This window comes from Amphiura filiformis, chromosome 10 (genome assembly GCF_039555335.1).
Source record: "Amphiura filiformis chromosome 10, Afil_fr2py, whole genome shotgun sequence".
Classification (NCBI taxonomy): domain Eukaryota; kingdom Metazoa; phylum Echinodermata; class Ophiuroidea; order Amphilepidida; family Amphiuridae; genus Amphiura; species Amphiura filiformis.
In genome coordinates this window covers 13,780,731-13,901,339 of record NC_092637.1, presented here as the reverse complement: position 1 = coordinate 13,901,339, position 120,609 = coordinate 13,780,731, and the positions used below count along the sequence as shown (strand labels likewise).

Here is a 120,609-nt window from a genome sequence, read left to right as displayed (position 1 = left end):
CTAAGGCAGAATTTTGTGTATTCATGATATAACTAATTCATACACTACCAACTACCACCTTCCTATTGCTGCTCCTCAAGAGGTACACTGCTGCCCAACTACTTTGTGGCTACTCTAGAGTACCAATGCAGCATGTATAACGCGCAAAAATGGGTGATTTTCTAATGCGCTTTGAGACAAACTATTAAATTAAGATGGCCTTACTTGAGTTCACCTGGTATCAATTCTATGCTGTACAAAGTAGGCATGCTAGCAACTACTGATCCATACATCAGCATAGTAGTCGTTTTGCAGATCTAAGACCGAAGCTTAATAACACAACCATGAAGGTACTCATAGCTCCATCTAAATACCAGAACTTGTCAAGAATGATTGTTACTATACAAAGTAACATACTTGTCCAGGGCGTAGCCAGGGGGAGCGCAAATTGCCCACCCACAGACAGTTTTTAGGGATAAAATGGTAAGCAAAAGTAAACCTCATTTACCCATGCTGAGAAAATGGGCTTCCATTGCCCCGTGGTTTCCACGTCAGGTCGTTGTTATGCAGTTGTTGATGCTTGGTCCGTGAACAATAGGCATTGCCGTAGAGGGACTTGGAGCGCGATCAGGTTTTGATGGTCTTTGTTGATTGTCAATCTAACAAGTCGACTTCGGGAAAATTTCCCCACCCACCACTCCCTATAACAGTATGTCCTTAAAATGGCTAAAAATGGGACACAATTTGGTTTTGCCCCTCACACTGAATACCTGGCTACGCTACAGTCTATACCCGCCATTCCCTGGCTATTGTAGAGTTGATTAGTACCATGTTATCTCTTATTGAGTAATTCAGTCCTAGCTTTCACAAGTATCTTGAATGCATCTTCACTACCGGGTGCAACATTCTTGTCAGGATGGAGTAATACAGCTAAGCGACGATACGCCTTGTTAACTTCCTCCCTGGTGGAATTAAAACAGATTGTGGTTTAGAAATAAAGATATGTAAGGTGAAAGTATCATCGAAGCTACATTTCAAGTGACAACTGCTGTCTAAACACCCTCTTTTCAATGTAACTGGACAACTAAATTCTATCATATGTCGCAATAAAATTACCATCTAAACTGTCCGCATTAGGATTAAGATGATTTTGACTTTTGTTTCACCCTGTGACTGACGTAAGGCGCTAAGAAAGTTGAATATGTTACACAGACATTAGTGCTCAAATTTTGCAAAGTGAAAATATTTTGGCACAGAGTTGTGGAGTTAAGTTGTCAAAGTGCCCATTGCCACAGAGCTTAATGTGATCACTTTTTAAAGCATTTTATGACAATATCACAAAATGATTGCATGTAAAATCACCTTCTTAAGCTTAGCTCACACTACATTTGATAATTATCTTCTCTAATTGTGCTTAACTTTCAAATGGAAATTTCACCTCATCGAGTTTGTTTTGCTTGATTTTATCATTTCTTGATTTGCTTAATCAATCAATTAATCAATCAGGAAATATCAAAAGAATAATCTGTCATTGAATCTGGGGGTATATGTGACTTAGTGTGATTGCGTCATCACATCACGTCGAATGCATGCATGGGCAGTGGCTTTCGGCTGTAGAAGTTTGTAATATTCAGTGTAGTTAGGTTAATCAAGCAGAGAGAATCAAAAGAATAATCTATCATTGAATACTTACTTTGAAGCCCCAGGTTTGATACCCAGCCTATCATAGTTGTCTTGGCAATTCTTCAGTCTCTGTATCACACTGACTTGCTCCTTAGTGTAACCTAGTGTAGTACTTATCCTCTGTGCTTTGCCGCCATTTTCAAAAGCAGAGACTAGACCTTGGAATAATTGCTGCAATGAAACAAAGTAACATGAATTTCTTTATATTCTTATAGCTGGAACCAGTGATGACTTGACTTGACTTCAGTGTATCCTTGGTCAAAGTTAGCTAGCCACCTGTCCACCTGTTATTTTGGACAGGCAGTTTGCTCCAGGAAGAGACAAAATTAATGGCTAGCTGGAACCAGTGATGACTTGAGTCAACTTGACTTCAATGTATCCTTGGTCAGAGTTAGCTAGCCACCTGTCCACCTGTCATTTTGGACAGGCAGTTTGCTCCTGGGACAGGCAAATTTAATGGCTGTCACATATGCTAAATTCTAAAAATAATGCTTGAATAAGTTCTGTGAACTCAAAACAAGACCAGACTAACAAATGAAGGCTGTAACAATAACTGACTGAACACCCAGAAGGGACAGAGGTCTGGTTATGTTTTCAGGTTCAAATTTTAGACAGGCAGTTTTGGTGAAAATAACGGGCACTTGTCAAATCCTAGCTAAGACACATTTCAGTAGCTTCAATTCATCCATTATTTTTTTTACCAATTCTCTATATTTGACCCGTTCTGACAAAACCAGGAAGAAGTCGCATTTTTGACATTTCATGATTTGAATAAAATTGTAAGCACTAGACAATTTAAAATGATACCGAAATTATATATGGATAATTTCGCAAATGATACCTTGATATTTTTGCCAAATTGCTATGCTGAATAATGGGCCAATTAGTTTCCTGCCTTACACAGGATTCAATAGGGATTATCATAGATCAACTGTTATTTGGGTGGGTTAGTGCAGTGGTCTACTCACTCACTTCTCACCGCTGTGGGTGGGGTTCAATTCCCCGCGGTGCCACATGTGAATTTGGTGCCGATCCATGCTCGTCCTGGCAGGTTTTTCTCTGCGTGCTCCGGTTTACCTCCTGCATCTAAATTTGGACCACTTCTCATATCCCTGTCCCATCATATTCGGCTGAAATCCCTTTAATTTAGTAGCCTCTGAGCACTATTGGGCTTTGCCTGGCTTAGGCTGAATGTTATAAATTTAAAACAATCTCACCTGGAACATTTCATTAATACCATGCCCTGACTGTGCTGAAGTTTCAAAATAATGGAGTCCTTTACTATCAGCCCAAAGACGACCTTCAGCTTCATCTATGACACGATGACTACTCTTATCTACCTGCATAGTGATATCAAAACAATTAATCAAAGAAGTCAAAACATGTGTGTGTGCTTAATACTCCTTACGGTAGGTACAGTTGCGGGCATTTTGGGTAAAATGAATTTCGGGGGTGGGGTACAAGAAGTGGAAATTTTCATAATTTTGGATTTTTATTGGGAGGGGGGCATCATCTCGTGTGAGTGTATAACCATTGATAAACTGATGAAGTTACCTAAACTTACTGACGCTGAAAAAGTCCCTATCCAAATTTAGTTGCAAGTTATGAACTTTTGATAATCCATTTTCTTACATTTTATAGTGTGTTTTTTGCCTAAATCTCGAAATCATTATTTTGGACTTCAGTAAAATGCCACATACATGTATGTTCTTTCATTTTTTATGGGTTATTCCACCCGAAATCCATCAGCCCCTATGAGAGACATGACCTTAACCACAGAGGGCGTGTAAATTTCAAATGGAGTTACCCATTCAGGTAACCCCAGTTGATATTAAGGCCATGTCTTCAATTAAGGGGTGTATGGATTTCAACTGGAATGGTCCATTTGCTCAGCTCCATCAATGGGGTAACCTGAATGGGTGACTCCGTTTGAAATCTCCACTCCTTGCATGGAAGATTAAGGTCATGTCTTCCATAGTGGGTGCATGGATTTCAGCTGGAATATCCCAATGTATTTACCTTATTTGCACATACACAGAAGAAGACCTGCTCCATCTGACTAGCATCACCTATCTCTTGCCTCATCTCACCTAACCATGCATCAAGTGCTTCAAAACTTGACCTATTGCACACATCATATACCAGAATTGCACCCTGTGTGTCACGATAAAATTCATTGCGAACCTGCATAATTGAAATAGAGAAATGTTTGTAAACCTTAATTTGCATTCAGTTTTTTTACCAACTTTTTCACAGCAAGAATACCTAATGACAATTATGTTAATGCCTTATTCTTCACTCTTAGGCAATTTATAAACAATTTAAAGTCATATTATAACATTTGCTGAGGAGAACGCCCTCAAAATATTTTTAAATTCTGGTTTTTACACGATTGTAATGTACTTTAGTCAATAAAGATACTCTGCAAAAATCAAGACTTTAGGTGCTGTAGTTTTACAACCGCGGGAGTAACATGCATGGGCGCTAGTAGTAAATTCCAATTTTCTATGCTTTTCCTCACTTGTTCAGCTCAAAATTAAAATCTAATCTAATCTATTTTTACAGAAATGTTATAATATGGCTTTAAATTTTTTTACACCTTCGCTGGGATCACTGAATGGGTCTTTAAGTACTGTACCCTACTTTTAAAAGTTTAAATTATGAGTTATTATGCCGGCCATTCATCAAGGACGTTTCTACCTTTACCAAATATTATTTAGCACAGTCTGCTCAGGGGGGGGGGCACTTGTATTTCAAGGTGGACACCATGCTCATGTACGTACAAAAACAAGTAAAAAGGGTTGTTTTTCAGCACTGGGCAAGGACAGCGCTGTACCTTTTAGGGTGTCAAAAACGCCAAAAATCAGGAAAAAGGTATACTTTTCCAAGCAAAATACTTGCTTAGGGTACCAAAGTTTAATGGCAAAATAAAAAAGGGTGAAATAGGTTATGTTTGGCTTCTATCAGAACACATCATAGGGTAAAATATTAAGAAACATCAAACTACTAATATTAAACAAGAACCTGAACATGAAATTTTACTTTCTTAGTGTTAAAAAAAATGGCAAAATACTTGTTTAGGGTATGTTTTACACGCGCTGAGTAATACTCGTTTAGGGTGCGTTTTAAGAGTCCATACATGAGCAATTGAGCATGGTGTCCATCACGTAATGTAAGTGCCCTCCCCCCTGTACAAGCTTGTACATTAATTTTGAAAGACACTGTAGCACATGCTGGGACTCTGCTTCAATAATTGTTTTGCTAATTTCTAACTTACCTCATAAAAAATATCATGTCCTGCCATGTCAAATATATTAACCTTTATTGTTCTCTCACCAATGGTTACTCTGGGGAAAAATATTACAACAGACATTTAATAAACACTGACTAACCCCCTGGACACTACTGGTCATCTAACAACATTTCTGATTGGTTGATAACTTAAAATGTTCATTTCAATTGTCAATTATGACTAGGCTTTAAACTATTTATGGTCAAACTTGCATTTGCAGATGATCTTATTAATACCCTCTTTGATTGGTTCAAAATTGAACACAATATTCATTTTGGATAATTGTCAGGTAGTTCTTATGGGGTGAAAACTAAACAAGCTTCTCACTGGTTTGGATTATGCCCTGTTAAAATCATTTATTCAATGAGAAAATGAAATGAAGAAGGAAAGATAGGATGAATGTTATAATTTAATTTCAACTACACCTACTTTGTTAAAAGTGGGCTGTTGGAAACTGCTTATTCTCAAAAATAGTCTGTTTAGTAAAATTTCAAAGTTTTCGATCCTAGCAGGATCTTTATCAAAGTGACAAGACAACACACATGGACATGGACTATACACATAGAATAGAAGACATATTTAAGTGTTTTTACAGTAGAAGTGGTGATCATGTAACAGGATTAATTACCATAGCAACAGGTGAAAAGAATTTTGAATGTATTCGCCAGTGAAGTTTTACGTGTAATCCGATTATCACTGTGCCAACTGGATCACGCTTTTGAGTTCTGCACAACGATCGAAATGATCGCAACACAAAGTCTATGGCATGTACTACCAATTCCAAAAGCTGTGTGATCCAGTTACCAAGGAGTTATGTAACCACTTCGCTGGCAAATTGCCCTGCACTGTAAGTAGGCTGTACTCATCACCTGTCATATCTGTGTATGTATACAATCATAGATCTTTTCAAAGGCACTAATCATACAGGTGCGAGTGAAATGTACATGGACTCTGCATAATGTGAAATTTCCATAGAATTATAATCCAGGTCTTTGCCTATTCTTTGATAATCAATGGTGCAATGCAGAGTGTACGTCTAGTGTGTAGTGCAATATATTCAAAAATTGTTTTCCCCTATATAGCTATGGGAATTAATCCTGTTACATCACAACTTCTACGGCAAAAAGAAGACTTACTTTGTGACACCATAGTCTATTCCAATAGTTGCCATGTATTTCCCAACAAATCTCTTCTCACAATATCGCTTGATTATACAACTCTGTTGGAAAATTTAATAACAAAATATACTGTCTCATTATCAATAATAATTTGCCATAAAATTTGTATATCAGAAAGTATATCAAAAATTTTTTGAGAAAAATGCCAAATTAGTCTCAAAATTTATCAGGGGGTGTAGTACCACCTAATTAATGGAACAAATATGGTACATACCTTGTAGCGATCATAAAATATTATACAATTCTAAATTTGCAACCAGTGGGGGTGCCATGGGGGCATGGGGAGAAATGCCCCCCCCAGTCAGAACTCTTTCCCCCCCTGTTTCCCCCAGTAAAAACCCAAAATTACGAAAATTTCCACTTTTTACGGCATTTTGGGCAAAATTTGTTGATTTTGCCCCCCCTGAAATTCACTTTGCCTCCCAATCCCCCGAAAAAAAAAATTCCTGGCGCTGCCACTGTTTACAACAAATTATGATATGTTCTTACCTTGCCTGTTTCAGCTTTGCCCATGCTTATAATCTTCACCCTGAGATTATTGCTTTTCTTTGTTTTATCCATTCTAAACAAATGGATTGATCTGTTGAGGGTAAATGATACCACCATGAAAAAGAAACAAACGAAGAAAGAAAATTAAACAACAAAGAACAAATACTACTTACAAATAAAAACCCCATCATGAACTCTGTGTTTAATGTTTGAGTTAGTATTCAGTGAACTCAACCTTTACTCAAGAAGTCTAGCTTATAATTTGCACACAATAGTTAGAGTCCCAAGCTATCGTTTTTCGAAGAAAGAAGAACAAGCACTTTAAAATTAAATACTCAGTCACCAGTTAAGTGAGTATTCATTCAGGGAATTGATTCATCAAAATATTCTCATTGAAAGTTAACAGCTCGCGACCTTTACTCGAGAAGTCTAGTTTCAAATTTGTACACGATAGTTAACATATTCAACACTGGAGTCCCAAGCTTTCTCGTTTTTCGGTAGATCAGAAAGTGTGACATTTTTTGCAACGCATGCTAAATATTTTGTTGATATTTAAATTTGGATGCAAGTTACTTTGATGAGTCAAACTGTATCTTTTATAGCAATGGTTGCCTAATTGAACAGTCTTAAATGTACTGTACTGAGCAACATTTTTGATGCGATCACCTGTGGCCATTGTGATTGGCTGCATTTGTCAGTTGAAAATATTTCAAATCCTGCGTGATGTCATTTGACTCAGGGACTGTCTTTTGGAATTTGTAGGACAGCATCAAATAGCTCTTCTGGAGGCGCCTTCAAGGAGAGCTATTTAGAGCATTTACAACAGAATGTTAAGAGCTAGAATAGTCAGAGAGCTAAAAATCACTCTCCTATTATCAGATTTAAGGAGAGCAGTAGAGAGAAATAGCTCTCACTTACAATGTACCTCAGAAGGCAGTCCCTGTTGACTCATTTGCCAATGATCAAACAATCATTTCCAACCAACTGGACATGTTAATTTGCCAATCTATTTAGTTTTTCGATCATTAATGTTCGGAAATGCCACGTTTGCCCGAATTTCTTCGCGGGGTCGAGCAATAGGTTTGCTGGATGAAAATGTACCGGTGAAAGAAATTGCTCGTCGTATGGGAGTTGCGCCTAATGCAATTCGAAAATTGAGAACAAAATTTCAGTTGACAGGAGAGGTGAAAAATCAGCCAAGAGCACTTCGTCGACGTGTCATGTCTGTTCGTCAGGACATATCTATAGTGAATCTGGCTGAAACTCATCGAAAACTGTGATGGTAAGTTACTGCGTTTCAATAAAATGTCGTGCTCATTTCCCAAACAAATGTGACTTACACATTTTACGATTTTGTATCTGAAATTGTCTTTCACCACGTTTTCTTTCTTTTTATACAAGTAACCAGATTAAGAAACGGGTGCACAGACATCATTAAGGACAAGCTCGAAATCAGATGTTTTGTGTGTAAACCATTCTTAATCGACTTCATGAGGTACAGCTACACGCCAGAAGACCCATCAAGAAGTTGATTCTTCAAGACCACAACCGTCGAGCCAGACTGAACTTCGCGTGACGTCATCAACGTTGGAGCCGGCAACGTTGGTCAAATGTGTTATTCTCTGATGAATCCAGATTTTATCTTTAAAAAATTGATGGCCATAAGAGGGTGTGGAGACGTACTGGAGAAGAGATGTTAGAAGATTGCATACAAGGTGTTGACCAATATCATGTAGGGAGTGTGATGTTTTGGGGTGGGATTAGCAGCGATGGAGGAACCGATCTGGTAGAAGTTCCAGGTCGACTTAATGGCGCTCATTATGCAAAATGAAATCCTCTCACAACATATGTTGTTCCCTACCATGGTGCTATTGGTGCAGATTTCATATTCATGGATGATATTGATAATGCTACACCTCATCGTGCCATGATAACGAACGCATACCTGGAGAATCAGGGCATTGAAAGAATGGATTGGCCAGCAAAATCCGCTGACATGAACCCCATTGAGCATCTTTGGGACCATGTTAAAAATGAGGTTGACCACCTTATCAATGAAAACACAACACTGCAAGAGCTATTAAACCTGAGCAATCCAACATGTATGGAACAACATGGACCGGCAAAGGGTCCGGAATGTCATAAACAGCATGCGGCGACGTTGCAATCCACTTGTCAACAGTGTAGGATAGGGTGCATCTCTTGCCCCTCATGTTACCCAAATTTCTTGTCCCTAGTCTCAAAATGTGCCATTGGTCAAAATATTACCCCATACCAAATTTAAAATTATTCAAGTCGTTTAGGGGGCCTCCGTGGCGTTGAAATTGTTGGTCAATGGCCATACCATATGCATAAGGCAGCTATTTTGTTTTGCATGGTTAACATTAGAAATGATTGCTGCCTTATGTATTTTGTTCATGTAGTTAGGACTATTAATGAATCAAGATGTTAAAATAGTCTAACTCAAAAAAATAAACATAAGGGAGCTATCTACAGAGGTCAAGTTTATGTAAACATAAATGGCTGCCCTTTGCTGTCTTTACTGTGTCATTGTGAATTTGCTTAGATATACATATCTTTCCTGTTTTCGTGCCAACTTTGACCTGTTAGGCTGATACTACTACAGAAGAGTGATCGCACACTTGCACATTTATAGACCTTGCTCGATTTGATGAGACAGCATCATGTTATACGTTAAAAAGAATGGAAGGCTGAGGTTCTTCAAATCTTCAGATCAGAGTTCTCAGCAGAGATGATTTCGCGAAGTTGTGAATTGCATTATTGTAGGTAGTGGTGAGCAAACTCAGAAGTTAAGTTTAAGATTCCAGAGCATTGTAGATGCTAGGCCAGATGAATGGCAAAACTTTTGTTCCCCATAAAGATCTGCTTACTTGAATTGAGGTTCCAATCCAAGAACTACAAGTACCTCATGGAAATATTCAAAGGCCTACAAAGGTTACTTAAGTATGTGAATCATATAATTTCAATGCCAGTTAAATCATAGTTACATAAAAGAAAGTTGCAATGTAAAACCAAACAAAATGGTACACTTTGCAGTTGCACTCAGCAGTGACAATTGACAAAGTACCAACACAGGAGAAGCACTGGCTTAAACGGCAACAACGAAGACAATGTATAAAGCCGAATGAGGTAAATGATCATGCCAGTACCAGTCAGAGATATCCAATCTCAAGATTTGAAGAACCTCAGTCCTGTGTGTGTTGTCTCATCAAATTCAGCAAGGTATATGCAAGTGTGTGATCACTATAGTCTGTAGTAGTAACTATCAGCCTAATGGTTCAAAGTTGGCATGGAAACAGGAAAGTTATGAATATTAAGTAATTTCACAATTACACAGTAAAGACAGCAAAGGGCAGCCATTTATGTTTACATAAACTTGGTCCTTGTAGATAGCTCCCTTATGTTTAACTTTGGGACATGGGCTTTTTTAACATCTTGATTCATAATAGTCCTAACTACATGGACAAACTACATAAGGCAGCAGTAATTTCTAATGTTAACCATCTAAAACAAAATAGCTGCCTTATGCATATGGTATGGCAATTGACCAACAATTTCAACGTAACGGAGGCCCCCCTAAACGACTTCCAAATAATTTTAAATTTGGTATGGAGTAATATTTTGACCAATGGAACGTTTTGAGACTAGGGACAAGAAATTTGTGTAACATGAGGGGCAAGAGATGCACCCTAGTGTAGGAGGACACATCCCCTACTAAACATCTTTAAGTTTTATTTCCATTTAATACAAACACATGGACAGGCCTAACATACTGTATTGTTTGACAATTGACTCCTATGGACTCTGGTGCAACTTTTAAAAACTCCCTCTTTTTTTACATAAACCATTGTGACCGAACGCAATGATGTGTGACACATACAAATTGGCCCAGATTTGTAAAACAAATAAGGTTACTCATAACTTTTTACAATTTTACATTTCGTTAAATAATTTTCGATTTATTTCAAAAAGCATTAGGGGGAATTTATAAGTTGTGGACCCTATATGTATGTGTAGCATAGCTAGCTAGCGACATAGCATCGCGAATCACTATCACTGTACTTGCCAATCGCCATCATTCATGCGACGTTCACGTTAACATCATATTCTGACCTACGCGATGATCAGCCCACATGGCCAATGCCAAAGGTTTGCAAATTTATTCTTTTCATATCGAAGTTTTGACCCAGTTTTTTAAAACGGGTCATCATACACAGTTCTTGGGCGCGCACTTGTAAGTTACGCCAGTGAACTTGTGTGCGTTGCGACAATGCACGCAGACGCAGTTGAGCGAGGAGCGGATGTCATCATTGTGTATTTACGCAGGCGTGTAAAGACGCACTAGACGCTGGCGTCGACGTGATTATTTTGCGAACATTTCCGATGCTGATTCACACAACACGAAACGGTTTATAGTACAGCTGATTAAAATGTCATGTCTACTTGTGTGCACACTGCTGACACTGCTGTGAGTCACTGAGTGTGATTACTGGTGATATCATTCAGTAAGCTTACTTCATTTTTACTCACCATGCTCATTTAGAAGAAAAAACAGTTCAAAAATATTGCAGTTTGTAAGCTTAATTTGATACTATTCAAACACCAAGCTTTTAAGTTCAATGTAAAACCAAGAAATCTGCCATAAAATAACGTTGTATTCCAGCTCGTCGAAGACTTGTTTATCCGGATCTTGGAAACTCAAATCCACAAATCATAAGGTTGACATACTGAAAATCCAGCTGTACGTATTTTTGTATTGGGGAAGAGAATTTTAAAATTTAATTCCAACCTTGAACTAATTGAAGAAAAAATAATCTCGTTCCTAAATTTTATTTTACTGTTTTGAAATACGCACTTTACAAGGGTGGCACAGCAACAGTCCATCTGTGCTTCAAAACTGGAAATGAGCCTTGTCGCGAAAATCCCGAATTCCTCGACGTCGACCGTCAAGCTCAAGCAGCTGCAGTATTTTGATAATTTTTAAGTTTACAAATTTTACTTTCATGAATCTCGTTCATTCACTTCTAGTACTGACTCAGTGAGTTCCTATCCCCAAGTTTTCAGGTGTCCTTGGAATGCCACAGGATGACACAGTCAATAGTAATTCAAGGTAAGCTTAAAATAATAAAAATTTGACAAACATGACAAATGAAATGGAAATGATAACATGAAAATGCATTCAAGATGAGAGTTATGTAAGCTATCCACCAGTGGAGCTTCTGCGACCCCTACGCAGAACTTCCGATAGTGGATTATCTGTGCACGATGGACGCAAGGAATCCACAGTCGGATTTTCTGCGACGTGCACTGAAAATCCCTCCGTATATAGTTCCGATGGAGTAAGTCGGCGCACGGTCGCAGGAAATCCACTGACGGATTTTTGGCGACGCGGCGCTGAAACTCCCTCCGTATATAGTTCCGTGGATTAATTCTGCGCGACGGTCGCAGGGAATCCACAGTCGGATTCGGCGACGTGCGCAGAAACTCCCCTCCGTATATAGCTCGTGGAGTAATTCTGCACACGGTCGCAGGGAATCCACGGACGGATTTTCAATTCATTTTCTGCGCACGCACTGAAAATCCCCTCCGTATATATAGTTCCGGTGGAGTAATTCTGCGCACGGTCGCAGGGAATCCACAGTCGGATTTTCGGCGCGACGTGCGCAGAAACTCCCTCCGTATATAGCTCCGGTGGAGTAATTCTGCGCGCGGTCGCAGGGAATCCACAGTCGGATTTTGGCGACGCGTGCGCAGAAACTCCCTCCGTATATAGCTCCGTGGAGTAATTCTGCGACGGTCGCAGGGAATCCACGGACGGATTTTCGGCGACGCGTTTTAATCATCTCATGAATTGTTATGATTTAATATTATTAAATGGTAGAAATAAGAAATATTATGTAGGCCTATAATGTTTAGAGTCAGTTCTGCGCATCAAGTATCATGTTTAAAAAACATGTTTAAAAAATAACTTTGAAAGTAAGAAATATATATAAACTCCTCAATGAAAGTTTGGAAAGTTTTTTCAAGCATCTGTATCTCCAATTATTTGTGACATATTCATATCGTGTTGCATATCACTGGATAGCTACAATACTCCCTTTATAATGACACACCCTTTGAAACAATAACATTTTTCACGGCTGAGTACATGCCTTGTGATTGTAGTGGGGTCTCAAAATGAATTTGCCAAATTGACCATTATTCTGTGCAGCAAGATGCAATCCCATAACTTCACAATCTGGGACCTAATGCAATCCTCCAAGATGACACCGCCGCCCCACATAGCCACGATAGTCAGCGACTACCTACAGAATATGGGAGTAGAGTCAAAATGGCCTGCCATCAGGCCAGATCCGGGGGCCAGACCTCAACCCGATTGAACACTTGTGGGACCAGCTTGATCGTGCTGTGCGTGCCAAAGAAGCCCATAGGCAACCACATTGAATGACCTGCGACGAATCCTTGTGGAAGAATGGAATTCCATCCCACAGTTAGGTATGTTCATAAAATTTTGAAGTTCAATATTTTTAGCTGAAAGTTCTTTCATTTGAAAGAGAATCAAATTACCTAAACAATAAGGGGTCAATCATGTTTCTAGTGCATATACTTTTGAAGTTACAGACAAAAATAGTGTCACCAAATTGTCCAAAATTTTGTGTGTGAAATTGTGACAGCAGGCACATGTACAATGTACACTACTGTATGTGACCCCAGATGACCTCCTATTCTTTACTGTAAGAAAGCTGTTTTGGATGGTCTTGATTTACACACAAATTGCTTTTGAGCTAAATCGAGTGTCGACTTGGTGGAACATGGATTGCACTATGTGATAGTTTATGAATCCATTATTATCCCAGTACCAACATAAGTCAACATCACTTAGGTTTTGGTTGTCAAAATTAATTTTAGTAATTTTTCCATTGAGCAGGCACAGTAAAGCCATTTTTGGACCGTACAGGCACATTCCACTTCCCTATGGACGAATAGCGCCACCTATAGTGTGAGATGTGAGCCTGGCTACCACAGTAACGTGTAACCAGGTCGGTGAGCAGCATGAGGAGAAGGTGCCTGACTATTGTGGCTGCCTGTGGTTTTTCCACCCGCTATTGAGGTTAGTGGCTAGCTTTGTTTGAGCACAAATAATGGTCAATTTGGCAAATTCATTTTGAGACCCCATTACATTCACAAGGCGTGTACTCAGCCGTGAAAAATGTTGTTGTTTCAAATGGGGTGTCATTGTAAAGGGGAGTATTGTAGCTATCCAGTGATATGCAACACGATATGAATATGTCACAAATAATTGGAGATACAGATGCTTGAAAAAACTTTCCAAACTTTCGTTGAGGAGTTTATTTAGAGTCAGAACGGTGGAGTATTTCTGCGCATGGTCGCAGGGAATCCACAGTCGGACTTTCGGCGCACGTGCGCTGAATAGTTCCGGTGGAGTAATTCTGCGCACGGTCGCAGGGAATCCACGGACGGATTTTCATACATACATACATACATACATTAAATTCTTATAAGGCGCAATATCCATTATGATCAAGGCGCCATACAAAATACAACAAATAATACCACATGAAATATAATACAAAGCAAAAATACAAATTCAGATTAAAACAAATGAGTTTTCAAGAGTTTTTTGAAAACTGCAATTGAGCCGGCATTTCTTACATGCTGCGGAAGTGAGTTCCAAAGTGATGGGCCTGCAACAGAGAAGGCTTGTTCACCTATGACAGGGTTCGAGGTTTGAGGATGGTTTTACTGCCAAAATGGGGGGAAAATGAAGTTCATGTTATCATAACATTATACATGTTTTCTGGACTAGAATTTTGTGCTGAGTCCATTTCTGAAGTTTTTAATACACAGGGTATCACCATTTTAAAGATATGTAACAAATTCTAAGCGCATGTTGTTTTTACGAAGAATGTTAACCAATTCTGGGAGTCTACTTGGAACACAACTGTATTTTTAAAAAGTTACAGAGCATTATTACTTCAGTTAAAGTTGTTTTGAATCTATAAATATGTTAAACAAACTATAAAGACTGCTTAAACATTGTTCTCACGTATGAAAATGAAATGATGTTGGTACTGAGGCCCCTGTATTCCTATATATTTAGTAAACATATAGCGGTCAGGTTTGGTGTCAAAAGACAATAAATCTATTGATGTCTAAACTCATAAAAAAAATGATGTTCTTTAAGTGTTAATGTATAACTGATTACCTTTACACAATCTTAAAATGTTTATACTGAAGCATACATAGCACTTTATTCACCCCTGACATCAGAAATGGCTTGTTGATAGCGCAACTGAATATTGTGTGATCTAGCGGCACGGGCTGCATCAACTTTATTTTCTGATAAGTGGTTGATGTGATGAGCTGGTACAGAACTAAAGTTCTCTTCACCATACCACTTGACTATTACTTGATTCTGTTTCAGTTTTCTCTGGATAGAACTTCTCAGATGTTCAGGTACATCAGTTGGGGAAATGACTTTAGCTGGATACCAGAAGCAACCATGCTTTGCCCATACTAGAAGCTACTAGATGACACTGTACATGTGCATGAGCATACATGTACATGTACTTGCTGTACATGTATAGCATCCCTTTATAATAAAGTTTATTGTATCTATACAATAAACAAATTTACCTCCTGTGAAAGAGTCTAACCCTGGTCCATAGCTTGTGCTTGGACAAATCAATATGATTGATTTATTGATTGGTTGCCTAGTAATGGCTTTATATAAGCAGGTGTATAAGGACCAATGAGGTTTAAGGTCCATTGTTTGAAGTAGCCAATGGGAAGTGGTTAATAACCCTCTGACACTGCTAGTGGGTCAAGAATTAGGCACATTTTTATCTGTCATGGAAGGAGAAGCATGGATCTCCAATGTGAAGAAAATTTTTAACACAGAATTATTTCCATGGAAGGAAAACTTATTCTTTTCAAGGAAATAGTATTTGCTTTTATAACATGATATAATCAGAGGTAGTTAGAAATAGCTATAAATTATTCTGAACGAAGGAAGCATGATCGCAAATATGTTGGCAACTAGTGTCTAGAAACACTGATGACAGGAATGGCAGCCATCATGGGAATACAAAATATTTAGCACCTTGATGGATTTTTGAAATTTAGAGGTGTAGAATTTTGAACCGATCGGGAAGGCAAGACATCGCTCATCCAGTAAAGTCTGCTGCAATCAAGGCTGTTAATTATCGAATGCTGAATCTTTCAGCAGAAATGGAATTATATGGAGGTGTAAATGAAACCCCATTCAAGCATCAATGCAGCAGTTAGCAGCGAGTCACAGCAATGATGGATCGATTTGTCGATCATGGTCTGACGATGGCGAAATCTGTGTGTTGGGATCAAGTATTGCAATTTGGGAAGACCAGCTGGGCAAACAACGGTGAAACAACCGTGATTATGTACTAATATGGATACTTGCTTGGACATGGACGCCGAACGGGGTGAGCAAATTTTAAGTAAAGTTAAAATTAATTATAAACATGGACTCTATCAAGTTCTGATACTCCACTACTTGCGGTTGCTGGAATAAGTAGGCCCTACTCTTGATCAATTTCAAATTCATGAGTGATTAATTAGTTTGCGATCATGTGATCATAACATCCTTTTACTTTGTGTACGAGAGATAAAAATTATCATGAATGGAAAAAATAAAAATAAATAAATAAATAAATACAAATTCAAAGTATAGACCTCTGGCAAGGCAACCGTTACTTAAAGTTTCACGGAATACCCTCAAATAAATAAATAAATAAAAAAAATGGACGATTAGTATCCTGAATAATTTGGATGGTTTAGGTAGGGAAATTTGGTTGGGTAATCGAATTGGCTAGGGAGGGGCCTTGAAAACATGGGCGTGGCAAAATTAAAAAGGGTGCAGGTGCCACTGCTGATGTGATATTTATTTTGTCAGAATTCAGGAATATTTAATTAGTTGCAATCATGTGATCCACTGGATCAAAAATTTGAATGAGATCTCAAATAAAATATACTGGCCAAATTATTGGGGCATGAATAAGTCATAGTGTGTGTCAGGTAGGGAGAATTTGTCAGGCAATCAACCCAGGATGTGATCATGACAGTTTGGCTTGAAAAAAAAAAAAAATGAATCGGGTAACAATAAAATATTGGGCAAATTATTTGTGGCATGAATAATTCATATTGTCAGGTAGAGAGAATATATCAAACAATGAAGTACTTGACTAAGCACCCAGACAATATTTTATATTGGTTTGGTAATCAAACATTTTGGCTAGGGTGAAGTTTGTGCCTTCAATTAAAGGGGTGCCTTGGAGCCAGGGTTTTGGAGAACTGGGCAAGGAAAAATTTAAAGGGGTGCCACTGCCACATTACCAAATTAGTGAATGTATAGGTAATTAGATGCATTCATAAGATCGACAGGGCATGAGATATCATATAAAATACCCTTTTTCAAGGGGAGAATTTTTCCTTTTTGAATGAATTCAAAATAAATTTGCAGAGCGAACACCCAACAGAGCAAACAGATGTCAAGGTCATCGGGAGATCATTAGGGGTCAATCAAACACCATGGAGGGTCGTTGGTTCATGAAATTGGGGGTGACCACGAAACTGAAAAAAAAAAAATTTTAGTAGGTTCATGAAATTTGGTTAGGGTTAGTTTGGGGTTATTCGTGGTCAGATCGCCATAGGTTGTCCCACCGTTATCCCACTGTTGGATTTTTGCAGAACTGGTTAACAATTGCATGTGACATTTCATTTTATGACTGTTGAAGTTTGTGGTGCTTCTTAAGGATTTTGTTCAGACAGGGAAGCATGAGCCTTTCTTTTCTGAGCGTTTATGGTTAAGAAGTTCAAGGTCATAATGTAGGTCAGAAGGTATGGATTGTTGAAAAATATGGGATTGGAATTTGAGGTAATTGGAGGGCAAAATAAGAAGGCTCAAGGAGTTTTTCATGGAACTTGGGGAAATGGAGGAGCAGTCAAAAGTCAGTTTCTTGGGTCAGGTCAGGCTTATCAGGGTCACCTGAAGACATTGTATAAAGGTCAGATGGTCACGCAACTCGATAAAGGGGTTCCAGCAGATTCAGGCAATAGATAATAGTATCGGGTGTTTACGGAGCTTGGTAAAAAGAGGCACGTAGCATAGGAGGTTAAAAATGTTCAAGATGTTGGCTTTACTCAAGGGCATCTGGAGTCTAAAGTACGCATACATGTAAGACAGGGGAAATGGGGAAAGCGGCAGGATTTGAGTAACATCAAGTGAAGTAGTAATTTGGGAGATCAATGGGAGGTCATTCAATGTTGGTATTCATGAGGCTTGGAGAATGATCCCATTGAAAGTTAACAATTCACCAGGCAACTCACAAGATCAATTAAATCGGTTTCGGGAAGTTGGAAGCATATTGCATTTCATCAGGTTATTTAGGTACCATAATAAATCAAATAGAAATAACAAATTCCTGTTCTATGTCTGGGTAACTTCCCGGGTAACTTAAACAGTAAGGAAATTCCTGTCCCTCTCATTCCTAGGATAAGGTTTTGTGTAGTAACGGCGAAATGAAATAGGAATTTTGCATAGCGGTAAGGTTGACTGGAAGTTGCTTCCCAGTTTCTGTTTTCTTTTTCTGATTTATTTCAGGTCGAATCAACATATTGGTGGTCGCAGTTAATAATGGAGGCTACATGACGGAGAAGATATAAAGAATTATATACATGTAATACATTTCTGGACATTATTTGGACCATTTAGACCACATCTAATGATATCCGAAGCAAGCGTATGGCAGGACAAGACAAAGTGGGACGGAACACTTTCAGTGTACAATGCTAACATTATGTATTAAAGGGCAGGTCTATTGCAAAAACAAGTTCATCTCTATTCGAGGAGAATAATTATTAAATTACAAGTTAACACTTGTTGCAACTTTTATGCATAATTCTCCTGGAAAAAGAGAAATTGTGTGGGTGAAGTTCGTACGGGTTCGTCCCCCGCTTGAAGCGGAATTAATTTTCAAGGTAGCCGGCTGACTATGTAAGTAAATGAAGCGGACACTATATCATACTCTCATTTAATACCTGTGTGACACAATCACAATCACTTTGACAAGTTTGACATTAGCCACATGGTTGCTGCAACAATGAGTTGTACTATATATTATTTACCATAACAATGCTGTATAACAATATGCAGACTATTTTGTTCTCATTTCTTAAACAATCCTCACACAGTATTGTTACTATGTGTTCGCTTTGTAATATTTCATCCAACTGAAACTATAATAACTATAGCATATTGCAATATTGCACAGGGAAATCAGGTACACGAATTGGTGGACTTAACACGGTTTATATGCTAGTCTCAGATTGATCGCGCTGAAATTAATATTATTTTTTTATCTTTAGCCCAAATATTTATTATGATATTGATATACATATGAATTGTAATATCACAATTGACTAATATATAAGAAAAAGAAGCGGCTGATTTATCCATATCTTTAAAAAATTTGTGTGAACAACAACAGTATATGCGTTATGTGCATTGAGAATGTTTATAGTCCCTTTTGGCAAAGCAGGCACAGTCAATTCACGATGTCAACTTTTTTCTAGGTCAAATCTGTCTTGTTCAAGGAACTCATCGCTTAAGTTGGTTTTGCAGAATATCAATTTTAAACGTCTTATTTTCATTGTCCTCAAAACATTAGCTTTTGCCAATGATATGATGTTGTCTGAGCAATATATGACCATTGAATGCCATTAATTATATCGTTACAATGTCCGACAATCTCATTCTTTGGGAACAAATGATAGATACGTAGATACTGGTATGCAAAATGGGTTGGCTTCGCAGCCAAAGAAAAGTTGCCATATTGTGTGTAATTATTGAGTTAGGCACCGCAGGTAGCCTAACTCGCTAGTATGTTCTTGCCATTTCTATCTTTTATTATACATTGAATGCTCTACGCCCTTACAATGATCACTGTTATGGAGTCAATTTACTTTACTTCACTTCCTGGGCAGTAGTACTGTGCACATTTGGAAATAATTGCCCAGCTAATTAATAGTCGGCCTGCTCACTTCATAACTACATTTATAATTAGTAAATAAAAATATATCCAATTGAGTGCCTTCTGCGCATTGGCGAAAACAGCATTTTGCTTGTTACGTCATCAGGAGTCAATTGCACGGGCTCAGGCGGGGCGTCAGTGATTAAGCTTAGGATAAGCTGTTGCGCAAGCCTTCAACTTGCCAGCATGGTAAAGGTATCGATGTGCAAGGGTGCACAGGGAAATTAGACTTCATAATAGGAGGAATTCAATCACCAGGGTGCCATGGGGTTGTAAGCCAGGGGTCATCCTACGTTCTCAATTTTTCTCCCAAAAATATAATAGAGGAGTTTTCGAGTTTTCAGAGTCCGCTGCTACCACGATTGTTTTTTCTTAGGCCCAAAGCCTTAACAAGGAAGTCTAAAATCTACAAGTATAGTATATGTTGTAGGGAGGATAAACTCAGGAATTTGGTGCACAAACAAAAATAGGCACAGGTTTGGCTATTATTCGGAAATATATACTGGGTGCAGCTCGTACCTCTTCCTTACACAAAAGGTGTCTTGTAAGGTTGAGATAATTTATCTAAAATATCCTTGTGTTTGTCAATGACATCAAGGGCGCACATTTTCAAGTGATTCTGTAAAGGTTTTTAACGCCGTTAATAAGCCTAGGGAATTAAGCTGTCAAAAAGGATAGCTAGGGTTCATGAGGAGGCTTATAGAATCACAAGAAGAAAAAAAAAAAAAAAAAAAAAAGGGGGGGTTGGGCAAATTTCTGTGCCATAAATTTGTTTGGCGGTAAAAAGGGACAGGGCCACAAATTTAATCTTGAATCCAATTATATGAAAATAATTGGATCACCATAGGTAATTGTATAAGTGTTTACAAATAGTAATAATTGTAACTAATAAATTTGAGAAATAGTGCATGAGAAGTTGAACGAAATATGTCAAATATCAGATTACTTTCCTGAATGTTTCCGGCTTCAGGAAAGTAGGATTAATGTATATGCACTTTTCTAAGGAATTTATATTAAAGGATTGACTCAATAAATGTATGTAAACTTCTCTGGAGAAATTTTTCTTGAAAAGTTAAGCCAAGTTTGATGTATTATAACGGTACCCTTTGGGTCCGTATTTTATTGGATAAGCTGAAGTTAAATCCAATTCTGGTTTACAAATAAATGGAGATACTCCTGACAGATATGCCAGCAAAACTTTTGAGTAAAATGTGCCTCATTTCATCTGGGGGTAATAAAGTTTATTGTATCTATACAATAAACAAATTTACCTCCTGTGAAAGAGTCTAACCCTGGTCCATAGCTTGTGCTTGGACAAATCAATATGATTGATTTATTGATTGGTTGCCTAGTAATGGCTTTATATAAGCAGGTGTATAGGACCAATGAGGTTTAAGGTCCATTGTTTGAAGTAGCCAATGGGAAGTGGTTAATAACCCTCTGACACTGCTAGTGGGTCAAGAATTAGGCACATTTTTATCTGTCATGGAAGGAGAAGCATGGATCTCCAATGTGAAGAAAATTTTCCCACCCACCACACCCAAAAATTTAGGTCATATCCAGGGTCTTAGCTAGAAATTGAGAGTTGCCCGTCATTTGAATAAAATTGCCTGTCCTAATATGACCTTTGAAAACATTTACCAGACATCTATAGCCCACTGGGGGTTCAAAGAGTTCAAATATGTGTTGATATGGCCTTGTTCTACAAGTTGGGTCTACTAAAAAGGTCAATTAGCTTATCAAAACATACAATTTATAATATAACATCTGTCAAAGGCATTAATTTTGCCCGTCCCAGGAGCAAACTCCCCGTCTAAAATGACAGCCAGACGGGTGGCTAGCTAAGACCCTGGTCATATCCCAGTATTCAATACCTTTATGGACAGTCACTTGGGAGCATTAGTTGGCTGGGAAGGCATCCATATCGTACGGGATTTAGAGGTACATAGACCTAAAGGGTATTGCAGTCTATGCTTTTAATGGTAGCTTCTGGGCATGGGCAAATTACCAGGAAGAGGGCGGTTAAGCTGACCAAGGGAGAGGATTCAATAAGTGCACATTTTAACTTCTCTTGGAGAGGTTAGGCCACATTTGGGTATACAGATCTAGGTGTTCAGGAAATCCCTTTAAAAAGGGTTCTGTAGCTTGCTGGTTAATACATTGCTGTTAACTTCTTTAAAGAGTTGGACCACACTTGGCGAGTGTGGAAAGGGCTTGAGAATACCCTGGAGGGCCCGTCTCTATCTTACATGAAATTAATTTGGGTTAACTTCTCTGCAAGGAGAGGAGTTGGGCCACACTTGTGTGTGGGCCAGGGAAATTCCCGGAGGGCCCCGTATCTTTGAGGTTATTTTGGATTAACTTATGCGAAAAGAGAAGTGGGGCCACACTTGCATGTGTGCAAAGGGGCCGAGGAAATTCCTGGAGGGCCCCATAGCTTACGAGGAATTTGGGTTAACTTCTTTGCGAGACAAGAAGTGGGGCCACACTATGCGTGCGTAAAAGGGCTCGGGTAATACCCTGGAGGGCCCCATATTCATTAATTCATTTTCATCCATTCATTTCTTTCATGCATTTAAAATGTATTGTACAAGGAATTAACTTGGGTTAACTTCTCTCTGAGAAGTTGGCCCCGTATTAAATTCATTCATTTTCATTCATTCATTCATTCTTCATTGCATTTCATTTATGCATCTTACAAGGAATTAATTTTGGTTAACTTATCTATGATAAGATAAGATTGGGCCACACTTGTGTGTGTGCAAAAGGGCCCGGGAAAATTCCCTGGAGGGTCCGTATCTTATACAAGGAATTAAGTTGGGTTAACTTCTCTGCGAGAAGGTGGGCCACACTTTGTTCCGGAGAGGCTCCGTACCTTACGGGTAAGTAGTGTAGGCATGAGCTCGGGAAATTACCGGGAGGGCCCCGTATCTTACGGGCGAGTAATTTAGGAATTGGCTCGGGAAATTCCCGGGAGGGCCCCGTATCTTACGGGCGAGTAATTTAGGAATTGGCTCGGGAAATTCCCGGGAGGGCTCCGTATCTTACGGGTGAGCAAACACTGTGTGTAGATGGGGACAGACTCTGTATTTAGGGGGAAAGTAAAGATTATCCAGGTCAGAAATTGTGGCGGTAAAAAAGGGACAGGGCCACAAATTTAATCTTGAATCCAATTATATGAAAATAATTGGATCACCATAGGTAATTGTATAAGTGTTTACAAATAGTAATAATTCGTAACTAATAAATTTGAGAAATAGTGCATGAGAAGTTGAGCGAAATATGTCAAATATCAGATTACTTTCCTGAATGTTTCCGGCTTCAGGAAAGTAGGATTAATGTATATGCACTTTTCTAAGGAATTTATATTAAAGGATTGACTCAATAAATGTATGTAAACTTCTCTGGAGAAATTTTCTCTTGAAAAGTTAAGCCAAGTTTGATGTATTATAACGGTACCCTTTGGGTCCGTATTTTATTGGATAAGCTGAAGTTAAATCCAATTCTGGTTTACAAATAAATGGAGATACTCCTGACAGATATGCCAGCAAAACTTTTGAGTAAAATGTGCCTCATTTCATCTGGGGGTAATTACATATTTGAGGGCACAACATGAAAGGCATTGACTGCTCTTCCTGGAATAACTTTTATGGGTGTGACCTTTGGGTTTAAGGGGTTGATACATCAGAAAAATGGTGTGAACCTCAATGGGGCAAAATCTGAGTCGTAAAAAAAATTATTTGAAAAAAGTATACTCATGGCATCATTCCACAAATCTAATCGATTGTGGGGATTGGTAGAGTGCACAATCGATCAACTTTTCAGAGCTGTACCTCTATAAGTTTTTCCGAAATAATTTTTTTTACAATTTGGCATATTTTTTTCACGCTTAGGGGCAGGGGTAACACTTTTGCAATTTTCTTCAATTTTTCTTTTTTGAAGGAAGTTAAAATTATTATCAGTGTGTGGCAAATTGAAATATCATTAAAATGAGGGGTTAATGAGGTCTCTAGCCCCTTTAGATCAAATTTTATGGCGAAACTAAGATACAAATCTCTCGAAAATGACCTTTTTTGGGCTTCGTTTTTTCACTTTCAAGTTCAACTTTATCCGGGTATGGTATACAAAGTAAGCAATGAAATCAATTAAAAACAGTCTTATTTGAACAAATTAACCATCAGGTAATACAAAATAACAGAGAAAGACAACATTTATCTATATAGTAGAAAATATTAGGGATTAAAAATTAATGGTGAATTTTTTTTTCACCTAAAACTGGTCATTTTCAGTAAAAAGTGGCCATAAATCCATGTTTAACCCAAAAAGCGACTTAAGATACAGTATTCTAAGTTAGAAAAATTGAAAATTCAGACATTTTTACCTTAGAAATACTATATATGCTCATTTTTAGAAGTATTCTTCACACCTAAATATTTTTTTCACACATTTGGCAGTGAAACCGTCCTCAAACCTCGAACCCTGTCCTATACATTTCTTACTAAATGGTATTGCAAGAAGAGTCTTGTCTGTTGCAGACCGTGTAACCGGAGCCGTTGAAGGACGATTTATGTGAGCAAGTAAGTTGGCAAGATATTCAGGGCCACAGTCATTGAGACATTTGTAAACATGAAGACATATCTTAAATTGAATACGTTTTGTGACCGGTAACCAGTGCAGTTTTTTCAGAAGGGGTGATGGACTATCGAGTCTGGATGCATAGAAGATCAGTTTTGCCGCTTTCGGTTTTGAAGGGACTGGAGGCGAACTAGGTCTTGTGAGTTTGCGCCATACAAGAGGGCATTGCCGTAATCAAGACGGGAGAGAAACAATGCTCGGACGACAAGGTGACGTGTGTCCTGGTCAAGATAACGACATATGCGGCGGATATTGCGTAATTGATAGTTTCCAGATGAAAGTTTCCAGATTTTCGGCGCACGTTTTAATCATCTCATGAATTGTTATGATTTAATATTATAAAATGGTAGAGAGTATGAAATATTATTTAGGGCCTATATGTTTAGAGTCAGCATCAAGTTTCATGTTTAAAAACCATGTTTAAAAAAATAACTTAGAAAGTAAGAAATATTATATATATATTTACAGTCAGAACGGTGGAGTTTTTCTGCGCACGGTCGCAGGGAATCCACAGTCGGATTTTTCGGCACGACGCGCAGAAACTCCCCTCCGTATATAACTCCGGTGGAGTAATTCTGCGCACGGTCGCAGGGAATTCACAGTCGGACTTTCGGTGCACGTGCGCTGAAACTCCCCTCCGTACGGTATATAGTTCCGGTGGAGTAATTCTGCGCACGGTCGCAGATAATCCACGGACGGATTTTCGGGCGACGCTTTTAATCATCTCATGAATTGTTATGATTTAATATTATAAAATGGTAGAGAGTATGAAATATTATTTAGGGCCTATATGTTTAGAGTCAGCATCAAGTTTCATGTTTAAAAACCATGTTTAAAAAAATAACTTAGAAAGTAAGAAATATTATATATATATTTACAGTCAGAACGGTGGAGTTTTTCTGCATGCACGGTCGCAGGGAATCCTGATCGAACTTTCGGCGCGCGTGCGCAGAAACTCCCCTCCGTATACAGCTCCGGTGGATTAATTTCTGCGTGCGATGTAGGGAATCCTGAGTCGGATTTTCAAGACGCGTGCAGAAACTCCCCAGTGTTGCCAGTCTTCAGGAAATTTCCTGATTTCAGGAAATTTTACTTGGATGATCTTGTACAAATGTATGGGCAAAGTGCATTTTTCAGGAAATTTTTTGCTATTTCAGGATTTTTTTACAACACTGACTGGCATCTCTGTCCATAGACAATGCGTTGTAATTTCGTTCTGGTGCACCAGAACGAAATTCAAATTTCACGATATCTTTGCAAAAGCGAATTAATCTGCAAGAAATATTTTGTACATAAACATTATGTAGCCAGAGGTTTCCACAGTGCCGTACTATATTACGCTGACTTTCGTATTCGGCGAGGAGGACGATTTCGACCTCCTGGTTTGTTTACAAACAGAGAGGTAGACAAAAAACCGTTCCGCTTGTCCAAACACTCAAGTATCAGAAGGATGGTCCACAATAGCGTGATTCACGTAACCTGAATAGGGATTAAAAAGCTGTCACGTAGAACCATGTGCTTCTATTGTCCAATTTGCCATCAAGATTTCATATGGAAACAGTTCAGACCCAGTACACGATCATGTCAGAAATTAATATTTTGTTCTGGGTCTGATTAGGCCCTTCACACTTGATTATTAGTTTCCTGTTTAAGGCCCTTCGCACTTAATTATTAGTTTCCTGTTTACCGCCCGCGTCCAAAATTGAAAATCTCAAAATAATTAAAAGTCACCTCATCCCTTTTTCAAAATCTTAGGCCCTTCGCACTTGATTATTAGTTTCCTGTTTAAGATTTTGAAAAAGGGATGAGGTGACTTTTAATTATTAATTATTAATTATCTTTTATTTTCTTTATTTAGTTTGAACTATTACAAGCAACTATTGACTTGTTTTGACCAGAGCGGGCAATTAATTATTTCACAACAATATTTGATTTTATAAATAAGTGAAGGTGGAGTTGCACTCTTTGTTCATTCATCATTGTTGATATTATTAAAGTCAGAAAATGGCAAGTAGAAGTAGTTGAAAGTCATTTTAAAGGAGAAAATTTGAAATAAAAATAAAATAATTAATTATTTTGAGATTTTCAATTTTGGACGCGAGCGGTAAACAGGAAACTAATAATTCTAATTATTCGGACTAAGGTTTCCAGTGATATAAAAATCTCAACTTTTTTTGAGAAAAGTGGGGGGATGAGGCTGTGGATCACGAAATGCCCCTTTAATTTGAAGCTTTTTAAAATCTACCAGGCTCAAGCCTTAGCATATTATCAATGTTGATTCGATGCTGATGATTGAGGTTAACAAAAGTACATACATGACCTCAATCATTGGCATCGATTCAGCGTCAATAACAATATGTTGAGGCTTGAATGAGGTGGGTAGTTTTAAGCTTCAAATTGATGCAGCTTTTGTACATGTATTAGAGCTAAATAACTGTTTAGATATTCATAATTTACGGTACCGGTATCCGAAAAAAACTGATGCACTGTTCACTTCTTAAATTCCATTTACGTCACATTTTGAAACAATTGTGGCATTGTTCCTACTAAATTGATCTCTTTCCTTTCTGTTACAGTGGGGCAGTGTGGCAACCAGGTAAAGTTGATTTCATTTCTCTCATTATTATTAATTACCAGTATACATGTTGTAGCATCATATTTTGATATGTTGTGCGAAGTGAATTTATATAGTCATTGATGTTTTTTTACAAAAAGTGAAAATATAAAATGTAAGTCCTGACTGACTGTACTTTAAAGTTGTGATCTATTTATTGTTTTTCTTTCCCAATATAAATTTTTCCTGAATATGGCATCATCCATTGGTTTTATGTGTGAAATTTTGTCATCTTCAGCATGCAATTAACAAGTTTATCTAGCTATACTATTTTGCAGTAAACCTTTGATGAGCGCGACTACCGTGATGTTGTGAATTCAGAGCTAGCAATGCGTACGGCGCACAGTTCATTCATAAATTTCCACTCGGCAACAGCAGATCGCCTTAGCAGCCAATTAGAGACAAGTGCGTCCAACGCAGTAAATACGCGATGTATGTAAAAAATTGATTATAGAGGGTGTGACATTTAGAATTACAGAAATAGACACAGACATCTTCCTACTATCTATCATTTTCTTACGGGTGGTCTTAAACCCTGGAATTATGGAAACTTTCGGGCCTCATACCTGCTAAATTGTTGATCTAAAGAATATAAAAGAATGCATTTTTAGAATGGCAATGACTTGATGAATTCATCTGTGAGGTCAAATTTGGGCCAAAATGCTCATTTTTTAAAAAAGTCCAAAGTTGGTAAAATCACCACTGACACTCGCGAGTGCCAAAAAAAAGGGGGGTATGGGTTCATTGTGGCCACAAAAGATTATTCTGATGGAATTTCATCAAAATCTGAGGGGGTCTGACCCAGTGTACACCTCACCTCACCTCACCTCACCTAGGCTGTTTCATCCTCTGTATGAACAGTGTTCGAAATAAGTACTTAAATCCTCTTGTCCTCTTGTCCAAAAATCACTGGGGACAACCATATTGAGATATGTACTTATCCTCTGGACAACCACTATATTTTTATGCCTCCACCGCGAGGCATACTGTTTTTGCAATGTCCGTCCATCCATCCTTCCGTCCGGATGCGATATCTCGGGCATGGATGGGCGGATTGACTTCAGATTTTCAGGATAGGTGGGTCATGGTCAAAAACTCTGGCTACTTTTTTTGGGTGAGGTTCAAGGTCATGCAGGGGTCATCTGAGGTCAAATTAGCAAAAATAGTCATATGGCCATGAAACTTGGTAGGTAGGGGAGATTGGGGTTAGTTGGAACACTGGGTAAGTTGAAACATTGTATTTTTTTCTGACACAAAAAATTAATTTGGTAAAATACTGGCACCTAGTAATAGGTATTAGTAAGGGTCATCCACCAAATTAGCAACAGCACTGATGCCCCACCAGTGTTGGCTTGGGAAAGGAATATCTGTTTTTGACTTGCTGACTAATTTTATACCCCTCAGAAAAGATCGTTATCTCCATGTTGTTTGAAGATTCAGGGATTATTTTTGAGTATCATAAGCACTAGTATAGTAGTAAGTCCCAGAATAATGTTAAATAAAAGTTTTATTGTATTTCTTATTTTGTGTAATGAACTTTGAAATGTAAAAATAGGCATCGGGGTTAGTTGAAACTTTTGAGGTGGGGTTAGTTGAAACGTGAAAATCGCATAGAAAAATATGGTTAAAAATTTGACTTTTTAAAATTTGTAACATGTTTACCATTTCTTCAATATTGCTTTAATATGGTTAAAAAGCAATAATACAAGCAAAAAGTGCACACAGAAAGTACATTTTATAATATTTTAGGCTTCTCATATTTTTTGTCCATGGTGACACTCGTCACCTTGTGTCCAAAGTATTGACCAGCGCTCCCACATATTTATTTATTCATTTTTCACACTGATTGTATGTTAAAGCCTTAATGTACGATCTTTTTAAATTTTAGATTTTTCTTTTTTCTTCTAAAATGATAATCATTATGAAAGTTCCCAATACATTTGGACGCTTGAAAAACATTGGGAATTTGCAAAGAAACAACATCATAAACTTCACCTCTATCACTGCTCGAAACATCTCGCACTATTTGGATTAGGATAGCGAGTGCGGCCTCAGAGTTAGTCTCCCACGCTGCCAGTTTGGTTACGCTCCCTCCACATGTGGAGGGCGTAATCAAGCTAGTTTTGTACGAGACTACGGTTTGCGATCGTGGCTGACATAAAGTCATAATCTTAAAAAATTATGACTTTATGTCGGACCAACAGAAAATCGTCCCGTTTTACTACAAATAGGACGAATTTGACAGTTTGCTCATAGATTTAAGTTAGAATATGTGTAAGTATTACAAATATGCCAAAAAATCGGTTTTGAAAAAATAAAGGTAAATTCTGAAAAAAGATCGTACATTATGACTTTAAAGGGTGCCTTCAAGGGAAGTATAACCCTAACAACACGATAATAATTATTTTGAAATTTTTACAAGCCATGTTTCAACTAACCCCACCCTATGTTTCAACTTACCCCAGGGGTGGGGTTAGTTGAAACACTTTTTTTCAAATTTTCAAATTGGATTATATGAATAATCATAAGCAGGTCCAATAAAATTTAAGGCTGTATTTGTAGCATGTATGTATATGTTTATACTGATATGGTTAGTGTTTCTTGAATGTAATCGGTTTGCGTTAAAAAGACGATTTTGTGAAAAATGTTTCAACTAACCCCAATCTCCCCTACAGTCAAGATTTAGAGCCAAATTTTTAGAAGATCATTTTAGGGTCATCTGGGGTCACCCAGGGGTCATCTGAGGTCAAATTAGTAAAAACTATCGTATGGGCATGAAACTTGGAGGGTACAGTCAATATTCAGAGCCAAATTTTTGGAAGGTCATTTCGGGTCATCTGAGGTCATCCAGGGGTCATCTGAGGTCAAATTAGTAAAAACTGTCGTATGGGCATGAAACTTGGTGGGTACAGTCAACATTTAGAACCAATTTTTTGGAAGGTCATTTTGGGGTCACCAGGGGTCATCTGAGGTCAAATTAGTAAACACTATCGTATGGGCATGAAACTTGGTGGGTACAGTTAACATTTATAGCCAAATTTTTGGAAGGTCATTTTGGGGTCACCAGGGGTCATCTGAGGTCAAATTAGTATAAACTACTATATGGGCATGAAACTTGGTGGGTACAGTCAACATTTAGAGCCAAATTTTTTGGGTCATTTTGGGGTCATCAGGGGTCACCCAGGAGTCATTGAAAGGTTGTTTTGGGGTCATCCAGGTGTCATCTAAGGTCAAATTCAGTCTCCTCTTTTAGGCTTGAAGCTTTGTATCAACTTGTGAATTCCACATCACTCCCTTTAGTGGAGGCATCACGGTCGACGCTGTGCGTCAAAAACCGCGACATCCGAGAACCGCGGTCCATCTAGTTACCTCTTAAATATGACACATTTTGGGGACAACCATACTGTTTTGAGGACAAGCAGAATTTATGCTTTAGTTGTCCTCGGGACAACCTCCATATTTTCCTTATTTTGGACACTGAGTATGAAGCCCTCTTCAAGAATCTTCCATTTCTGTCTGTCTTGCGCATCCCTTGCCCATGTGGTGCCTCTATATGGTGTTAAGTCATCTCGCCATCTTCGTCTTTGCCTTCCTCTTCTACGCTTTCCTGTTCTTGGTTGCCACTCGGTGACTCTTTTTGTCCATCTGTTGTCGTTTTTTCTTGCCACATGTCCTGCCCATCTCCATTTTGCTTCCCCGATCCTTTCCATGATGTCTTTGACTCCAGTTTTATTTCATGTCACTGTTTCTGATTTCGTCACGTATAGTTATGTTCAGCATACGTCTTTCCATGGCTCGTTGTGTCATGGTGAGTTTTTGCTCCAGATCTTTAGTTGTCGACCAGGTTTCAGCGCCGTAGGTCATGGTGGGTAACACACATTGATCATACGTACGCCTCCTCAATGTCATTGGTAGCTTTTTATCACAAAGGATGTCTATACACCAGTGTACACCATTTGTATGCAAATCTTGTATGTAAATTCAGACATTGTATGCATTTTTTGTGTTTATTTCAGATTGGATGTCGTTTCTGGGATTTAGCTTTAAGAGAACATGCTGCTCACAACAAATCAGGAGTGTATGATGAGGCTCTGGGAAGCTTCTTCCGTAATGTTGATAATAGGTCAGTGAGTCTTTTTTTGTCTGGTATCGTATGTTTACTTTTTTGTTGTTTCTCTCCCTTTGCTTTTCTTTCTTTTGCTTTAAAAATGTATTATTCATGTATCTTATTATTTCTTTTCCATTTTGCTCCCTTCCCTTTTTCTCTGTTCTGTTTCCCTTTTCTATTTCTTTTTCTATATTCTCTCCTCCCCTCACCTCGCCTCGCCTCCCTCCTCTCGCCCTTTTTCCTCTCCTCTCCTTTCCTTTCATTACTTCTCTTTCCCTCTTTTCTTCTTCTCTCCGCTCCGCTCTCTTTTCCCCTTTGCACCCTCTCTCGATCTCCAACATATTCCTATTCCTAGCTCTCATCAGCACCTCCCTCTCTCCTTGTCTACTCTACTCTACTCTACTCTACTCTACTCTACTCTACTCTACTCTACTCTACTCTACTCTACTCTACTCTACTCTACAATCCTATCCTCTCCCTCTCTCCTACATCTTCCCACACCTCCCACCACTTCCCTTTTCTCCTCTCCTCTACCTTCCCCTTCCCCTCTTGCTCTCCTACATTTTCCCGTGCTTCCCAGTTCTTCCTTTCTCTTTTCTCCCCTATTTCTTCCCCTTCCCCTCCGCCCTCTCTCCTACATCCTCCTTTGCCTCCCAGCACTTTCCTCACCTCTTCTTTTCCATCCCATATACATCAAAACAAATCATTCTCAGTTATTCATTGTGCCAACAATGTAATATTTCTTTTTTCTTGTTAAATGCTTAATCAGGTTACATTTTATTTTTTCTGTTGTACTTATTTGTAGATATGAAGATTTACCTAATGTGGATGCAGGTGACACAAAAACCAAGATTCGCTCTCTCAAAGCAAGGGTATGTGCAATAGCATTTTTTATGTTATCAATAGTTTTAGACTGTTTAGGCCAAAAAAAAAAAGGTTTGTCTCAAAGCACACAAGTGGTTTGAAAACAAATGAGAAATGCAATTTTTTTTTTTTTTTTTTTTTTATTCCCGACTTTTTTTTATGGTATTTTGAGAAAAAAAGTCTGATTTTCGCCCAATTTTTCTGGAAAAAACTATAAAATTTTTTTTTTTTTGAAAAATTTCCGCATTTCTTTTTGTCAAATCGTGTGATTTTACAAATGCGCGCGCAAGCTTTGAGACAAACCTTTTTTTTTTTTTGCCTTATGTACATTTTGTAGGTAGTGTACATTTATTTAACCCTATCCACACAGGGTCTACTGCAGATGACAAGTTCCAGAATTGGTCATTATCATGAACATATTTGGAATCAGCATGAAAAATGCTTTAAAATGATTACAAACAATCCCAATATTGGTTCAGTCCAGGGTTCGAATTCGTTAAAAAAATTTGCGTAGCAGTTTTTGGCTAATTCATCATAATCAAGATACAAGTTTCCATATACTAAAGCACTATAAAATGTGCTATACAAATGCAAAATTGGGTAGCAGTTACTTCAAAATATGGAGCAAACTGCTATGCGATACAGCCGAATTCGAACCCTGGTTCAGTGGTTCTTGAGATAGCTCTTGATATTTTGAGGACATTGGACTTTTTGAATCCTATACCCAGCATGCAGAGCATTAAAAAGACTATAAGAATTGAAGATAGAAAATAATGGTGGAAGAAGGACCAAACTCCACCATTTTACAAAAATGAGTTAGACCCAGCATTTTATTGCTAGTAGACAGTTCTTTGTGTGTGAATGAAGAGCTCAAATCCACTCTCTAAAATAGCCTTCCAAGTACACTTAATCATGGTTTTCATGGAAAAAGGCCCAAACTCCATGGAGTTGGTCCTTTTCACAAATGTTGGGTATATTATGGTATTAATGCTATTTGTCTGAAATTATTCACCAATGATTTTCCCTCTTTATTTATTTCAGGCTGTCATGATAGACATGGAAGAAGGAGTGGTCAATGAAATGGTCAAGGGGTCAGTGGGAGAGCTATTTGACCATAGGCAGCTGATAACAGATGTTTCTGGTTGTGGCAATAACTGGTTAGTAAAAATAGGTACATGATGGTTGTCACAATTAGCATTTGCTGACCGGCAGGTCTCAAATTTCAGGGAGGCCATTGCCTGCCCTTTTTTAGTTTTGGCCTTGGTGCCCCAGATCTTTGTCAATTAACCGATCAAGGCATTCTTCATCACTTGTTGGCCTTGGTGTCCTTTGTCCAGTGGCCTTGAAAATGGGTGCACTAACAAATTACAATTCAAGCCCTGCTGACCGGTACTCAATCAAAATAAGCTTGCTTTCTACTGACAGAAAATTGAGCAAAATAATAACAGTCCATGGGGTATTATTATACTTTTCTGCTTCTCATATCAAAACCACTGCAGCAATGGGCTATTCCATTTAAAATCCACACTACCTCTGTGGAAGATTTTGGAAAAGTCTTCCACAGGGGGAGTTTGAATTTCAAATGGAATTAACACATTAGCAGAGCTCCATTTGAAACTCTTTCTCCCGCAGGGGAAGATTCAGGTTGAATCTTTCTCAGAGGGTGTATGATATTCAAACAGAGCTGCCTAATGTGTTCATTCCATCTAAAATTCATACCGGGTACTCCCCCTGTGGCAGATATTTCCAAAGTCTTCCACAGAGGTGGTGTGGATTTTAAATGGAAGAGCCCAATGCAACTCAAAAGTAGGAAACATATTGTTTTAATGGTGGGCCTCAATCTAAGATAGAAAACAGAACATGAAACATTCGACCACGCCTCTTTGAATAATTTGCAAAACGTATTTGGTTTTTGTTACTGTGCTCTTCAATGAAGTTGCCACTTATGCTCGCAGAAATTTGCATAAACATGTGCTAGTTGCGTATTGCAACTAGCGTATGTGGTGCACCCAACTGCATGCACACCATTTTATATGAACACAGTGTTAAAGTCTTGTTCTTCCACAAATTATAATTATTATTATTATTATTATTATAAAGCCCATCTACACAATTTTGGACTTGCCTATCGTCTTAGTCAAGACGATACCCATATACATCATAGTAAATAATAAAAACATTCTTTAATCTTTAATTTCCTTATCATTTACATTTCAGGGCAGTTGGGCATAAGTTATATGGTGTCCAGTACAGAGATCATATCATAGAATGCGTTAGGAGAGCAGCAGAGCAATGTGATTGCCTACAGTGTTTCTTCATCATACATTCCATGGGTGGAGGCACTGGGTCTGGGGTTGGCACATCTATTCTTAGCGTACTGGAAGATGAATTTCCTGAAATTTACAGGTACATGATTTCATTTGAATTTTGGTGCTGATTTTGACTTCTTTATTGGCAAGGACAATTCTGGCATTAACAAAATAAATCTCTATAGATTATGCTGATGGATTGGTACCAGGATTATAGTTTGATCAGCTCGTAATCGGCGAGCCTTATAACATCGCGGATTAATATCAATATATTTTATTTCGAGAATTGTCTTGTGGTATCTTGCCAGAAGTATCACGAATTATTAATTCAAGACCTATAATCATGATAATATGTCTACTTTATTTAACACGCACAATATAGATCAGAAAGGTCAACTTAACGTGGGTCTACTTTTCGGCGTAGTGGTAAAAGCCTAAAAATTCCCGCCGATTACGAGCTGATCAAACTATAGAATGAACCATCTTGGGGGCTCTAACACACACCATTCAGAGACTAGCGCCATACCATATTGAGCTAACCCTCTCTGGCATCTATCTGTCTCTAAAGACAATAGTTTGCACATGAATATGACAAAAACAAATTATTTCCTTGGCATACTTGAAACTTTATTATTGCTAAAAGGCCGGCTCTGGATTGACATGTCTTTGCCACATCTTCAAAAGTGACTTTGATTTTTGGTTTTGAGCATCCACTTCTGACTACAAACAAGAACAGCATTGCAACTCAGACCTCTAGGGGCACCAGATCAGCATAACTCCGAGTCAGTTGCAATGTAGCAAACTTGCAAAACTGACTCAAATGACTCAACAACATTTTAGGACTTGTTACTTGAGTCAAGTCTCGAAGCACAAATGACTCGGACTCTACCTTTAAGATTCGAGTCTCAAATCCCAAATGACTCAACTCAACTTGACACTGTGATGACTCAGCTTGACTGAAGATGACTTGTGACCCAACTCGAGTCTCAATTCCCAAATGACTCAGACTATACCTTTAGGATTTGAGTCTCAAATCACAAATGACTCAACTCGACACTACGATGACTCAGCTCGACTGGAGACTTGAGCCCTAGATGACTTGACTTGTGAATCAAGTTTGATGACTCGACTACAAGTCTGCTATATCATCTAGATAGTAAGTAAAGGGATTATTCAACATTGTCACCATTTTTACATACATACAAAGGGTACATATTTTTCCAAACCCCTCTGAAAATGGCAACAGTGTGAAATAATCCCTTTACTTATTAGACTAGTAACTTACTCAGGAGTTATACTGATTTGGTGCACCTAGCAGGGAGTGTGGCACTATGTAAGTTCTCTAGGCTCTATTTTCTGGGTAGTCACAAGCAATAGATTTAATATTAAATCATTTTTTGACCCCAAATGTACCTTTAATAGTGATGTACTCACAAATGCAATAATTTTGTTTTTCAGATTTGTTACTGCTGTGTACCCATCTAGTGATGACGATGTAATAACATCGCCATATAACAGTGTATTAGCTATGCATCAACTTACAGAACATGCGGACTGTGTTATGCCTATTGAAAACCAGGTAGGAAGAAACTTGCATGTCCAAAATTTGACCCTGAAAAAACCCAAAACAGACCTCTGCCCCTTCTGGGGACTCAAACAGCCATTGCTATTTATTTGTCTGATCTTATTTTGGTTCACAGAACTTATACAAGTATTATTTTAGAATTTGACAGGTGGACAGGTGGCTAGCTAACACCCTGTTATATATTGTGACCAACACTGAGCCTCTAGACTTATCCGCTGCATAAAGAATTGCAGCTGAGATGTTTGGTCACATCCTTCAGCTACCAGGAGAAGGGTGTGTTAGGAGATATGCCCTATAAATACCAACTCCAACTCTTGGCAATTTTAAGGACACCTGGACATCACACACATCAAGCACTTTGCATTTGGCAAAGATAACTACATGTCCATGGAGAAATCTTATGGTCGCTTGCTGTTCAGCCAAAGAAGGCGGACGATATTATTTTCCCCAATTCAGTGACATAGAATGATTGTATCTCAAATCTACAGAATTAATTGCTCTATTGCCTGCTCACTTCGGTAATTTCAGGCCTTACATGACATATGTCACAAGATCAACCAAGCTTTTCCATCCGACAAACCTGGCAAGAGAGTTGCCATGGCAACTGTTGGTAAGGTAACAACAGAAGGAAGTCTGGCTGCAGGGGCTGTCAAAAGTAGAGGTGGCAACGCATCAGCAGAAGAGAAACCATTTGATAGAATGAATAACATAGTAGCCAACTTACTTCTCAATTTAACAAGGTAGGTTTCAACCAGGCTCCATAGCCAGGTGTCCAGCAATCTCAAAAGTGCACCTGAATTTTTCTTTAAAAAAAGAGTAAATTTCAATGTTTTCAAAGATTTTCAGACAAAAGTGGACCTTATTCGGATTGGCATTTGGAGGGGGTGTCGCACCCACGCAGATGCACCCAGTACCTGATCTGGCTACAGCTTGCCTTTGGTTTCCACATTTATCCTTGTCAGGTGTTCATATATGTTGCATTTTCTCTTGGCGAGTCGGGGATGTGATGTTAAGTGCAGATGAAAGCATCTGCTTAACATTATTGTGTCTAACCAGGATATGCAGAGTGTCAAGTGGGAGATGAACCGCTGTCTTGGCACCATCCCATCAACTCTACCTTATAGATAACTGCTATATTATAGCTAATGAAAGTTAATGTTAAGTTTTCCATCACTTGTCTAGTGATGAGGTGACTTTCAATGTCCATTATGTAGCTGTATTTGTTGATGTAAAACCATGTCAAAACACTTATTAATGCTAAGATCATCTTTACAGGCATTTAGTAACAGATTGACACGTGATTTGAGTTTGTTTTTATTAAAATGAAAAGAAATGTGCAATTTTCATAATCACCAGGAACATGATGAGGGAATCCTGTAATTTTCATTATTGACTACATCCTCTACCCCTACAACTATAAAGACAAACTACTGATATCATCAGTTATGTCTGACATTTTGAGAATTGAAAGTTTTGATATTTCCATCTCATTTTTCAGATGATTGACTATTTCATGAAAATAATGAAACTTTTGACCGAAATGAAAAGCGATGCAGTCGGGTGACAGGAAACTTGGAATCAGCTTTCATTAGCCTAATGCCTTGATTAGCCTGGGTATAAAAGAAAGAGAAAATTGACACATTATGTAGTAATTTAACACCTGCATGTAGAGAGTAAAAATTGTGATTTATAACACCCTGGCAATAAGGTAGCACTACCATCTATGTGATCGTTTTTGTTTTTCTTTTATAGTTCTTCCAGATTTGAAGGCAACCTCAATGTGGATTTGAATGAAATTAGCACCAACTTGGTCCCATTTCCAAAGTTGCATTATTTGGTTGCCAGTCAAACACCTTTGTATGCTGTGTCTGATATGCATATGCCACCTAGAAGGTTAGTAGTGCATATTACACTAGCTTCTTTTGCTCTGTTGACGCGCACGGCTTGATAATGAGCAACATACACCAGGGTTTGATGAGCGCCGCTCTGTGCCGATCGCTTCTTTGACGCGTAATCAGATTACCAGTATGTTGTTATGATTGTCAGCCAATTGATTTAGCCAATCAGAACCCCACTTCTGTGTTTACGCTGTACGTATATGCTCTATGTAGGTATTACGTTATCTGATCCACTCTGACCAAAGAGTGAAATTTTGCATTTGCAGTATACGCAAAAGTAGACAAAAACAAAACAGGTAATATACAAAGTAGGGTATTTCAAAAGAATCAAAACTTGGCAATTTGAAATTTCTGAATACTTTTGTAACCCACTTGAACAGGGATTAGCCATAGCAAAAACAAAACAAAACACCGGAGCTGTATAACAAACAGCTGCGGTGTTTTGTTTTGTTTTGTTTTTGTATAAGAAACAGTTCTATAGACATAAGGTATGAGCTTATTATCCTCTTCAACAATAGGATTAAAATTGGTTTAGAATATGTTTGGCACTAGCAAAATGAGATATATGTAGCACCCGACTTAAGGTACCTTTTGCTGTAACGGGTCACAAATTGTCTCAAAAGTTAGGTCTTGGTAATAGGGAACTTTCTTTCTTGAAGCACCAAGTCAACAATGCTGCAGGTGGGGGTATCAGTAGGGAGACCTTGTCCTCAACTTTTGAAAATTTTGGGAATAATTGGTATACCCTGCTCACCAGTATAACCCTAATCCTAACCCTAACCCCAACTCTAACCCTTACCCTTACCCTAAAAAATAGGGTGCGGATTGTAAACCAGAATTGTATTGAAAACACAGGATGTGTAGGGTAAACCAGAGTTGTACCAATTTTTGGTTAAGATGTTTGGGTTTGAGGATTTTGCAGTGACAAGGTGACTGTTAAGGTTAATGAAAGAATGGCAAGCTAATTAATGACTAACTTTATTTGGTAATTTAGGTCTTTAACCCTTTCCACACAGATGTCAATTGCAGACGACAAATTCCAAATTTTCTTGAAAAATTCAAAAATTTCAGAATTGGACAAATGCATGACCATATTTGTAATCAGCATGAAACATGTATTAAAATGAGTACAAAGAAGCCCAGTATTGGTTCACTGGTTCTTGAGATAGCTCTTGATATTTTGGGAGAATAATAACTAGTATCACAAAACTTTTGTATACTACTGGTCATCTAACAGCATTTCTGATTGGTTGATAACTTGAACTGCTCATTTCAATTTCCAATTATGACTAGGCTTTAAACTATTTATGGTCAAACTGGCATTTACAGACAATCTTATTAATACCCTCCTTGATTGGTTCAGAATTGGAAACAATATTCATTTTGGCCAATCGGCAGGTAGTTCTCATAGGGTTAAGATATTGCTTTTGTTTTCAGTGTACGGATACTTTTTGTGCAGAGTACACATGATGTGTCCACATTACAATACAGTTTGTTCATCCACCATATTTGATTGCATCTTTCTACATGATGTGTACTTTACAAACACCAATCCACCTCGCTATTGTATTTCTAACTGATAAGCTCACTGATGAAACTAATCACATTAAATAGAACACTTACACACCCAATATATTAGTACAATTTACCAACCGCCGAAAGGCTGTGACCGCTAAAGATTGTGACCACGAAGCACGGGTGACCGCTAATATTTGTAATATTGACTTCTTTTTTTCTTTCCTAATAGGTTAGATCAGATGTTTACTGATGCATTTAGTCGTGATCATCAACTCATTAGAGCTGATCCTAAGAACAGCTTATACCTGGCTTGTGGACTGATATGCAGGGGCAATTTACATGTATCAGATATCAGGAGAAACATTGATAGGTAGGTGTAAATAAAGTGGGGGTGTGTGTGGAGGGGATGGATTGCATTTGTTTACATCAGGAATACACCAATGAGCAATGAGTCATAAGTTCTTTGTTTCAATGGATATTTTCAATGACATTGCATAACACTGATATCATAAAGTGGGTATGTATGAAGCCAAAATGTATGTCTTTGTGTTTGAAATGTTGACCTTTGGCCCCTGATGCTTGGTTTAATTCAGTTGATTAGATTAGGCATATTCCATATTAAACCATTATGATTGCCATTGACATCAACGCATTGAGGCAGCTATTTTGCACGCGAATCTATGCGGCATCTTAAAACAGGTGCATGTGTACGGCAGCGCTTTGAGCAAATGCTAGCGATTTGAACCTGTGCCCAACAAAATATGCACTGACGTCACTGCCACATCAGGGTGAAAAATGGTATTGTGAAATGCTTTCCAAGGTCCCTTTTTCTCTGTAGTCTGCATCAGGTTCCCCATGTGCTACCAACCCCTTACCATTAAAGGAGGAGCTATGTTGACCAGTTAATGAATTTGCAATAACAGATCATAGATAAGCAACCAATCACAATCAAGTGTGTGGTAGTGGGCCAAACACTGAAGCCATAATATGTGATTTGTTCCACAGCAACACCCTCAATTTTTCTTAAACTTCTAATTTTTGCATGATTGACATTGATTGTATTGCCCAATGGTGCACTATTACATATACCACATGAAGACTAAAAAAAGCTCAGCCTGAATAAACCCAGGATCCCACTTTTATTTACTGTGTTTCATGCAGCTGGATGGCATCATGTTTGGTTCCAATGACGACATCAAAGCCAAATGGAAGTGTTGGAGTTGATGGTTCTGTGGACAGAGAAGCCAGACGAAACCTCTGGAAAACAACTTTGAAAATTGGAACGTGGAATGTTAGAACGATGAACCATGGTAAACTGGACATTGTAACCAGAGAACTTGATAGAAATGATGTCAACCTTATAGGAATTTCTGAGATGAGATGGACAGGAAAAGGGCATTTCACCACACCTGGCAATCATGTTGTCTACTACTCTGGGAAAGACACAAGGAGAGAGCATGGTGTTGCTTTCATTGCCAACCCAGATGTTGCCCGGTGTGTTCTAGGATACAACCCAATTAATGAGAGAATCATTACCATCCGAATACAAGGAACACCAATGAACATATCTGTGATTCAAGCATACGCACCTACCTCGGCATCAAACGAAGAAGAAATCAAAACCTTTTATGATGACCTCCAAATGGCTATAGACAGTATCAATAAGAGAGATATCATGATCATCACTGGAGACTTCAATGCAAAAGTTGGAGGACAAAGTACCAACAAAAATGTGATGGGAAACTGTGGCCTGGGAGAACAGAATGAAAGAGGAGAAATGCTTATTGACTTCTGCCAAGAAAACCACCTTATCATCCTCAATACTTTCTTTATGCAACACCCAAGGAGGCTCTACACCTGGACATCCCCAGACCATAGTACAAGGAATCAAATTGATTACATTTTGGTCCAGAAGAGATGGCGATCTAGTTTCATGTCTGCAAAGACATATCCTGGGGCAGATTGTGGATCAGACCACCAACTTCTTATGTCAACCATGAAGTTTAAGCTGAGACGTAAAAAACAACAAAGAAAGCCTACCAGATACGATGTGAGTAAGATCAGTGACAGCTATAGAGTCGAGGTGAAGAATCGGTTCCAGAAGCTATTGGAAGATGATCCAGAGGAGTCCACGCCAGAAGAACTGTGGCAAGAAATCAAAACTGTAATTACAGATGCAGCACAGAAGACACTCCCCAAAAGAAAGAACATGAAAAAGCCCTGGCTTTCAGAAGAGGTTTTCAAATTGGCGGATAAAAGAAGGAAAGTAAAGGAAAGGGGACTTGATAAGGATGATAACCGCCAGGATTATCGTGACCTGAGTAGGAGAATACAAAAACAGGTCAGGAAAGATAAAACTGACTTCATCAAGCAGAAATGTGCCGAGGTTGAAAGGGACAGTGTAACAAACAACACCAAGGACATGTATAGAAACATCAAGCTACTGACCAACAAACCAACTCACAGGCTCAATGTGCTGAAAGATGAAGCTGGTAACATCCTTACAGAAGAAGAGGAGATCAAAACGAGGTGGAAACAATATTGTGAAAACCTGTATGCATCTAGAGAAGGAAATACACCTGAAGTAGAATCTGATCAGGAAGATGCAAATGCTGACCCAGACATCTTGATGTGTGAAGTTGAGCAAGCCATAAAAAGACTCAGGAATGGTAAATCACCCGGAATTGATAACATCCAGGCAGAATTGTTGAAAGAAAGTGATGCTGAAGGAGTCGCCATCATCCACAAACTCTGTAACAAGATATGGAGAAGTAAAGAATGGCGGAAGACTGGAAAAGAGCAGTGTTTCTCCGCTACCAAGGGAATGTGCAAATAACCGTACCATATCTCTTATCTCTCATGCCAGCAAGGTGCTGCTCCATATCATTGCCGAAAGAATTAGGGGTCATCTAGAAAGTGAGTTACCACCAGAGCAGGCAGGTTTCAGGAGAGGAAGGGAACTAGAAACCAAATTGGAAACCTGAGAAACCTAATGGAGAAAAACATGGAATTCCAGCAACCTTTATTTCTGTGCTTCATTGATTATTCCAAGGCATTTGATTGTGTCCAACATGGAAAATTATGGATCATCATGAAAGATATGGGATTCTCTGCACATGTGGTGGATTTGATTAGATCTCTATACAAAGGACAGGAAGCCACAGTAAGAACAGAAGGTGGAGATAGTGAATGTTTTACAATTGGCCAAGGAGTACGCCAGGGATGCATTTTGTCACCATACCTGTTCAACATATATGCCGAGCATATCATGCGGAATGCACTTGATGGCTATGAAGGTATGGTTTCAATTGGAGGACGACAAATAAGCAACCTCAGGTATGCTGACGATACCACCCTCATTGCAAGAACAGCTTCTGATCTACAAGATCTCATTAACCGAGTTAAGAAGGGCAGTGAGGAGTATGGATTGTTTCTCAATGTCAAGAAGACAAAGGTCATGATTTGTGGTGGAAACGTAGACCAACAAGTGAAGGCAGGTGGAGAGGACATAGAGGTTGTTAATACTTTCAACTTCCTTGGATCCCTCATTGTAGAGGAAGGAGGCAGCTCCCAGGAAATCAAAAGACGCTTGGCTATGGCAAGAACATCTGCCATTGCACTCACAGACATCTGGAAAGATAGAGGAATCTCTAGAACAACAAAGATGAACATCATGGATGCCCTGGTCTTCCCGATTGCCACATATGGGTCTGAAACATGGGCTATTGGAAGAGCAGATAGATCTAGAATCCAAGCTTTGGAACAGTGGTGCTGGAGGAAAATGTTGAGAATTTCTTGGAAAGAACACAAAACAAATGAATTTGTCAGAAGCCAGATAGGAGACCACACCTCATTATGCCAGAAGATTGACCGGAACAAACTTCAATATTTTGGCCATGTTTCTAGAAGAGACGGAGATTGCTTGGAGAAGATCATTGTTCAAGGTCATGTTGAAGGACATCGCAGGAGAGGTAGACAGAAGACACGTTGGTCAGATGGAATCAAAGAGTGTACAGGACTATCTCTTACTGCAGCCTATCGTCTTGCACAAGACCGAAATAGCTGGAATGACATCATCAAAAGGGTCACAACGGGTCAGCCATGACTCATAGGACGACGACGACGACGACGATGCAGCTGCATCCCAACTGTGACAGCTTCGCTCAATAACTATCAGCGAGCTGATACACACATTGATAATGATTACAGGTGCTGGAATGAAACAGCAATTTCCTTTGTTTTACCTCATTTGTTTGACTCAAAATTAAAAGGGGACATAATATGATCGGTGAAAACTAACATTAATATGGAAAACAAATAGGAATCTATATATTCTTTATGGAAATCACACATTAAAGTCCATGAAGCAACTTTAACAACAGACTGTTTATCTCCCAAACTTGTTGTGACAGATTACGTCCTTCTCTACGTTTCATCCATTGGAACACAGATGGCTGGAAGACTGGTTTGTGTTCTGTGCCTCCAGTAGGGCAGCCATATTCACTGCTGGCTCTAGCTAACAACACTTGCATTAGAAACACCTTCACAGATCTCAAAGACAGATTCTACAGACTCTACAAGAGAAAGGTAAGGGATCAGTCAATATTTACCCAGGGGGGTATTTGAACAATTCATTCACTTGGCTCAAGAAATGTCATGTTCCACACTTATTTAAATCCAGTGTCTGTTTGCCCTTTTTTCCTGCAAAACAAATTGTTTCCCCATAATTTTTCCCATGTATATATTGACCGATCCCTAATGAAAAATGAAGAGAATGGCCCAATTGTCATCCTCATCCCCATCCCCACATTTTATTAAGATTTTGGTATATGTGGCAAACTTGTATTTTCTAATTACCCATCTGAAATATATATTAGGGTAGACATTGCATTTGGATTCCCTAAACCAAAGAAAGTCTATGTCAACCTGCAATTAATTCACAATGGGCTATTCCATTTAAAATCCACACCACCCCTGTGGAAGATTTTGGAAATATCTTCCAAAGGGGGGGGTATGTTTTTCAGATGTAATTGGTCAGGGTTAATCATTTTGAAACCCATACTCCCTCTATATTATGGCTTTACCTAGATCTTCCACAACTAGAGTATTTCAAATGGAAGTTACCCAATTGCCTATTCTATTCAATACTTTACTCCTCTGTGGAAGACTTTAGCTAAATCTTCCACAGGGGTAGTGTGGATTTTAAATGGAATAGCTCATTTGGTTGTACATGTAATATCAACAGACGGTTTGATCCATTGATCCATCAATTGCTAACATTTCCAGTTCATTGATCATGTCTGCATCGAAAATCATATTCACTGTTAGTTGCAGGTTTATGATTAAGAAATGTCACCATTAGTATTTAAAACAGGTACTTATCATAAAGCTAAGTAAAGCAACGATGGTTGGAAACTGCTTGGAAAAAAGACCCAGATCCATATGAGTTAAATATTTTTAAGCAATTTTTTTGGTAAATTATGATGATATTTTGTAAGTTTTGCATGAAGGAGATAGGGCTGAGTGACTGCTTATGTTGAATTTCCAGTCTGCCTAATTGTGAAGCTCCCATGGCGCAGGTCTTGTTAACCTGAGGTCCTGGGTTCAATTCCTGGGCAGGATCACTTTTTCTGTTTCCTTTAATAATTGCTTGACAGTGAAAGTTTTAAAATATTCTCATATAGGGTCCACAACTTATAAGTTCCCCCCTAAATACTTTTTAAAATAAATCGAAAAATATTTGACGAAATGCAAACATGTAAAAAGATATAAGTAGCCCTATTTGTTTTACACATATGGACCAAATTATAGCGTCACATGTCATTGCGTTCAGTCACAATGGTTCATTATGTAAAAAAAGAGATTGTTTTAACAGTGTTAAAAAGTTGCATCTGAGTCCATAGAAGTCAGAGCTCAAACAATACAGTAGACCAGGCCTATTCATGTGTTTGATAAAGAAAACCTGACTGCTATTGACTCAGGTGCAACTTTTAAAATGGCCTCTTTTCTTACACAATTAAACATTGTGACTGAACGCAATGATGTGTGACGCTATAAATTGGTCCACAGGGGTAAAACAAATAGGGCTATACAAATCTATTTACATTTTTATATTTCGTAAAATATTTTTCGACTTATTTTAAGAAGTATTAGGGGCGAACTTATAAGTTGTGGACTGTATAGTTTGCAAATATTCCTGTTGAAAAAGGCACCATATTTCAAATTTTATTGGTAATTGTTTTCTTTTCTTCTACAGGCTCACATGCATCATTACACAGAGGTAGAAGGAATGGAAGCTTCACAGTTTGCGCAAAGTCTAGAATCACTAACAGAACTTATCAGTGAATATCAAGAACTAGAAACAATGCAGCCTCAAGAAGTCCCTAGGCTGGAAGCAGCATCATGATAAACACTCTTCTGCAGGAGCACACTGAGTATGTGGTTAATATCCCACTGACCTGCTACTAAAATGATGTTACTGGCACAAATGTGCACAAAGTCTGTGAAAATTTCAATTTCAGTGATTCAAAATTAGGACAATTTGGTCTAAAACTGGGACAAAAGATGTTGTAGAGGGGGAAGCTTTCCCCCCTCTCCCCAGTTGGTAGTACTCTTCTGGGTTATTGATGCAAATCTATAAATCTGGATGTGAGTGGCTAGCAGAGCCAACTAAGACAACTTATCAGTGAATATCAAGAACTAAAAACAATGCAGCCTCAAGTAGTCTGGAAGCTGCATCATGATAAACACTCTTCTGGGTTATGATGCAAACCCATAAAGCTGGATATGTGTGACTACCAGAGCCAAGAGAACTTATCAGTGAATATCAAGAACTAGAAACAATGCAGCCTCAAGAAGTCTGGAAGCTGCATCATGATAAACACTCCTCTGGGTTATTGATGCAAACCTATAAATCTGTTTGAAGGATATTCACACAAATCTATAGACCACTTGACATCATTGTTTATCAACAAAGGCGAGGGACTGGTCTATCGATATGCTTGAACGAACCACTAGACTGTTCAATGGGTTTCTTGTACTATATGAAATGTGGTGGGCAATTTAAAATGCATGTGCCCTGAGCAAAATACGATACTACGCACACTGCAAGGCAAAGAACAATAGAAATTGCCAAAATATGCGCGCATACTGCCGGGCAATGACGTCACATGTCAAGTGGTCTATAAATCAGTAAAAAGGTTGTTCACACAAATCTATACATTCTAGTGGTCGATCAATGAATATCTGCCTACTCTACTTACCTGCCATCCATGATGCAAGATTGAAATAATCCGGTGGCGGATCAATATACAAACCATACACCTATGCCAGTGTATATAGTCTCACATTTGGGGGGATCAGGGCAAGAGTATCTTAGCTCCAAAATTGCCATTTTGAGAAAAACACAAAAGCACATTATCGTAACTCCATTGTGGTGCAGAGTCCAAAAGACCCCCTGCAGAGCCAATGCAAACTCTCTGGAACTCCATATAGCCTTTTAGAAGTTTGGCCTACGCAGAAGGAGGGCAGTCTTCTATCTGGGTAAAACCCGGCAAATTCAAGACTCCCACTTCGTGCAGCGCCATCTTATTGTGTCCGCCATTTCTCGAAAAGGCTAATTGATTAAAGATGTTTCTCTGACACATTTCAGCAGCCTGATATTTCAATTGTGTATTGGGTGAATATATACCATATGGTGGAGTTAAGATTTTGTGGCTGCCAAATGGACAGTGTTGCTAGCTTTTCATACCAAACTCGTAATTTTTACCAAAATTGGAGTTTAGATATATTGTTACGATGAGCCCTCCATTTGGCATGCATTTTTTCAATTGCAACTGACATTATTCACATTGGTCAAGTTTCAAAACTGTCTTTCCAAATGGCCAAGTTCTTTTCAGAGCCTGCTTGTGCAAAAACTTTTCATTATCACTCTCTCATAACATAATCATTGCGGAGAAGATGTACAAGAAATAATTCTTCACCCAATAGCACATGCAAAAGAGAAAATTAAAGAGATTGAGAAAGGAGTGATGAGGGAAATTTATGCCGACACTGTGCGAGCCATGGAGAAATGATATATCGATGCATTATAAAGACAGTGCAACAGATTTATCAAACTAAACAAAGACACGATAAGCGGGGAAATATGCGTCGTTGGGTCTGTGTATACAGTCATTACTGGGCGACAAAGCTTGCGGCATACATTTCATGCTTGGAAGTCACTGTCGCCATGCCCTCATCAAATTAAGTACATATCACTCCAATCTCTGATAAACACTCCTCTGGGTTATTGATGCAAACCTACCAATCTTTATCTGTGGTTAAGCAGAGCCATATTATCTGTGAATATCAAGAACTATTAACAATACAGCCTCAGGAAGTCTCTAGGCTGGAAGCTGCATCATGATAAACACTCTTCTGGGTTATTGATGCAAACCTACAAATCTGGATATGTGTGGCTACCTACGGAAGCGTCCAAGTGCCACGACAATATACAAACCACACACCTACATTGTATGGTGGTGTATAGTCTGACATGTGGGGGGCTCAGGGCAAGAGTATCTAACGCCAAAATTGCCATTTTAAGAAAAGCACAAAACCACATTTGTTGTGCGGAGTCCAGAAGACCCCCTGCAGAGCCAATGCAAACTAATATTCATTTAGCTTGTAAACCCACCAGTTCCACTCGAGTGGGAGGGGCATTGTGTTATCAACGTGTCTATGGCAGGCCTTTTCAACTAGTTTATTTGAATTGCCAGCTGGAAAATTTTAGGGTCATGAAGTGCCAACATGTTTATTAAGGGATGACTTTGTGAGGGTGCGTGTGCGCGAGAGCGAGCGCATGGGTTCCATCCAGAGGCGAAGTCCCGGGGGTAGCAGTAGCACCCTTGGCTCCGCATGGATTTTAGGGTTTTTTAAAGGTTCAGATTGGGTATTTTCACTCCTTTTTTGTTCAAGATTGGGTGTAAAAAAAAAGTTGAGGGCCTGGTCTGGCCCACTCAAGTGGAACTGATGGGTATATCAAGTAAATAGATATCAGAGAACAAATGAATTAAGGTACCATTAATTTCACTCCTGTTTATCCTAAGACAAAGACAATCATGTCACACTTAGTACCAGCATCTTTTAGCTCGGATTTAAGACCTCATTCGCTGTTGTAGTGCACGTTAGAATATGACCGTTGCTAGGTCAACTGGATCACGCTTTCTTTGTTACGAACCACTGATCGAAATGATCACAACACAAAGCCTATGGTATATCAAAATTTGGAACAGGTGTATGAGCCCAGGTTTGGAGCAGTAACCAATGGTTACTAACGTGCACTACGACAGCGAATTGGTCAAGAAATAAAGACACAGTGATCCGAAGTCCCAAGGAAGGAAGATGCAAATTCGAAAGTTGCCGATTACTCCACTGGATGCTCTATATTGATTTGTACATAATTCTCAAACAAAAGAACTAGTAGCACAGTACTTTCCACTGATCATGAAAATGCAACTTTTGATTTTGTTCCTTCCTTGTGTGGATCATTCTCAACCGATTTCAACAACCGAGGTCTTAAATCGGGTATAAAGGGTACAGGTATTGGCTGCTGGTTTTAACCATAGATTATCAATAACATGTTTTAACTGACATATTTGTCTTTGTTTAGGATATAGAGTACTGAAGTGTGACGTCATAAAATTTTCTTTTTTACATTTCAGCATTTTCAAAAACATCCACAGTCCAAATTTGATGGGAATCGGATCATGAGGGCCCGAGATATGGCCGTATGAATACCTAATTAGCCCTATTGAAATCAGTGTAAATTGGCCTGTTTCATAACTGTTTGGAACCAGGCCAATTTACACAGCTTTCAATGGGGCTAATTAGGTATTCATGCGCCATATCCCGGGCCCTCATCATCCGATTCCCATCAAATTTGGACTGTGGATGTTTTTCATCATGCTCCACCGATACATGGTATTCAAATTGCTGATATGCTAAAAAAAGTTTTCTGTGACGTCATCACTTCTGTACTCTATACAGGGTTGAACATAACTGGTACCATAATTCTTATGCTGTCTGTAGGACGAGTGTAGGTTGAATATATTAATATTACTCTCTCCCAAGATTTGTAATCATGGCATTGGTTTGACAGCAAAGAGCTTCTCCAAATGTATATAGACAATAAAACTTTCATTAACACACTTATACACTGACTTTGTACTTTTTTCTCAACTTTAATAAAGAAACAACAAATAATGTACATGATATCATTTAGTTTGTAACTAACACAATCAAATGAATGGGCTATTCCATTTAAAATACTCACTCCCCCTGTGGAAGATGTTAGAAATATCTTCCACAGGGGAGTATGAATTTCAAATGGAATGAACACATTAGGCAACTTCATTTGAATTTTATACACCCTCTAAGAAAGATTCAATCTGAATCTTCCACAGAGGGAAGGTGAGTTTCAAATGGGGTTGCCTAATGTGCTTATTCCATTTGAAATTCATACTCCCGCTGTGGTAGATATTTCCTAATCTTCCACAGGGGTAGTGTGGATTTTAAATGGAACAGCCAAATAAAAAAACCCTGATCAGATGTATCCAAAACAACAGCCAATTTAGATTCTAAAAATTTTATATGGTAATAAAAGCACCATTTTTTTTACATCATCTCTCTTGCAGTGGACCAGGTCCTGTCCCTAATGGTGTAACATATTTTCAATTTTGGAATACCCTTCACAACATTGTTTCTTTTTACATTTAATGCTAGTGTTGGGGTGCAAAGGATATTCCGATTCTTAAATGATTACAATTACAAATTCTACACATTTGAACATCTTGTATTACAGTGCCAGTTTCACCAGTCTTTTATGCATTTTTTCTTTGGTCACAATAATTATAAGCTTGTCAAAAGAAATACTTTCTTTCTCACCTGTGTATTTAGATATTTTTATGATACATTGAGACATATTACAAAGAACAAGTGACCAATTCAGAAAAAGCCATTATTATCCTTTGATTCACATACTGTTTTTCTTGATCTCACAGCTAGTGCATAATTTGATTCGCGTTGTGTAAGCCACATGATTATGGCCACAATGTTTGAATGTTCTCAAGAATCACATTTTTGAAGAAAAAAACATTTTAGAGGAAAAAGACCTTTCAGCTGCAATGTAAATCTGTGAATCAAGCAATGTCTGAATTATGAGCTTTGCTGTAATGATGCAAGTAGTACTATATGAAAACAGGCTTGATCAATTCTCTTGTTAAAATCTATCAAAACTCAAATAAACAAAATAAAACAATGAAAATATCTAAAAAGCGTATGGTCAAAGTAGCCTGATTGAACAGATTCATCAGGATCGGTATAGTAAACTGGTTAACAAAGTTCCTTGTATCTGATCCAGAAAGTTCACTTACTTGTGTACGTTTCAACAACACCTGTTGTCTTTATCAACACTTGATTGGTAGTGACTGCTACTGACAACCACCATGAACAGAGATGAAGGACAGTACCAACTATCTCACATATATGATGACTTTCTGAAACAGGGACCTAAAAAATCCCTTGGAGGAAAATCAACTGGCAACTCTAAGATCAACGCTGGAACTACTTCTAGCGCCGGTTGTCAGTAGCAGTCACTACCAATCAAGTGTTGATAAAGACAACAGGTGTTGTTGAAACGTACACAAGTAAGTGAACTTTCTGGATCAGATACAAGGAACTTTGTTAACCGGTCAAAGTAGCCATTTCATTTGCTTTCAAGCAAGTACATTGATCACAAAAGTGTCTGGGTAAGTAACCAAAAAGAATAAGACTAATATTTTTGAGTTGGTATTATAAATTTAGAAGCTCAAAACCTTTCGGGAAACAACAGCTGCTTGATTATTTATCAATTTTGGCAAAATAATAATTATCGTGTATAAAATAATAAAGATGTACCATATGCTAACATTTACAGCAGTCTGTCAACAAGATCTGCCAATGGTATTATTTACAGTAAAATTTTCATTTGAAAGAGCTGTATGCGATCCAACCGTGAATGCACAACCTTGGATACTTAATGAAAATACTATAAATCATGAGTGAGTTGACAAGGTTGGATTCACTTCTGTGGTACGCCTATCCCAATGTGTATGCAGACAATCGTCATGCTGTTGGCAGCCATATTCGTTTAAATGAAATTTCTACTATAGTTTAAAATTTGCAGCAAAATAAGTGACAATTTATATCAACAGTTTTATGGAAAAATTTCAAGACCAAGAACATCACCTGCAATCCAAATCTGAATTAAAATCTATAATCAGAAGCAGCAGACAGACACCACTGAAGGACCTTGCCGAATACTATAATAAACCCTAACCATACCGTAATCACAGGTGTGGTAGGTATCCTATAGTTATTTGGAATTCATTATTTGTGCCAAATTTTACACACAAAAAACACGACATACTGCCTTGATTTTGATCAAAATAAGGAAATTTTACATCGGCCTATATTATTACAAAATCATTTTTTTAGATAATTTGATTTTTGGAGAAAAAAATCCCTCTTCCATTTTAAAACCCATCCATACACCCGAGTCTGAAAATGCATCCCATCTCGGCCACAAACCACTACCTTTCCCAACCAACTATAATGTTACTTCTATTCTAATAAGCTTGACAGTCTTCAACAATCCCTTACTGGATGATTTAAGTATTTTGTACTTACCTGAATAGGTCTTATTTTCCAACAGAAAATGTCCTTACAGATGACATTTACATAATTCTGGGTCACCTTGTGAAACAATAATTTTGCTCACATACTAGCTAAAGAGAAATAATCCACTGTTCAATTCAGGATGGATTGTTTTACTATGACATTCTTATGAGCTGTACAGTACCTATTTGACCGCTGATGTAGCTGACTACCTCAAGATTGTCTGTCGCAATCATTTTTACAATAACCATCATTCTCCTATGAAAGTTGAAACTCTGGCTGAGTGCCAAGTACAAATTAATGTGATGCTGATCTTGGTTCAAGGCGGAAGGGTTTAACAAATAGTTATATCCTTGTGACATGTCATGTGAAATGAGTAAAAACTGTTATCCTTTTTTTTCAACTTTTTTTTTTCAATTTTACAAACTATCAAATGGTGAAAACCAATCAAAACTTTGGACTTACCCAAGATATACTTTTATATTAGCAAAAAAGTCAATAAATAATTCTTCATTTGATCTCCCAAATATCAGTTAAACTAACCAAACTTATTTTCCCCCATCATCTCACATTTGCAAAGTCACACAGATTAAATATCCTTAAGCCCTTCAACCTTGCACCTACGATAAGTTTGGTATGATGAAACATAAATATGGGATGACTTCAAACCCCAATTATTGGTAGACTGCCGGCTGGCGCCCTACTTGCATTCCATTGTTCCGAGCAAAAGACACAGGGCCCAACTGCCAGTTCTGCCAGGGTGCCGGCGGTCAACCATCAGTTGAGTTTTGAAGGCATCCCTCAAAAAAAGGTTTGACAGTTTTGATGAAACACAATGCTTCCTGAAAATAAGATTTTTAAAATCTTATTCTAACAATAGTACATGTATAGTATTTAACACAAAGAAATTAGATGGGGAGAATTTGGATCCCATGTAGCCCCATACCAAAATGCTACATGGGAAATCTGCCATTGGATTGTCATTCATGGAGACCAAAATTGTGTACCTCCAGCATTTGTCTACAATAATTGAGCTATTCCAGTTTAAATCCATACACCCCCTATGGAAGTCATGACCTTAATCTTCCACATGGGGAGTGTGAATTTCAAATGGGGTTACCTGAATGGGTGACTCCATTTGAAATCTACACCCCTGGGTGGGAGATTAAAGTCATGTCTTCCACAGTGTATGGCTTTCAACTGGAATAGCCCATTGAATGATAAGTGGCATGATAGAGCATGTGATATAGAATCACACACATTACTCAAAAAGGTACGCTATTTTTTCCTCTAGATGTGCAACAAGCAAACGGACAGGTTGAGTCCCAGCAGTTCTTCCAATCTAATTCAAATATATTTGATTTGTTGATGTTACATATTTCTACACAGCTGAATACTTTTATATGCTGCAATGGCACAATCATCGTCTGTCCTTCCTAGAATCCCGCGACTGTAAGAAACAACAAAAAAAGGGGGGAAAATTAATGTGTAAGTATAATGGCTGTTGACATAATAGGCTTACAAATTAATGCACTGTTTCAGTGCATCATTTTAAAAGTACTCTATTGATAACCAATATAAGTGCAAGGGAATTACCAAGTTTGGACATGGAAGTGATCAATATAATTAAAATTTCATATCACAGAATTGAGACAATGCATACAGACTGAGATGTTATTTTCCGGGAAGGGGGGGCTCAATTTGAACTGATAACCATTTTGGGGGGGAAACAGGGACTTCTGAACTGAAATTTCAACATATTTTTGGGGTCTATTGAAGTAAAACTGGGTCAAATTTATAGGATGTGAAGCTAAGAAATGCCAAATTTTTGGAAAAAAACTGGAGCATGATCTCCAAATTTCGGTTTTCGGAACTTCCAAAGAGCTTGAATAAGGGACCGCACATGCCTTTACCACCTTCACATTTAAGTGTATCCCCCTAATTTCCAAATGTGGGTTTTCAGAACTGCCTGAGAGCCTAAAAAAGGGACCCTTGACCGCCGCATATACCCTTACCACCTTCACATGTGAGTGCTACCCCTCCATAATATATGACTTTTTTTTTCTTCCTCATAATATATAAAATTTTGGGATCTGCAGTATAGACCACTTGACATCACTGTTTATCGACAAAGGCGAGGGACTCGTCTATCGATATGCTCGAACGAGCCGCTACACTGTTCAATGGCTTACTTGTATTGTATGAAATGTGGTAGGCGATTTAAAATGCACATGCCCTTAGCAGACTACGATGCGTACGCACACTGCAGGGCAAGGAACAATGTAAATTGTCATAATGCGCGCGCATACTGCCGGGCAATGACGGCACATGCCAAGTGGTCTATATTTAGGGTAGGTCGGGTTACTCCTATCAAACATTTTTTAGGCCTTAGCGACCATTATCTTACATCTCTTGCTCTGGAACCTGTTGTACCTCTGCTCCTGTCTGGCCTTCTGTCTCTTGAATCTTTGGTGGACTGTGTATAACAAGAGAAAAGAAGAATCTGGCATCAACCACAGCTCAAAACATAGCCAAAATGTTTACTTGGTCTGAAAGTGACTCTAGGTCACCTTGCAATCTAAAATTTGATTCGCCTCAAGTTCAATAGAGATATAAGTGTGCATTTTGCTGGTCACAGCGTCGCATTGCACACAGAGCATACACAGTTTGTTAGTGAACCGTGCTATGTAAGCCCGATTAGCAGTGGCTCCAGAGTTTGGAATACTTGTCGAGTCACGATTTATGACAATGTGAATCAGCATTGTAACCATCCAGAGTGTCATCTCTCATTATTATGTACTCTCAGGTCAAGTATGATACCCACCCAAAGAGATTATACACAATGAGTACCAACTCAAAATTGCCGTGTGTGTAATGCTATGGTAAATCCACTATAGAGATTAGACCCAAAGAGAACTTACTCCAAATTTCCCAGTGTATAATGCTATGGTAAATTCACCATAGAGACTATACCCAAAGAGAACTAACTCCAAATTGTTCAGTGTATAATGCTATGGTAAATCCACCATAGAGATTATACCCAAAGAGTACCAACTCAAAAGTTGCCCTGTATGTAACGCTATGGTAAATTCCCCATAGAGATATACCCAAAGAGTATCCACTCAAAATTGCCCATTGTCTTGTCCATAACGTTATGGTAAATCCACCGTAGAGAATATACCCAAAGAGTACAAACTCAAAATTGCCCTGTGTGTAATGCTACGGTAAATCCACCATAGCTATTATACCTAAAGAGTACAAACTCAAAATTGCCCTGTATGTAAATCTGCCATAGAGATCATACCCAAAGAGTACCAACTCAAAGTTGTCCTGTGTGTAAAGCTATGGTAAATCCACCATAGAGATTATACCCAAAGAGTACAACAGACTCAGAATTGCCTGTGTGTAATGATATGGTAAATCCGTCATTTTGGTTTGTCGCTCACGGAGGACAAAATAATTATTATGTACCTCGGGCATTTTTTGGCAAAAGCCTGAAATTGAACAACAATTTTTGTCGCTAAAGCTTGAGCGTTACAAATGTTTAGTTGTACCTCACTGGTACCCACTACCCACCTTCCTATCATCCTTCCTGCTTGTATGCCTATCATCTGATCTGCTGCCATGCCCACTTGACGACTCTTTTCTGGACGACGTCGTCTTTGCTTTACTACCGCTGCTTCCTCTCTTATCTTCCTTATCATGCTTTTTCTCCTTTTCTCCTTCAAATTTATCATGTTTCCACTGTGGACTGCTGCGTCCTCGATAAGTCCCTGTTGAAGACCAAAAACAATAATTAGGCACCGCAGACAAATTTAGTTTCATCTTAGGATCCACCACTCGTGCTGCTTCTGAAGCACCTCGATACTAGTCTTTAATGACTTTAAAGCCATCACTTGCAAAAAAAATATGTGGAAGTGAGAGTCTTACTGTGTAGTGCGTATTGAGTGACCTAGGGGAAAATTGGACCCTAATTGTAAGACTATCCATTGTGCTCAAGGTGAAATTTACACCTACTCATCGTCATTGGGCAGGAAAAATCTCCTGTGTTTGTGGCCCCTGAACATATCTAAAAAAAACTGCCAACCAGTTACTTCCGGGATTTTGCTTTAAATATGTTCAGGGGCCAATGACACATAGGAGGTTTTTCCTGCCCAACGACCTCATGTTACTCTCTATTTTCCTGGGAAACAACAATTCTGAATGTGTGGCTTTAATGACAGAATGTCATTGGGCAATACATTATACAAAGATTAAATATTATCACAATTAACAACATTCAATTTATTATATTTCATAAATTACATGGATCAACCAAGCAATGGTCAGTTGAAAGAATTTCGCTCCATGCCTTATGAATATTAATCCCGGGGGTGCCAAGTAACTACTTTGTTCATTTTCTCTCCTTTTTTTCCTTTCCGATAGCCAAAAACCATGTTTAGTGTTAGGATTAATAGCCAAAGGCTAACAAACAAATCAGTGAAATTCCAATTCTAAGTTCTTTTCCTCTGACAGAATTGTGCATGTGTCATCAGTTGGCAACAGAAAGTGTACACATCTTCCTCTTACATATATATGTATTCTGAATTGCCTATTAAAATGCAATGTCAACATGACATGATGCAAGTCACAAATTCCACATCTTTTGCGTGTCAATGGACTATTCCTGTTGAAATCCATACAAACAATATGGAAAACATGACCTAATGTCTCCCACACAGAGGGTGTAGAGTTCAAATGAGTCACTCATTCAGATAACCTCATTTGAAATTCACACTCCCTGTGTGGAAGAGATAAAGATCACACAGATGGTGTAGATTTCAAGTGGAGTCACCCATTCAGGTAAACCCATTTGAAACTCGCACTCCCTGATTAAAATTGTGTATTATTATGGATTTTACAAGTCAAGTACATATCTCACCTCGTCCTCTTCCTATACTACCACGGAATCCCCCTCGTACTCCTGATCCTCGAAAAGCACCCCGGAATGCGCCACCACGCCCTCTTAGAAAGATACTGCCTCTCCCTCTGAAACCAACGCCACGCCCTCTTCCTCTTAACCCACCACGGCCTCGGGTTGTCAGGCCAAAGCTGCTTTCTCCTTCCCTATCATCATGCTGAAAAAGATGGGGAAAATAGAGTGTAGGATATTAATTAACTTGACCTTGAATTGAAGTGAATAATATTATAGCAATTTTAATACACTACACCAAACCCATGGACTTATGCACGTCATTACAGATTGTTGTTGACCACTGAAGACCCAAGTATTCCATAAACCATGTAACTCAGCCTTTATTATTGTAACTAGAGGACTTGCAGCTATACTATAGCAGCACAGCACCCTAACACAACAAAACTTTGCAGCCAGGAATAACTCCCCAATTTGTCAATCCCTTTGACACTTGATTACGACATTGTGATTTTGAAATAATTACTGTTGAAGTGGTTATTTTTGTGTGTGAAAATTTTCGCCCTATTGACGATTAATACCCATTTCACTTGTTTTTAAATTCATGATTTTAAGTTTTCTTAGCTAGACCTATACATAAAAAGAACATATTTGCACGTTTTTGTTTTCGCGGTAGCTGCACTGAGCGCAAAAATTTATGTATTGCCAAAATTTCCACTTTTACAGTAGGTGCAAAACACTATTGGCAAATTGCAATCTGACTTAACAATAACATTTATATACTTTACCTCAAGTTTGGTAGTGACGTAGGTGCGTATTTTGCTGGTCGCAGTATCGGGTCGCGCACACTGACCTAATCCTGTTTGTCGCCAAACTTGCGGTGCAACCACGTAAAAGCACCGACGTCACTACCGAACTCAAGGCGGTATTACAGTATAGATACATACCTCAAAATACCCAGGTCCTTTAGGAACAGACTTCGGATCCTCGATCCACTGAGCCCTCTGTAATTCCTCTACTTCCTTCTTGAAATCAGGTAGCTCAGTCCGTTCTTCCACCTCTCGTCTGTCCCTCCTCTCTCTCTTGCCTGGACTTAACCCAAGACGTTCTCGTACTGGTCTACGGTGGTCGGCAGACGTCATTCGCAGCTTGGAGTCTTTCTCAGTTTTCTTCGTGACGGCTCTTCGGGAAGACACAGTCGTGTCTATCCTCCCAGCTTTGAGTTGCTTCCTTCTAGATTCCAAGTCATGCCGTAAATCACGGGGATTCTTGGGTTCAACTTTGCGCTCCATCACAGCTAATCTTTCCTCTAGATCCGATTGAAGGTCCGACAGCCGAATCGGCGGCGAACGTTCACGCAGCAGGTCCATCTCTCTTCTCAGCTCCAACTCACGCTGGAGGTCCTTTGTGCGACTGATTTCAAAGTTCTCTAAAGTTGTGAGTAGATCAAGGGATGAGGCTCCTTGGAATCTACTGCTCAAAGTCTGTGGAGTATCTAAGGTAAGATCCCTGAATTTCTCCTTTCGGACTTCAAAATCTTTCCTTGCAAGCAGCTCCAGATAATCTCTGTGCAGATCCCTATCGGAAACAGCCGGACCGGGAAGTTGCTTTCCCGGCATGACGGCAACGACTCTCTTTTCTTCAAACGGCATTGGCTGGTTGTCGGGGTCATCTGTAATAGGTCGCATTTGGATCTCGGGTCGATTGAATATTCCGCCGCGTCCTTCATCTTTGCGGCGAGGTACAATTACCAGACTTGGATCAAAGACTGGTGAGTGCTGCTTTCGTTGCGATTCTCTATCCTGATGCGATTTATCCGTCGAGCTGTCCTTCCTATGATGGCTCTTCTGCGATGACTCGTACCCATCACGACTAGAACTTGCATGGTTGCTATGACTGCTCCTATCTCGGCCACTCCTTTCTTTCTTTTCGGAGTATTTGTCGTCATCGCGTCGCCCACGATCCACGTTGTTGCTTTCCCGCCTGTCTCTGTCGTGTCGATCTTGCCGCGCATCATCTTTATACTTCCTGCCATCTCGTTCTGGGCTTCTGTAGTTATCCGGTGATGATTTTGTGTATTTGGCATCTTTGGATCTTCTTCGATCAGATGAGGTTCCATTTCTTTGATGATCGCGACTTTCACGTCTCGGAGGACTGTATGACTTGCCACTAGCTTGGTAGTTATCATTGTAGGAATCTTTGCGAGCTGGTTCTTCGTAGTCGCGCGACTCTTGGCGACTCTCTTTGTATCTCTCGGGACTTCTGTCATTTCCTCTGTACTCACCACCTGACTGACGGCTCTTATCGTACGATGCACTTGCTCTAGGGCTATTTCGCGAATAGTCGCCTTTCCCTTGCGCTTGTGGCTTCGTCAGCTCCGGTGATCTTGCTTCTATTGCTCGTAAACGGGCATCGAGATCTCGTGGTTCATCGCGTCTATCGTCATACTGCTGCCCTCGACGTCTATCCGGCGAATATGACCGATCTCTGTTCACAACTACGTAGGTAGGAACTTGTGACTCTTTTGGTTTCTGATAGTAATCTGGTGACTGGTCGCGATAATTTCGGGGACTACTTCGACCGGATACAGCCTGCTCTTGGTACGCCGGTGAGCGAGACCGTCTGGTGTACGATGTCCCGCTTGTCTGGCCACGAGTGGTTGGAGTAAATGATCGGGACCGGCGCCCTCCATACTTGGCCTGCCTTGGCTGTGGTGTCAGTGATCTGCGACGTTGTGCCTTGGGTGGAGGGGAATCCCTGGAGTAGCGCCTTGCAGGTGGTGACCTATTCGAGACTCCTCTTGATCGGGAACGAGAGCGAGATCTTGTACTTGGTGACCTGTACCGGGTAATCGTTAGAAGAAGCAGCATACATTAATGACTCAAATTAACAGGTTGTACCGCATGAACATGAAAATGGACAGCATCAGGGATCAATACAGTGTGCAACTTTGTGCACAATCACACCTTTCAATATCTTTGTCTCCATGCGTTACATGCAGACGATTATAAATAACATTGATATATCAGGTGTTGTGCTCCCGGAGTGCAACTTGTTGACCGGATCTCAAATTTGCTTGGTGAACGATCATAGTGACTATGTAATTTCATTATAATGATACCATTCAAAATAAAACTGCATTCTTCCACCATATCTTCCACACCTGTCATACACTTCACTTCTGGATGATTTCAAACTATATGTACCACTCAAATTGGATAGAATAGCATGGAGACAGAAAATATGAGTAGAACTGGTTGGTAATCATCAGATGTGGCAGAGGCAGCAAGGCAAGTCAAACTGCTACCGGTGCAGCACTGTAATGAACATATAGCTATCCAGTATTAATTTTCCAATTACACTTCTCAACAGGTTCTAAACCTAGGTTGCCCATTCCTGTTTCCACATTTCTTTTCTTTCCATCATATAGGACTATTCAGTGCCTTCCTGATCTTATTCTAGGCCTTCCGGATCTTGTTGGTATCAAAAGGCTTCACTACCCCCAAAGCATAGCTGAGGATTGGCTGCTTTCTTTCTGCAGGTATCTATTATGGATGTGTATTTCCATGGCTTTTTAGCTTTCATTTTGTAAGTTACATCTTCCATCCTACTGCAGGGAAGCATCCAAGCCATCTTTGTAATTGCATGATAGGTTTGACTACTGAGGCACAAGTTTGTCCAGGGCGAGACTCGCTGTAGTTCAGTTGGATGAGCTTTAGACCAGAAATCTTCTATCCCCATCCTATTAATTGTTACATGTAGCTTTCAATTCTGATTTCAATATTCCCTTTTTAGCCTTGAACTTTTTTCTTCACACCTTCTGTCTACTACAGCGAAGCATCTAGGCCATATTTGTACCCTAATGATGTTGTTTGACCGCTGAGGCATTTGTAGAGGATGCGACTAGCTGTAGGTCACATAGTGCAGTTGGTTGAAAATTTGGAGAGCACTGTTTCTATCGACCACCATCCAATAAGCTTTCAATTTTTCTTTATATAGCTTTTGATTTTTCCCTTTTCAGCATTCAATTTTTCTTTTTTTAGCTTTCATTTTTTCTTTTTATATCTTACATCCTACTGAAGCGATGCATCTAGACCATATTTGTAACTTCATGTTACATTTGACTGCCGAGGCATTTGTAGAGGACATGACTTGATGTAGATCCTTGTAGTACAGTTGGATGAGCTTTAGAAGTAAATTTTGAGTGCAATGGTCTGATCCCCATCTCTGTTAGCTTTACATTTTTTCCTTGAAGGTTTCATTTTTTCTAATTTTAGCTTTCAAGTTTCTCTTCACATCTTCCGCATACTGCAGTGAAGCTTCTAGGTCATCTTTGTAACTTAATGTATGCTGTGTTTGGCTGCTGAGTCACTTGTAGATGATGTGACTTGCTGTAGTTTTGTCTGGTACAGTTGGATGACATCTTGACCAAAAATCTTAAGTGCACCGGTTTGACTCCCATCCTATTAGCTTTACATTTTTTTCCTTGTATTGTAGCTTCAACTATCCTTCTTACACTTTGCCCCTACTACAATAAAGCACCTAGGCCATTTCAATCAGCCTAATCACAAAGCTCCCGTGGCCAAGTGGTTAAGGCACAGGGTTCGATTCCCGGGCAGAATCACTTTTGCTGCTTTTCTCCTTTATCAATTTGCGACGGCGAACCTGGTGAAAAATTACGTTTATTCATCTAGGCCATCTTTGCAAGGCAATGAATCTTGTGTTTGGCTGCTGAGGCATGTTATAGGCTGTGACTCGCTGTAGTTCCACATGGTGCAGTTGGTTCAATCTTAGTAGGTATTTGATTTCTTTTGAGCCACGATTTTTTTATGTGTTTTCAGAATTTTGGAATTAATCTGTATTAACCCATTATCAGCTTGGCTTATTAGGTATTGATTGTCTGCAGCACTTGTTTAAATTTTCTCTTTGATGACTGGGGTGACATGTTGTTTGAGCGAGAAAAAAAGTTTGTTTTTTCTTTTCTCCATCTTCCTTTTCTTAGACTTTGGTTGTGACCCGACAATTTCCGTCTCCATTCCGTTTGAAACTCCTCACATATATTGTTTCATCTCCATTTGGAATTTGGTGTACAATCTTCTGTTTTTACCATTGTTCTGTGCTATCTTTTTCACTATGTTCCTGTTACTACACATAGTAAAATGAAGTTGAAACTTCACCATGTAATTGGTAACCATTGACTTGCATTTCTTCTTGTGTTTTTGACTTCACCTTTCTTGTTCACTTCGATCAATACACAGACAGTATCCGACTATTGTTGTGGTTATGTACAAGTGCTGACAAACCAGTTTCCATTCATGTCATCAGACATGTCCCCTCTACATACAATTCCAGAATATGCGCACAGATGTACAGTATTTCCCATCACCTGTCCCCTTTGCGTGACGTCTGTCCAACCAAATACCCTCTGAATCTTCATCTGAATCTTCATCTGACCTGCCATACTATTTGGTGATTTCATTTGACAGTGTCCTATAATCTACTGATATCGAATAAGATGTCCATTTCTTCTTCCCATCCTGTACCATTTTCCCTTGTTGTGTTGTACCTTTACTGAATTGTCCTCCACAACATGAACAGATCTGTTTAGATGAAGCTCTCTCTAGAATGTCTTCCAATGTCAAAAATTACATACCGGTACATTTGTTTAGCTCATTGTTGGTTTAAGAACACACTTTCTTCCACAGGTGAGTCACTTCTGTTCCCTAATGCACACAATTCATCTCTCCATTTCCTCCTCCTACCATCATTCTTTTTTATTCCGCTGATGGTGATCCTTACCGTCTTTTTGTGTGGATATCATCGGCAAGGTGCTGGACTTGTGGTACTTTGATGCTTGTCTATGCTGAAAAACATATTCAAGTCTTCCACTTATTCCATTTTGTTTCTAAAAAATGCAAATGTTTCATAACGAATTCTGTGGGTCGGAGCCACTTCACTTCCAGTTGATATCATCTCATGGTCGGGTGAAAACAAGTCGTTGATTCAAATCTTGTTGTTGATACCGTCATTGGTATTGTATTGTGTAGATTTCAATTGCAAACAGTCAGTGGAATCAAACAAGTTTCTAAGTCTGCAGAGAGGAAGTTACTTATTTGATTTACCATTAAATTATACTGACGAACTTAAAATTAAAATCCATGGCCGAGTGTTGGTTTTTCCAGAATTGATTTTCACTCCAAGTTGGAAGTGAACAGCATCGCTATGTAGCCTCCTTCACAGCAGGTTTCTGACATTCACAACAAACCGTGAGCCATGTGCAGTGTGGGCCTGATACTAGAAATAGCCCAGATGTGGCACAAGGGGGCACGGTGGCTCAGTGGTTCTGACCTTGGACTCATAATCTGAGAGCTTGCTCGGCGTATGCGTGGGTTCGATTCCCGTCCCACCACCGTGTTGCGCCCTTGGGCAAGGCGCTTTGCCTCGCTTGCCTCACCCCACCCAGGTGCAATGGGAAGCTGTTAGGGGTAGTCACAGTCGTTGTACTGATGGACCCTGCGCCACTTGTAGGTTGCAAACGTGGTTCCGACATATTCTAATGACGGCGGAATAAATGTAAAGCGCTTAGAGGCTGTTTACGGCATAAATTAAGCGCTATATAAATGTCTACATTTATTTTTTTATTTTTTTTATGTGGGACCGACAGAATTCAGGTAATGCCACTGATTCTACACATTTCTCTGAATGATTTTATATAGCGCTTGCATGATGGTTATGACTACAATTCAGTAACTTTCTCTGATTTCCTTCAAGCATGGTAGCAAGGCTAATCTATTTAAAATGTGTAGTTTGTTTGAAGCATGTGCAGCTGCATGAGGAGGATGATGATGACGGCAATGTTTGAAGAGGTGAAAAAGCACTATACTAAGCGTTGTCAGTACAGATCTAAATGCTTGGGAGTACTTTTATAATCCATGGAGTGATGTCAAGTCTATGCAGATACACAATAGCTACAATTACCCACAAGAAGCTGAATTTATTACATTTCAGATACACATGTAACTGTTGTGTGCTAAAAAGACAACTTTTTGACAGCTTCAGCATAACTCTCAGCAGGAAAGGAACACTATTTTTAGCAACAATATTTGTAGTTTTTCAAACTTAACGGCAACATACAATGTAACTAACTGATCACCTTTTGGGGGTACAGTGTAAATGATACAACAATAGTGTCATACAGACAATAGTAGTTACAGCATCAAGCTTGCACAACTTCCCTTCCTTCCACACTCCTTTGTCAGATCTACAAAATGTAGATGTCAAACATGGTGTACAATTTCATCACATTTTAAATTATGAAACAGGTTAACTATTGTTCTAACTTTATGTCTTGTACCCAGAAATCTATCCACCGAAAGAAGATCAAAGTATTCTGCCAACACCACCTCTTGATACACAGGTACAAAAACTCCACTTTGTTATAAAGTAAACCACGTTGTTCACAATTTGGCTGTTCATTTTTGCTTTGATTTAAGGAGAGCAGAGTTAAAGATCAACTGAAAATCCTGGACCATAATATTAGCTCCTTATAATGCTGATAACAGTACGGTAATACAATAATGCGCAAATATTTAGTCTTCTTGCTCTCTCCACCAAACACACTCCTTGGAAGTCCACCTGCAACCTTATCCACTCAAGACCTGATTTAATTAGACCTCCTAATGAAGTTCTATTTCCCAGACGATAATGTGCAGACAAATACGAAGAAGACAATCCGATGTCAGATGCAAACTAACTAGATTGTAAACAATTCAGGATACAGATTATACTCAATTAGTCTCTGGAGATCTGTCACTGGAGTGCTAATGCAGGATCGAGTGATCATCATCAGGTTCATGCTTTATAGGCTTGTTCAGACAGCAGCTTGCTCGTGTGAACAGCGTAACTTGGAGGTAGTGTGAGGTCATCATTTAACATTAGATACTTGTCCACACAGCCCCTTCTCATGGTCGTTAAACTCCAAGCACTCCGTAGTAGCTGCAGCGATCACTTCGTATCAGTGCGCTACCACAGACATTTCTTGTTGGTAAATCTTTTGTGTTAAGCTCCATGTTTGTTATCGCCATACATGTTCAGATGGGTGCTACCAATAAGCTTCCTCAGAAGTAACTTAGTGTTAGCCCAACACAAACTTAATTCTAAGCCAGTCTGAACAAGCCGTATGTCCTGTCCTAAACTGCATCTCTGGTGCGATTCCCTGTAGTGACATCAGTTGGCAGTTTTTTCTCCCAGTGGTTTCTACGATTTCCTCCTGCATGCTAAAATCAGACGTCTCCCCATAATCCTGCCCCATCTCGTCTAACCTACATATACTATGATTGGGGCCGACTTCATTCTTGTCTCATCTACAAGTCTTGTTATAGTCTGTTCAGTTTGCCTTCCAAATGAGATTCCAATGTTGTCTTGCATATCTGTTTGAGGCTAGTCTGTTTATAGGAGCTTCCTCTCCTCTTTCTCCTACATATAGATGGGAATAAAAAATGGACACTTCTCACATTGTAGTTTTCTCACCCATCAACCACACAAGTCTGAAATTTCAATAAATTTGTATCATGTAGGGTTACACAGTTCCAGAAAAAAGATGGGCCTTGAAGTGCAGAGAGGTCTTGTCTTATTGGTGTCTACAGATTGTTGGTGCTCAATTTGTACATCAAGTTAACACACAGCTCTTCATAGTTTACAGCTTGCCTGAAAACTTCATCTTACTTGGTTAGTCTCTGCGAAGAAATCAATTTTGGTCAAACTGGTTATGTGATGGTTGCCTACCCATGGCTTGGTTCAGTTAAGTTCAGTTCAATTTGGTTTAGTCTATACATGATGTCTGTCTTTGATGCTAATTAAGCTGCTGTTCAAATTTTCTTCATATGATTTCTTTCCTTCATTGATCATCATTCTCTTCACCTGATGCCTTCATTTATCTGCTAAGCTTTGAAATGGGTATGTAGGATAAGCTGATGACAGTGTGTTCAGTTTATGGAAGTTCATGTTGGTTACTACAACACTTGTAGTTACTGGTGGTCGTATGACATTGATTATAATCGTATCTACTAGTAGCTTATGCAGGATAGGCTGGTCACAGTGGTGTTGGCATACCTTGTGATTCCCTCTCAATGCAAATAAAACTCAAAAGTTCTACTTTTAAACCCTTGAATATGTGTAGATTAGATGATCAGTAGCCTGGTAATACTCTTTCTGAAATGTTGATGGTTCCACAATTTGTTTGATTGTATGAAGAAGTAGAGCTGCCATCTTGGTGTACCAACATGCATTCTTCCCCAGTACCATCCGGATGTGGAATGCCCTTTCAGCTTCATTGATCACCGCTCCATCCTGTGAGGCATTCAGGGAAGGCCTGGCCAACATCCTCATTGGAGATTTTAACCGCATTGTACTTGTACAGCACCATCATCTATTTCCTGCACCTTTTTTGTGTTTTTTGCACCGCACTTGCACCATGGATGTGATATTAATACTCAACCACAAAGAAGAAGGATTCTGGTACTAGGGTATCCAAGCAGTCGAACACCTTAACACAAATCAGGTGCATGTGGTACTCATAAAGCTGTGTGTATTCAATTTGACGACACCCTTCTCAGAATCACCTAAATCAGTGGTATACTGCACCACTGATTTATTTTGTGGGTCAAGCATGGCTGCATGTTTAATTGGTCCCCGCATATTACTTGTTTAGTGGATTCACCGTGTAGTATTCATACACTCATATTGTGAAGCTCTCTGGATTCAATTAGAGACCCTCCTCTCAGGGAAACTCTATTCCACAAATTTCCTCGACACATTTATGTGTATACATTGTACCTCCATTATGGAGGGTGGTCTTGATGAAGACCATGATCAGGATACGCTATATAATGAAGCAATGGCTTCATTGTAAACAATAGTTGCTTCTTACTTGCAGCTCTGCTTACAAGCTCACATCTGAGAAAAACAATTTCAAAAGTAATATTAGTAAACTACTAAAGACAACGCTGAATGAAGACACCGTGATGGCGTCGCAAGCTACGTCTTTGCTCAACTCAGGCTCTGAAAAGGTAACTTTTTAAGCTTATGTCAATATGACAGAGTCCAATATCAGTCTACATGCTGCTACTAAAGACAACTTTATGCAGTTCTCTTGTTACCCCAACCATGTTGGATTTATTCTATGTTTATATTGTGCACCAAACAAGGCTTTGTTTTTAAAGTCTGCCCTTAGTACCCTTCCCACTCTCTACTGGACTCATTCCAGTATGTTTACTCAAATCAAGCATTTCTGGATAAAGAAATACACTTGTAAGAAATGGTGGGAAATCCAACCAAGTTGGAGGAAAATTGATCTCTCTTGCCAGGAAATAACACATATTTTCCAGACCTGGGAGTGACTAAATATCAATGATCCTTCCATAATTTCAGTACCGTACTTACTGGCCTTAAAGGCTCTCACCAATTCACGGGTACCTGAATTCTCACCCGTTCTTGGCCTACCCGGGTCAAAATTCATGGGTCAAAGTACCCGAAAAACACGCACACAGATTAGTTCCAATAATTGGAACTCACGGCTCCGACCGTGAGTTCCAAGGAGCTATGTGTATGTGCCGCAGCGATTTAACGTGCATTCATCACCATTCACATATGTGACTCCTCGCCACAACTGAGCCCGGATGTCGCCAGTGCCACTATTGAGATATGCTCCATCGAACTTAACAATAAACAACAGGAAAGAAAGGATTTATTGACTGTTTTATTGATTTTCACTACTTAAATGTCAAGTACTATAGACATGATATACATCATTTTAAAGCTAATTTCAAGCAGAATATTTTGGTTGAATATCTCAAAAATGATGATTGGCGACATCCGGGCTCAGTTGTGGCGAGGAGTCACATATGTACATAGTCGTGGAGTGGACTTTTCGCTGCTCATAAAAATCGCTCCAAAATTGTCTTTTTAAATATTTCTTTGGACAAAGCATAGAATAAGTTTAGCAATCACAGATGACATACATCAGTAACACAGGTTTCTAAAGTGAGTATTTTACCAGATATACTAATGCAAACTTGCCAAAACAAAAACCTGGAGGCACCCTACGGGCAAGGCTCCCGCTGGACCCGAATTCTTGCGTCCAGATGCATTTTTGTATTGCTGGACGCAATGTTCAACAAATTTCATCAACCCGTTGCGTCCAGTCGGACGCAAGTTGATTCAGCCCAAAAATGAGTGATTGTAAGCTTACCAACTTCATCATCATAAAAATCACGAAAATTATGTTGACTGATCACTCCTAATTCTCCTAATAAAGCTTAATTAATATTCATAACCAATGGACCAATCAGTAAACGAGTTATTGACCTTTCACATTTAACCACTCCCATTTTGCAACACTTCCGGGTCACCAGAAAATTCTTACGGCAGCGCGCGAGACGTGATAAGCTTTTGCAAAAACACGAGAGCAAAAATACAACTTTCTAAACTATCGTACATTGTCAGCAAGTTTGCATTCACGTAATTTGTTATTGACAATAATATTTACATAAATCTTTAAAATCTCATCAGGAATCTGAAAGGAAATAGTCAAATATTTGCATCAAACTGCGATGTAATGCGATGCAATACTGGCAATCGGGGGCTTTGTAAAATTGTATTCCCTGTTGCCCAACACATAAAATATACATGTACGGACGCACATTTCCCGATCAGGTTTTACAGTTGTGCGTCCGACCGGACGCAGAGTTTTTGAAGGCTAGCGGGAGGCTGCCTTGCCTACGGGAGTACCGTACCTACAACTTGAGAACAAGTCCTCAAACGTTCAAAATTTGTAGTTACTACAACTAGCACAAAGATAAAAGTTAAAAATTAAAAATTAGGCCCTTCAAAGTTGGATGAAGTTGAGCAGTTTAATTTCTTTTGCTTAGTATTGAACAGCTAGCAAAGCATACTAATTCAATGTGTCCCTGCCTGTTCAATAGAAGCAATTTAAGTACCGTAATTAAAATGTACGTATACATACATGTACAACTTTATCCAACTTTCAAAAGCATTTTTTGTAGTGTTTCTCCGGTTTCCAACCTTGAATAACAAGTAATATAGGGCCTATAACTTCTTTTTTTTCCCTTCAATTTTTGTAAAAAAAGTTACACGTAAGCTTTGTCATCTATGCTGATTTTTTTCTTTAAGGCCAAATAAAAAAATAAACATGTTTCACATCCCCTCCCGCTTCCTTTTTGAGGTTTCCTCAAATATATTTTTATTTTTTGAAATTCAGTTGGGAAGTCTAGGAAGATTGGAATTTGGGATGCATTCTATAGCCTTGTTAAGATACAAGAAACACTTTAGGAAGGTTTTATGATCATTAGAGGGGGTGTAACTCTTAGAACAACAAATAAAAAAAGGGCCTCCTCCTTTTTCCAGGCATTATTGTAGGCACCGGAGTTTCAAGCGATTTAAAAGCGGCAAAATCGCGCCGGTTTTTTATAAAGCGAAAATGAGCGAAAATTCAAGTCAAAAAGCGAAAATCGTTTTCCACCACTTTTGTATCCATTGATGAAGTCACACCCAATTCGAGGTAAATCAAGTATGCGGAATTCTGCACCTATTTCACACGTGCTAGTCCGATGTTTTTCTCTCCATGAAGTTGATACATTATGTGAACAATGCAAATTTTATGTGAAAAGCTACTACTGTACTGTACAATAAACATTTTAACAAGCCTGGAAACAAGCAGGCGCCGAGCGATTTTTACCCTACGGTTACCGAGTTTTGACGCCTGGATCCAACCAGAATTACACGCCCAGGCGCCAGAGAAAATCTGAATTTTGCGCCCGGTTTATATGACCATTATTGCTCCATTTTGACAAGTTCAGTGCCAGGAAATGACCCAGTAAAACTTCGTCAGGCAAGCTCATTTCCACTCAAAATATTGGCCATTTCCAATGTATTTTCAACAAAATGCAGTGCCAAATCTTATCTTTTACCTAATATTTTGCCAATTTTCCTTGATATTTGCCTTCAGGACTCATAATTTTGGCAGTATTTTGCCTTGTTTTCTAGTTAGGTGATCACGATGATCGCGATCATGAAGGCGGCCATCTTGAATTTTGCTGATGTGTTTCTAGATATTGTTTTTCCTAGAATCATGAAAAAAAGACAAAACAAAACAAAACAAAACGAAACGAAACGAAAATAAAATAAATAAAAATTAAATTAAATAAATTTAAAAAAAATAAATAAATAAAATAAAATAAAATAAAATAAAATAAAATAAAATAAAATAAAATAAAATAAAATAAAATAAAATAAAATAAAATAAAATAAAATAAAATAAAATAAAATAAAATAAAAGTCTGTTCAGATAACATCTCAGGTGAGCATCGACAGCTAAAGAAATAACAAAAATAAGCATTTTGATACTTTCAGAAAAACGACTCCTGGCTCTTTAAAAGCGGCTCCTGGTTAAGCTAGAAAATTACAGGACCAGGAGCCGCTTTTCCAAATGTTTGGCTCCTGGTTCAGACCGACTTATTTCCAGGCCTGCATTTTAATGCATAACTGTACTTTTTTGGCGTCCAAATGTTGTTTTTGTCATGAACTGATTCGTATCACGCGTGCGTTCTGTGACTTATAAACATTTAATGCATAACTGTACTTTTTTGGCGTCCAAATGTTGTTTTTGTCATGAACTGATTCGTATCTCGCGTGCGTTCTGTGACTTATATCCTACCCTTCTTCACTCAATCAATTATGCATATGATTAATGACGTCACTCATACATACGATCGATGTAAAGAATTAACTACCACACATGGTAACACGTCATGGAAAAAATCGGACATTTGCATATCACGGAAGGGCTTCCGGGGAGGATATTTTGCTGGTCTGGACTCACGTAAACAGTAAATATTGGTGAATTTACATTGAAAAGTAGTGTGTTTGGCAAAATTCTCAAAATTCACGATGGACCACCAAAATCGCGATGGACCCCCAAAATTTTTTGCGCTTTTCGCGCGATCGCGCAAAACTCCGGTACCTACATTAGGTCACATGTCATGAATTGGTCATCTTTTGTGTAACATAATGTTAAATGATAAAAATATCACCAATTTTGATTCACTTCAACACAACTTTTAATGAATACATTTTAGACCATTATAAGTATATATTTCTGGAAAGCTCATATTACAAGGATGCCAAATCAACAAAGTATAACATCATAATACAGGGTGGGTAAGAAATATACAGGGTGGAAGATCAACAAAATTAGCATCTTTCTTGTCATGGTAAACCCCATATTTTCTTTTTCTGAAAGTTATGTAGCTCAAAATAAATATGGATTCAGAAAGACATTGCATGGGCCCTTCAAACAAATTAGGAAGAAAAACTTTGGTATCTCTTGCGTTAAACATACAGGGTGGTCAAAAATTGTAAAATAATTTTAGAATTTGTATGACATTATCAATTAAAACTTTTTTCCTCCATGTCTGGCACTAAAACTAATAGCATAATTGAATTCCTCATCAAATTTCCTTAAAAAAATATGTGTACTTTTGAATAAGCAGGGTGTCTCAGGCAAGAGATAGGCCATTTAGAAATGTCGGAGCATTACGTGTACACTTTGTACAGTAACATATAGGGAAAACGGTCTTAATTAGCATTTAATTAAGCAATTAATTAGTTACATCTTTTGTTACAGTTGATCTACTATGAGGTAGATCTACAGTCCAGGATGATATATGTGCAATTTGTGGTCCATGCTAATTGTACTTTTTCAGATACAAAGGTTTGAAGTTTGCCATATTTTCACAATTTTGTGTACAATCCTATGGGGCTCACCCGCCCCGGCTCACCCGCCCCGGCCCCTCCATTGACACATGTTACATATTGAAGTATAACTCTCAAAGTAGTTGTCCAATTGACTTGGGGTTTTTTGTATTTGATAAAGAACATAATTATCTACAAAATGACACCAAACTTTCTACAATAGGTATTATACTTTTAGAATAAACCAAGCTTGAAGTGCGAAGAAAGCGTTTTTCATGTTACGGCCCCTCCATTTTTGGGTGACCTATTTGTGACATGCGACCATTATTGTATATGCTAAAACAGCTCTAAGCATGGGTATTTACACCAATTTTGCGATAAAAAACAGAAAATAAAAAGTCCCCTCTTTCTCCTTTTTTTCAAAAACCCGGACGTGAAACATGTTTTATTTTTTACTTGGCCTAAATTGTTTTTTGAGATGAAAACTTGTTTTCAATAAAGTTGTTTTTAACCTTGTTTTTGACCCCATAATTTCCCTCATTTATCGAAGCCCTGCCAAGCTCAATACATCATGTACGGTACATTATTCATTCATTAAACCTTGACTTCAAAGTGTTTGGCAACTGTTAAGACTAAGTTTTAAAACCCGTCCTGACCTTGTCCTTGATGCAATTTAATTAGCTCCTAGCGAGGTTGGTCTGAAGGAAAAGATTGCTGTTAATAATATTATGTGAATACGGTACCACCAGCATGAACAGTAATGATCTATTTATTTAATATTTGTAATTATTAAATTAAAAATTATGATTTATATATTTTCATTTTTATAGACATATAATATACTATTATTATAGTTATACCTGTGTCGCCGGTCTCGTTGTCGTCTGGGTGATCTCGAGTGACGCCGCGGTGAACGTGGACGAGGCATGATATTATCTAGATTTAAAGAACTAGAAAAAACCTTAAAAGCTTAATTTTCAGTAAGCTTACAAATACGTGTTCAACGTTTACGATCGGTGCAGGTGTGGCGACGTAATTTCACCAGTTCGTCAAACCTTAAGTCTCCCAAAATCTAAACAACGATAGTACTAAATTGGGGCTTGGTGCCTGTTTGTGAATAAACTTGAATCACAGTGTAATTAACGATCAAATTGCATGCCAATTTTTTGCAACCAAGCTATCATTTTTTTCACGCAACCACAGCTCATGTCGCCATCTTGGAATTTCTACGTAATGACGTCATTGTTAGAATAAGTCTTAAATTCAAAAGCTTGTACGCGGAAAACAACGAAAGAAGCCTGGAAAGAAAGAACTATAAACATTGGCGTAGATTTCTTTTTGATGGGGGGGGGGGGGATGGGGTTGGCAAAAAATCTTGAAGTATAATGAATGCAGCACCTTTTGGCGTTAGAATAAGTTTATGGTACAAACACGCGCGAAGCGCGCGAAAAATTTTGCTATTTTGAAGCTAAACTGATGAAATAGGTGCAAAAGTGGAATATGGTACAAAAGTGGAATAAATGCAAAGTAGAATAAGGGACCGTTCACAAACACTTATAAGGGGGGGCCTGATGCAAAAAGGGGGGCTCTGAAAATTTTTGACCATCCTAAGAAAAAAATGACCACAAATTTTCCTGGAAAAATTGAGTTTATATGCTTTTCTATGGGGTTGACCCATAATTTTCATGTCAAAATTTTTTTTTGCATCAGCCCCCCCCTTACAAGTGTTTGTGAACGGTCCCTAAATGCGCGTGATGCGCGAAAATTTGCACTTTCGTGGCTAAAATGAGCAAATATGGGGTTAATTTGGTCAGAAAACCATTCAGGCGTCAACATTGGGGGATGATTGTATGACCATCCCCCGACAAAATATTGGGGGTAATTTATCTCCCCCTCTCCACCTCCCCGATCTACGCCTGTGCGGGCGCCTCTGGACCTAAATGATCATATTATAATTTAAACATGAAATAATGGACTGTATAATAATCATCAGCTGAGAGTGGGTTAAATATCCGAACGCCGTGCCCAAAATTACTCCACCCCTTAACTTCTCAATCTCATCAAAGCCTGTTCAGCCCTCCCACTTAATTTTTTCAGCACATATCATTCACACTTTTATCTAACATAGTGAGCATTTGAAGAACTTTTGAATATTTGAATGTTTTCGTAGGCCTACCGTGTTTTCCAATATTAGTGGAATGACAGAATTGCATGTCAAAAGTTACTCATTGAAAACGATTAGCCTAAATGATTTTGTGCCAGTGGCATTGAGGGGGCAAAGTGAATTTAGGGCAAAATCAACAAATTTTGTGCAAACATATCAAAACGTTAGGGTACCCTAGCGTCATTGATCATTTTCTTATTTCATTCCATTAACAACCGTCCACTGACATCAACAAAATTCAGACATTTTCTCAAAACAATTGTATTACTAACCCCACAACTTTGACATTATTAGTCGTATATCATGCTTCTTCATACCAAAACAATCATGAGAATGTGCTGCAATTTAAAATCGCATCGAAAACAATGTAGATGATATTGTTTACTCGCAAATAATTTTTATTCACCATCGCCTATGTATTAGAAATGCTCCGATCTGTGCCTGAGATCTGCGTTTTTCAGCTTTTCTACTGCTTTTCTATGTATTTTGACCATTTATCTCAAAACGTTACAACGTCGTGGCACCATTTGTATACCTGCTTCCTGGTATCCAATTGAAGCTTGGGATGTTTCCAAGCTTCTCATCTAATAAAGAATCTGATTTGCCAACCAAGTATCTCACTCGCTTATAGCGAAAAAAACTATAAAAGGAGTATATGAACTTCTGAAGCAAAACCCCCATATCACCTCTGCATGAACCAGGTATATTGGTCTCTCCGCAATCTGTATACAGTGCGTGCAGTGACACGGTTGGTATGCTGAGATTTCACCAAAGGTTAAGGATGGTAATCTGAGAATGCATCGAGCCATACACAGAGATTGGGTTTGACCTTGTGATCCCTATAAGCAGTGTTGGAAAGAAGTAATAAGTCGCAGTGTGCCCAGGGTCTCTCACAGCTAAAACGTTTTGATATGAATGCCGTAAAAGTGGAAATTTTCGTAATTTTGGGTTTTACTGGGGAAACAGGGGGGCAAGAGTTCTGACTGGGGGGAATTTGCCCCCCGTGGCGCCGCCACTGATGCCTAAATGCGAGCGAAGTGCGCGAAATTTAGACATTCATCGTTTGAACGGGCACAGAATCGATATGCAGAATCGGTCAATTCGGCGCCCTCCTTTAAAGGGTGGTGCCCAGGGCACGTCGCCCCCCCCCCCCCTCCCTCCGTAGCTACACCACTATTTCAAAGACCATTTCGGCATTTCAGATTTGTGCCATCACACCGCACATATTACACCGAAATGAAATAGCGATTTTCTTTTTGTGCTCATTTATTCGGCAAAGGGGACATTATCTGATAGTGAAAACTAACATTTTTCGGAAAAAATAAAAATCCACTATAGTTTGGGGGACAGGAAAATTTCCTTTCCCCCAAAACTAGCGGATTTTTATTTTACATTTAATGTATTGTTGGAGCAGACCTGCAGCTGGAGCTGTACGTAGTAGCCCAGCAAACACAACTGTTTTTAATTCACTGGTTTTGGTAAAAACGGTTTAATGACATTAAATGTCGGGTTATATAAAGGTCATGTAAACGTTGTCAAACGTTTTGTATGAAAATACACTACAAAATATTTTGTAAAATGTTTTAAAAACATTATTAAAAAACAATTTTGCATTTTTTGCAAATATTTTGTCAACACTTTTAAGTATAACATTAATATGTTATAATATTTGCAATATTAAAGTTATCGCAAAATGTTTTTGAATATTATGAAAACATTTTTATATCCTTTATATATCCTTTATAAACCCGACATTTAAACGTTTTTTAAATACCTTTTCTAACCTTTTGCGAATGATGTCGAAAACGTTTTTATGTTTCTGGGAGTTCAAGCTAGTTCAATGGGTTCAGGTTGTGCCGAGTTATTATGAGGACTTCTAGGACTTAGGCTAAAGCTCATTTTCTGTTCCCTGGCGCTAGATGGCGCTATTATTGTGGTTGCCCAAAGTCAGATGATGGTGGATGCGATATCGCTATTTTTGACGTCGCCATTGGATTAACACATAATCATGAAATCTTCACAAACAATTCTAAATTTGTTATGTGGTGTCAAAGCAAAATTATCTTACTCTAAAACCGTTGGGGTTCTGCAAAGTACCCCACTGCAAGTATGTTAATTGTCCATTTATAATCGCTAACCGTGTATTGTGAATGGGGCTGTCAGCCCTGTATCTTCGCCAGCCTCGTACGTCCGTGTTGCGTGTCCTATGCCGCCTGCCCAAAGTCAGGCTGCCCAAAGTCGTGGACTGAAATAAAAATAATTTTAGGCCAAGTAAAATAACTCATGAACTTGTCCTATTCCCCGGCCCCCAACTCAACATAAAAGTTGACAACCATGAGAGTTACCAAATCTTTCAAAGGCCCCCTTTGCAATGATTTTTCATCAAATGTAACCCCCCTTTTTCATGCAAAATCGAGGACAAAATCCCGGGGACAAAATTTGGCCAAAAAAGCTCAAAAACAACCCCTTTTTTGTAGTTCTTAATGACCAGAATTTCAAACACCCTCTTTCAATGATTAGAATTTCAAACACCCCTTATCAATGACCCCGGTCAATACTAAATATTGACATAAAATTTCTGGATTTTCTCAAGTACCCCTTTTATCCAAATTTCGCGGACAGTGCAAATTTTAGGCTATTCAGAAAATAGATGTAGGCCTACACCCCTGAAGGGGTTCGGATTTCCGGACTTTTTGTCCAGTCGTGACGGTTGGAAATCCAGACTTTTTAAGTGTCCAAAGGCGAAAAAAAAATCCAGCAGAAAAATAGTTCAAAATCAAAAATCCTCAATTTGAGAGCTCATTTACAATGATTTAGGACACTTTTTCCCGAGATTTTCCCTTCATTTAATAGGATTTATAGCTTTTTCAAGGAAGTGACATCGACATATCCGCGACAACTGGAATTCCTGTTGTTTTCAGAAAGCAGACTTGGAAATCCAGACATTTCTTTGATTGAAAATTTACTCCTCTATAGGGGTGTGCACTTATTTTCTGGAATAGCCCATTTAATGATATACATTTGTGGAAAATGTTCACAAATTTCGCTAAAACACATGATGAAAAATTGGCACTTTTCCAGAGGATTGAAGACCATCATTCATCAATAAACCAAAATGACTGAAAATCGGCACCCCGTACACCCTCATGCATTTCCAAGACCCCCGGTAAAGATACTTTTTTGTGCGCAGTAAGCCTATAATAATTATTAAAAATGAAAGGGTAAACGACAAACTTTGAAAATGTTGATTTTATTTAGTCATTACTATTTCACACACAGGTGATTTCACAGATTTTTTGAGAAAGTCAGATCCGTTTAGTCTTTCCCGGTTCACAGTGGCGACAACAGGATTTTTTTTGGGGGGGGGGCATGGGAGGGGGAAATGAATTTCAGGGGGAAATCAACCAATTTTGCGCGTAATTGCCGCAAAAAGATGAAATTTTCGTAATTTTGGATTTTTAAGGCTGACAAGGCCTTATAAGGGGGAAAACTGGGGGAGCAAGAAAAATACGGGAGGGGGCAAATTCCCCCACTTGTCTCCAGCTGCCCTAATGCCACCACTGCCGGTTCAACACATACGCACATCCCCAGAAGAGAAAAATACCAGAAGTTAGTGTATAATTGAATCTTGCCAGATGAGATGAGTAAGTGAGTATCAATTTTGATTTGCGCAAAGTCATATAGGCGCAGGATTGGTCATTGCACAAATAGCCTACAATTGCAAGAAAGCGTGAAATCTGTACAAATAGCACAAAGCCAGTTGCTTAAGCAATTTTTACAAATTGCATAAATAGCCACAGATAGTTGCAATTGATGCAATCTATGTCGGACAAATTATATAAATAGCACCAGGTGTTGCAATTTGTGTGATTTATGTCAGATGTGTGCAATTTGTACAAATAGCATAAATAGCCACAGGTGTTGCAATTTGTGCCATTTATGTCAGTCAATTGCACGAATAGCCTACAGTTGCAAGAGAGTGTGCAATTTGTACAAATAGCCACGTACGTAAGCAATTTTTACAAATTGTAGAAATAGCCACAGGTGTTGCAATTTGTGCAATTTATAAAAGCAAAGATGACAATATCTGAGTTGCTTCCAGTTACAAAACGATACACGAATTGCTAAGCTGGTCAAGCTTGCTGCTACCGACTGTACTGCTTTCAATTGCAACTTTTGAAACTGCACCAACTTTCATATATGCTGGGTTTTTTTTGTCAATTTAGAGTGTTTGGTAGCAAATTTGGTAGCAAATTGATGCTAACTAGATTCTTCACACGACCTTATCAATCAAATAGTCATAACAAGATCAGGTTTTGGTGTAGAACGGGTTAAGTGAGATGTTTATAAACTATTACAGATAAAAGTCACGCCTTATTGACATTTGTTTGTTTAATAGTAAGTGACCATAATTGAGTTAAAAGACTATTTTTGCATTTTTCTCAAAAATATAACACACTGGTAACAAAAGTTATGTATATTATAGGGGCAAAGATTCCAGTTACTGCACTGGAATTTCAGTGACTCAAGACAAGCGGTACGTTATTTATGAAAAGAGGTACCGCTAGAATGTACCTCATTTCGTAACATACGGTATACAATGAACCACTTGTCTTGAATCACTGAAATTTCAGTGAAGTAATTGGATTGCTTGCCCTATAATATACATAACTTTTTTTACCAGTGTGTTATTAGTTTTTGAAAAATGCAAAAATAGACACAAATTTATCGAGGGGTGTAGTACCACCTTAAATCATGAACATAATGTATTATATTCTAACCATTACGGATAAACATGCTACCTTATTTACATTATTTGTTTCATAGTAGCGACTACCCGAATGGTTCAAAGCACCCGTGAATATTATAAATCAGGGCCGAATTTGCCTTGGAAGTGGGGGCCCGGCCTGGGCCAGGCCAAAATTTGAAAGGCCCCAAACTCACCGTGAGGAAGGCATGTGCACTCAAGTGGTCAAGTTTTGGTTTAGGTATAGGATCGACCATGGATCGACAGTGGCGGCGGGAGCATTATAATTTGGAGGGAGACGAAATTAGATGTATAAGACATTTGTGCTCAAAGCAAGTGAAAAAGTTCAACATCAGACTATTTTAGCCCAAAATGGAGGTGAATTATGCTCTATAACGGGCCAGTGCAATTTTACCCTATTTTGGCTCAAAACATGATGTTTTCGGGCTAATAAGGAAGATGCACATGGCAATTTCAGGGGCCCCAACAATTTGGGTGCCCTGGGCCCGGGCCCCATCTGACCCAATGTTTAATCCAGCCCTGTGAATCATGAAAGGAATGTGTTTCTGCACTCTTAAGAAATAAAGGTTCTACTAAATAGAACCTTTTTGTCCTCTCAGGAGAACCCTCCCTCTTGAACTTTAAAAATGGTTCTTTAATTTTGGAGAACCCTTAAAGGTCATCACATTTTTTTGGCCATTTTCGATGGTTTTGGAACCATTTTTGGTTCTTTAGAGAACCTCTAAGGGTTCTCCTGAGAGGACAATTTTAGAACCTTTTTAGAATCTTTATTTATTTATTAGAGTACCGTATGTAAACCATTATAGATACATAGCGTGGACAGTGCCTTAAAAATCCAAGCAGACAGACACGTGAAAACAGCCAAAATCATAGGTCATAATAATTAGCTATAGGCCTAATTATAGGGCCTATTCGTCATCGGATCTAATCTTTCAGAGCTGCTTTATTAACCGAAGCCCCATTGTGATAATGACTGGTCATTACGATGACGAATATATTATATGACCCGTGATTTCGGATTTTCACCGTCTTTCTACTTCAATTTTTTAAGGCGCTGCCCACGAAATGTAAAATGCCGTCTTGTCGACCTAATTTGTTAAGGGCTCTGGTATGAACGTTTCGATAGTAATTTTGTGGGACATGAGAGCACATCTTCTCCGATCAGACATATCGAATGAATTCTGAATACGAGGAATGTCCTACTGATATCAGATATACGAGTGGATATTCATACGCAGTGGTAGATAAAATGATTAAAGAGTTTAACTTCAACACTACGCTATTTTTCGCTCACCTGGAACGTTTTCACTAGTTCGACTAGCGTCTTCAGCAGATGGTGATGCTGTGATGATATCTTGTCTACAATCGGGATATCTCTCACTGATGACGTCATATGATTGACAGGATGACGTCATAGGATGTTACGATATCCCGATTGTAGACAAGATATCATCACAGCATCACCATCTGCTGAAGACGCTAGTCGAACTAGTGAAAACGTTCCAGGTGAGCGAAAAATAGTGTAGTGTTGAAGTTAAAGTTTTTTTTTTTAATTTTTTGATATTTAACATGTTTAACTATCCTAGAAGTAAACTTTAAAAATCTAATGATATGCACTTAAAGTGTATGTAGCTAGTATGAAAAGCCGACGATCAATTGAAAATTTTGACCTTTCGTATTGAAGATATGGATTTTCCCCTAAAGCACAAAAAAAAATTAAGCCATTTGGGGGGAAAAATCCATATCTTTCATACACAAGGTCAAATATTCAATTGATCATCGGCTTTTCATCCCAGCTGCATACACTTTAAGTACATGTCATTAGACCTATAAAGTTTACTTAGAGGACTGTTAAATATTAAAAATATCAATTTTTAATAATTTGCCATAAAATGTGTATTATATCGCGAATTTCAAAAAATCTAAATTATTTGACATCAGAAGGACATTCTTCGTATTCAGAAATATGCAATTCAATATGTCTGATATGCTCTTATGTCCCACAAAAATACTGTCCAAACGTTCATACCCATACCCGAACCGAATTGAGTGATGAAAAGCACCCTTAAAATGCCGTCTTCCCAGCAAACACAAAAACGTTTTAAAAACGCTTTAAATAAGTTATATTTTGGCTTTTGGTTTAGGTAAAAACGTTTTAAGGGATCCAAAATGAGCGTTTATTGCGTTTCGACAGTATTTTTGTGGGACATGAGAGCACCTCAGACCTATCGAATTGCATTCTGAATACGAAGCATGTCTTTCTGATATCAAATAATTTAAAAAAATTTTAAAATCACAATATAATACAAATTTTATGACAAATTATAAAAATTTGATATTTTTCAAATTTTTTATATATAACAGTCCTCGAAGTAAATTATATAAATCTAATGATATATTCTTTAAGTGTATGTAGCAGGGAGGAAAAGCCGACGGTCAATTGAAAATGTTGACCTTTCATATTTGAAGATATGGATTTTTTTCCCAAAAACACTAATTTTTTGTGTGTGTTTTGGGAAAAAAATCCATATCTTCAATACGAAAGGTCAAAATTTTCAATTGATCGTCGGCTTTTCATCCCACCTACATACACTTTAATATAAATCATCAGATTTATAAAGTTTACTTCAAGTACTGTTAAATATCAAAAATATCAATTTTTAATGATTTGCCATAAAATGTGTATTAAATTGCGAATTTCAAAAAATCTAAATTATTTGATATCAGAATGACATTCTTCGTATTCAGAATGCAATTCGATATGTCTGATGTGCTCTAATGTCCCAAAATAAATACTGTCCAAACGTTCATACCCCAGCCCTTAATAACATTAAAATGTCGGGTTATATAAATGTCATGATAACGTTTTAAAACGTTTTGTATGAAAACACACTACAACAAAATAATTTTAAATGTTTTCAAAAAATGTTATTGTAAGCTATTTTTGCAAACCTTTTTGCCAAATATTGTGTCAATACTTATAACATTATGTTAAAATATTTGAACCCAGCAAACACAGAAATGTTCTTAATTTTGTTTTCAAAACCTTTTAATAACATTTAAATGTCGGGTTATATAAAGGTCATGAAAACGTTTTTAAAACGTTATTGAAAATATTTTGGGCAAACATTTTTTGCAAAATTTGTTTAGAATGTTTTGTATCAAATTTTCAAGAATGTTTTTGGAATGTTATTAAAACGTTTTTATACTATATAACCCGACATTTAAACATTTTCTGTAAAACATTTTTGTTTGCTGAGCAGTAGATTATCAAAAAAAAATGTTTTTTAAGGTTATGAAAACGTTTTATACTCTTAATATATCCTTTATATAACCCGACATTTAAACATTTTCTGACAACCTTTTATAACCTTTTGCGAATGATGTTGAAAACGTTTTGTGTTTGCTGGGTTGTTATTCTCATTATTTTGTTTTTATATTTCTCTTCACAAAAACTAAAGCTTAAATCCATCAAAACTTTAGCAGAGTTCAGTTCAACTCAAGCACCATATTTGGTCATCTTTTATTCGATGCAGATAAATTCCACTGCTTCATGTTCAATATCCATATCTGAGTTTGCTTTGCAGTGTCACATGTGTCAACAGTAGTTGTTGTAACCTTCGTTCCTTTAGCAGGGATTATTTCGAGACAATTGCCATTAGAATGAACAATTTGTTTTGTCTGAAAAGGAATATTAAGACACACGTGTTAGGATATGTCAGTTAGGTAACACCTCCTCAATATGTTTCTATGACTTTGACTGGCTACCTTTAATGATAACGTGTGAAAGTTACGAAACACAGCGACAACGCCTGGTAATTAATTATATTGTACAGGGAAACTAAATCAATACACGTGTATTTGTTTTTCACACCGATACACGTGTCAGACGATAGAACTTCGGATACCGGGGTAGAAAGTGATGAATATCTCCCGTCATTTTTGGTTTCTAAAGAAACCAATTGTAAGGATTGCACTTGAATATAAGTGTTGAAAGAACATGGTGGTCGTAAGCGTGCGTATTAACAAACAACCGTGCGTTTTGAAATCAAAAACTGACAAAATTCGGATCAAATTCGGATTTTATATGTGCAGAACAAAAAAAAAAAGACTGCTGCCCTCATTCGTCAACCCTGCAGGGTTACAGAACAAAACACGGTATATAACACAAACTACCGGTATATGGTATAACATAATGCCTCAAACCCGTGAAAATTGATAGTTTTAGGAAAATCATAGATTGATTCTTTACGATGCTTAGTGATTTGCTTGAAACCAAATGTCATAATTTTTGGCTTGAAAATTGTTTTTTTTTCTGGAATTCCGGCCTGATTGGAGTTAGCCGAGCTAAAACACCCTAATCAGCTGGATGGAATGGGCCAAATTATACGAAAACTCTATATTGTAGGCCTATGTCGGATGAAAAACCCTATTGGGCTGTGTATCCCTTCCCCTTTCCTTCGCAGAACGAAGGTTAATTCTCAACTTTGAGTATAATGATATCAGCTAAAAAAAGTTAATAATTTAGAATAAAGGTTTTGTTTTTAGCCGCTGGCGTGCATCTTTCGTCTCATAACACGGGCGACATCATTATTTTAAGTAGAGTTTAGTTTTATGCCAAAAATAATGATGTCGCCTGTTATTATGAAAAGAAATATGCACGACAGCATAGCAGCGTGCCTTTATTGTCCGCACTCTTGTGGCGCAACACCGGGAAACAGCATTGACGTCACTACCGAACTGATGTACCTCCACGGATTTAGAGAATTAATTCTGTGGGTACCACAGTCAGTGGGAGTACCAGGAAATTTTTTTTTTTGGGGGGGCGAGGCGAATTTCAGGGGGGGAGCAAAATCAACAAATTTGCCGCAAAGAGTTGAAATTTTCGTAATTTGGAGTTTTTAAGACTGATAAAGCCTTAAAATCGGGGGGGCAAACTGGGGTAAGAACAATATTAAATTCCCCGGTGCCGCCACTAACCACAGTATAGAAATAGTTGAGGCGAGGGGGTTTGTTGAATACGAACCTCGTTATTGTAAGACCACCTTTGATTGCCACCTTGGAAATGACAAGGATAGAGTATGACCTTCCCTTTACCAGGCGAATCGAGGCACTTATCATCATGTTTGATTTCACCAGCACCAGTGAATGCCCATAACTGTTGGTTGTAAAAAGATCAAATCAAGTTCATTTTATTTCTAACTAACTTACAGAATTGATCACCATTTTCGGTATCCTGAACATCTTTGGATATGAGACCGAAAATGCATCACCGTTGATGGCTGCGCACATCGCTACTGCGCATCGTTACACTTAATTACTGAATAATTCCTCAAAATAATGTCAACACACTTGTTGTTTTTATGTGCACGTCAGGAACACTCCGGCAATCACAACATTATGCCTTATATATTAGAAAAATATTTATCAAGCACGAATCACATGGTTTTATATAAAACAAACTCATATTGACCTTAAAAACGAATAAAAACAACAGTCTCTCACCACGCGATATTCAAATTTCCCGGGCACCGAAATTAGTTTAGATCCTCCAGACCTCGAATAATTACGCACGGGTGTGAAGGATTGTGGATAAAAAAGCACCGCCATTAGAGGCCAAAAGGATTCAGGCTACACCGAAATTGCCTGCGGCAATGATGTCCAAGTAACACTATGAAGGCTGACGACAATTGAGCACAAATAACCATGACGTCATTGCCATAGACAATTTCGGCGCGGGAATTTTGAATGTGGCCTGTTGAGAGCCAGCTGTTTTTATTCGTTTTTATGGTCAATATGAGCTTTTTTTTAAATAAAATCATGTGATTCGTGCTTGATAATTGTTTTTCTAACATATACGGCATAATATGTTGCGATTGCTAAGTTTGCATAATGTACTATTTCCGTCAAATTTTAATTTTGTTTTTCTTCACCCAAAATGCTGAAATAATATTACAATAACTGCCAAAAGGCTTTCTGTCCATTTTAAGCTCAAGGGGTCGGTCACCCACCTTTGCACAGTATGTTTTGTGGGACCTGAGAGCATATCAGACACACCAAATTGCATTCTGAATACGACGACATTCCTTCTGATATCAAATATTTTTTGGAAATTCGCGAAAATACACATTTTTTGACAAATTGATATTTTTTATTCATTTTAACAATCCTTTTTAGTCGAAGTAAACTTTATAAATCTAATGATATGTCACTATATGTACTTAAAGTGTATGTAGCTGTGAGGAAAAGCCGTCCATTCCCGATGAAAATTGTGATCTTACGGATTAAAGATATACATTTTTCCCTAATAGGCCTATACTCTCCCAGTTAGTCACTTATTAGGAAAAGTCAAAATCGGAAGAAATTTTCTGCATGCTTTGACCCAAATATTGACCTCCGACCTTTTTGCTCATAACTCCGGAAAAATAAACCGAAGATAGGTCAAATTATACATTTTCTGAATCCTTATGACCTGCGGAATATTATGGAACAAGTTTTAACAAAATTTGAGTAACTGTGAATTTTGACCCCTGCATAAACTTTGACCTCGGAATTCTAGGATTGCATAAATTGCATTAACGTACTTTTTCTAATAAGTGACCCACAATGATTATATAATGCTACTTCTGTTGCTTGTATGATCTTTACTTGGCACCAAAATTGTTTAATCTGCACCACAAAAGGGTGGAAAGAGGAGAAGAGACGAGTGAATACAAAATCGTGGCAGTGCGTAGTAACTTGTATGCGTGTGAAGCTGTGAATGTGCAGCCATTGACGGTAGAAACAGTCCGTGGTTTGATGTGATCATTTATTTAAGATTTTCTAACAAAACATTTCATATTCATGTTCAATTCTAGACCTGGACAATGCCAACAACTATCACACTAACATGTACATTTATTTCCAGCTCTTTTTAACATAGATTTTTGTTTCTTTTCCAACATAGTATTAATCTTTTTCTGCTTTTTTGTGGTATTTGTTATTCTATAAACTGTATATTTGTGTGCAAATTGAGGGCGCTATTTACATATAATTTTATTTTAAATTCAATTTAGCCAAATGATATAGGTTATTCCTAACATTTCATGATAAGAAGGTTCGTTGCTGTTTGTTACTCTTTTTCCGATGTATTAATATCATTATACCAGTGTCTACCACTTGTAAAGATAAAAATACGATTTAAGATAAATAGCGCCATCAGTGTTCACCTTTTCTTAAAAATGACGTAGCCGTTTTTCATGCTATCAAATAACCGTATTATATATACATGCAGTGAAGTGCTCTTCAAGTAGAGCATATTGAACCAGACGTGTAGTGAAAATATGGAAAAGGTGCTATAAATTCAGAAGTGCGCATTTATCCCCAATATAGGCCGTCAGCCTTTCGCCATCTTGTGGGTACAAACGATCTGCGTGTTCATGCATCGGACACTACGCGCAGGGCGCAGCTTGCCACGTAGCTGTTATCACGCGTCGATGCGGTGATTTTGCTGTTCACGCATGGAGATCGAACGACCGTCGCAGCGTGTACCATTGAAGATGGCGGCATATGACGTCACGCTGACGGCCTCTATAATGGATCTACATTGGTCTTCTTTGATATGTTGAGCTCTGGTTTATAAAATTCTATAATTCTGTCAAAAGATGAGGAGATAGTTATCATATAATGGAATATCTGACATTTGCCTAATATCTGTTTTGTTCCTCTTTTATCTGGGGATAATAGGTGAAACTTAAACGGGAACGGGTGTGACCTCAATGACCCTCCGTACCATATTCATTGATTTTGTCAGAACAATCAGTAGGGGTGACTTCATAGCACCCGCCGGCACCCTGACAACGGTCAACTGCATATCCGTCAATACACGCTTTTTCAATGGGAAAGGAACTTTGCTGCTTGGATGATGTCACGATGAGGTTAGCATTTATTCCGTATTGAAAAGCGTGTACTGACGGATATGCAGTCGACCGGCCAATCGGCATTGGAACTGCCGGTTCTGAGAGCAGTTTGGGGACACTTTGACCTCTGATATATCGGGGAAATTGCTGTAGTTATTAATCACTAGATTTCGCGGTTCTCGGGTTGGGTGGTTCTCATAATAGGCCTATCTCTAATTACCAAACACCCGTTACCCATAGGGGGCCTATACCTGCCCTGACCTTTTAAACTACTGTGATATAGGCCTGCGTCTCTCAGTGATCAATATAACTGTAAAGCTGAATTTATACTCAATCGCTTTTGCAGAAAAGCGATTTTCACGCATGCTCAATGTTTACTTACATTTCCAGAGCGTCAAGCCGATCAATCGATTCAAATCGCGGAGGCAAAAACGACGTCGCTTTTGCAAGTTGAAGAAATCTCAACTTCCCAGCGATATCGCTTGACACGTGAATGCGTCAACCAATCATATACAACCATCTGGATCTATTATTTTGCTAATTAATTTACCTTTCTCGATTTTTAACTTTTGATGATGAATTAATTCAAAGCAATAATTATTGACAGCAACTGATGTTTTAAAAATGTATTTTGTGGCATTTAGAATATTTTAATTGTCGTCTGCAATCGCTATCGCCGTGATAAGTATAAATGCAAAAGCGACGGGCGATGCATCGCAAAATTCGGCGATTTCATATCGCTTTTTCAAAAGCGATTAATCGCATCGCTCGGCGATCGAGTATAAATTCAGCTTAATGCTTTCCGATACCCGCACTGCGCCCGTCGGTACTCCGCGCACACGCCCGTTGATACTCCGCGTACGCGCTCTGCGAGCACGCGACAGCTCCGCGCGCACGCGATAGCTCGCGGACAGACGGACAAACTCTCTATAATTAGTATTAAGATTCGTTATTTTAATAATGTTATAATATTTTAAATAATTAATTTATGACATAATTTTATTTCTTAAACAATTTTCATTCTAGTAAAACATTAAAAATAATATTTAGTTACGCACAAAAAAAAACAATTTTCCTGAAAGGTCAAAGGGCAAATTATCCCAAAACCGCACAAAACTGCAAAAACTGTCCCACAATGCATTGCAAATTTCAATGCCGATTTTGCTCATTGGACATTCTTTCTATATTGTTGGGAACAATAGAACGCTGCCAGGGTGCCGGCTGTTAGATTTTGACGCTATCCCTGTACTAAGTAGGCCTAATATAGTTTGCTTTTCGATAAACTATTAGATTTTAAAGAGTGGCATTTAAGAATTGCTGTGATTTTAGATTCTTTTTTAGCGTGACAGTATAAGTACCGCTCCAAGTAAACGTGATAGCTCATAAACCCCCAAGCCTCAGCACACTTTACAGGAATTCACTGACATCTGACAGTTGTCACACCTTATGAAGCATATAATCGAAAAAGTGAAAGGAATATAAATGGCTGTGCTCTGCATCATCAGATCATTTGCAATTTGTACCTTTGTTTTGTGTGCATAAATTTTACCTGCAAAGAACTGACAGCAGAAATCTCATGACATGACCATGTTTTCACTTCATTATCATCTTTACTCTTTTGATGATAATCTAACATTGGTCCCTCTGTATGTTCTTAACCTGTTCAAATTTAAAATTGGTAAAATAGAAATAGTTAATAATCTTACATGAATCGGAGACAGTTTTCCTAACACTCGGCGGGATTTCGTAGCTTTTGTTAGCTGAGGACTTGAAAACACCTCTATAACAGTAGCGTACACATAGGCTATAGAAGACTGTAAAAAAAGTTTTTCTAAAAAAAAATATTGAATCACTTATGATTGTGTCGAGTGTCAATTGTGGATCTCCAAGTGTGTCTCTAAAAGATACATTCATTTTCCATGGTTCAGCAACAGAAGAACGTACCTCCATTGGCTACCATATGCCCCATATATATAGCATCATCACCAGTCAAATATAGGCTACCCAAAAATATACCAAATGTTCAGAAAAAGAAAAAACAAATTGTTCAAAATTACGAAAAATCTATTCAAATTATTAATATAATAATTTTCACATGATTTTGCTAAAAACAAGAAGAATTTGTACTTTTGCCATTCTTTTTATATAGATTTTTTTTAATGACCCCATCTCTAAACTTTTTCACTATCGGACTTTCATGCCGCTTATACCGCTGCGAAATGATATAGCAGCCAATGACAAGCCTTCAAGCCTTGATCGTATCCGTTAGTCTGCAATGCGCGAGCGTCTCAGCGGCAAGCAACATAACAGTACGAAACCAGCGTAAGAACCTCCGAATTCAATTCGCGGTGATCTTTGTGCAAAATGCCGAATAACAAATTACTATAAACCGTTACTATAAGCTCTTTACATGATTTGCCGCGCGCGAAGTCAAACTTGATCATACTCGTACATGCATACATTAGCCAATGGAGATACGTCTACCTGCCGCTGAAACATCGCTATGCCCTCGGTCGTAACATGAATGGATCATAAAGCTAACTGGAAATTGCCTCTAGCCGAGTGTTAAGAAAACTGTCCCTTTTGATATCATTGGGTACAGTACCTGGTTTTTTGCCGACCCCGAGTTACATGATCTTACTTTAACAGGTGTTCCATCTGTATCACCGCCAATGAAATCTAAACAATAATTGCTTGCTGTTTGCATAACCTGTATAAAATTAGCCAATCAATCTATCGATGATTACAGTTTCATACTCATTGGAGTTGAATTAGTTAATAAAAGAATTCCTTTAAAAAGGAACAGGGCGAGCAAATGAGGAAGGTCATGAAAATGTCAAAAGTGAAACTAAAACAGGGCAGAAGCGCGTACGCTTCTCGCCCAAAAATAAGTCCATGGTATCAAAGTTTGTCACAGTTGCAGAATTTTGCGGGTCTGCGCTCTGAGTGGGTATACGCTGTCGTATTGAACAAAAGTTGTTGAGGTTTCGTCAGATGTGACTCTGACTTCATCAAGAAAGCTTTCGTCGGATCAACACCTGACGACAAAAGCTGACAACCTTTTGAATCTGACGCCGTTCCCGTTGATGGATTCAACAACATCTTCAACATCATCATCATAGTCATCATCACCATCATCGTCACTATCATCGTCATCATCATCAACATCATCGTCATCATCATCATCATCATCATCGTCGTCGTCGTCGTCGTCGTCGTCATCATCATCATCACCACCATCATTATCATCATCATCATCATCATTACCATCATCATCATCATCATCGTCATCATCATCATCATCATAATCAACATCTTCATCATCATCAACATCAACAACAACAACATCATCATCAACACCATCATCAACATCATCACCACCACCATCATCATCATCAACAACAACAACATCATCGACAACAACAACACAACATCATCATCACTTGTTCATCGTCACCATCACCATCATCATCATCATCATCATCATCATCATCATCATCATCATCATCATCATCATCTATAATGATAATATTAATGCGAGGATACTTACTTGTCCAAATACGGTATCTTTCGTCGGCCAATGTGTCTCGGGAAATACATTCTCCAAATACCACCCAAACGATTTACATTTCAGCCTTTCCCGTATTGCTACCCTCTCCGATATATCGCCCCCATCGGCATTGCGAACCGAAGGGTTGAAGAAATAGAAGAACTCTTTATAATTATCCAGCCAAACTTCAGCTAAGCGTTTATTGTTTTTGGACATAAAATTGCCAGCACCACCGCTCGAGTACGGTGCTCTGTGACGGAATATATGGCCCACGTGAGAGCATGGCATTGTTTCCAGGGAACCGCCGCACATCCACGTCTGTAAAAAGAATGAAAAATGTAAGTGTTGACTTGGATTTTTGAAAGTATACAAACACATTAACGTAATTAATTAATATTTAATTAAAACACGATCTTGTTCTTTGTTTAATCAAACTAAATGATTATAGCACAGTGATGGCTAACTCTAACAGGAGGGTAAACAAAATTTCAAACTTACGGTAATTTAATCAAGTCATACTTTACAGTGGGCTTAGGTGGTTAAAATTTATCTATTAAATATAATCACACGTGAACCATGGGCGCCGCCATCACTAAACACAAACGGATAGGATGGGGTTTTTTTCAGACAAATATCAAGTTATACTGATAATATTTATACCTAAAATATTGAATATTGGAGGATTCTGATTTATTAATATAGTTATCAAGTAGGCCTGTATGCCGACGGGAAAGAGAATGTATCAGCAGAAAGTCTCACACTAAACATCACAAAGTTGCAAAATATCAACATTTTGCTGCAAAATATGGCCATGCTTGCCGCCTTTCCGTTCAAGTGCACAGAAAGTCCACACGCTATGCCGAAGGTCATTTTCATACTTCATATGTAGACGATGTAATGTCAGCGCCCAGGTGTATCACGTAACGATAATTTTTAATCGAGTATTTTTTAATCGCCTAAGCTGACTGCTTTATGGGACTGAACAAACCTTAAACGATAGCTCCAAATTTTCTCCTCCCCACACTTTGAAACCTTCATCGTATCTACCTATTTTATTGAAGAAAGCTTTATCTATTGCGAACAGTCCTCCAGCCATTGTGGGTGATCTGAAAACAAAAGAATGGGTTATTGCAGTTGAAATCCATACACCCAATATAGTATGGAAGACATGACCTTACACTTCCACACAAGGAGTGTGGATTTCAAATGAGATTACCTGAATGGGTGACTCCGTTTAAAATCTACACCCCCTGTGTGGGAGATTAAGGTCGTGTCTTCCTTAAAGGGTGTGAGCTATGTTGCTTTGTATATAAGAATATCATTCCCCAAAATGGTAAGGAACATACCAGAATCTAGTTGTTGTTTATCTCTACATCTGGAGACCCTACGATATGCAACATCGGAGACTAGTGTTGTTTTTCCTTCACTTGATGCCCAACAATATGCAACATCAGAGACAAGTGTTTTATTTTCCTGCACATGGATGCCCAAACAATATGCAACATCAGAGACTAGTGTTGTTTTTTCTATATCTGGTGCCCAACAATGTGCAACATCAGAGACTATTGTTTTTTTCTTCACCTGCATGCCCAACAATATGCAACATCAGAGACTAGTGTTGTTTTTCCTGCACCTGGATGCCTAACAATATGCAACATCAGAGACTAGTCTTGTTTTTCCTTCACATGGATGTCAAATACAGGGTGTATCAAAATGATTGGTACCGACGACTTTTTTAAAACTATTTTTGTGCCAGTTTGGGGTAAATTGTTTACATATTTGTAATTATAGCAGTTTTATCTTCTCTAAGAAATTTAGATCATAAATATAGCCCATTTTGTTCATAAGTTACACGATTCTAAAGGAAAGTAGGTGTTTTTACACTTTTCGTAACGCTGGATCAGTAGCGCACATTTTTAAAGCTCTATTTTACTACAAATACCTTGTGAGAATGATATGTTGAAAATCATGGAAATGTTTAATTTTTTCTTGCCTATTTCTTCATTCATATATACAAATGTTCTAATCAATATTTATTGGTTGAGAGTAATATTATTGACTTGAATAATTTAGGTGGAGTGAAATAAGTTTGTGACTCAACACCTTCCAGGGCGGTAATTTAAATTGTAGCATTGAGATTACTATTTAGTAAATAATGTGGCAGAATGGCTATAGACTGTTGACAGTGTAGGTTAGGTTAGACCTGGTAAAAGTATTCAACAGTATTCCACACTTTAGCGTGTATTCACAGTAAAGAAACGCTGGTTGACATGAAGCCTTGGAGAAGTGCAGAGAAGATTTTGAAGACAGTTTTCAAGCTCAAGGAGTATCTCATGCAACCATGCTATAACTTGCAATGTGTCACAATTTGATATGGGCAGTTACAGAACGGATTCATCCCAGGTGTTAAGTTCATTCAAGATAGGGCTTCACCTCATGCTGCCAGAGTCGTAAGGCAGGGACTTCAGGAACTATCTTTCTAAAAGCATGTGTAAAGCATTTTTTTGTTATGTAGTCTGAGGTGAGATATTGAAGAGCATGTATGCAATAAATAGTTCAAGCAGTGAACCTATTCATCTTGTGTTGCGTAAGTAAAACCATGATTACGTCGATCTTCGTTTAAATGACAATAGCTCCCAGATGCATCAACCAATCATCTTCAGATTATTGGATCAATAAGTTAACATATGCCCCTTTCTATTTATAGTACAAAAACTATATTAATTAGCAATTTTATATTTTTGATATATTTTTGAAAATGTCACATAGCTCGGTACCAATCATTTTGATACACCCTGTAATGTGCAACATCAGATACTAATTTAGTTTTTCCCAGGGGCTATTTTAGGCGGAAAAAGTCACTGCACGTTGGTAAGCAGTGGTGGCGAAAGCATTAACATTTAGAGGTGCAAGCATATTTTGTGCCGGTTCATGATTGTAGCCCCCATCGATGGTGTGAAGTTCGGTATTGTGGGGCCAATGCGCGCGAAGCGCGCAAAATTGTACAATTTTACCCTATTTTTGGCCCAAAACACAGTATTTTTAGGACTAAAAGGGAAGATTCATAGGGCTATTGCTTTAATTTTTCTTTTATTAGGATATTTAGGGGGAAGTCTCCCCCCTGTTTCCGCTGCCTGTGCTCGAGATTTTTAAAAATCACGCGTTAAAGTCTCTCATCTTGGTGACACATTTGTGACCTCACGTACTTCTTTCAGACAGACCAGCCACATTTGTGACCTCGCGTAGACTTCTAGTGTTAGGCAGACCGGCCAGGTGGGGAGCGGCAACATTTTCAAATTGACCTGCTAATATGCTAACTAACATTAGTTGACCGGGACTAATGCGCGTGAAGCGCGCGAAATTTGCAATTTTGATGTTAAAATGAGCCAAATGTGGATAATTATTGTGGCCTAAAACCTGGCCAAAAAGAATCACATTACAGCTTTTGGTTAATTTTGTCCTGGTATTTGGAGCCCCGGGGATGTCTACAATCCATCAATACATGTGGTGGAGGCTTATACCCTACAATTCATTCCCACATTATAATACTAAATTTTGATATGGCAATAATGAGGGTAAATTTTGCGCATTGACAAAATCTTTCATTTTTTCAATAATTATATATGGTCTTAAAAGAGGATTCCTCGAGCATAAGTTTAGAAAAGGCGCATTTGCCATTGTTAAGCCTGTTTTTCACACCAAGTTTTCCATAATTATGGTGAATATTTAAAAGAAGGGAACTGTGTGTTTGATCGATTTTGTCCCGATATTGAGCCGGAGGGGTTATCAATTTGCCTCATTATCGCCTACATGCCATTCCAGGCTGCGTCCTTGCTTTGGGGCCAAGGGGAGCACAATAATATTTCCAAGTCGACTAAAATTACTTTACCGGGACAAATGCGCGCAAAGCGCGACGCGAAAGTGGTAAATTTTGATACTAAAGGGAGCGCACTATACTAAATAATCGGCCCATTGAAATACACGTAAAAATGCACATTTTCGCTCGTTTGGAGGCCTTTTGGGCAATGTCTCAAATATTTGATAACCAGTCGATTACAAATGAATGTTTTACATTATGTTGCAATGCATGGGTAGTCTTTCATCTCGTTTTCCCGGTACAAGCCCGTAAACAACACCCTCACTGTTTTTGGCTTGAACTCAAGGCTGGAAACCTGTATTTTCCCGCTTTTTAATTCGCGGGCCGATTTTCTCGATAATAATTGTACAAATGCGACTTTGGCAATGGCGATTCAAATTCATGCATAGGCTTTACACTTTTATTTAAGCAATAACACGCCACTCTCTCTGGTTGTTAGTCCAAAGAGCAGCCCAAAATACCTCAAAACAGTTTTTGTATTTTTAATCACTAGGGTTACACGAATGGCGCGTTGGTTTAGCTAGCGGTGTGCTCTTTAAAATGGGTTTAAAAATTTGGACAATTGTCATGATTCTGGCCTCAAACCGGAACATAATAAGATGTTGAAACATCAACATTTAGAGGGGAGGACGAGCATAATTTGTACCGATTCTACTGGGACATTTTCGCGCGAAGCGCGCAAAAAATGTTAAATTTCAGACTATTTTAGCTCAAAATGAAGGTGACGACTGGTATTTGATGGACCAGCAGTGTGCGCAAAGCGTGCAAAACTTAGCAAGTTTATTTTATTTTGGCCCAAACAGCAGTTTTGAATTTTAAGCACGGATTTTGAATTCTCACTGCACGGATTTTTAATCTCACTGCACGAACGTGCCAGGAGGCACGTTAAAATAGCCCCTGGCTATATCTGGGTGCCCAGCAATATGCAACATCAGAGACTAGTGTTGTTTTTTCTTCACCTGGATGCCCAACAATGTGCAACATCAGAGACTAATGTTGTTTTTCCTGCACCTGGATTGCCAATAATATGCAACATCAGAGACTAGTGTTGTTTTTCCTATACCTGGATGCTCAACAATATGCAACATCAGAGACTAGTGTTGTTTTTCCTGCACCTGGATTGCCAATAATATGCAACTTCAGAGACTAGTGTTGTTTTTCCTGCACTTGGATGCCCAACAATATGCAACATCAGCAGAGACTAGTGTTGTTTTTCCTATACCTGGATGCCCAACAATATGCAACATCAGAGACTAGTGTTGTTTTTCCTTGACCTGGATTCCCAACAATATGCAACATCAGAGACTAGTGTTGTTTTTCCTGTACTTGGATGCCCAACAATATGCAACATCAGAGACTAGTGTTGTTTTTCCTGTACTTGGATGCCCAAGAATATGCAACATCAGAGACTAGTGTTGTTTTTCCTTGACCTGGATTCCCAACAATATGCAACATCAGAGACTAGTGTTGTTTTTCCTGCACTTGGATGCCCAACAATATGCAACATCAGCAGAGACTAGTGTTGTTTTTCCTATACCTGGATGCCCAACAATATGCAACATCAGAGACTAGTGTTGTTTTTCCTTGACCTGGATTCCCAACAATATGCAACATCAGAGACTAGTGTTGTTTTTCCTGTACTTGGATGCCCAACAATATGCAACATCAGAGACTAGTGTTGTTTTTCCTGTACTTGGATGCCCAAGAATATGCAACATCGGAGACTAGTGTTGTTTTTCCTGCACTTGGATGCCCAACAATATGCAGCATCAGAGACTAGTGTTGTTTTTCCTGTACTTGGATGCCCAAGAATATGCAAAATCGGAGACTAGTGTTGTTTTTCCTGTACTTGGATGCCCAACAATGTGCAACATCATAGACTAGTATTGCTTTTCCTGCACTTGGATGCCCAAGAATATGCAACATCGGAGACTAGTGTTGTTTTTCCTATACCTGGATGCCCAACAATATGCAACATCAGAGACTAGTGTTGTTTTTCCTGCACTTGGATGCCCAACAATATGCAACATCAGAGACTAGTGTTGTTTTTCCTATACCTGGATGCCCAACAATATGCAACATCAGAGACTAGTGTTGTTTTTCCTGCACTTGGATGCCCAACAATATGCAGCATCAGAGACTAGTGTTGTTTTTCCTGTACTTGGATGCCCAAGAATATGCAACATCGGAGACTAGTGTTGTTTTTCCTGCACTTGGATGCCCAACAATATGCAACATCAGAGACTAGTGTTGTTTTTCCTGTACTTAGATGCCCAACAATATGCAACATCAGAAACTAGTGTTGTTTTTCCTGTACTTGGATGCCCAACAATATGCAACATCAGAGACTAGTGTTGTTTTTCCTGCACTTGGATGCCCAACAATATGCAACATCAGAGACTAGTGTTGTTTTTCCTTGACCTGGATTCCCAACAATATGCAACATCAGAGATTATATACCTCATATATAGATTCCTCTCATCTGATTGGTTAAAAGTGGAGTCATTAAAATAGCTGTGCCCTCTTTTTCTATCAAGATGACGTCATACAACAACTGTGCCCCGGGCACAGTTGATTCTATGCCCGGAAAATAATTGGATATTCGCAACCCCGAATACACAGATCGCTCGTATACATTGCGCACCCATTATACGGCCGGCGTTGATTACGAGTGTTGAGACTATCGCGGTCACAGTTCGCAATGAATTTGACCTCTCCTTGACGACGATCTTTCACCGGCCGCCGTGAGTGCAGTGATTGTTTACATTCTGTTACATGTCAAGGATTTATACCTGCCAAATGTCACTTTTTAGACAAATTACTACGACCTGGAGACTCGGCAGTGTGTGATGTTAGCACAGAAACGGTAGGGTTGTTTTAGATATGAAATCGGTAGATATCGGTCCAAATTCTGCACCCTTGCTCTTGCATGCACTGTGTGCATTAAAGCCTAAGGCCTATGCAGTTACAAAGCTTGTAGGCCTTGTCAGTCAGGAAATCTTTTAACCAATCAAATGAGAAGAATCTATATATGAGGTATATAAAACAAATATTGACTGCTTAATATTCGGGGCACAGTTTAAAATTATAGGCCCTCGGTGATGTCAAAACCATGACTATGCTCTCAGCTTCGCTTCGGGCATAGTCATGGTTTTGACATCACCGAGGGCCTATAATTTTAAACTGTGCCCCTCATAGCAGTCAATATTTGTATACTAGTGTTGTTTTTCCTGTACTTGGATGCCCAACAATATGCAACATCAGAGACTAGTGTTGTTTTTCCTGTACTTGGATGCCCAAGAATATGCAACATCAGAGACTAGTGTTGTTTTTCCTTGACCTGGATTCCCAACAATATGCAACATCAGAGACTAGTGTTGTTTTTCCTGCACTTGGATGCCCAACAATATGCAACATCAGCAGAGACTAGTGTTGTTTTTCCTATACCTGGATGCCCAACAATATGCAACATCAGAGACTAGTGTTGTTTTTCCTTGACCTGGATTCCCAACAATATGCAACATCAGAAACTAGTGTTGTTTTTCCTGTACTTGGATGCCCAACAATATGCAACATCAGAGACTAGTGTTGTTTTTCCTGTACTTGGATGCCCAAGAATATGCAACATCGGAGACTAGTGTTGTTTTTCCTGCACTTGGATGCCCAACAATATGCAGCATCAGAGACTAGTGTTGTTTTTCCTGTACTTGGATGCCCAAGAATATGCAAAATCGGAGACTAGTGTTGTTTTTCCTGTACTTGGATGCCCAACAATGTGCAACATCATAGACTAGTATTGCTTTTCCTGCACTTGGATGCCCAAAAATATGCAACATCGGAGACTAGTGTTGTTTTTCCTGTACTTGGATGCCCAACAATGTGCAACATCAGAGACTAGTGTTGCTTTTCCTGTACTTGGATGCCCAACAATATGCAACATCAGAGACTAGTGTTGTTTTTCCTATACCTGGATGCCCAACAATATGCAACATCAGAGACTAGTGTTGTTTTTCCTGCACTTGGATGCCCAACAATATGCAACATCAGAGACTAGTGTTGTTTTTCCTGCACCTGGATTGCCAATAATATGCAACATTAGAGACTAGTGTTGTTTTTCCTGCACCTGGATTGCCAACAATATGCAACATCAGAGACTAGTGTTTTTTTCCTATACCTGGATGCCCAACAATATGCAACATCAGAGACTAGTGTTGTTTTTCCTGCACTTGGATGCCCAACAATATGCAACATCAGAGACTAGTGTTGTTTTTCCTGCACCTGGATTGCCAACAATATGCAACATCGGAGACTAGTGTTGTTTTTCCTGTACTTGGATGCCCAAGAATATGCAACATCAGAGACTAGTATTGCTTTTCCTGCACTTGGATGCCCAAGAATATGCAACATCGGAGACTAGTGTTGTTTTTCCTGTACTTGGATGCCCAACAATGTGCAACATCAGAGACTAGTGTTGCTTTTCCTGTACTTGGATGCCCAACAATATGCAACATCAGAGACTAGTGTTGTTTTTCCTATACCTAGATGCCCAACAATATGCAACATCGGAGACTAGTGTTGTTTTTCCTGTACTTGGATGCCCAACAATATGCAACATCAGAGACTAGTGTTGTTTTTCCTGCACTTGGATGGCCAACAATATGCAACATCAGAGACTAGTGTTGTTTTTCCTGCACTTGGATTGCCAACAATATGCAACATCGGAGACTAGTGTTGTTTTTCCTGTACTTGGATGCCCAAGAATATGCAACACCAGAGACTAGTATTGCTTTTCCTGCACTTGGATGCCCAAGAATATGCAACATCATAGACTAGTGTTGTTTTTCCTGTACTTGGATGCCCAACAATGTGCAACATCAGAGACTAGTGTTGCTTTTCCTGTACTTGGATGCCCAACAATATGCAACATCAGAGACTAGTGTTGTTTTTTTCCTATACCTGGATGCCCAACAATATGCAACATCAGAGACTAGTGTTGTTTTTCCAGCACTTGGATGCCCAACAATATGCAACATCAGAGACTAGTGTTGTTTTTCCTGCACCTGGATTGCCAATAATATGCAACATTAGAGACTAGTGTTGTTTTTCCTATACCTGGATGCCCAACAATATGCAACATCAGAGACTAGTGTTGTTTTTCCTGATTACGTCACTATATAGCTTATTATAATAAAGGATCACATTTTGTCTGCGCATGTCAATGTTCGGTAGTCACGTGACGATGTTCTCAGCTTCACGACCAGAGTATCGCTTTTCAATATGTACTGACAGCTTGGATGTAGACTAGATCCTCCAGTGCTCGAATACTCACGCACGGCGGCCGCTCCACTCGAATTAGGCAATGTGAAGGATAGTGGGTAAAAAAAGGCGCCGCCATTAGAGGCCAGAAGGATTCAGGCTAGCTTGCATGCCCAAGCTTTTAATAAACAGAGTTATTTTCTCTTTATTGAATACTAATTTGTTATCAGCGACAGCAGCTGTGTGCCACTTATGTCACGCGTTTTGGTGGTTGTGCTTACCCCTGTCATAAAGCTTTGGAAGCGAAGGGTTGATGGATTGATGCCAAATTGACCTTTTCGGTAAATTCCATAAGCCTTTGCGAGTACATCTGAGATGTCGTCATGCCGATGCGCACATCGTTACTTCGCACTTCACGGCTTTGAAATGCGCAGTAGCGATGTTCACTAAACGATGTGCGCATCGGTGTGACGCCGGATGTGACGTCAAATGACGACATCTCATGTATACTCGCAAAGGTTTATGGGATTTACCGGAAAGGTCAATTCTTACCTGACAGGCACTGTTTTGTTCTTATTCCAAGCAATTCTATCAGCTTTTTGCATGCCTTGCCAATTGAAGATTAGTCCCCAACTAAAACCGCCAATCTGTGGCGTCCCGTCTCCCTTTAAATATTCCATATTATCATCGTCAATTACATCGATTACTGGTACCACTACATTTGACCTGAAAATGGAAAAACAAAAGAATAACACACACCAAAATTCCCTTTTCGGGAAATCCCATAAGCCTTTGCGAGTAAACCTGGGATATCGTCATTTGACGTTACGCCGATCTGTGCCGATGCTCTAATAGTTTATCGTACATCGTTACTGCGCATTGCAAGTCGGCGTGACGTCAAATGACAACATCTCAGGTGTACTCGCAAAGGCTTATGGGATTTACCGAAAGACTTTTAAAGTTTAATATACTTTGTAATGAAACTATTTTACTCCTATAAAACCAAAGTAATATCGGCTATTTGATTTGTTAAACTCATTTGTGGGGATGTTTTTAAACATGATAAAATTTAAAAGAAGGGGCGGACGCCTCTCCCTCAAAATAAATTGCCAAAGGTAAAAAAGTCCGCTATTTTGATCCAAAAAGTCCCATTTGCGAGCGTACGGAACGAATAACAACCAGTGGTCTACACTGCACTAGTGTACCGTGTTATGGGTAACCCCGCATTGTTGACGAATGAGGGTAGCTGTCTTTTTTTTATTCTGCACATAAAATCCGAATTTTTGTCGGTTTTTAATTTCAAAACGCACGGCTGTTTGTCAATACGCACGCTTACGACTATCATGTTCTTTTAACACATATAGTCAAGTGCAAGCCTTCCAATTGGTTTCTTTTGAAACCAAAAATCACGAGAGATATTCATCATTTTCTATCCCGGTATCCGAAGTTCTATTGTCTGAAAATCAATACACGTATATCGGCGCGGCGTGCATAGCAGTTACACGTGTATTGATTTAAATTCCCTGCCTGTACAATATAATTATTTACCAGGCGTTGTCGCTGTGTATCATATTATATAAATACCCACCTATCCTGTGCAATTCTATACGCAATTGGTTCCAGCCAGCCCTCTGTGCATTCACAATGCGAATCAAGGAACACGAGTATTTCCCCAGTGGAGTAGTCCGCCCCACGTAATCTGGCTACTGTTAAACCAGATCGCTTTTCTAAATGAAGGATCTTGACGTTGAAGTTCAATTCTTCGGCGTATTGGTCTAGTTTAGACTTCAGGTGATCTACGGGGAAAAGTGGGAAAAGGTTTTTATTGAAGTGAACGAAAAGATGCGTATCATATCCCATGCTTCTCTTATTGTTAGCACTATGTAAAAGCAGCAAGTACAAAATGTACTTGTAAATAACAATAAATGTTGGCGGGTTTTATAAAGGTCATGAAAACATTTTAAAAACATTTTAACATGTTGTCAAAATATTACTGTAAAATATTATTGGCAAACATTTTCTGCCAAATATTTCGTCAACACTTTAATAACAGAATGTTTTGCAGCAAGTTTTCAAGAAATGTTTTGAATGTTATGAAAACATTTTATACCCTATTATACCCTTTATATAACCCGATATTTAAACCTTTTTCTGGCAACCTTTTCTAACCTTTTGCGAAAAGCCACTAGGGCCTACTTTTCGAGAAAGGTTCGCAAAAACGCGGCATAGTGATATCATCTATTAGGACTGTTATCTTAATTATTGTACGAAAGGAGGTGACCTATATAATAATGGTAGCACTATTTTACCCAACATCGGGTTATTTTCAGTAATTTACCCCCAAAAATCTTACCCAACACATGAGGGTTGTTCATATGATACCCAAACACTAGGTGCCATATGAACAACCCTCATGGGTTGGGAAAGTTTGTTTACCCAATATTGTGTAAATTTTACACAATATTGGGATTGGGTAAATTATTGAAAATAACCGATGTTGGGTAAAATTTACCAAATGTTAGGTACAAATCTTACCCAACTTTTTTTACCCAGGGTTCTAACAGTGTACTTTTCGAGAAAAAACACACCGTATAATCTGCAGTGTAGATACTTACGTCGCAAAAAGGCGGCATAGTGATACTCACCCTGGGTACTTGCATCATCAACTAGGATTATCTCTTGCAAGCAAGGAGGTGACCTATTAATGGCACTATGTACTGTTCGCCACAAGGCACTCCATGCTTCGTTGTGGAAGACGATAATTAGTGATGTCTTTGGAAGATTCTTTGGATACGTGAGTGCGGAACACCTGCAGGGTAAAGATAGAAGACAAATGGGTGATATTTCAATGTCTTAACTATGCAAGGCATTAAAAGCTGCCATCAATGTGATAGCGCTGACGGGTTGGCGCCAAGATAGTTGTTAATCTCCCGCTTGAAGCTGAGCCGATTCTGATTAGAGGTAATACACATCAATGACGTGTACCGCTCTTCTTTGTATAGTATCAAGCTTATTAGACATTGGGCTAACTTCCAGTTGAAATCCATACACCCCTATGGAAGACATGACCTTAATCCCCCACACAAGGAGTGTGAATTACAAACGGGGTTATCTGAATGGGTGACTCCATTTGAAACCCACTGTACTTTAAACCAATGTCTTCCATAGGGGTGTGGATAGTATGTACGAATAGGCTCCTCAGTGCAGAGGTTCATTATGGTCCGAGTAATACATCGCCGTACAATATTGTTTTTGAAGACACCCCTGTCCCCCCCCCCAAAAAAAGTGGCCAATGATGCAAAAAAATAAAAAAAAGGGAAAAAATCATCCCACCCATTACCATTGTTCTGAATGAATATTTCCTCACATTACTGTTGCAGGTTTTAATTTTCATTCATAAGTAACATTGTAAATTAAATCTTAAAGTTCCTTTAAAATCAACCAAAGCGAGTTATACTGCTTTATTTAACAACTATAATTCAGCTTATTTCTTGAGTGACGTATACTCCAATACGTCATAAAAAACACCCTTTAATACCATAACTGGAACACATGAAAATGCTTAACACATTTAAGACTTTTGAAAACACATAAAAATACCATAATTGAAAAAAAAAACCTCATCTATTCCACAACCGGAACACATGAAAATGCTTAACACATATGACTTACATCATGCTGCGTTATAATAAGCAATTTGATGCGTACACCTTAGCTCTTATCACTGATTTTAAGAGGAGAGAAAGAAAGAAAGAAAGAAAGAAAGAAAGAAAGAAAGAAAGAAAGAAAGAAAGAAAGAAAGAAAGAAAGAAAGAAAGAAAGAAAGAAAGAAAGAAAGAAAGAAAGAAAGAAAGAAAGAAAGAAAGAAAGAAAGAAAGAAAGAAAGAAAGAAAGGAAAGAAAAGAAAAGAAAGAAAGAAAGAAAAAATGAAAGAAAGAAAGAAAGAAAGAAAGAAAGAAAGAAAGAAAGACAGAAAGAAAGAAATGAAGGAAGGAAGGTAATAAGAAAGGAAGAAATAAAGAAAAAAAAGAATAAAAAAAAGAAAGAAAGAAAGAAAGAATACAACATCCTCCCACACATGATGCGTTCGAAACGACGATGTAGAAATGTAAAGATCATTCACCGAAGGAGCAAATATAATTTATATAAAAATGCATTTCGAAGTATATGCTCAAATATGCTGGGAAAACAAATAAAGCGCACTTTGATTACAATTGTTTTAAGGTATGACGCTAGAAGGTCAAGCAGAAAAATAAACAGGACTCGATCTACGTAACGTCATATAGTTAAAGAGAAGTCAGTAATACGGTCTTTAAACCTGAAAGTGAATAATTTCCTTTAATTTCTTGAGTGACGTATACTTAAAATACGTCATAAAAATACCCTTTAATACCATAACTGGAACACATGAAAATGCTTAACACATTTAAGAGTTTTGAAAACACATCAAACCCATCTAATACCATAATTGAAAAAAAAAACCTCATCTATTCCACAACCGGAACACATGAAAATGCTAGACACATAAGACTTACATCATGCTGCGTTATAATAAGCAATTTGATGCGCACACCTTAGCTCTTATCACAGATTTTAAGAGGGAGAGAAAGAAAGAAAGAAAGAAAGAAAGAAAGAAAGAAAGAAAGAAAAAGAAAGAAAGAAAGAAAGAAAGAAAGAAAGAAAGAAAGAAAGAAAGAAAGAAAGAAAGAAAGAAAGAAAGAAAGAAAGAAAGAAAGAAAGAAAGAAAGAAAGAAAGAAAGAAAGAAAGAAAGAAAGAAAGAAAGAAACTATTCGTTTAGATGAGATATACTGTTCATTTTGATTAGGTATCTTTTTTTATATTTGCACTTTGAACCGACAATCTTATCAAGACGAATTTTAACAAGTAACTATTCAAATTGACAAGATTACCCATTTCATTTTGACAAGATTTAAAATGACAAGACAATCTTATCAAATTTGATGAATTTCTTGTCATTTTGATGAGAATATCCGATTCATTTTGAAGAAATGTCCGATTCGTTTTGAGGACAAACTTGTTATGTCCCCATCTGAATAATTTCCCTTGTTAAATTTGACAAGTTTCAATTAAAAAAAGAGTAGATCGTTTTAAGAGTGTAGCCTATTGGGATTTTAGTTAATGTACACTCTCAGCACATTGGATAAAAAATGAACGGGCAGAAAACAGTTGGTTAAAAAATGCCCAACAATGGTTAAGATTCTTGAAGTTGGGCAAAATACAGTTTAATACATGGATGGTCAAACATGTCAATATGGTATTTACACAGGTTGGGTGAATTCAGAGTTCAAAATTACCAATGTTGGTTAAAAGTTAACCAACCTTGGTAAAGAACATCCTTTTCTCGCCAATAAAGTTGGGCAAAGTATGGTTTGCCCAACCATGGTCACATGTGTTCCTTTGCGAACTGTGATTGGTCATTGTGTTGGGCAAAAATGCATTTCAGAAAACAAGATGGCCGATGAGTGGCTTGCTGCCTTAGATTAGCTGTGGATTGGGGTCTTCAAGATCTGTTGGAGACATTTGAAGGTAGGAAATTATATTATAAAGTGTATCATTTTATCGGGTATAACACTTAGTTGAAGTGTGTGCGAGGCCAGACTGTGAGCAAGACTTACGATGCTTTATCGACGACAGAAACCACCACAACCGGTAAGCTTTAACCAACTCAGTGTTTTGTATGAAAACACACTACAACACTATTTTTAAAATGTTTTCAAAATGTCATTGTAAACTATTTTTGCAAACATTTTTGGCCAAATATTTTGTCAACACTTAAATATCATTATGTTAAAATATTTGCACCCAGCAAACACAGAAATTGTCTTAAAATGTTTTTTACAAAACGTTTTAATAACATTTAAATGTCGGGTTATATAAAGGTCGCGAAAACATTTTAAAAACGTTAATATTGTAGATATTTTGGGCAAACATTTTTGCAAAATATTTTTTCAACCCCAAAATAACATTCTGTTTAGAATGATTTGTACCAAGTTTTCAAAAATGTTTTGGGAATGTTATTAAAACGTTTTTATACATTTTATATAACCCGACATTTAAATGTTTTCTGTAACAAAATTGTGTTTGCTGTGCAGTAAATTACCAACAAATGTTATTTAATGTTATGAAAACATTTTATACCATTCATGCACCCTTTATATAACCCGACATTTAAACGTTTTCTGACAACCTTTTATAACCTTTTGTGAATGATGTCGAAAACGTTTTGTGTTTGCTGGGAAAGCTATGTATAGTTTAGGATATTTTAATATTACTGAAAACCCCATCATCATTGACTATAAGGTGCGTATAATTTGACATTTTAGATATTTTAAACATTATACTATATGGCAGTTTGCTATTAAAACAAAGCCCCATTCCGCTAAAATTTGTTTGATTTTGATATGCAAATCCAAACCATTGAAATGTAACATTGACATGTTGTAGGGTTTTGTATTTGAATGACTTCCAAGGAACTTGTAAAAAAAATATGCGGTTACAACTTTACAAAATGTAAATTGACTTAGCAACACATTATAAATTCTGTGGTTTTACAAATATTAAGGTATATCTTGTTGAGGATATATTTAAATGAATTAAACATGAGAGGAAATTGTTTCGTATTCAGTATGAATAAACAGATGAATAATATAAAACGCGTATAATTGAAATTTTCCATTCCATTGATTGATTGATTGATTGGTTGATTGATTGATTGATTGATTGATTGATTGGTTGGTACTACAACCCCGTGATAAATGTTGTGACTAATTTTGCATGTTTCTCAAAAATAACTACACACTGGTAACAAAAGTTAAGTATATTATAAGGGCAATGAATCCAATTACTTTGAAATTTCAGTGATTCGACGTGGTTCATTATATAATGTTAAGAAATGAGGTACATTCTAGCTGTACCTCTTTTCTTATCATAAATAACGTACCGCTTGTCATGAGTCACTGAAATTCCAGTGTAGTAACTGGATTCCTTGTCCCTATAATATACATAACCTTTGTTACCAGTGTGTTATTAATTTTGAGAAAAAGGCAAAATAGTCACAAATTTATCAAGGGGTGTAGTACCACCTTAATGGCGATTTGCGTATTCTTACCCTTCTGGTCGTACATCTGGTAACGACCTGTTGAGTGATATCCTATCACTAGCAAAAAGATTGAAGGCATTAATGCTGAATAACTTGGCTGATTCGTTCTTATCTGCCTCACTGACGATGAAGGCTTTGCCCATCTCACCCGGACCTGAGGCATTGATAGCTTTGACATCATGAGGTGGTGCTGCAAAGACAAAGGAATATACGTTGATGTTAGAAATTGAGGCCTGAAGCCCACAGTGGCCTGAAGCTGTCAACGGGTTCCCAGTAGACTGGAACCACCAGTCCTTCAACTGCTACGCACGGTCATCGGGCTGTGCTTGGATGTGTTGCGCCGAATTCATGGGATTGCCGAAATCTCTGAATTTTGGCAGCTCCGAAATCACAGGTTTGCCACCCTAACCCTAACCCTAACTGAACTCTCTGCCGAAATCCCGTGATTTCGCCGCTACACATGCATATACTCAAGGAAACTTGCCGTATTGAGGCTTAAAGAGGAAGCCCCGCCAGAGCAGTTCTTCTGGGGTGAACCAAACTTGCCTGGTTATCAAATTAATTAGTGAAAAGGTTATCTCTGAATTTGACAGGTGCTAATTGATGCAGTAACATTAAAATATCAATTAGCACCTGTCAAATTCATAGGTACCCTTTTCACTGACTAATTTGATAAACAGGCAGGTTCGGTTCACCCCAGACGAACTGCTCTGTATGTCTGGCGGGGCTTCCCCTTTTAAGGAATCGGATAGCTACGTTTGCACAGTATATTTTGTGGGACCTGAGAGCACACCAGAAACATCAAATTGCATGAAGAACACGAGGAATGTCCTTATCAAATAATTTTGATTCGTTTTTTTTTAAATACAAAATTTTATGGCATTTATTAAAAAATAAAATGTCATCCATCTAGACTACAGTATTCTGAAAAAACAAACAAAATTATTTCATATAGGTTATATTGCCATCTGTTGCAAACAATGCAGGCGTTGTTAAATAAGACGCAGCTTGTGCAAACTACTTTAAAGGGATATGACTCGATCGACAGCCTCATGATTTTTCTTCATCAAAACTGAGATTTTGGTATCAGAAGAAAGCTCATTATTCTTCTCATTCTTTGTGGTGGTTGGTGCTGTTGCACCCCCTCCCTCCCTGCGTATACGGGTATTATTTTCTCCCTTAATGCTTAAATACGATATGACCATAATAGTTGTAATTGGTTGTTTATATAATCTTATCTTATGAACATCAGTAAGATTTCTCAAAAATGAAATTTGAGAGTTTGTATTTATTGCATTGGTAAGACACTGCTTTTTCTCACAACTAACCCCCTACCCTAACACCACGGATGAGTGCCGAATAGTGTAATGTGTAAACCAACAGGTAACGGTTAGAGTTTGGGTTAGGGTTAAGATTTGGGTTAGGGCTAGGGAAGCGGTTCCCAAACCGGGGGTCGCGACCCTTTTGGTGGTCGCGGCCTCTTCCAAAACGGGTCGCGGTACTTGCCGAAAAATACAACTCCGTGCTTTAAAGTGGAGTGCAGGATACCATCGTATCATCGCTCATGTAACGAAGTTTTGACCCATTTTAGCATTAACAGTGAAAATTTAGGTTAGGGGTTAGCATTTCACGATTCGACATTCGACCACCCTCCTAATTGTAAGATTTTACTTACCAACTTGTACCGGACGATGATCCACCTCTGAGTCCTCCCGATTCCTTTTCTCCGTTTTCTCGCGTTTATCACCCTCAATCTTTGGCAAAACATTATCCGGATTAGCAGGGTTAAATTTATCCACCAATTTCCCGCGTTTATCATCCTCAACTTTTGGCAAAATATTATCCGGATTAGCAGGGTCAAACTTAGCCACCCATTGTTTTTCCTCACCTAAATGTTGATTCTCGTCAGCTTTTGCCTTGTTTACGGGAGCACGAGGACCATTAGGCCTACCGTGCCGCTTCTGTAAAATATCATTGACTACTTGGTCATCATGATCACGTATCGCCTTAAGAAGTGCCTGCCGCTCTAGATCAGCATCGCTTAATTTGTCATTAGGATGAGGAGGTGCATTGATATCACCCTCAGACTTTGATTCCACGATAGAGTCCTCCAAACACCACGGAGCATCGCCACATTTTGATCTTCTTTTAGCCTCATTTCTTGCACTGTCCGTTTGGTTATGTAATACTACACCAGCAATAAAGCAAACGCTAAGAAATAGCAAAGCAGCTTTAAGAGTTTTATATCTTCTATATCGCATTTTTGTTGTTCAGTTCAAAATATTTGGTGGATGAAGATGCAATATGGATGCAGTCAATCAAATTTGATAAAATATAGATAAAACACTACATAGAAGATATCAACTGAATTATGGTTTATCATGACTGACATAATTAGCGACGAAAACAAAGATAATCAATTAACTATATTTCCATTGACAATAACATCCACGCAGTGAAGTGCAATCGTGAGCCATATACAAGTACAACTTCTTCAAAATATATATCATGCCAAACTGAATATATCATTCCATATCAATCAATCAGCAATAATATCATGGATAACATAAATATCATTAACTACTTATGAGCGACAAAGTCAGATTATTGTCTGTATGAAACACACATAAAACAATAATGCATATTCAATTCACCGCGATGTATGTAAAACTTGCCTGTCGGCGCCGAATTCTGAGTCTTACACTGAAAAGCCGCCACTATACGCCTTATTATCATGATGATAAAGCGTGCTTTACACGACAAAACTGTCTCCAGAGGCGAAAACTTTTTACTCGGCAAAGGAGTAATAATAAGCAAGCATCCATACACAAAAAATGATAATTTAGCATCTAAATAATATGCCACGTCGAATACTATTTGCTGATTGTCACCTGTTACCATATACAGCACGTTGCCATAGCTTTTTTTATCATCATCATTACACTCCGATTAGCACGGTGGCTCTAATAGGGTAAATGGGTATATCTCTATTGGCATCAATAACAAGTTACTTTCTTTTACAGTGGTTGGGGTTCATTTTTCACGTGGAAACATGACTTTTGTCATAGTTTAGTTAAGGAATCGGATAGCAACGTTTGTACAGTATTTTGGTTTTTTGGGGTTTTTTTTTTGGGGGGCCTGAGAGCACATCAGACGTATCAAATTGCATTCTGAATACGAGGAATGTCCTTCTGATACCAAATAATTTCGATTTTTTTTATTCGCGATATAATACAAATTTTATGGCAAATTATTAAAATTTGATATTTTAACAGTCCTCGAAGTAAACTTAATAAATCTAATGATATGTACTTAATGTCTAGCCTAGCTGGGATGAAAAAAATTATTTGATATTAGAAGGACATTCCTCATATTCAAAATGCCATTCGATATGTGTGGTGTGCTCTCAGGTAGACGTAAAAACGTTGCTATCCGAGCCCTTAAGTGTATGGCACATACTTTAACAATAACAATACATGCTACATGTATTTCCCTCTTATTGTATTTACAAGTTACATCATTTTACCACGAAGGTCGTTGAAAAAGATTGACTAAAGCTATGGCAAAAGAAAGTAACGTCTAATGATATAAGCCTGCTTCTTCCAAATTCAACATTAGATCCTCCTGAAATGACTACAATAATAGATTTATGACCTTTTATTACATAAATCTACAAATAAGGTGGATGTTATACTGCATTTTGATGGGGCAGTCTTGTCCATATTCACTGGATATTGATGGGTACCAATCATTTTGATACACCCAGTAATAAGATACACTTTATTTTTTACCCATTAGGGCAAAATATTAACATGATACCAAACTTGAATTTTCAGCAACATCTGCCATGTATATCATTGATATACATGGCAGATGTTGCTGAAATTCATTAAACATTGTTAAAACGCTATTTCACCGTGTCCTTAAACAATGGTCTTCTCAAAGCACATTAATATACAAATGTACTTTCAATTAGGTTAACTGATTAAAAATAAATAACTAAATAAAGAAATATTCCCGTCTATTGTTAATAATAGAAAATGTTTCACCGGAGAAGATGCACCTTCTCTGATTTCACTAATCTGAAATTGGTAAACAAAATATTATGAAACGAAAGAAAAAATATCGGTTGCAATAATTCATGCCAGAATGCACCCGATTAACAGCACATCATACACCATATCAGTAGATGCATGTGCACAGTAATTATCGTATTATTTTCATTATCTAATTATCATCATTACGTTTTGTTCATAAACCGTCATCAGCTGTTGCCCACACTGGCTGTTGCCACGCACATCCTTAGGGATCGTCCGGGATTTACGCCAGGGAAAGATTGGACGTTTTAAGGGGGGATGTCCGAGTTGTTTTAGGGCATTGAGGGAGGAATCCAAATTTAATACTTGAACCATGAGAGGAATATTAAGTTTTAAATGGAGAAAAGAAGGAAATAAGGAGTGAATCCGACAATGTTTAGCCGACGTGAGGGGGAACGCGAAATGTTTTGTCGATTCTTTGTCAAAGCCCCTCTCCTAGCTGGCGTAAATAAGTTGAACGTTCCCTCAACGCAATCGCCGATAGTAGATCATTGTGCATGATTTTATCATAAATTCACACGTTCCTGTCAATTATATGTTATATCACACAATAATAGGTACGTAGGAATAAATGCGCGAAATATAATGAGGATTTTGGGTCAGTGAACATTGTTTTATTTACAAGTAGGTATATTATTCTTTTTTTTTTAAATGAAATCAATTATTTGTATGCTATGGAAATTATAATCGCATTATGTCTCCCACTTTTTGTCTATTTTAATATGTCAAACTCATTAAAACTGCATTAAAAGCAACAACGAAGTCAATGAATGAATTCATGACTTTTAAAAATCATTTTATCATAAATTTCATTCGCATTGACGATGTTTCACATTATTACTCTTAGAATAAGTTCTAGTAGGGGTTCTACATAATAATTATAGGAAAGCTAGGGGCTCTAGGAAATTGCCAAAAAATGTTCCTTACTAGCCATTGCAGAATTACGATTTAATTTTTTGAGGATATCCAATTGCAGGAAAGTGTACATTATTAGAGCGTTTTGCGAAATAAAGTTTAACGATGTGCAACAAGTTAAACTCAATTTGCCCTTGCCGTGAAAGTGGCGATTCCATTTGTTTACCGGGTCAGAGGTCATGTTGTCATGCCAGCGTTGTGGTGATTGACCCGGGAACCAATGAGAGTCGTCGCATGTCGCGGGTTTGGGACATGATCCTGGTGATCAAATCATTGTTGGTTTGAAATCATACAAGACAACATCTAAAAAATTTTTTATTGCCAACGAGATTGCATTTTTTGCGTCTTTGTGCTTCTTCAGTTTCTCGGTCTTAGGGTAATGCCGTTCAGAAGCACAAACGTCAACGTCTAGAGGATTATCTATTCAAAACCACTCTACCGTGAAAAGTCTATAGAAGTCGAAGTGAACGCGAAATTCTATAGTGAGCCGTAAAATATGAACGAAAATACGCCAATTTAAGAACAATAAATTCAATGATCACCTGTTATGTATTATCCAGTTAAGGTTAGCAACTTTTTTAAACTGTTGCGATTTGGTAGTTCACAGCATCTTGCGAATGGTAGTGAGCTTTGGCAAAAATTACATTGATCATTTCATAGCGAGTGTGTAGAAGAATTCAAATATCACAGATATACTTTTGTAGGTCCTGTGGTTCTTGAGTTATGTTGTAAAGATGGCTGAAACAACACTTTTGTAAAACATACATAACTCATTAACAACAATAAATCAAGCAAGTTTTCAAAGTATATGATATGATTTGTAGAATATATTGATTTATAATGAAAATCGACTTTTTTTAGCTGCTTCGACCAACAATACCTAGTTCATCAATATGCTATCTACTGCTGATAGCAAGTAGTTCATCAATGCCCTATCTACTGCTGACGGCAAGTACGGTAGTTCATCAATGCCCTATCTACTGCTGATAGCAAGTAGTTCATCGATGCCCTATCTACTGCTGATAACAAGTAGTTCATCAGTGCCCTATCTACTGCTGATAGCAAGTAGTTCGTTAGTGCCCTATCTACTGCTGATAGCAAGTAGTTCATCAATGCCCTATCTACTGCTGATAGCAAGTAGTTCATCAATGCCTCATCTACTGCTGACAGCAAGTAGTTCATCAATGCCCTATCTACTGCTGATGGCAAGTAGTTCATCAATGCCCTATCTACTGCTGATAGCAAGTAGTTCATCAATGCCCTATCTACTGCTGATAGCAAGTAGTTCATCAGTGCCCTATCTACTGTTGATAGCAAGTAGTTCATCAATGCCCTATCTACTGCTGATAGCAAGTAGTTCATCAATGCCCTATCTACTGCTGATAGCAAGTAGTTCATCAGTGCCCTATCTACTGCTGATAGCAAGTAGTTCATCAATGCCTCATCTACTGCTGATAGCAAGTAGTTCATCAATGCCCTACCTACTGCTGATAGCAAGTAGTTCATCAGTGCCCTATCTACTGCTGATAACAAGTAGTTCATCAATGCCATATCTACTGCTGATAGCAAGTAGTTCATCAATGCCCTATCTACTGCTGATAGCAAGTAGTTCATCAATACCCTATGTACTGCTGATAGCAAGTAGTTCATCAATACGCTCTCTACTGCTGATAGCAAGTAGTTCACCAATGCCCTATCAACGGCTGATAGCAAGTAGTTAATCACTGCCCTATGTACTGCTGATAGCAAGTAGTTCATCAATACGCTCTCTACTGCTGATAGCAAGTAGTTCATCAATGACCTATCTACTGCTGATAGCAAGTAGTTCATCAATGCCCTATCTACTGCTGATAGCAAGTAGTTCATCGATGCCCTATCTACTGCTGATAACAAGTAGTTCATCAGTGCCCTATCTACTGCTGATAGCAAGTAGTTCGTTAGTGCCCTATCTACTGCTGATAGCAAGTAGTTCATCAATGCCCTATCTACTGCTGATAGCAAGTAGTTCATCAATGCCTCATCTACTGCTGACAGCAAGTAGTTCATCAATGCCCTATCTACTGCTGATGGCAAGTAGTTCATCAATGCCCTATCTACTGCTGATAGCAAGTAGTTCATCAATGCCCTATCTACTGCTGATAGCAGTAGTTCATCAGTGTTACTGTTGATAGCAGTTCATCAATGCCCTATCTACTGCTGATAGCAAGTAGTTCATCAATGCCCTATCTACTGCTGATAGCAAGTAGTTCATCAGTGCCCTATCTACTGCTGATAGCAAGTAGTTCATCAATGCCTCATCTACTGCTGATAGCAAGTAGTTCATCAATGCCCTACATACTGCTGATAGCAAGTAGTTCATCAGTGCCCTATCTACTGCTGATAACAAGTAGTTCATCAATGCCATATCTACTGCTGATAGCAAGTAGTTCATCAATGCCCTATCTACTGCTGATAGCAAGTAGTTCATCAATACCCTATGTACTGCTGATAGCAAGTAGTTCATCAATACGCTCTCTACTGCTGATAGCAAGTAGTTCACCAATGCCCTATCAACGGCTGATAGCAAGTAGTTAATCACTGCCCTATGTACTGCTGATAGCAAGTAGTTCATCAATACGCTCTCTACTGCTGATAGCAAGTAGTTCATCAATGCCCTATGTACTGCTGATAGCAAGTAGTTCATCAATACGCTATCTACTGCTGATAGCAAGTATTTCACAAATGCCCTATCAACTGCTGATAGCAAGTAGTTCATCAATGCCCTATCTACTGCTGATAGCAAGTAGTTCATCAATGCCCTATCTACTGCTGATAGCAAGTAGTTCATCAATGCCCTATCTACTGCTGATGGCAAGTAGTTCATCAATGAGCGATCTACTGCTGATAGCAAGTACTTCATCAATGCCCTATCTACTGCTGATAGCAAGTAGTTCATCAATAAGCGATCTACTGCTGATAGCAAGTAGTTCATCAATAAGCGATCTACTGCTGATAGCAAGTAGTTCATCAAAAAGCGATCTACTGCTGATAGCAAGTAGTTCATCAATAAGCGATCTACTGCTAATAGCAAGTAGTTCATCAATAAGCGATCTACTGCTGATAGCAAGTAGTTCATCAATGCCCTATCTACTGCTGATAGCAAGTAGTTCATCAATGCCCTATCTACTGCTGATAGCAAGTAGTTCATCAATGCCCTATCTACTGCTGATAGCAAGTAGTTCATCAATGCCCTATCTACTGCTGATAGCAAGTAGTTCATCAATGCCCTATGTACTGCTGATAGCAAGTAGTTCATCAATAAGCGATCTACTGCTGATAGCAAGTAGTTCATCAATAAGCGATCTACTGCTGATAGCAAGCAGTTCATCAATGTCCTATCTACTGCTGATAACAAGTAGTTCATCAATGCCCTATCTACTGCTGATAGCAAGTAGTTCATCGATGCCCTATCTACTTTTTAGCAAATAGTTCAGCAATGCGATATCATAATGCTATCTTTGTCTGTCCGCGCGCGGAGTACCAACGAGCGAAGTGCGCGCGTCGGAAAGCATTACAGTGTGACTAACAGGTGAATCTCATCGGACCAATAAACCAATAGGCCTATTTCAGCAGAACATGACTAAACCTAGTTCAACAATGCCCTATCTACTGCTGATAGCAAGTAGTTCATCAATACACTATCTACTGCTGATAGCAAGTAGTTCATCAATGTCCTATCTACTGCTGATAACAAGTAGTTCATCAATGCCCTATGTACTGCTTATAGCAAGTAGTTCATCAATGCCCTATCTATTGCTGATAGCAAGTAGTTCATCAATGCCCTATCTACTGCTGATAGCAAGTAGTTCATCAATGCCCTATCTACTGCTGATAGCAAGTAGTTCATCAATAAGCGATCTACTGATGATAGCAAGTAGTTCATCAATAAGCGATCTACTGCTGATAGCAAGTAGTTCATCGATAAGCAATCTACTGCTGATAGCAAGTAGTTCATCAATAAGCGATCTACTGCTGATAACAAGTAGTTCCTCAATAAGCGATCTACTGCTGATAACAAGTAGTTCATCAATAAGCGATCTACTGCTGATAGCAAGTAGTTCATCAATAAGCGATCTACTGCTGATAGCAAGTAGTTCATCAATAAGCGATCTACTGCTGATAGCAAGTAGTTCATCAATGCCTTATGTACTGCTGATAGCAAGTAGTTCATCAATGCCCTCTATCTACTGCTGATAGCAAGTAGTTCATCGATAAGCGATCTACTGCTGATAGCAAGTAGTTCATCAATGCCCTATCTACTGCTGATAGCAAGTAGTTCATCAATAAGCGATCTACTGCTGATAGCAAGTAGTTCATCAATAAGCGATCTACTGCTGATAGCAAGTAGTTCATCAATAAGCGATCTACTGCTGATAGCAAGTAGTTCATCAATGCCCTATCTACTGCTGATAGCAAGTAGTTCATCAATGCCCTATCTACTGCTGATGGCAAGTAGTTCATCAATGAGCGATCTACTGCTGATAGCAAGTACTTCATCAATGCCCTATGTACTGCTGATAGCAAGTAGTTCATCAATGCCCCTATCTACTGCTGATAGCAAGTAGTTCATCAATAAGCGAAGTACTGCTGATAGCAAGTAGTTCATCAATAAGCGATCTACTGCTGATAGCAAGTAGTTTATCAATAAGCGATCTACTGCTGATAGCAAGTAGTTCATCAATAAGCGATCTACTGCTGATAGCAAGTAGTTCATCAATAAGCGATCTACTGCTGATAGCAAGTAGTTCATCAATAAGCGATCTACTGCTGATAGCAAGTAGTTCATCAATGCCCTATCTACTGCTGATAGCAAGTAGTTCATCAATGCCCTATCTACTGCTGATAGCAAGTAGTTCATCCCTATGTACTGCTGATAGCAAGTAGTTTATCAATGCCCTATCTACTGCTGATAGCAAGTAGTTCATCAATGCCCTATCTACTGCTGATAGCAAGTAGTTCATCAATGCCCTATCTACTGCTGATAGCAAGTAGTTCATCAATGCCCTATGTACTGCTGATAGCAAGTAGTTCATCAATACGCTATCTACTGCTGATAGCAAGTAGTTCATCAATGCCCTATCAACTGCTGATAGCAAGTAGTTCATCAATGCCCTATCTACTGCTGATAGCAAGTAGTTCATCAATGCCCTAATGTACTGCTGATAGCAAGTAGTTCATCAATAAGCGATCTACTGATGATAGCAAGTAGTTCATGAATAAGCGATCTACTGCTGATAACAAGTAGTTCATCAATAAGCGATCTACTGCTGATAGCAAGTAGTTCATCAATAAGCGATCTACTGCTGATAGCAAGTAGTTCATCAATGCCCTATGTACTGCTGATATCAAGTAGTTCATCAATGCCCTATATCTACTGCTGATAGCAAGTAGTTCATCAATAAGCGATCTACTGCTGATAGCAAGTAGTTCATCAATGCCCTATCTACTGCTGATAGCAAGTAGTTCATCAATAAGCGATCTACTGCTGATAGCAAGTAGTTCATCAATAAGCGATCTACTGCTGATAGCAAGTAGTTCATCAATATGCGATCTACTGCTGATAGCAAGTAGTTCATCAATGCCCTATCTACTGCTGATAGCAAGTAGTTCATCAATAAGCGATCTACTGCTGATAGCAAGTAGTTCATCAATAAGCGATCTACTGCTGATAGCAAGTAGTTCATCAATGCCCTATCTACTGCTGATAGCAAGTAGTTCATCAATGCCCTATCTACTGCTGATAGCAAGTAGTTCATCAATGCCCTATGTACTGCTGATAGCAAGTAGTTCATCAATACGCTATCTACTGCTGATAGCAAGTATTTCACAAATGCCCTATCAACTGCTGATAGCAAGTAGTTCATATGCCCTATCTACTGCTGATAGCAAGTAGTTCATCAATGCCCTATCTACTGCTGATAGCAAGTAGTTCATCAATGCCCTATCTACTGCTGATGGCAAGTAGTTCATCAATGAGCGATCTACTGCTGATAGCAAGTACTTCATCAATGCCCTATCTACTGCTGATAGCAAGTAGTTCATCAATGCCCTATCTACTGCTGATAGCAAGTAGTTCATCAATAAGCGAAGTACTGCTGATAGCAAGTAGCAATAAGCGATCTACTGCTGATAGCAAGTAGTTCATCAATAAGCGATCTACTGCTGATAGCAAGTAGTTCATCAAAAAGCGATCTACTGCTGATAGCAAGTAGTTCATCAATAAGCGATCTACTGCTAATAGCAAGTAGTTCATCAATAAGCGATCTACTGCTGATAGCAAGTAGTTCATCAATGCCCTATCTACTGCTGATAGCAAGTAGTTCATCAATGCCCTATCTACTGCTGATAGCAAGTAGTTCATCAATGCCCTATCTACTGCTGATAGCAAGTAGTTCATCAATGCCCTATCTACTGCTGATAGCAAGTAGTTCATCAATGCCCTATCTACTGCTGATAGCAAGTAGTTCATCAATGCCCTATCTACTGCTGATAGCAAGTAGTTCATCAATGCCCTATCAACTGCTGATAGCAAGTAGTTCATCAATGCCTTATGTACTGCTGATAGCAAGTAGTTTATCAATGCCCTATCTACTGCTGATAGCAAGTAATTCATCAATACCCTATCTACTGCTGATAGCAAGTAGTTCATCAATGCCCTATCTACTGCTGATAGCAAGTAATTCATCAATACGCTATCTACTGCTAAAGTTCGGCAATGCGATATCAGAGTTGATTAAGTTGTGTCAAGTCGACGCAAATCATAGTATATAGTTTAAAAGGTCAGGACAGTACAGTATTATGGTGTTGGGTAATTAGAAATAAATGTTGGCCTATCACGAGAACTGCCCAGCTCGAGAAAGGTCTAAAAGGTCCATAGAAGTCAAATCAATAGTAAAAACTTACTAGCCAAAGAATGGTCATGGAAATGAGGTTTTGGAACCAATTATAGGGCCTTGTGGGAAGGGTGTGTTAATCACAAATGAATTTTTGAGTATATCCAAAGGAAGGAAAGTTTACATTACTTTTACTCATTTGAACGAAACATGACAATAACATATGCATATTAAATAATAGGCTAATTTATATTCTCTATAGTTGTACATTTTATTATTCTTGTACTTTATCTGCATACTTATTTGTATCCGTTGTTTGACCATATCTTGTTGTAAGATGAATGTCAATAAAATCCGATTCTGATTCTATTCACCATCGAAGTGGTTACGTAATTCCCTTGGTTACCGGATCACGCTATTTTGGTATGCCTTCGAGTGCCATATACTTTACGTGGTGATTGTTTCGATCGTGGTTCACTACTCAAGTGCGTGATCTCGTTGACATAGTAACATTACGTAACTTCGATACTGAATTGAGCAAGACAACTTTTCTAATTCTAAATTCGTATACTTATGTACTTTAGACCAAGAATTTAACAGCAATGATGTCCAAAAGTTTGTTTTTTTTGCAAACCGGACGTTTTCAACATGTTCAATGCAACGTCCCATTCGCTTTTCTAAAGTATCATGACTATGGGCAATATATTTAATAAACTAAAAAGTGCTACAGAAATGTGGATGCATAATTTTAAGAAGGGAAAAATGTAAATTTTAACGAATGTGTTCAGAACGCGTCAATGGGCTTGTTGATTCATAAAATATTAATGACCTATTCTTGGGAACAAACACTCGTCTTCACAACTTGTGATCAACTTGAGGTCAAATTGTGATTTCAATAAAGAATAGATTCTTTATATGTTTTACACAAAATGATAATTTTCATTGATCACATTATGTCTCTCTTTCAATTTTGAGCAAACAAAGACAATTGCTACTACAATTCCAGCGCCTATAATGATCGTCAATGCGTGTATTAGCTCGCCGATCGTTATTGAGCTTCACGCTAGCTGGGGCATATAGACGTAAGACGAATAGCGATATACACACATTTTATGTCACTGATTCAATGCATGATACACGTGCACGAGACGTGTCACCCACCACTCGATCGGTGAACTCTGAATAAAACCGGAGAGCTTCGGATTTATTATAAAAACGTAATTGTACTTAACATATTAAAGGACTTCAGGCTGTCTTTAACATGACATTTTAGTACACCATTGGGCATTTAAGGATACGATACATGATTTTCCGACAAGTGACTCATTTCGGAATGCGATCAAGAATTTTGAAGAAAAAAAAGTTTCCACGGGCTTTGTTGGGACTCGAACCAGCGATTCTAAACTTCCTTCGATTACGCGTCTAGCGCTTTACCGCTCGGCCACCGTGGCAGTTGAGCGGATGAGTGTAATGATAAAGATAAATCTCATAATGCCATCTTTAGCCTTTTGTTTACTAAAAAGACGCGTTTTGTAAAGATAGATTAGCCGTTTTATGCATAAATAGCACGAACGTTTGGGAAAGGTTTCAAACAAATATTAAAGACACTGACGTGATGATGAAATTGCGTAAGTCGGGAATTATCTGCGTCGCAATGTTTTGTTTTGGTTGTAGGAATTTGACCTTAAAATTTACGACTTCATGACATTATCATTCGAAATCAACAAAAGATATTTCAACACTATATGTCCTCATTCTTTCTCTAGAATGTTTTGTACATGTATGTGAAATAGCTTCAACAATGGTTCGCTGCATAATGGTAAAAATAGCCTTGACTCAAAAAAGGGCGAGAGGTACCATATTTACGGATTCAGGCTAAATTTAAAATTGATATAAAACGTTCGTTTTTTGATCGATTACAAAAATTAATTTTTGTCGTATAAAGAAATTGTATCTGGCGTGAATTAGACTACAGTTTTTATTCCTAGGGCTCTTTGAGTTCTTCAAATAATTTTTTTAATGATAGAGTGAATCCCCTGGCCCTCTATAATTACGCACAAAAGATCGACCCCCCTTAATACAACCATGCAAGTAGAAAGTCGAAAACAAAATTGAGGGCGTCGCTGTGGAGCAAATCACATAATGGCTTTCACTGGAGGTTAATGAACATGTCATTGTCATTGGGCTATTCCATTTAAAATCCACACTACCCCTGTGGAAGATTTAGCGAAAGTCTTGAACAGAGGGAGGATGAGTTTCAAATAGAATAGATAGTTTGGTAACTATTTGAAATACTCACTCTAGTTGGGGAAGATATAGGTAAAGCCATAATACAGAGGGAGTATGGGTTTCAAAATGATTAACCCTGACCAATTACACCTGAAAAACATACTCCCCCTGTGGAAGATACCTGTGGAACAGTCAGTCCATTGGAAACGGGACCAGTTTTTGTC

The 120,609-nt window shown here is 38.4% G+C and overlaps 4 protein-coding genes across 5 annotated transcripts; 1 reads left to right on the top strand and 3 right to left on the bottom strand.

Moving 5' to 3' along the window:
• Nucleotides 1-703: 703 nt before the first annotated feature.
• LOC140162528 (dnaJ homolog subfamily C member 27-like) lies at nucleotides 704-11,330 on the bottom strand. Its single transcript, XM_072185777.1, has 8 exons — nucleotides 11,173-11,330; nucleotides 6,622-6,712; nucleotides 6,091-6,173; nucleotides 4,940-5,009; nucleotides 3,682-3,846; nucleotides 2,880-3,002; nucleotides 1,673-1,833; nucleotides 704-941 (listed from the first exon to the last, which is right to left on the bottom strand). The coding sequence occupies exons 2-8, from the start codon at nucleotides 6,691-6,693 to the stop codon at nucleotides 812-814; spliced, it is 804 nt and encodes a 267-aa protein (XP_072041878.1). The 5' UTR covers nucleotides 6,694-6,712; nucleotides 11,173-11,330; the 3' UTR covers nucleotides 704-811.
• Nucleotides 11,331-11,418: 88 nt separating this feature from the next.
• Nucleotides 11,419-45,722, top strand: LOC140162527 (tubulin epsilon chain-like). The gene is made up of 12 exons (XM_072185776.1): nucleotides 11,419-11,752; nucleotides 26,942-26,961; nucleotides 30,996-31,102; nucleotides 31,893-31,959; nucleotides 32,993-33,108; nucleotides 34,169-34,357; nucleotides 35,719-35,839; nucleotides 36,374-36,585; nucleotides 37,598-37,738; nucleotides 39,491-39,631; nucleotides 43,674-43,848; nucleotides 45,518-45,722. The coding sequence occupies exons 1-12, from the start codon at nucleotides 11,728-11,730 to the stop codon at nucleotides 45,665-45,667; spliced, it is 1,464 nt and encodes a 487-aa protein (XP_072041877.1). The 5' UTR covers nucleotides 11,419-11,727; the 3' UTR covers nucleotides 45,668-45,722.
• A 4,691-nt stretch (nucleotides 45,723-50,413) lies between these two features.
• On the bottom strand, nucleotides 50,414-72,875 carry LOC140162526 (uncharacterized). The gene is made up of 7 exons (XM_072185775.1): nucleotides 72,499-72,875; nucleotides 57,817-59,707; nucleotides 56,879-57,074; nucleotides 55,534-55,730; nucleotides 54,365-54,433; nucleotides 51,004-53,407; nucleotides 50,414-50,594 (listed from the first exon to the last, which is right to left on the bottom strand). The coding sequence occupies exons 1-6, from the start codon at nucleotides 72,564-72,566 to the stop codon at nucleotides 53,378-53,380; spliced, it is 2,451 nt and encodes an 816-aa protein (XP_072041876.1). The 5' UTR covers nucleotides 72,567-72,875; the 3' UTR covers nucleotides 50,414-50,594; nucleotides 51,004-53,377.
• Nucleotides 72,876-81,841: 8,966 nt separating this feature from the next.
• LOC140162525 (polypeptide N-acetylgalactosaminyltransferase 13-like) lies at nucleotides 81,842-109,135 on the bottom strand. Of its 2 annotated transcripts, XM_072185774.1 has the most exons (10): nucleotides 107,948-109,135; nucleotides 106,282-106,462; nucleotides 101,797-101,960; nucleotides 100,740-100,947; nucleotides 99,704-99,877; nucleotides 91,007-91,124; nucleotides 90,019-90,336; nucleotides 89,074-89,178; nucleotides 83,597-83,728; nucleotides 81,842-82,251 (listed from the first exon to the last, which is right to left on the bottom strand). In XM_072185774.1, the coding sequence occupies exons 1-10, from the start codon at nucleotides 108,531-108,533 to the stop codon at nucleotides 82,087-82,089; spliced, it is 2,151 nt and encodes a 716-aa protein (XP_072041875.1). In that variant the 5' UTR covers nucleotides 108,534-109,135; the 3' UTR covers nucleotides 81,842-82,086. The 2 variants fall into 2 exon arrangements, 1 of the variants encoding a protein (XP_072041875.1); XR_011860307.1 differs by lacking the exons at nucleotides 81,842-82,251; nucleotides 89,074-89,178 and adding an exon at nucleotides 88,018-88,127.
• Between the last annotated feature and the right edge of the window lie 11,474 nt (nucleotides 109,136-120,609).

Coding starts and splice junctions, on each gene's coding strand:
- LOC140162525 (XM_072185774.1), bottom strand. CDS start 108,533: ATGCGATATAGAAGATATAAAACTCTTAAAGCTGCTTTGCTATTTCTT. Junction 100,948..101,796: donor TGATGATGCAAGTACCCAGG/GTGAGTATCACT, acceptor TTTTCCCCGTAG/ATCACCTGAAGTCTAAACTA. Junction 83,729..89,073: donor CGGGGTCGGCAAAAAACCAG/GTACTGTACCCA, acceptor TACAACCAACAG/TTATGGGCATTCACTGGTGC.
- LOC140162528 (XM_072185777.1), bottom strand. CDS start 6,693: ATGGATAAAACAAAGAAAAGCAATAATCTCAGGGTGAAGATTATAAGC. Junction 5,010..6,090: donor ATAGACTATGGTGTCACAAA/GTAAGTCTTCTT, acceptor ATTTTTCCCCAG/AGTAACCATTGGTGAGAGAA. Junction 942..1,672: donor ATCAAACCTGGGGCTTCAAA/GTAAGTATTCAA, acceptor TAATTCCACCAG/GGAGGAAGTTAACAAGGCGT.
- LOC140162526 (XM_072185775.1), bottom strand. CDS start 72,566: ATGCCTCGTCCACGTTCACCGCGGCGTCACTCGAGATCACCCAGACGA. Junction 57,075..57,816: donor AAGGACCTGGGTATTTTGAG/GTATGTATCTAT, acceptor CATCTTTTTCAG/CATGATGATAGGGAAGGAGA. Junction 53,408..54,364: donor CAGGTTCCAGAGCAAGAGAT/GTAAGATAATGG, acceptor TGTTTCTTACAG/TCGCGGGATTCTAGGAAGGA.
- LOC140162527 (XM_072185776.1), top strand. CDS start 11,728: ATGACACAGTCAATAGTAATTCAAG. Junction 31,960..32,992: donor TTCGCTCTCTCAAAGCAAGG/GTATGTGCAATA, acceptor TATTTATTTCAG/GCTGTCATGATAGACATGGA. Junction 34,358..35,718: donor GAATTTCCTGAAATTTACAG/GTACATGATTTC, acceptor TTTGTTTTTCAG/ATTTGTTACTGCTGTGTACC.